The sequence below is a fragment of the Ictidomys tridecemlineatus genome, chromosome 4 (assembly GCF_052094955.1).
Source record: "Ictidomys tridecemlineatus isolate mIctTri1 chromosome 4, mIctTri1.hap1, whole genome shotgun sequence".
In the NCBI taxonomy this organism is placed as follows: Eukaryota; Metazoa; Chordata; class Mammalia; order Rodentia; family Sciuridae; genus Ictidomys; species Ictidomys tridecemlineatus.
In genome coordinates, this window is record NC_135480.1 from 13,542,889 (window position 1) to 13,687,067 (window position 144,179).

General features: G+C 38.0%; 10 protein-coding genes and 1 pseudogene across 12 annotated transcripts in view; 10 read left to right on the forward strand and 1 right to left on the reverse strand.

Annotated features, from left to right (window-relative positions):
• The first annotated feature begins 3,221 nt into the window (after window positions 1-3,221).
• On the forward strand, window positions 3,222-4,166 carry LOC101962412 (olfactory receptor 5B12). Its single transcript, XM_005331566.3, has one exon. It carries the CDS (start codon window positions 3,222-3,224, stop codon window positions 4,164-4,166), a length of 945 nt encoding a protein of 314 aa, XP_005331623.2.
• Window positions 4,167-11,866: 7,700 nt separating this feature from the next.
• LOC101968648 (olfactory receptor 5B2) lies at window positions 11,867-40,849 on the forward strand. Of its 2 annotated transcripts, none has more exons than XM_078045980.1 (4): window positions 11,867-12,049; window positions 29,782-29,857; window positions 31,855-31,936; window positions 36,498-40,849. In XM_078045980.1, exons 3-4 carry the CDS (start codon window positions 31,913-31,915, stop codon window positions 37,455-37,457), a joined length of 984 nt encoding a protein of 327 aa, XP_077902106.1. In that variant the 5' UTR covers window positions 11,867-12,049; window positions 29,782-29,857; window positions 31,855-31,912; the 3' UTR covers window positions 37,458-40,849. The 2 variants fall into 2 exon arrangements, with proteins under 2 accessions (XP_077902106.1, XP_077902107.1); XM_078045981.1 differs by lacking the exon at window positions 11,867-12,049 and adding an exon at window positions 22,555-22,664.
• On the reverse strand, window positions 22,368-23,312 carry LOC101968349 (olfactory receptor 5B12). The gene has a single exon (XM_005331660.3). The coding sequence runs from the start codon at window positions 23,310-23,312 to the stop codon at window positions 22,368-22,370; it is 945 nt and encodes a 314-aa protein (XP_005331717.2).
• An 8,124-nt stretch (window positions 40,850-48,973) lies between the features above and the next one.
• On the forward strand, window positions 48,974-55,331 carry LOC106144632 (olfactory receptor 5B2). Its single transcript, XM_078045982.1, has 3 exons — window positions 48,974-49,111; window positions 49,262-50,810; window positions 51,361-55,331. Exon 3 carries the CDS (start codon window positions 51,382-51,384, stop codon window positions 52,312-52,314), a length of 933 nt encoding a protein of 310 aa, XP_077902108.1. The 5' UTR covers window positions 48,974-49,111; window positions 49,262-50,810; window positions 51,361-51,381; the 3' UTR covers window positions 52,315-55,331.
• A 5,269-nt stretch (window positions 55,332-60,600) lies between these two features.
• LOC101968933 (olfactory receptor 5B2-like) lies at window positions 60,601-61,539 on the forward strand. The gene has a single exon (XM_078044871.1). It carries the CDS (start codon window positions 60,601-60,603, stop codon window positions 61,537-61,539), a length of 939 nt encoding a protein of 312 aa, XP_077900997.1.
• Window positions 61,540-82,657: 21,118 nt separating this feature from the next.
• On the forward strand, window positions 82,658-83,591 carry LOC101962691 (olfactory receptor 5B3). The gene has a single exon (XM_005331567.2). The coding sequence runs from the start codon at window positions 82,668-82,670 to the stop codon at window positions 83,589-83,591; it is 924 nt and encodes a 307-aa protein (XP_005331624.2). The 5' UTR covers window positions 82,658-82,667.
• Window positions 83,592-90,608: 7,017 nt separating this feature from the next.
• On the forward strand, window positions 90,609-91,705 carry LOC106145080 (olfactory receptor 5B3). The gene has a single exon (XM_021730641.3). The coding sequence runs from the start codon at window positions 90,612-90,614 to the stop codon at window positions 91,539-91,541; it is 930 nt and encodes a 309-aa protein (XP_021586316.2). The 5' UTR covers window positions 90,609-90,611; the 3' UTR covers window positions 91,542-91,705.
• A 24,792-nt stretch (window positions 91,706-116,497) lies between these two features.
• On the forward strand, window positions 116,498-117,424 carry LOC106145084 (olfactory receptor 5B3). Its single transcript, XM_013361276.2, has one exon. It carries the CDS (start codon window positions 116,501-116,503, stop codon window positions 117,422-117,424), a length of 924 nt encoding a protein of 307 aa, XP_013216730.2. The 5' UTR covers window positions 116,498-116,500.
• A 12,015-nt stretch (window positions 117,425-129,439) lies between these two features.
• LOC101962970 (olfactory receptor 5B3) lies at window positions 129,440-130,369 on the forward strand. Its single transcript, XM_013361267.3, is given in 1 exon segment — window positions 129,440-130,369. A coding segment is annotated over 1 exon segment (930 nt).
• Window positions 130,370-139,880: 9,511 nt separating this feature from the next.
• The window catches only part of LOC101970078 (olfactory receptor 5B3), a 7,362-nt gene continuing 3,063 nt past the window's right edge, over window positions 139,881-144,179 (forward strand). The window contains exon 1 of one of the 2 annotated variants that reach the window (XM_005331663.5): window positions 139,881-139,974. The gene's annotated coding sequence lies outside the window, so the exon portion shown is untranslated. Of the gene's footprint in view, window positions 139,975-143,237; window positions 143,283-144,179 lie in introns of those variants that run through there. The other variant, XM_078045983.1, reaches the window with a different exon arrangement.
• On the forward strand, window positions 140,616-143,250 carry LOC101969787 (EF-hand calcium-binding domain-containing protein 14 pseudogene; annotated as a pseudogene).

Sequence of the window (144,179 nt, forward strand, 5' to 3'; positions counted from 1 at the left end):
TCCAAGAAGAAAAAGCAGCAGATTCTGGACTTCAACGTATGCTGGCTGATTCCAAGGCCAAAATCAACCTTTTCTTTCTTTTTTTTCAATTTCTCCCTACTTCTAGAAAATTGAAAACTTTTTAGTTCAAACCCTAAAGACTTTCCAAATAAAGATGTTTTCCTTCTTTTAAGGACTGAATTTCTGCCTTGAGACCTGATCGTATACAACCGTGCTGGACTTGCGTGGTTGTGTTGCTCAGGGAGGAAGGTAAGCCTCTAAGTCGAATCAGCTGTCTGCACAGAACTGTAGGGGCTGAAATAACCAGGGAAATGCATAAAAGCAGACGTCTCTCCTTTGGCTCATTCAGAGCTTTGGCTTGAATATTGTGAATTTTTACAATGTTTCATACATCTAATAGTTGTATATATAAACACTAATAATTTTTTTTTCTTTTGGCTACCAGGGATTGAACTTAGGGGTGCTCGGCCATTGAGCCACATCCCCAAGTTCTATTTTGTATTTTATTTAGAGACAGGGTCTCACTGAGTTGCTTAGTGCCTCGCTGTTGCTGAGGCTGGCTTTGAACTCACAATCCTCCTGCTTCAGCCTCCTAAGCCTCTGGTATTACAGATATGAGCTACTGTACCCAGGAACACTAATGAGTTTTTATTAGAGCATGTACATTTATTTCAGTTTTCTTTTTCAGAGAATATGGTAACAGTTATCTTGGTGGATTTCAGGGTTGTTGAGCGGATCAAATAAGGTATCAATAAGAAATATTATTGAAATCCATAAGGCTATACTCTTATTTTAAAGATAGACAGAAGGAGCAAAGATTAATAAGTGAGAGATAAGTCAGGTTTAGAAATCAGTTATAAAATACACTGAAATAGAGAGTTATACATTCTCACAAGACAAAACTAATTATAAGAAAGAGAGGACCTGACTTCAAGTTCTAATTATGACACTTAAGACTTATCTAGGTATTGGTGACACAATTTATTAACTATTTCATGGACTGATTAATGGATAAAGTGTAAATGAGGTCAGGTATTATCATGTAGTTCTGAGCAAGTGAGTAAAGGAAGATTCACTTTTTAAGTTTGTACTGAGAAATAACTATATGAGTTTAAAATGATATTCCTGATAAATATTATTTCAAAGTTTCAAATAATATTTCTGATAAATATTTATTTGACATGATATTCTCCTGATAAAGAGCTCGGACTTGGACTCAAAGTCTGACAGGACTTCCCACTTCATCTCACCTCTTCTACTTTCTACAGTCTTCAGAATGTATCTAAGCATCCAGAAGCTTTGGTTTTCATATCTGTGAATTGGGAATAATATTTCACTTGACTTGTGAAGAGTTACTGGGGTAAAGTGTCACAGTGTTCGGTTTGGTTGTGGAAATGGAGTAAATGATCAATAAATTATATCTGTAATAGCTGACGTCATAATTGATTATGGCTTCTATACATGGAAAATAACAAATTAAGGTAAAATTAAATTTTAGAGCAAAAAATAATACATTCTATTAATGGTACTGGCATAGTGGTGTACAAAGGGGAAGGTTTGAAGAAGACCTCAGGAAAGCTCTGAAACTTGTTCTTCTTTGAAAAATACATGAGATTTGGATACAGAGAAGAGAGTGTTTTGTCAGGAAGATTTGAATTTTGAGTTTGTCCTGAGAACTAACTATATGACATTTCAATCCATAAGAAAGTTTCCGGTGTGTGGAACAAAAGATAATACAAAGATCAACAGGTGCCTCAGAGAATCTTTGTAGCTCTTGTTTACTTTTCAGTAAACTAAAACAAGCTTGATGTTTTTGTCCTCCACAAAGATGTTGAATTAAAATATAAGATTTTATATGTAGAGAAGAAATTTGGTAAAAAATTTTGAAAATATTCCTAGTACTCTCCTGCTCCCAAATTTGAGAAATCTTTATTGGGAGTATTGATTCAAATGAGTACTTTTCTAAGGAATTAAGAGGGTACCTTGCCGGGCATAGTGGCACACACCTGTAATCCCAACAGGACCTAAGAAACTCAGAGAGACCCTGCCCTTAAATAAAATATAAAAAGGCCTGGGATGTGGCTCAGTGGTTAAATGTCCCTGGGTTCAATCCCTGGTACCAAAAAAAAAAAAAAAAAAAAAAAGGCACCTTAATTACTCTACTCTGAATAAGTCACTTCTAAATCAGGGAGAACTGATGCAGAACCTAAAAGTTGTACTAATGTAATGAAAGTAAAAAATGTTTATTTTCTAAGTGTCTTTAATTCTTGTACAAGAATTTCTACTGTCTTCTCTGTGTTGGAAAATGCATAGCAACTTGTACCATGAGATCATTTTAGACTAAGGACATACATTTAAGAGTCTTCCACTATCATATTACATTTTTCTTGACATAATGAAAATAACAAAAAGTCAGTAGAAGTAAAATTAATTCAGTTTCATATTAATTTTGCTAAATGCTACGGTCTGGTTGTTTCTGTTTCTCCACCAACCCCATTCATGTGTTGACAAGCGCTCTACAACAGAGCCACAATCCCTGCCCCCAAGTGTAGAAATTTTAAGCTCCAAATGGATGGAGGATAAGAGAGGTGGTTAAGCCATGAGAGAAGAGTCCTCATGGATAGGCCTAGTGCATTTATAGAGGAGACCCCAGAGAGATTGTGGGCTGCTTCCACTAAGTGAGACACAGTAAGAAAGTACCATCTCTACATAGGAAACAGGTCCCCAGCAGACATGAGTCTGCCAGACTCTTAGCCTTAAATTTCCCAGAATTAAGGACAGGGAAAAATAAATTTTTATACCTTATACTCGATCCAGTATATGATATATTTTTTTTTTTGGTAACACCCAGAAAGGGCCAAGACACTAGGCTATTCAAGTTTCAAGGATAGTTTTTATTTGTTTTACAAAGTTGGATGGCATTTGGACGTGCTCCAGTTAGTAATCTGATGATTTTATCAAAGTATTTTCTTTTTGGTATCTTAGTTCAGTGATTCATGAAGCTTGAAAATGATAATGGATTACCCGCAAAGTCCTTTCATGGACTACACTGTGAGCAGCTGTTAATGGACAGCTGCCTTCTGTTGTCAGGGCATGCTTCACACATGGGAACCAGGTGTTGCAAAACTGGGGACCTGCTGAGGGAGCTCAGCCCAGTCCTGCTTTCCTTGGTCATTCTGACTCTCCTCTCTCACTGCTACAGGGCAGCCTCATGAGGCCCAATGGAGAACACTACAGAGGTGACTGAGTTCATCCTGGTGGGGCTAACAGATGACCCAGAACTGCAGATCCCACTCTTCATCCTCTTCCTCCTCATCTACCTCAGCACCCTGGTTGGGAACCTGGGAATGACCGCACTGATCCTGCTGGACTCCCATCTCCACACTCCCATGTACTTTTTCCTCAGTAACCTGTCCCTGGTGGACTTTGGGTATTCTTCAGCTGTCACTCCCAAGGTCATGGTGGGTCTCCTCACAAGAGACAAAACCTTGTCCTACAATGCTTGTCTCACCCAGTTCTTCTTCTTTGTTGGCTTTATCATTACAGAAAGCTTCCTGTTGGCCGCCATGGCTTATGACCGCTATGTAGCCGTGTGTAGACCCCTGCGCTACACCACCACCATGACCACAGCTGCCTGTACTCGTCTGACTGTGGGCTCCTACGTCTGTGGTTTTCTGAATGCCTGCATCCACACTGGGAACATTTTCAGACTCTCTTTCTGCAGGGCCAATGTGATTGATCACTTTTTCTGTGACGGCCCCCCTCTCCTGGCTCTCTCATGCTCGGACACCTATGTCTGTCAGATGGTGATTTTCTTTGTGGTGGGTTTCAATGACCTCTTTTCCATCCTGGTCATCTCAGTCTCCTACCTGTTTATATCTGTCACCATCCTGAGGATGCGCTCATCTGAAGGACGCCAGAAGGCCTTTTCCACGTGTGGTTCCCACCTCACGGCAGTCACCATCTTCTACGGGTCAGGCATCTTCATGTACTTACAGCCCAGCTCCAGTCACTCCATGGGCACCGACAAAATGGCGTCTGTGTTCTACTCCATGGTCATCCCCATGCTCAACCCACTGGTCTACAGCCTGAGGAACAAGGAGGTCAAGAGTGCCTTCAAGAAGGCTGTGGGCAAGGCAAAATCTTCTGTAGGATTTATTTTTTAATTATATGGGATGCATAATAACATAGCTCTATGTATCTCAGATTATTCTATGTCTAAGTCCAATACTGGACTTCCTCTGTGATAGTTTATATGAACTATTTTTTAAACCTGTGTTTTTCATTCTCTCTTTTTTTTTATGTGATTCACTTTTTAAAACAAAACAGCATTTTAGATAGTAAAGTGTAGCGTATTCTGAAAATCATGTCTTCCTTCCCTGGAAGGAAAGGATTATTCTGGATTACTTATGTTAAAAGTCACCAATGACTTTAGCAGTTTTTCTAGATCACTTATGTTAATTCTGTCTTCCTTTGGTATGCTCACTGAAGTCTACTCAGCTGGCTTAGCGGATGGTATGGATTGGACCTGGAATATCCTTCAAAGTTTTATGCATTGAAGGCTTTGTCTCTAGTGTGGCAATGTTCAGAGGGGGCTATTTGGAAATGAGTAGATCATGAGGGTTCTGACCTCATCAATAGATTAATCAATTTAAGGGTCATAATCTGAAAGAACTATTGGGAGGTGTTCCAAGTGCACGAAGTGGATCTAGTAAAAGGGGGTGTCCCTGGGGATGTACTCTGGGGAATGTCTTGCCTTTAGTGCCTCTCTCTCCCTCTCTCTCTCCCTGGTTTCTGGTTATTAGGAGCTGAGCAGCCCTTCTCTGCCACTCTCTTCTGTCATAATGTTCTATCTCATCCCAGGTCCAAAGCAATGGAGCTGGCTGACCATGGATTGAAGATTCTGAAACTGTGAGCCAAAATAAATCTTTTGTCCTTTAATTTTTACGTCAGGTATTTTGGTCACAGTGTTGAAAAGCTGACTAATACAGAGATTCGCTGACAACTGTGTATGCTTTCTTAAATGCTTTACGCCATGAATTCTCTCATTCTTCTCTATACATATTGGAACATGTTCTCAATGATCCAGACGTTCAAGTTCATGATCTTCATTTCCTCTTGAGCCTAGCTTCAAAGTGGGTCCAAGAAGCCAACATTAAACCCCAGGCCTTTTTCTTGGAATGCCTTGGAATCTTTGAACATGCATGTGATTTTTATGACATATGAGATTTTCAAAGCCTTCTATGGAATTTAAAATTTCTCCAGAAATTTTATTTTAGATTTTTTCATCAGATTGTTATTTGCTCCAAGTGATATTTACATCTTTGGGAAATTGCAGTAGTATATAATTGCTACTCAAAACTTTGATATATGCCCAAGAATAAGGCTCTTTTTAATGAGTGAAAAGAGTCAAGTGAAATAAAGACAAACCAGAATTGGACTTTTCCTTTATTTTCCATATTTTGGTACATTTTAATGATACATCATAGTGGAATTTGTTGATACATATTCAGACATACACATGATATAAAAAATACAATTTGGTTAATATCATTCTGCTGGGTTTCTGTTCTCGTGACTAAAAGGCTCAGGGGTCACTCCAGTTGAACTGGGCTAACTGGGTGCATGAAATAACCACACAAGAGACACAAATACCTTTTTCTTTGGGGTCGCTGTGACGGCTCCTCTGACCTTAAGGGTCCTCAGAAAGAGAGAGATCGAGAGCACGTGCTGACCCCTTTTATTGAGGGAAGCTATTCAGATGAGGCAAGGGGTCAGGTTTCAGGGGGCTGAGTCTATCTTCATGATGTCCACTGTCATCAGGTTGACTGACACCTGGGTAGGCCACACCCAAGGGCACAGTAAGAGAAGGGGACACACACAAGGCACTTCCATGGAATATTCTATCCTAAACAGGGCAAGGGGTTAGATTACAAAGGAACAGGTGAGCATAGCTTCACCCACGGGGCTGTAGCAAGACACACCCATGCACGAGACACCAACCACATTTCTGTGACTGAGCGCCTCAGCACCCTGCCGGGGAGTGTGACTCAGTCATGTGTAAGGTTGGTCTCCCACATATTCCCCCTTTCTTAATATATATAAAAAGAATGTAACTGGGAAATTCTTTCAGTCACCTGACTCTTGGCCCAAGGTCATCACAATCTGCTATTGAAATACAAAAAGAATTAGTAGAAAACATATCATCTTCACAACACAATTAGTAGAAAACATCGTCTTCATTAACACAATCAACACGATAATCCGGATTGTTATTACTTTGCCAAACACTCACCAGAAGATTCTTAATCTTTTCCCAATTTTATTGGGACGCATTGTGTTTGGCCATAGTGAGAGACATTTTCATTGCCATGGCATTTAGGCCTCTCCATAAACCACAGAGCAAAGGGCTCACTCACATTATTTATTTGTCTCTCCATAGACCATAGAGCCAAGGGCTCACTCACATTATTCATTACATTATCTTCTAGAGCATCATTATTTAGTCTCATCTTTCTATCAGCACTTATCTGACCATGAAGGATCTTGGAAGTAATTTAAGTCAAACATTAAGAAAATCCATACATTGTAAGTTTTAAGACATAGCCACAAAGGCCACAATTGAAAAAGCAAGGAATAATGTTTAAAGTAGTCACTTCAGGGATTATGAGACCAGCAGTTTGCCTAGGTCTGGTTACTTGACATACACCTGTTTTAAAGCCTGAATATTAACTTCAGCATATTATAGCTCTGAAATATTAGCTGGCAGTAACTAATGATGCAATAAGTTATATTCTTACAGGCTACAGGGTATTTATCATTTTTTCTCTTAACCCTCACATTTAAGGAGTTAATTAGGTCTGTCAGTAATATAAATACTCTTGGAAAAATCTATTTTAATAATCTTCCCAACAATTGTCCATATAGGTAAATGTAGTCTTAGTCACTAAAGTCCATCCTAATTGGCTGGCTTGGGTATTTCATCTGCTGTCTAGCATACGTTTCTGTCACTGGTGTGGTCAATTTGTTGCTCGGCTACTTTGGCTACCTCAGTCACGGGAGCTGATGATAACTGGCTAATAACAAATTTAATGTAGACATCCAATAGCTCAATTTCTTTTTGGAATGCACACAAGTGTTATAAGGTTCAAGTGGGGCGTGCTCGTCAATCATAAGCAAGATAATATCCATAAGCCAATCATCTCCTGCCTAATGTAACCACACTGTGAGGAAACTTATAAGGCTACTCCAACATTTTCTCCTCTTTATTAAATTGATTGTCAAAGGAGAACCTTGCTGAGAAAAGAAAGGAAAAGGAAAGAGCATAGAAAAAAATGGGAACCAAGAAAGAGAAGCATCCAGACATGGCCCATTCCTGTAGCTGCAGTTGTCTCCTGCTGTGGTGAGCAGGCAGTCCCTGTTGACTAGGTCTCTGTCACTAGGGTTCTGATCTGAGCTGGACGTGGGGAGCAAAGCAGTCATGAGGCAGGAGACTTCTCTCAGAAGGGGTAAAGAATTAGGCCTTTGCATAGGTGTGTGTGGGGGTGAGATTCTGGGCCTCACCTCTGTTGGCCCCAAGTTTTTTCCTGATGGCCCCTCTGTGACTGTGCCTGTCTTAGGTTGTCCCTCCCTTGAAGAATCTTACTCGTCATTGACTAACCAGCCATTCTCCGGGGCCAAACAGGGTGATGTGGAGTGTGCAAGGCATTGTCTGAGAGGGCTCTCTGTCTCCTGATAGATAATGCCCCTGTGGCCTCCACGCCAGCATTTACCCTAGGATCAGCAAACTCAGGTTTCTTCTCCGTGGAGGGCCCAGCTCACAGCACTGGGCTGGCGAGGCTGCATTCAGGAAGGAAGGAGAAAGGTCATAGACAGACAAACAGTAATATTGTGACAAAGCCGAGAGACACAGATAGATGAAGAGGAGAGCAGTGAAAGACTCAGGGCATGATGCCTCATAGAGAACTGGCCCTTAGTTGGTGTTACTCACATCTGGTCCATAGCCGCCATCCATATGGATGCGGAACAATCCATTATTTCAACACTGTCTTTTTTCAAAAGATACTTCCAGACAGCCTGTTGACCATAGAATCAATATACAGGTATAACTGATCATTACAGTCAGGACAATTAATCTATTTTCATGGGTGGACTTTGCAGTCCACACTGCAAAACACATTAAAGGTGGACCTGGGAAATGGGTCCATACAAGTCTTTTCATAATTTTTATTTACCTGACAAGCTCCTGAAGCTGCATGGTTGTAAACTCTGTAGCTGGATACCTTTCTGAGCCATGTTTCTCAGTCATTATCATGATGACTGGTTTAAACTCTCCTTTGATATCTGATTTAACTCACTGAATCATGTTCAGTAACATTAAGACTCTCAATATTACAATTTAAGAAAAAAACTTTAAAATATTTGTAAAATCTAGTGTGCGTCTCTGGAGTCCTGTATTCCCCCCCCCCTTTTTTATTTAATAAAATTGAGTAAAGGCTTGGCATAAGTCATAGTATCATTAGTTTATATACTACCATTAGGTGATAGTATAACTATTTAAATGATAAGAATAGATTTATCTTTTATTATTATATTTTTTTAATATAGACTAGTCCATATATCCTAACAATTTAGAAAGAACCCTCAATCTCCTTTTGAGAGAATATCTCAAAATATCTCTATATTTTAGAATATTATCTTTTAAATAGGTATCTCTTAATTGCCTTTAAAAAATCTGATTAAGGTTATTTTTTAGTGTAGGAAGCACTATATAAATCTTAACATATTTTTATAGATAATAGGTCCAGTCAGAGAACTTACATAATATTAATGAATTTTTAAAGTTTGTAACCTTTATTGTTTAAAATTAACATATGACTTTAATTTGGAGAACTTTAGCCTTAATAAAATGTTTTTTTTATTTTTATAATTATCTAACAAACAGAATATGCAAAAATCAATAGTTTTTTGTGTCTTAGAATCAATCAAATATAGTCTTAAAGAACAATTGTCAAAATCAGGATCTAAGTTAGCAGTTTAATATATTTAGTGTTTAATTGAGGATATGAATTTATTTACCAAAATTAATCTTTGTTTTAAACAGCAAGAATCATTAGGCAATAAAGACCTTTCTTTAAGGAAATAAACTTAACATTTTAATAGGTATTATCATGTCAAAATATGGACAAAATCTTAGATCACATTAGTATAGTCAAATTAGGAAAATAGCCTAAAATATCCTTGAATTAATCAGTTAAAATTTTTATAGTCAGTCCAGTATATATAAATCTCTTTTTTAATTGTTTTAACTTTTTGCATCATCTGTTTAGATAATAATATTTTTTTTATTTAGGAAAATACTTTTATCATTGAAATCTAGAATATAAAGACCTTGTTTTATCCAAAGATGATTTTTTTTTTTTTTTTTTTAGGATCCAATGTGTGTTTTTTCTTTGTTGAAGCATCTTTTTCTTTTAGAATTTTTTTCTGGTTATACTTTGGAACAATTTCTGAAAACCTTAGAATCTATAAACAAATTATTGTACTTTGATAAGAAATATCAATGAAAATATAATTAAAATCCTTAGATAGTTTGTAGACAGAATTATATTTGTTTATCATCTTATGAGTTTGAACAATAACTTTGAGAATTAGAAACTACTTAAAGATTGTATTTTTACTTAAAAGTTAATTTATAGTAAATACATTTATCTCAAATATCTGTAATTAAAAGACTGTATCTGATAAATGTATGTATAAAACATATAAATTACGGGTTTTCTGTTGAAGAAAAACAATTAGAAAAATATATATTAACTAAACAATTAGACATGTGCTAATTATTTTATAGATTAACAAATATAGGTTATCTAAATATCTAAAAAATATATTAAGAATAAGAATATAAATTATAATTGTATTAACTTTATGTAACCACGTGGTCTTAAATACTTGGATCCATTTTAATTTATTTTTACTTAGGAGTGCACTCTTTTATGTGACGTCACTTGATGTAACTGAAATAAGATCCTTGTATATATATATATATATTTATTTCTTATAGTCAGGAATGAAAATAAGGATTTTTTGGTCATCACAGGAACATTGCCAGCTTTGTTCCTGTGTCGAGCAAATGCATCCCCATAACATCAAAAATTAAAGTTAAATACAAACAAGCATGTTTGATATCTCTCATCAATAGAACATTATTTAGTAACACAACTATAAAGAAAAGTCAGATTATTTAACTCAGAACTAACTTAAATTTAGGGCTGCAACGTAGAAACTTGTAGAATTTGTAAGGGTCCGGCTAAACATCGGAGTAAGAGACCACAAGAGACTGTCTTATGCAACAGCAGAAGGGTGGGTTTATTTGGAGACCAGCATGCTGGGGCTCCCTCTATAGCAAAGAGAGATAGAGCCCTGAGAACAGCTTGAGCAGAGCTTATATACTTTTCTTGGAGAGGGCAGGGAGGGAAGTTCATTGATGGGTCAGGGCGAGTGAGGGAGTGCATCCTGCAGTTTGGCAGTTGGGGACAGCACATTCTGGGAACAAGATTAGCAAACAGTTCACAGTTGGGGACAACACATCCTGGGAACAAGATTTCAACAGTGTTTTGTTAAGCATATAGAAAAACAGAGTGACAAGTACCTATTTTATTAACCTTTCATTCCCCACTTCGTCTTCTGGCTACTTTTAATCATAAAAGTGATCATTGGGGGGTGTCACATTCTGTGTCTGCTAGTGGGGTATATTGTTGTCTGATTACCATAAGTTTGACTTGTCCAATTTTGGGCTTGGAGAAAGGAAACTACACGGTTGAGCAAATAGGGTCCTAGAGTTAGCAACAATATAAAAATTATTAAAGGACCGGCCAGGGCTGATAAAAGCGTAGTTAACCAGGGGGACTGTGTGAACCAAGACTCATACCACCCTTTTTGGGCCTCTCTCTCTTATTGACGCTCTTTAAGGTGTCTTTTTAATTTATTTATAGATTTTTTTTTTATAACTTTAGTATGGTCGGCATAAAAACAACATTTTTTTTCTTAATGCAGCACAAAGGCCCTCTTCTCTCATGAAGAGGAGGTTCAACCCTCGCCTGTTCTGTAAAACAACTTCAGAGAGAGAGGTTAAAGATTCCTGCAAAGCTGTGATGGAGGTTTCTAATATTTTAAAGTTTTGGTCCATTGCTGTTTTTAATTGGGTCATTTGTTGTGTCCTATGGACCAGGGCAGTGGTCCCTGTGCCCACCCCTGCAGCAATTCCCATTCCTAATAAGATGGCTAAAGTGAGGGATACAGGTTCCCAGAGGAACCGGGTTGTATGTCCCCCTATTTGGTCTTTAAATGAACCTGCGTCATGATAGAGCACTCTGGGAAACATCTGCACCATTACATAATTAATCACATCTGTTGACCATTTTATGAAAACATAAATAATGTTTAAGTATATAGAATTATACTGTTGTAGGGACGGACAAGGCAAGGCACCTAAGATAGCACTGAAGACAGGGAAACAGTTCTATTTGGTTGCAACCGGATTTAGAGGGCATTGTTTTTGTTGTAATCAATTAATCCCTTGAACCCCAAGTTTAGGTAGTTTTAGAATTTTGTACTCAGCATGTAAGGGAAGGGGCTTAGAAGTTTACAGTCTGCAGAAGTTTACAAAAAGCAGTTTTTGTTTCTGTTTTTTTTTTTTTTTTTTTTCCTGTTCTGGGCAAGTTAACTTTTCAAGGACACCTGGGAAGGGGAGAACTTCTTTTTTTTTTTTTCCTTGACAGCTGTTACCATGGAGCCCAGTTGATAACTTTTTTATCTTAGGAATGTAGCCATCTCTGTGAAGCCCCAGATCAAGGCCAGAGGCCTTGTTCACAGATTTTGTGAAAAACTAGTAAGGGGGTGTCTAGCTTAGGAGTGATGATTTTTTCAGCCAGTGGCCAAGTAGAACAGGGCAACATGAAAAGAGGAAGTTTATCTATACTGAACTCTTTTATAGGGACTCTTTTGCTGAAAGTCCTAAAGTCAGCTATAGTGAAGACTTCTGGAGAAGGTCAGTTAAGACTTTTTTGTGGGCCTGGTATAGAGGGGGAGGACAGGGAAGGCGGTGCTGAGAGCAGCTCCGTGGATCTGAGAATGAGGAAGGAGAGATGTAAAAGAATAATGGAAAAGGGGTTTGGGATTTTTTTAGCAATAAAAACTTGAGTAGTAGAACAGGTAGAGCAGAGGGGAAGACTGGAGTGAGTATCCCAAAAAGCCTGTGAGGGACTTTAAATTTTTAGTAACCTGTTTTTAGTAATGATAAAGTAACTTTAAAGGCCATTTTTATTACATTTTGGATAGTCCTGGTGGGACCCTGTGTGGGCACTGACAGGAGAAGAGAGGAGTGAATGGGTGGAGAGATACCCCAGTACCTGTTACTTCAGCAAGGGGCAATGGTCTGAGAACTGGCGGAGGTTTGGGTTCCATCAGGTAGCCCCTGTATGTTTACATCCTTATGACTTACAGAAGAAGTCTGTTTTTCCCCCATATAGCTTTGATTGTTTGTGGCTTTGATAGTTTGCCGAGCAAACATAGTAATATAGGTTAGCCAACCTGCATCTGGCTCTCGTGTCCCTACATCCATAATGTTTGTTTTTATTATCTATGATATGGAAGGGATTTAATGGAATTTTAGTGGGATCCTCTTCATCAGGGATACCCAATAGAAAAGATCTATAGCCAATTGACAAATGTCTGGGTGGAGAGATGGCCATCAGGTCCTTAAGGGGGCTGTATGCAAGATAGACCATACTTCCTGTTCAGTAGGATTTATGATCAGCCATTGTTGTAGAATGGGCTGATGAGGGTTAGGACTACTGGTGGTCAAGGGGAGAATCTATAGCCTTATCCACACGGTGAATACGCAATTTAAGAGGGTTACCAGTCTTTTCCAATTCCCAGCCAGAGTCTGGATAGGGCGCAGGCTTGATATGAGAGGCATGGATCCAGGAAGTGATTCTGTTTACCTTTACCACTGTAGGTGTTATAAGTAGCACCTGGTATGGTCCTTTCCAGCGGGGTTCTAGGGATGACACCTGATGTCGTCTTATATAGATGAAGTTTCCTACTTGATATCGGTGTGGAGTTCCTTTGTCCCCAGGTTGGTAGGCAGTGGCCAGCTGTTTCCACAGGTATCACTGGGTTTTTTCAAGAGCTTTAAGTCTGTTAAGCAAGGGGGTGTGGAAGGGATTGTTAGGTCCTAGAGTTGGGGTTAGGTTCCTTACTGGAGGAGGGGCACAATAGAGAATTTTATAGGGGGTGAGGTTACACAAAGAAACAGAGGGAGTATATTTTTGCACAAAACAGTGCATAAAGCAGGAGCATAGTCCAATCTTTTATGCTGGTCTCCAAGCTTAATTTTGTCAAGGTCTCTTTAATGGTTTTATTTATTTTTTTTTACCTGTCCTGAGCTTTGGGGTCTATAAGCATAATGTAATTTCCAATTAATCCCCAGGGTCCTGGTTAACCCCTGACTTACCTGGGCCACGAATGCCGGTCCATTATCAGACCCTATTACCTTAGGCAGGCCGTATCTTGGAAAAATATCTTTCAGGATCTTCTTGACTACCATTTGTGCCATTTCTTTTTTTGTGGGGAAGGCTTCAATTCATCCTGAAAATGTATCTACAAAGATTAGGAGATATTTAAGTCCATACCTTGCTGGCTTAATTTCAGTAAAGTCCATTTTCCAAAATTGTCCTGGTCTGGTCCCTTGAAGGCACCTTCCTACAGGGAGCTTGGAAGGGTAAGCATTAACCAATCGATAGACCTGACAGGCTTTTGTTACCTGTTCAGCTATTTCCTTTTGTTGTGAGCTGGTTAGTGGAAAATTCTGTTCTTGATCTTTTAGGAATGTTTGCAATTTTTTTTGAACTAAGGTGAGTGAGTTGATGTACATTTTTAATGTAGTGTCGGGCTTTCTGAAATTGCAGGCTGGACTCAGTAAAGTCGAGGAGTTCAGTGTCAGTGTCCTTATGTTCTCCCGGTGTGGAAAGTGTTAACATGGTTACTCTGTTTAGGGCTGCCAATTTAGCCTCTTTATTTGCCCTCTTGTTAGATGGGGGTGGTATCTGCACAACGTTTTGTTTTCTGGGCTCAGTGAGCCATTGTTTATCGCCCCTAAGGGAATAGTTCAGGAAGATTACTTCTTGTTGGAAAATTTGGGCCTTTTTGGCAGAAGCTCGGATAATAGTGCTTGGGTCCTAGATTCACAGTTTTCCTTGGTATCAGCTGTCAGTAGCAGGTCATCCATATATTGAAGCAGGGTGACTTCGGGGTGCATAGTTCTGAAGTTGTTGAGATCTCTTTGGAGGGCTTCATCAAAGAGAGTGGGGGAGTTTTTGAACCCCTATGGGAGTCTGGTCCAAGTTAGTTGACCAGACGTTCTGGTTTCTGGGTCTACCCACTCGAAAGCAAACAGCAACTATCTTTATGCAGAGGCAAGCAAAAGAAAGCATCTTTTAAGTCTAGGACAGTATACCATTTTTGATCAGGGTTTAGGGTGCTAAGCAGATTGTACGGGTTAGGTACTGTGGAGTGAATGTCCTACACTCTGTTGTTGGTCTCTCTTAGGTCTTGAATGGGGCAATAGTCCCCAGTTTCTGCCTTTTTTACTGGTAGCAGGGGAGTGTTCCAGGCTGATTGACAGGGCCTTAGGACCCCCAAGGCCAGATATTTCTGAATATGGGGCCTTATCCCATCTTTAGCTTCTTTGCTCAGAGGATATTGTTTAATATTAATTGGGGAGGCTGAGGTTTTTAACTCCACCATTATTGGAGGTTGTTTTATGGCTAGGCCTAATTTAGCAGTTTCTGCCCAGGCATCTGGGTAATCTGTTATCCATTTCTGGGATAGCTTGCCTGTTTGATCAGTTTTGGGGGTGTGTGAAGAGTTGATGTTCATCTTTTACTGATATAGTTAAAGCCATGACTATAAAAGTTTTTACTGAAGGATTTAGAAATTTCATTTGGGGGCCTTCAGGGTTAAAAGTTATTCTGGCCTGGAGTTTGGTGAGCAGATTTTTGCCCATCAATGGGGTTGGGCATTCTGGGATCACTAGGAAGGAGTGATGGACTTTTCCTTTTCCCAGGTCCATGGTCCTCTTAGTTGTCCAAGCCCGATATTTACTGCCGTTAGCCCCTGAATTAGAGACTTTTTAGTTGATAGAGGGCCCAGTGGGGCCTTAAGGGCTGAGTATACTGCCCCTGTATCCATTTCAAAGTTTACTGGGGTCCCCTCCATTTTAAAAGTTACCCTGAGCTCGGGGAGGGGATCCAAGCCCCGACTTTCGTAGTCATCCTCCAGAGTTAGAATGGCTGGTTGGCGTGGCTATTTCTTTTAGGGCACTCTTTGGCCCAGTGTCCTTTTTTTCTACAGTAGGCACATTGATCTGAAGCCAGAGGTGGCTTTTGGCATGGGCCCAGGTATTTCTTTCTGTCTCCCTGTCTCTTAATTTCTGACCTATTTTTTGTTGTGACCAGGACCTTAGTCAATGCCTCAGTCTGTCTTTTGCTTCTTTCATCCTCCCCTTGCTCCCTTTCTTTCTCCCTCCTTTGTTCCTTCTCTTCCTTAGTTTCTCTCTTATAGTATACCTTCTCAGCTTCTCTGACTAAATCTCTCAAAGTCATATCTTGTAATCCATCTAAGCGTTGTAACTTTTTTTTTTTTAATATCCAGGGCAGCTTTCCCAATAAAGGCATCAGAAGTCCTGTCTGAGTGACTGTGGAAGAACCAATCGGAAGCCCGTGAAAGTGTGGGAGGTGGGACCAGGAAGCCCCCTCTTCCTGCCAGGCATCCGTGGTTACCATGGTGACGCAAACAACATGGAGTCCGCTGCCCATTGTCTGGCAAAAGTTCCCCAAGTTTTCCTAGCCAATTGCATTTTGTTTAATTTTGTTTGAATTTCCCCCACCTGGCCAAGATCCTACTGCGGTGGCAGCTTGCTTTGTCTCTGTGACCTGGGGTTGCAGCCTGTGTACTCCTGCATCCTGCACTTTTTTCTGTGGCACGTGGGTACTCCAAAAGTTTTTTAGCGGCAGACACCAGCATTACCATCAGATCTTAAGCTAGTCTGTGTTCACATTTAGGTCAAGTCATTCAAGGGTTAAAAGCACTGCTGGCTGCAGGGGCTAGGACCCCATAGAGAGCAGCAAGCAGCAGCGGCTAAAGTCTCATGTCCCCAGCGGCTGAGTCACAGCCATTCTAATTCATAGGACAATCATGTAGCAAAAAAGGTCAGTATATACTTTCTGAGTATTGACAAAAACAATAGAAAATTGAAATTTATTTCTCTCCAGGTATACATCACAACATTTTCTCTCCCTTTTTCTCACTCTCCTAGCACAAACTTCTACAATATAAAGGCCAAAAAAATATTTTTTTTAAAGCATTTACAAAAACAATTTTTAAAAAATTTCACAAAAGCGCTCTTTCCATGGAGAGGACTCAACAACCTAGCCCATCAATCATCTTAATAACTATATTTATTTAGAGTCTCTACAATTATACCCCAATATTAAAAATTTTAACGTCACAGATTTTCCTTTTGTCTAATTCACTTACTTTCTACAATTCTGCCCCAAATACTCTGCAATCCTAAACATGCTTAACTTCTGGAGAGGATTACCAAACTCACTAACTTTCTTTAATATTTAAATTGGAGTTCCCTTAGGAGCCAGCATTTGTCGCGCTTTTGTCCCAGAGGCTTAAAGACTCAGACCTTTCAGCCCACGTTGGACGCCAATTGCCGGGTTTCTGTTCTCCTAACTAAAAGGCTCAGGGGTCACTCCAGTTAAACTGGGCTGCTCGAAATAACCACACAAGAGACACAAATACCTTTTTCTTTGGGGTCGCTGTGACGGCTCCTCTGACCTTAGTGTTTCCCCTTTCCCACCCTCCCCCTGGTCCTTTCATTTACTCTACTGGTGTCTCCCGTTTTCTTATCCTTCCCACATCTCTCTCCCCTTATTCCTCTCTGGCTTCCATATATGAGAGAAAAGATACAATTATTGACTTTCTGAGTAAGGGGGACTTTTTGGAGAGCTGCTAGGTAGATAAAATAGAGATGTTTTTCTGGGGGTGGGGCATTTTAGGAGGCTCCTAACCCATTTTTCTCACTTCAGTGTCTTGTAGGCTGATTTTTGTTTTCAGTTATCATGGTTCCAATTCTGTTAGCTTTCAAGGATCCTGCAGAGCTGGAGAATAGGGCAAACTAAGCCACATAGGGTAAGATGGTGGTCAACTAAGGTCCTACAACATTCGTCTCACCACGGAAACATAAATTTTAACAGCGATTCACCATGGCATTACCTTCTCAAGTGCTAAGGAAATCAAATGAGAGACCACAAAACCTGGTTTTAGAAAAATAACACCAAGAAAAGACACATTGAAGGACGTCAGGAAGAAAAGAGTCCCTTGTATTCACCCTTTTTCAACTCCAAGCAAAGCAGACTAGAAGAGCTATTACCTGCTTGGAGGAGGGGGAGGGAGTTAAATCCAGGCCTTAAGTTTGAAACTAATATCAGGACCTAGACAGTGAAACACAGTAGCAGGCAGAGCCCCATGGCCCCTGCCTTCAGGCCAGTGCCAGTGGATCAAGCCTCTGGACCTACATGAGCTAGACCATTAAAGGATTGCCTTCATGCATCCTGTAATCTCATCATAGTATAGAGCAAGACTCCTTCTGCTTGGGGTGGGACAGAGGCACAGGCAAAAGACCCTACGGTGCCAGATCAGTGTGAGAACATGATGCTAGGTGAATCCTGGTGGTCCCTGTGTCCAGGTCAATGATTGGAGCCTCTGGACCCACCCTGGTGCAGATGGAGACCATGTTCCTGGTTAAATTGACTGATAGCTGGTTTTGGCAGTTGTGGGTCGTGACTAGATGACAGCAACATGCAGGCCATAGAAAGATGGGCTTAATCCAGCCCTTGTGCTGCATTGGTCTCCGTGTACCTTGAGCTTCATGTGTGACCTAGAATTGCAGTTGTTGTAGTTTGGATCTGGGATGTTCCCCAAAGGCTCTCATGTTGAAAACTTGATCCCAAATGCAACGAAATTCAAAGGTGGGGCTTTTGGACCATGAGGGTTCTGAACTCATCAATGGATTAATCCATTTAATGAATTAATTTCTTAACAAATGGTGAAATGGTGGTGAAAACTGTAGGTAGATGCACATGATTGTAGAAAGCAGGTCACTTGCAGCCTGACTTTTGGCATATTCTATCCCTTCCCTTCCCCATCCTGACCAACCACACAGCTTTCCTCAGCCATTTCCTTCTGCCATAATAGTCTGCCTCACCTGAGGTTCAAAGTAATGGAAATAGCCAACCATGGTCCAAAACTTATAAAGCAATGAACTGAAATTGGTCTTTCTTCTATGAAGTTGTTTTTTTTCAAGTGTTTATCACAGTGACAATAGACCAACTAACACAAAACTGGTACTGAGAAATGGGGTCATTGCTGTTATTAACCTGAGAAGTGTTTGGAACTACTTTACAGGAGAAGTTTGGAAAGTTTTGAAGATGAAGGATGAAGAATTCTTAGAATGTTGCAAGTGAAGTTTCAGATAGGAGTGGGTGCGCTCCTGGGAAATGGACTTGAGACCACACATATCATATTTTGGCAAAGAATTTGTTGACATTTTGTCAATATTCTGACAGTTTGTTTTTGGTCAAATTAAAGGTGATGAACTAATTAATCTGGCAGAGGAAATTTCAAGGAAGCGCAGCATCTAGGAGTCGTGTGGTAGTCTTTATACAGGTTTACTGATAATCATGATCAAAAAGCAGAATAGAAAGATTGAAAAACTTTCAGTTTGGCCAGAAAATCAGATGTAAAATTGGGGCCAAGAAAGTTATTGCGGAAGAAACCAGAGCCATTACAGAAACTAAGTACTTTGCACAGAAACAATATAGGAAAGATAATGCCTTCAGGGCATCTCAGGAGTCATCCAGACCCCACTTGGATCATAGGTATAAATGTGAAAAACTTGTTTGAAAGCCTTTGCTTAGAGAAGAGACCCCAGGGTACTCTCCTCCCCTAGGGGTACCTAGGAAGTTGTTTACTCAGGATTCAGTGCACCATGCTCAGTCATCCAGGCACTCAGATGTCCCTGAAGCTGTGCTCCAAGAGAATCAACAACTGCTCCTGCTGGTGGTAGATCTTGGCTTCATTCATGTGGTTCTTATTTTTGTAGGCTTGAAGAATGTAAGAGTCACTGGGTCATGAAGGCTTCCAGTGAGATTTCAAAGGAAGACCTGGAAGACCAGGCAACGTGCCCCAGGGTCAGAATTCTTGAGGGTAACCTCTGAAAGGGTGATGTATGAGGCAATGAGTGAAGCTGAAGGTGCAATGGAGACACTAGGAATTTAGAGATGTCAGGAATGTGGAATGTCTGCCAAAGAAGGATTTAGGCAGTGAGCAGAGCCAGCCCAATAGAGAAGCTATGTGGGCTGTTACTGGAAAGGTTATAGAGGTGAGGTACTCCAGCCCTTTTGAGTCCACATCCTGCCACCATGTATCCCTGATGCCTGACATGGAACTATAGGACTTAATGTTTTGTTTGCTAAATTTTTGTCTTACTTTGGACCCACCCCTTTTTTCTATGCCCCTGTTCCTCCATTTTGGAATGGGAATGTTTACTCTGTGCTATTGTATGTTGGAAGTATGTAACTCACTTTTTGATTTTTACAGGGTTCATAGCTAAGACTTTGCCTTGAGTTTTAGTGGAGACTTTGGGCTTGGACTTTTGAGACATGCTAGAGCTGCTAAGATTATGGGACTCTTGAAGAGAGACTGAATGCATTTTGCATTGTGCGATGGGCATGAGTTTTTGGTGGTCAGGGGCAGAATGATGTTATTTTGATAGGAAATATTCTCCAACATTTCATGTTTTGAAAGCTTGGTCTTCAATGCAGCAACATTCAGAGGTGGAACTTTTAGCCAATGATAGGATCTAATTTCATGAGTGGATTGATCCATTTGATGAATTAATTATTTGAATGATCTGTAGGGAAGTGGTGGAAACCCTCAACATAGGAGCATGTTTAGAGAATTAGGTCACCTGGGGCAAGCAAGCCCTTGAAGACTATATCTTTGTCTTCCTATTTCTCACTCTGCTTCCTGTTGTCATGAGCTGAGCTTTCTTCTGTCATGCCCTTCCGGGGATGTCTTGCCTCACCTCAGGCCCAAAGCAATGGGTATTGCCAAACATTGATCATAACTTCTGAGACCATGAGCCAAAATAAATCTTTCATCCTGAGAGTTGTTTTTTTTCTTCTTCTTATATAGTTGTCACAGCAATGAAAAGTTAACTGCCTCAACACTGTTGGTGGCCATGGGACTGATTGTCCACCCCATTCTTTCCATCCTCAGGCAGTGCAATATGAAGAGAGTAATTACTTTGATGAAGAAGAATTATTTACATGTTAAATCATTATATAGGAGACTGGGACTTCTTCCTGCATGGCAATGCCCAGGGTCAGGCAGAATCTCACCTCAGCAGAACTCAGGATGGTGACTATGGCCAGAGTGTATGGACTTACTTTGGCCCAAGGTGAAGGACAGAGATAAATTCCCTTTTTAGGTATTCTTAGAATTCATTCTGAGCAACATATGAACTGTGGATTTGCTATACCTTTGAACTTGGATTTGGTATACCTTCTGTTGCTGAAACAGTAACAATACACCAACTATAGACTCATGGTAAAATTTTACTTAGGGCACCATCTAGTGCTGAAGTAGTAGAAGTGACTATAGGCTCAGAAAATAAACTGTTCAGGATTTCTGGAAGCATAGTAACAAAGCCAGATTACAAAGTCTGGAACAGGTTGCACGGTCTGATATAGATGTTGCACATCAATAAAAATTAAGAACTTTCAGGGAATCATGAATTTCATCTAATAAATATAAGTTGATATTAAGTTGATAGAAATTTATCCTGTAATAACCAACATGTGAAAATGCAAAATAGTTATTTTAAGAAAACTTAGCAAGCTATAAGAAGACTGAGAAATGACTGTATACTCTGTAATTTCACTGAGAGATTGAAGTAATTAGAAAAAAATCAAACAAATCCTTGAGCTGAAAAGCATACGAAAAAGGGAGAAGAAAAGTAAAAAGAGGAATCACAATAAATATATAAAACAAGTAACAAGTAACAAGATGTTAAATATGAACATATTAATTTTTGATAATCACCTTAAATGTAAATGAATCAAATTCTCCAAATAAAATATATACAGTGGCTTAATGGGTAAAAATAAAAACCTAACTATATGTTGTTTTTGAAAAACTCATTCCATCTCTCAGGATAAGCATAGACTGAAAGTGAACTGACAGAAAAAGACACTTCATACAAATGGAATCCAAAAGAAAGCAGGAGTAGTCATACTTATTTCAGATAAAATAGACTTAAAATCCAAAGCAGTAAAAAGAGAGAAGGAAGATCATTATGTGATGATAAATGTGTTAATTTAACAAGGGGGAAAAAGTAGTTATAAATATATACTCATCAAATATCAAAGCTCCTGAATATATAAAACAAAATTTTGTAGACCTAAAGGAAGATCTAGAACACAATAAAATAATATTAAGAGACTTTAACACTCTACTTTCAGCAATGGACAGATTATCCAGACATAAAATCAAAGAGCAGAATTAAACTGCACTCTAGACCAACTGGACTGAGGAGACATCCACTGAACACTCCATCCCAAACTGCACAATATGCATTCTTCTCAACAGTGCATGGAGACTCCTCTAGAATATAGCATACAGTAGCTCACAAAGCAAGTCTCAACAAGTTTTTAAAAAGCAAAATCATCCACAATGCAATAAACCCAGATATTAACAAGAAACTTTGGGAACTATACAAATACTCCTGAACAGCCAATGGATCAAGAAGAAACTTAAAAATTTCTTGATAGAAAGGAAAATGGAAACACCACCTCCCTCAACCTATGCAGTACAATAAGAGGGAAGTGTATAGCCCCGAATGATGTCAAATTAACTATCATTGATGTCAAATTAACTATCTGTGTATGTTTTGAACAAATTTCTCCATCTGTAGGTGTGCGCTACATGAAAATATGCGTTCCCAGTGCTTATATGTACTCACGAGTGTCCACGCACATGTGGAAGTTTGGATAAGCAAGTTTAGTGTAAAGATTTTAAATAATAATTTTGTGTTGCTGTGTGATTCTTTCTAACCTATTATTTGGGGCCTCATATTTTTAAAAAATAAATTAGAAATAGGTGGGATGGATAAGCAGGTATTTTTTCCATACATTTGAGGTCGATGATTCAGTGTTATTACAGATGCTACACAACTAAATTATGAGTCCCATAGAAGATTTTGCCTTGCCCACAGCCTTCTTGAAGGCACTCTTGACCTCTTTGTTCCTCAGGCTGTAGACCAGTGGGTTGAGCATGGGGATGACCATGGAGTAGAACACAGACGCCATTTTGTCGGTGCCCATGGAGTGACTGGAGCTGGGCTGTAAGTACATGAAGATGCCTGACCCGTAGAAGATGGTGACTGCCGTGAGGTGGGAACCACACGTGGAAAAGGCCTTCTGGCGTCCTTCAGATGAGCGCATCCTCAGGATGGTGACAGATATAAACAGGTAGGAGACTGAGATGACCAGGATGGAAAAGAGGTCATTGAAACCCACCACAAAGAAAATCACCATCTGACAGACATAGGTGTCCGAGCATGAGAGAGCCAGGAGAGGAGGGGCGTCACAGAAAAAGTGATCAACCACATTGGCCCTGCAGAAAGAGAGTCTGAAAATGTTCCCAGTGTGGATGCAGGCATTCAGAAAACCACAGACGTAGGAGCCCACGGTCAGACGAGTACAGGCAGCTGTGGTCATGGTGGTGGTGTAGCGCAGGGGTCTACACACGGCTGCATAGCGGTCATAAGCCATGGCGGCCAACAGGAAGCTTTCTGTAGTGATAAAGCCAACAAAGAAGAAGAACTGGGTGAGACAAGCATTGTAGGACATGGTTTTGTCTCTTGTGAGGAGACCCACCATGACCTTGGGAGTGACAGCTGAAGAATACCCAAAGTCCACCAAGGACAGGTTACTGAGGAAAAAGTACATGGGAGTGTGGAGATGGGAGTCCAGCAGGATCAGCGCGGTCATTCCCAGGTTCCCAACCAGGGTGCTGAGGTAGATGAGGAGGAAGAGGATGAAGAGTGGGATCTGCAGTTCTGGGTCATCTGTTAGCCCCACCAGGATGAACTCAGTCACCTCTGTAGTGTTCTCCATTGGGTCTCATGAGGCTGCCCTGTAGCAGTGAGAGAGGAGAGTCAGAATGACCAAGGAAAGCAGGACTATGCTGAGCTCCCTCAGCAGGTCCCCTCTGTGCCTGACTTCAGAATTTCAACAACTGGTTCCCAGGAGTCCTGGTCTGAAGCTTGCCATGACAACAGAAGGCAGCTGTCCATTAACAGCTGATCACACAGTGTCCTTCATGAAAGAATTTTGCAGATGATATATTGCCGTTTCTTGGCTTCATGGATGACTGCACTAAGTAAGGTACCAGAAAGAAAAGACTTTTCTAAGATCATCAGATGACTGGAAATGGTCCAACTCTTTATGCAAAGTTTCCAAAATAAATTCAAATTATTTGTTTCACTAAAGTATAATAACTAGTTTCTCAGTCTATTCAGGTTGATTTAACAAAATACCATGAAATATTCTATTTGTTTTCCTGCTTCTTTATTTTGTTTTTCTTTGTTTGTGGTTCTGGACATCACACCAGGGACTGGTACATGCTAGGCAAATTCTCCACCACTATGGTGACTTTTCTCTTTGTCCTCATATGGAGGAGGAGGATAGCTAGCTCTCGGAGGTCTCTTAACGAGGGATCGCCAATCTCAATCACAAAAGCTCTCCGATCCAATCATAAGAGTTCTTCTCTCAGTACTTAATCTAAGGATCCCACATTGAGATATCATTAGCTTGGGGGTTAGCTGTTCAACATATGAATTTTGGCATTTAGTAATAGTACTTTGGCACTTTGTAAAATTAATGTGATTTCACTCTGACTTACTTTTTTTTTTTTTTCAGTAGAGCATTTTATGAGCCTGAAAGATAGTTAAGTGAACATCCTTCACCTAGAATAATCTCATGGTATAGTATGGGACATAGGATATGTAATTTATGTCCAGGAATAATGACATTTATAAAATAAAGAGTTATTCACTTTGTCCCTTTAAGCAGTTTTTAACATTCACATGCAGATATTCTTGATCTTGAGCCTTACACATAGCTCCAGATCCGGGACATAGAAGTTGGGATTAACTGTGAATTAAGCGCTTGTAGAGAAGACATACTGAGCATTTGCTATGTTCTTATCACCAAATAGAGGCTGTAACACTATACCTCACATAACCTTCATCATCATGTGCAATATTATGTCCATTCCATGGATACTGAAGCTGAAATTGACTGACATTTAGTTACATGCTAAGAGCTGAAGGAAACAGCAGGGGTGAGATTTGAAGCCAAGTTACTCTGATCTAAATCCTTAACTCTTTATAATGAAGGAATATTCTTAATTTTTTTAACTTTTAATATAAATTTGGCATAAGATATATCTTTTTCAGTTGATTGATTAACTGATTAAGTGATTAAATCTATCATGGATGTTAATGGGAATAATTGAAAAGATGAACTTAGTGATATAAAATACATTCACCGGTTTGGGTAATTTTGTTTAAAGAGCTCGTCTTTCAGGATCTCAGTTGAATGAAAACAACTGTATCTACAAATGCTTATACTCCACCCTCCATAGCTCCCCAAATCTTTGAATAGTTAAACGATGATATGGCTTTTTTAGAAGCAGCCAATAAGCAGCATCAAGAGCTGGCTGCAATCTGCCCTTCATTCTTTTTACTCTCACTGAGTCTCCATGGTGAACTAGATGTTTTGCTTTTTTTTTCTGGGTCTCAGGTGATGCACATGATGCTTTTTCTGACCTTGAAGTGCTCCACAGACTGCAGCATGTGCAGAGTCAATACCACGTGTGGCTCTCGTTCTCCATCCTGAGAAAAGAGCACTGCTTCTCATTTGCACACAACTCTGTGGTGAGGGTTGATCTATTTACTCCGTAGCACATCATGTGATAATTAATCAGCATCAGATAAACTTCCACCATCAGATAGGTCTTTAGTGGCGGAACTAAAATATGTGTTTAGATTGTATCATAATTAGCATGTCTTATGTAATTTTACAGCTCTCCATGTCATTTCCATTTTGTAACTGGTGCCCAAACTTGTTTTATTTCCTCATTTATTAATATCCATTCCTTCTCTTAACAAATATTAGTATGGTCTTCCAGATTACAATAGCATTTTACATTGATACCCCATTTGATTCTCTCAGCAAGCCTGGAATATTAAGATAACTAGTATTATCACATTCCCTGAAAAAGAAAACTGGGTTTGAAACAGTTTAAATAACTGGTTTAAAATTGTACAAGTTCATACACTCAAAGCAGGAATTCAAGACCCATTTGTACTTTTCTTTGTCACTTGATACATATTTTCCAATAGGATCTCAACAGTGTTTGGCCGCCCAACCTCTGATTGTATGATATGGAATGTCAGAACTATTTGAAGCATTCCGACCTAAACTCTGAATAAGCCCAGGGAGAAACGGGTGCCTTCCTACCCTTGCCTGGTTACTTCTGCCCCTGCAGCTCTGTGCAGACAGCACATCTGACCTTGAAGCTTACCTTGCTTCCCTGAGCAACACAACCTTTAAATCCAGCACTCCTATTCAGGTCAGGTCTCACGTCACGAATTCAGTGCTTCAAAGAAGGAAATACCCCATCTGGAGGAAGATTCTTCTTTAGTGTTTAGCAGAAAGGTTCAACATTCTCCAGGGGTGGGAGAAATGAAAGGAAAAACAAGGCGGTTGGCCTTGGAATTAGCTAGTATAAGTTCTAGTTCTGGATCAGCGGCTCTCTCTTCTTAGATAAGTCACCTAGTCCCTTTGGACATCAATAGCTTCATCTATAAAAAAGAAGTCATGGAAAGGAGCTCGCCCCGACCACATGTCCCCTGAAGGGCTGCTGCAGTGCTGAGGAAAGAGTCTCTGCAATGTCTCCTACCTGGTGAGGGGTGATTACCATGATCACCGTTAACACTACCCTTCCTCCCCTGGACACTGCTAAAGGCTCTGAGTAATACTTGTCTGGGGGTGGGTGGTGGTCATTGTTGGTTCTAGACAACGACTAACCAACTAGGTGAATAATGAATGGTCGAAGAGGTTCATGTTCTTGGACGACTCCCTCCCAAATGAGGCATGCGAGGTTTGAAATGTTAAAAAGTGGTAGCCAGGAGGGAGTTAACCAGTCATGGCGCTCTCCTGGGACAAACACCCCAAAAGGACCAAAACAAGCTCTCATCTCACAGGACCAGGGGATAGGCAATTAAGGGCTTTATGGGATTCAACTTTGCTTGTTGAGGGAGATCCTGGGATTATTTTTCCTAAGTAATTAGTTTTGATGATTTACAAATCAATCTAAGGCATTATCTGTAAGATTATAATTGGATTTAAACATTGGAAGATAGAAACACAGGTGTGCTCCATAAATTGGTGCTTCTCTTAATTCACAACCATTTCTCCCTGGGCTTATTCACAGTTTAGATTGGAATGCTTTGAATATTTCTTATATTCCGTATCATACAATCAGAGGTTGGGTGGCGAAACACTATCAAGATCCTGTTGGAATATATGTTATCAAGTGACAAAGAAAAGTACAACTCCTTGAACTGTTTAGAAAAAAATATCAATTCATTCAACTGTTTATTGAGCTTAAATGGGTTTCACCTAAAGTGCTGAGCCTTGGGAATATAAACCCACCCAAAATATCAACGTAAAGGTAACTACACCGCCGTGTATGTTGCAGAATCTGGGCAGGGTCATTGCCAGATTTTTTTTTTTTTTAATTCAAACTCTACTGACCCATTTCTTTTTGTTCTGACGTTGAGGAAGATATAAACTTAAAAGTTATGGGATTCAAAGACTGTACAAATGAGCAGAGGGCAGCTATAAATTTTCTCAAAACAAGGATTTCTGCAAAGAGATCAGAAAAAAATAATACTGGGAAGATGTTACATATTTATAGTTTCATCACTGACTAAAAATACTTTCTTACATCCAAAAAAAAAAAAAAAAGCATTGTTCTTGTACTCCTGTTGCTTAAGTCTGATGAAGAAAATAGACACTAAACGAGAAAGCATGCTGAGAAGCACATAATTACAGGGAGAGAAAAATATAGGCATTATATATAAAATAAGCAAATAATTATGTATGGAAAAATGAGAGAGAAAGGAATGCCACTTTGTAGTAGTTAAGTAGAATGTTTTCTCAGGAAAGCTAACATGTCACCCAGGCCCCAAAGTGATGAAGAACCAGCCTGAGAATGCTTGTTTCAAGGAAAATGAAAAGTATATAATAAAGGCCCCAAGTTTTAAGGAAGTGGCAGTGATACGATGAATTTTTGTTCCATTTTTTTTTTTCGTTTTGTCTCGGTTTTGTTTTGCATTATCTTAGTGAGCCGTATCTTCGTCACGGAAATGTGGGATTAAAAATTAGTAAGAACCAAACCAAAAGGGCATTAAGTAAATTGCTAAAGGAAGGAGGCATCTCAGGAACATCAAGAACAGTTAGGGCATACGTTAAGACGATACAAAAATGTAGCCCATGGTTCATTAAGGAGGGGTTGTTAAATATAGCACAATGGAACTTCACTCACAATAAAGTAGTTCCCGCTTCAACCTTCAAGTTGCTTGTCACCTCTGGGTTATTTTGCCCAGCTGGACTGCGGCATGGCAGAATCTAAAATCAGCCATGCAGCATAGGTAATAAGATCTTCTTTTGCAGTTTTTATTTCAGTATCACCCTAGAGCAAAACCTGTAGGCAAAGAAAATCAGACCAATCATCACCAATACCAAAGCTTCATCAGGGTCCTGGTCGGGATCACAGGACCAGAAGCAGTGGATCCTGGGATTCACTCTTGACTTCATTTTGAAGACCATTTGTTCCTACTAATATGGGAACCTGTGTATGCATCAAATCCAAAATGAATTTCTTACAGTTTATGAGTTTAAAAGGCTATAATGGTATGAGTATTTCTTACAATTAGCCAGTGCTCTAGAAAAATTGGCTTCTACTCTGTTGAGGTGTAATTGAGTGACATTCACCCTCACCAGGGTATTCCATCTATTTAATTCTCATTCCTTATCCCACATGATGAATATGGGGTCTCTTGTCTTAATAGGAATACCTCCCGTACTTATTACTGCTCGTGGCTTGAAACTTTTCTCTAGGTCATTGTGTGGTAGATAGTGCAGAGTCCAGAATCTAGAATGTGGTGGTTGTGTGGTGGATAGTGCAGAGAGGTACATCTGAGTTTAAGTGCTAATTTTCTCAAGTCTGTACCTGTAAAACCTTTGGAAAACATTTGTGATACAGCTGGCATAATAGTATTGTCTACATCATACTGTAATAATATAATATGGTATAGTTGGGAAGATTAGATTAAATGAGACTTTATGTATGTATATACATATATATATTTGTATACTAGTATTATGAGACAATTATTTGGGTTTACCTTAGAACATTTATATTTGTTGAATAAAAAGAAGGTAGGGATAGCCTGGAGCAGTCATCTTAGCTGTTGATAAGTAGCAAGAACACTATTGGGACTTGTAACTGTTAGAAAGAAATAGCTCATACTGGGCTATAATTCATCACATTTCTGATTCATCTTCCTAGCAGTTATGTGGCATCCCATGTGTTCTGTTCCAGTTAAGGTAATGATTGGGTTCTGTTATTCCACATTCACTTTCCTCTTTTTGGATTTTGGGATGTAATCTTAGCTCTCTGATGGGTCCATTTTATAAACAAAAGAACTGTCTTCTAGATACAGATTCAGGGAGTCATGTTGCTGAGGGACAACGCTATCTATATAACTTTATCAAGAGCACGTAACTTGGGGCTGAGGTTGTGGCTCAGTGGTAGAGCACTTGCCTAGCACGTGTGGGGCCCTGGGTTCAATCCTTAGCACCACATAAAGAATAAATAATAAGTAAAGAGATTGTGTCCACCTACAACTAAAAAATACTTTAAAAAGAACACATAACTCCAAGTAATATAAATGTACTAGGAGCTATGTCAACTCATGGAACCATGATTACTCACACAGTTTAATTGCTGCTTCTCTTGGTGACTGGAGTGGGAAAATGATCACTCCCAGGGGAACCTGCTCCCCAATTGACTTTAAGATGGATAAATCCCACTGAATACCAGGAGTTGGTCTCTAATATCCTAACATGACTCTATTTAACATAATTGAAGAGGGACCCGTCCGTGTGTCAAAGGCCTTTTGGAGTTCATTTATTGATCTTAATATAAAAGTCTTAATATTAAAGTCACTAGGTGACTTTCCTTCACACAGATGTATCCCTATGAGCCTGCACAGTGTCCAGCTCAAAAAAAATATCCCCAGTTAAAAATGTTTGTGTTCAGCATGATAATCTCTTCTTAGAGTTGCTCATCACTTTACAGAGTGAATATGGAGACTGCCATTTGTCCTTACAGCAGTCCTGTGTGACCAGTTGAAGAATATTTTATATCTGCACCTACTTCTTATATCTCTCTGCCTCTAGAGCACTCCAGTCTTTGCAACTAGATGTTAATAAATAACTTTCTCAACAGGAGCTTTGTTTCTTTGGTGGTACCTGCAATTTGAAGACCCCCAGGTGAAGTTGGGACATCTTCCTTGAAGAGAAAGGTAAGTTTCTAGCTCAGTCTTTTGTGGTGATCTGTTCAGATTATGGTAACAGAAAATGGGCTGTGTAAAGGTTCAGAGCAGCCATTTTCCAATGGAGTATTTAGAGTTTAGTATCCTAAGTATTAATATTTCATACTTTCATGTTGTTTAGTTAGAGTGCATCACAACAATCTCCATCAGTAAAAAAATGATGATTTATTCCAACAGTAGAAGATGATATTATTCTCATTATTTAAAAATTCTTTTACATAGGGAAGTACTTAGCAAGTGGTGGGAACTCAGTAAATGTTTATTGATACAATGAACAAACAAATGGATGAATGAATGAATGCAAAGAATCAATGAATGAACAGTGCCCTATTTATTGAGTATATTGTGAAATATATAACCCTGTGCTACTAAATGTAGTCTCATGCTTAACTTTATACAGGATATTTATAGGCTCTTCATCAAAAGTTTTAGACTTTTTTGATTAAGGCTTTCACAAAAAGAGATATGATTTACATTGCAACCCACCACTCATATGTGTACACATGTACACACACACACACACACACACACACACACACACACACACACACACCAAAAACAAAACTTTTATGGAGCCCAGCTTACCCTTTGACTTGAAACTCATCTTTACTGTTTTCTTTTTTATCTTAAATTAGTTAACACAAGCTATGTGTGAATACTATCTGCTACATATGTCAGGAATCATTACTAATCACAGCAGTGGTATGCAACTCAATTTTATTTTTTTGAAAAACATGATGGATTTTCCCACTGTATGATTTCACCATTCACTGATGGATCCTGACCTGCTGTTTGTGAAACACTGTGTTTGAACAATCTGTAAGTTTTAATTCTCAAAAACTTACCCCAAACAAGTTAGTGTAAGGTATACTTACCAATATTTTTGATAAATATAACAACTTATATTAATAATCTACTTTGTAATAAAAAGGTGTTTGAGGAATATTCTTCGAGGCTATTTTCCAATAAATTTAAACATATCTCTCTTCTGGTTTCAATATTTTCATTGCTTGTAGTCTCAGAAGAATTTTAAGAAAGCTATTGACATTAATTTATTGAACACATGTGGAATATATTGAAAAAATTATGTTAATGAAGAATATATTCTTATAAAAATATCAATGAAATGCATATTAATTCTGTTCCCCTTGTATTTTTCATCTAGAGTCTTAGAGAAATTATCATTGAAGGTGCTAGTTTCATAAGGAGGATTGCTTTTTACAGAGTTGCTTTTGTAGAGCAATAAGAACCATTTATTCTCTGGTTCATTCATCCAACAACCGTTTACTGATAGTTGGATATGTGCTGTACATTGTGGTAGGCAATGTATACAAAGGTAAATCTGCTAAGGCTTCTCTAAGTTTCAATTTGGTAGGCAATATATATGCAAATATATAACAAATTTTTTCCCCAACTGGTAAAGTAGCTACATCTTCATTTTGCAGAGGGAGGAAAATGATCTTCAGAGAACTGAGAACTCATGTTCTAATTATTAAGTGAAAAGGCTAAACTCTGAACCTAAGTGTATAGCCCTTGGGTTTTGTCAAGTTTTTTTTTGCTACCTCAAATTGACTTACAGTTATGGAATTATTTAGTCATCAGTCTCCTTAATTATTGTGTATTATATTGTGTGCTCAACTGTATAAAAGGAACATTAGGTCATGCAGAAATAAAATTTAAAACAGCATAAATAATTCAGGCATTAAGACTCGAATCTAGATTGATAGGGATTTGAATCGACATGACTTAGGACAGTGTCTGGCAGGCAGGGCCATGTTGTTGATATTATTGTTAGAGTGAAAAAGACATGGTCTCTGGCTGTATTTACTACCTATTTGGAAGGACACCCCTTCAATATTCTTCAGTACTGACTCCTTCCCCTCTACCTTCTCTCAGCTTCTATACCTGCTTCTCAACTCAGGTTTCACTTTCAGCTTTCCTAGTGACTCAATTGGGTCTCTCTACAGGTGTGACCTAAATGGCAGTATGGCCTGGACTGATTACCCTGGAGGTGGTAACCAGTGAATGGATTTAGGGCATATATTGAAGGTGAGTTTTTAATAGACTGTGCTCATGAATTACATGTGGTGTGTGAGGGAAAGAGAGTTAAAGATCAGAATTATCAAGTGATTGTTGAAGATTTTATTAAGTCTGACCAATATTTAACATAGATTTTAAAAATTGAGGGCATGATTTCATAATTGAGGTTGTATAATTGAATGAAATAATTGGCACAACCTCCAACAGATCCCCTGCAGAAACCATGCAAAGATGGCTTCTCAAAACTTGTAGCTGTTATTATTCCTGAAGCTCATTCCCAAATTTTCTGTTGCTATTATTTGCAAAAGTGGCATGTTTGCTTAAACAAATTTGAAATTAATTTCTGAAGCTATCCAGATGAGCCCCTTTAGAGATGTGGTTCCAATCATTCTGTTGGGTTCCTTTTTTGTTATTGTCATTTGTTTTTCCCTTCAGTGATTAGATGTCTTGCTAATATCACTGATGATAGTAACATTTATTTAACAATAACAATACCTCTAACTTATTGTGTGACTAGTGTTGTAAGGGATTTAAACATGTTGACTCTTCACATTCTCTAAATAGACTTTTGAGGTACTATTATCATAGGTGTTTTTTTAAAAATTTATGTTTTTATTACTGTATTTTAGTTTTATATAATTGTGGGGTTCATTGAGACATATTCATAAAGGTATTTAACATAATTTTCTCCATTTTAATCACTGCTACTACCCCCTCCGGTCCCCTCCTTCTTTCCCTGATCTCCTTCCTTGACTCTATTGGTCTCCCTTCTGTTAGTTTATTTTATGATTGATGTGTTATAACTATACATAAAGGTAGAATTCATTGTGATGTATAGCATAATTTGGCCAATTTCATTCAGCAGTTCCTCCCCTTTCCCATCCCTCCTCTGTCTCCCTTGATCCTTTTCCTCTATTCCACTGTTCTCCCCCTTTTCTCCATGAGAGTCCCCTTTTAAAAGTTTCAATTAGTGCATTATAGTTATACGTAACAGCAGGGTTCATTTTCACATACTCCTTACATGCACAGAATATAATTTGCTCCACTTAAGTCCCTAGAATTTCTTCTTTCCCTCCCTTTCTTTCCCCCCTGTTCCCCTTCCTCTTCTGGTCTTCTATTTATTGCCTTTTAAAGAAAATTTGTATTTTATAGATGTACATAAAGGTGAAATTCTCTGTGGGATATTTACATGTATGCACAGCGAACTTTGGTCAATTTCATTTGATGGTTCCTCCCTTTTCCCTATCCCTCCTCTTTGCCCTTCAATCCCCTTCCATTTTCATGTGATTTCCTCCCCGTTTTTCCTGTTTATTTTTCTGTAGCTTCTGCCTAAGAGGAATACCTTTAACCTTTGATTTTCTGAGTCTGGCTTATTTCAGTTGGCATGATGGTCTCCACTTCCATGCATTTACCAGCACTGTAATTTCATTCTATAAGGCTGAGTAAAACTCCTTTGTTTCTTTATCCACTCATCTGCTGAAATGCACCTGGTATTGATTCCATAACTTGGCTACAGTGAATTTTGCTGCAATAAATATTGATGTTTCTGTATTACTATAGTATGCTGATTTTTACTTCTTTTGCATAAATACCAAGAAGTGGAATAGCTGGATTAAATGGTGATTCCATTCCAAGTTTTTTTTGAGGAATTTTTTTTTATATATATAAAAATAGTGGGGCTGGGGATGTGGCTCAAGCAGTAGCGCACTCGCCTGGCATGCGTGCGGCCCGGGTTCGATCCTCAGCACCACATACCAACAAAGATGTTGTGTCTGCCGAGAACTAAAAAATAAATATTAAAAAATTCTCTCTCTCTCCTCTCTCACTCTCTCTTAAAAAAAATAGTGTACTTGTTCCCCACATCCTCACCAGTGTTTATCATTATTTGTATTCTTGATGATTGCCATTGTAACTGGAGTGAGATGAAATATCATTCTAATTTTGATTTGCATTTCCCTGATTGTCAAGGATGTTGAATGCTTTTTAATTTACTTTTTGGCCATTTGTTTTTCTTCTTTTGGGAAATGTCTGTTCCATTCTTTTACCCATTTATTGATAGGATTATTTGTTTTTCAGTGTTAAGTTCTTTGAGCTCTTTGTATATTCTAGATATTAACCCCCTTTCAGAGGAGTTTCTGGCAAAGATTTCTTCCTATCCTGTGGGCTCTCTTTCCATGCTCTTGTTTCCTTTGCTGCTAAGAAGGTTTTTAATTTGGAGCCACCCCACTTACTGATTCTTGATTTTGTTTTTTGAGTGTTAGGAGTCTTATTCAGGAAGTTGGTGTCTGCACCGATATGTTGGACTGTTGAGTTTTTTTTTTATATTGTAGGAGTTGCAAAGTTTCTAGGTCCTTGGTCCACTATGAATTGATTTTTGTGCAGGACAAGAGATGAGGATCTAGTTTCATGCTTTCATATAAGGATATCCAGTTTTCCCTGCACCATTTGTTGAAAAGGCATACACTTTTCCCAATGTATGTTTTTGGTACTTTTGTCAAGAATCAGGTAACTATATTTATGTGAATTTATCTCTATGTTTTCTATTCTATTCCATGGGTCTTCATGTCTGTTTTGATGCCAATACCATGCTGCTTTTGTTACTATAGCTTTGTAGTATAATTTTCCCTAAAAATTTTTAATACTGTATTTCTAGTTCTTTAAAGAATGTCACTGGTATTTTTATGGGGATCACATAGAATCTGTGCATCAATTTTGGTAACGTTACCAATTTGACAATATTAATTCTACCTATCCAAGAACATGAGAGAGATTTCTATTTTCTGAGGTCTTCTTCAGTTTCCTTCTCCAGAGTTCTATAATTTTCATTGTAGGGCTTTCACATCCTTGCTTAGATTTATTTCCTAAAATATATTAATGATAAAGTGGACCTCCCAGTCATCTACAGAGTATTTCATTCATCAACAATCAAATTCATTTTCTATCAACTTCCCATAGAACATTTTCCATATAGACCATATTTTAGGACATAAAGTAAGTCTTAACAAATACAAAAAACTGAAATAATTCCTTGTATCTTACCATAATACAATGGTATGAAATTGGAAAACTAATAAAAAGATAAAAAACAAAAAACATTTAACAAATGAACATTGAATAATATGCTTTTGAATAATGAATGGGTGATGGAAGAAAACAGGGGAGAAATGAAAAATTTTTAGAAACAATTAAAACAAAGATACGTATCAAAATCGCTGAGACTTTATGAAGGCAGTTCTAAGAGCAAAATTTATAGCATTGAGTGCTTACATTAAAAAAAAAAAAAGAACCAAAAAAATCCCCAATCGATAATCTAATGTTCTAACTCAAGACCTAGAAAAGCAAGAGCAAACTAATTCCAGAACAGGAAATAATAATTAAGATGAGAGCCAAAAATTAAAGAAGAGAAGGAAATTAAAGTTATAAATAGAAAAAGACGAATTAAACTTATCTGTTTTTTGATGACATGATCTAATACTTGGATGGCTCAAAAATCTCCACCAGAAAGCTTCTAGAGCTGATCAACAAATTCAGCAAATTAGCAGTATGTAAGATTGATATATAAAATCAATAGGTTTCCTTTCTCTAATAAGGAACCTTCTCAGAAAGAAATTAAAAGAACAATTCCATTCACAATAACCTCAAAAAACCACTTGGGAATAAATTCTCCCTGTTTTAAACTGTGGCACAGAAACATCGTGACCTGTCCAAGGTTACCCAACCAGTACGTGGAAATGTCAGGATTTCAATGTAGACAGGTCATGACCAGAGATGATTTATTTTCTTTACCACTACAATATCCGACTCCTCTAAATACGTGTATTGTTTCAAAACACCTTTTAAAACTGCTATAACAATCTTGAGACACAGTAAAAATAGGGAACACAATGATTATTTTATTTTATTTTTTTCAGATGAATACACTTTAAAATAAATAAAATAATTTGGGAGATGAATAAACCCAGACATGGTTATGTTCTTGTCCAGGGTTATAAATAAGGATGAGCATCTTCCTGGATTCTGTGCTTCTTCCCCCAAGCAGGATTCAAGGAGAACAGTGCTCTGAGGAGTGAAAGGGAACTAACTTTTCTTAGACTCCACATCAATCATAGCTGGGTGAATGATAGCCTCATTCTTCACTGTACTTCACAACCAAGAAGGCAACAGTGTATCACTGTTATCAGACAATCATCTGACAGGAGGTTCAGAAGGACTAAATGAGATAATACTTACTCTTTTCAGACTACCTGGCACGTAGTGTTCAGTTAATATAAATGTTATCTGAATCTGGATTGACAGTGGTAAAGAGTGATTTACAGAGGACGGACAAGCTTTCAACCCAAATGAAAATAATAAGTATTTGAAGACAGACATTTTGTCTGAGTTGGGTCTGGAACTCGCAGACATAGTCCAAGCTTCTACAGACTGTCAGACAGAGGTCAGAAGATGCCAGTTTCAGGTTATTGGGATCCTGGCATGCTCATGTCATTGGGGTGGCATTAGAGTACATGAATCATTTCCTGTGCATAAGTAATTTATCCATTTTGCCTTTTTTTTTTTTAAACCGGTGAAGCACAATTTCAAGATGTCATACCTGGAGAACAGTACTCAGGTGAATGAGTTCACACTCTTGGGATTGACCCACACCCCAGAGCTGCAAGTTCCCCTCTTCCTAATGTTCACCCTCATCTATTTCATCACTCTCACTGGGAACCTGGGGATGATCACGTTGATCCTGCTGGACTCCCGTCTCCACACCCCCATGTACTTTTTCCTCAGTCACCTCTCCCTGGTGGACTGCGTTTACTCCTCGGCCGTGACTCCCAAGGTGATAGCTGGGCTTCTCACAGGGGATAAAGTGATCTCCTACAGCGGATGTGCTGCTCAAATGTTCTTCTTTGTGGCTTTTGCCAGCGTGGACTGCCTCCTGCTGGCTGTCATGGCCTATGACCGTCATGCAGCGGTCTGCACACCCTTGCATTACACCACCACCATGACCACCAGTGTGTGTGTCCACATGGCTGTGGCCTGCTACCTCTGGGGCTTGGTCGAATCTGCCTCCTACACCGGGTTCACCTTCTCCCTCTCCTTCTGCCGTTCCAATGTGGTCCATCACTTTTTCTGTGATATCCTCCCAATCCTTGCCCTCTCCTGCTCTGATACCTACATGAATGAGACTGTGCTGTACATCTTGACAGCCTTCAATGTCTTTTTTGCCCTGGTGGTTATCCTGACCTCCTATCTGTTCATATTCATTGCCGTCCTGAGGATGCGCTCAGCAGAAGGGCAGAAGAAAGCCTTTTCCACCTGTGCATCTCACCTCACCGCCGTGAGCATCTTCTACGGAACCATCATCTTCATGTACTTACAGCCCAGCTCTAGCCATGCCATGGACAATGACCAAATGGCCTCTGTCTTCTATACCATGATAGTTCCCATGTTGAACCCAATCGTCTATAGTTTAAGGAACAAAGAGGTTCATAGGGCTTTCAAGAAAGCCATGGAGAAGATGATGACTCTTTTCCGCACATGATTTTAACTAGGGAGGTCATGCAATCTGTATAGCTCATCAGTTATCTACTGTTGTGTAACAAAATGCTCCCAAATTTAGTGGCTTAAAACAATGGCTTATTATTATTTTTTTTTAATTTTTTTATTGGTTGTTCACAACATTACAAAGCTCTTGACATATCATATTTCATACATTAGATTGAAGTGGGTTATGAACTCCCAATTTTACCCCAAATGCAGATTGCAGAATCACGTCGCTTACACATCCACAATTTTACATAATGCCCTATTAGTAATTGTTGTATTCTGCTACTTTTCCTATCCCCTACTATCCCCCCTCCCCTTCCCTCCCATCTTCTCTCTCTACCCCACCTACTGTAATTCATTTCTCTCCTTGTTTATTTTCCCCTTCCCCTCACAACCTCTTATATGTAATTTTGTATAGCAATGAGGGTCTCCCTTCATTTCCATGCAATTTCCCTTTTCTCTCCCTTTCCCTCCCATCTCATGTCTCTGTTTAATGTTAATCTTTTCTTCCTGCTTTGATATAATGAGAGCAACTATGAACAGAGCAGGGAGGAAGAGCAGGAAGAAAAAATGGCTTATTATTTTTCATGATTTTATGAACAGGGCAGTTTCTTTTCACAGGCTTGCTCATGAGGTTGTGTACGTTCTAGAAGGCCAGCTGAGTTGGAAGGTGCAGGAGGGTCTTTTACACATTTCTGGGCACTGATGCTGGCTACTTGCTAGGTCACCTTAGTTCATGTCTACACCATCTTTTATCTTTCGGAGGCTGGATATACTTTTTTATATGACATCTTCGGGCCAATATTTAAATAGTATGAAGGTAAAACTCAAAGACTTGTTGAAGCCCAAATTAAAAAACTCATACATTTCTTTAGCACACTATAGTGGTCGATGTGAGTCAAAAGTCTGACCCAGATGTGAGTAGGAAGAAAGAGACATCACCTCTTCAGGAAAGGAGATTCAAAGACTTTGTGGCTACAGAGTTAATCCAGCACAGTCAGAAATTAGGTAAACCGTGGTAACAAAAATACAGTGACATAAATCACAAATTATTTCTCAAGTGGCAGTAGCTGATGTAGCAGGGTAAAATGAACTCTCTAGATGGCTATGACCTCTTCGCCATGTTTGGTTGGAGAACTGAATAGAGTATTGAAATCTTTCTTCATCATAAACACTCTACCTGGAGGAAAGCAGAAGGAGAAAAGATGAGAGAAAAGCAATGTTTTCTCTTTCAAGTGATGCAGTAGCTTTCATGACTTCTGAGCACATTCTATCGTCAAGAATTCATTTATTTGGATGCAACCAGTTGCAAGGCTGACTGCCTTGCTGAAATGCCAATACTCTGGAAGAAGAAGAGGATGAGTTTTTGGACACAACTAGTCATCTTCCGAATGATTTGTTCCTGAATCTGAACTAGCGTGTGTTTTCCCCCTCCTGGAACTTTTTTCTTTAGACTTTGCATTGCTTCTCCAAATAACTTTTTCTTGACCCTTCCATCTAAGATGCTCTGCTAAGTAATCCCTCACCCTCCTCTTTGTCACAAAATTTAAACAGATCTCTGAAATTATATTTCATATTGGCTCAAACACTTAATTTCTATGTCTTGTGAGTCATGTGTAATCATGCATAAATAACCTGGTTGTCTGTGTGTTTGAAAAGCAGAGATTATATAATTTGCTGATGTATTAGCTACAAGTGTGGAAAAATAGTAGCTCAGTTGCCTCAACAATTAGAAAGCCACATGACCACTATGTGAGATGTGAGATCGTGATAGTAGAAGGTTTGCTGTGGGAGGCGGACGTGAGTCTCCTTTGGGTGCTTTCTTATCTTGAAGTGTCTCGTGGATACTACAGGGGAAGTTTAAAACTGCAATGAAGAAATAAATTTGGGAGTTATTAGCACGTAGGTGGTAATTTAGTGCCACAAGAATGAGTGCTATCCATGAGGGGACACAGGCAGAGAGGTGGCTCAAGGGCTGAGACCTGAAGAGCTTTCTCAGAAAGATGAGGTGGTCTTAAACTTCTATTAAAGAAGAACACTTCAAGCATCACTATTTTGATAGCGTCATTCTGAAAGGAGAACTACAAAAATTTAGGGTGTTGCCTTCAAACTCAGGTGTTACCAACCACCAGACTCAGAATTTTTGAAGGAGCTAGGAACTTCAAGTACAGCAAATTTAAATCTGGAAGGAACATTCAGGATCATCCAATTTGACATTTCACTCCTATAAATGAGAAAAATGTGTGCCCACTGGCCACTGGCTGATTACCTGGGGCTCTTTGAGCTCTAATAGACATACCAAGTACACCTCCCAATTTCCCATGGGTGTCCATCCATTATTTTTTTTCTATAAAAATGTCTACTCTGGCATCTCATGTGTCCCAATAGACTTCTAAATGATATTGTCTTCACTTACCCAGCGATGTTGAGGAATTTGCTTATGGTCATACAACTCTCCAGTGGAAATTTATGAGTAGAACCCAAGTAGCTGGACTGGCTCTTACAATTCCATCTTTGTTGATATATTATTGAATTGAATGGAGGCAATAAGCCTTTCCATTCTCCATTCATTCATCGTGGACCCTAAAATGCATCCAATGACACTCGTCCTCATTTACCCATGTCCCCACTTTCTATAGTAAGTAGCCTGCAGTCAATCCTAGTTTGAAAATATTGAATGGAAAATTATAGAAGTCAAAACAATCCATGTTTTTTATTGCATGCCATTCTGAATAGCATGATGAAATTGCATGTTGTCCTGTTCTGTCTCCCTAAGGACATGGATCATCTGTTTGTCCAGGATCTGTTTGTCCTGTTCACTAGTCACTCAGTGGTCTTTGTGGTTTTCAGATCAACTGTTATAGTATCACAGTGCTTGTTCATGTAACCCTTTGTTAATCTAATAAAAAACCTAAAATACAAGAATAGTGATGGTGGGAAATTAATTACAGTGTATTGTTATAATCATTCTTTTTTATTACTTACTATTGTTAATCTCTCATTGTGCCCAATTTCTAAATTGAACTTTATCAAAATTATGCATGTGAAGGAAAAAACATAGTATGTATAGAGTTCAGTGGTATCTGTAGTTATCCTTTTATAGTCTTTTAAAATAGAATATTAAATTTTCTCTTCTTTACATTTACCACCATACCCACCTTGAGCATATATAGCATGCGAGTGTGTGTTCATACACGCACGCACACACACACACACGCACACACACACACACACATAATCTATGACTTAAAAATAGGGTTATATTCTGATAAACCTGAGTCAAAAATAGCCTAAGTTGAAAATTTACTTAATACCCTAGTAAACCCATCAGATATCACAAAAATAAAAAATTGAATCATTGTTAAACCAGGGACCATCTGTGTGTTTGCATGTGTGTCTATTTGTCTCTATAATATAAACTCAAAGATGGTACAGATCTTTAACTCTTTTCTATTCACAAATTCTAGATGAGGGGCTGGCCTATAGTAGTCACTCAATGAATACATACATCTAATGAATTAAATAGATTGGCCAGATTTCTCTGCTGAGGACAAGATTCTATTTAAGTATTTATTTAGAGATAGTCTTGCTATGTTGCCTAGGCTGACCTTAAACTCCTGGGCCCAAGTAATCCTCCTGACTAAGTCTCCTGAGTAGTTGGCACTACACAGGCATGCCACCATACCCAACACGGACCAGACTCTTAGTGATGTCTCCTTTGATATCACCACTTTGTTATTTCAAAGGCATCTCAAGTACACCAGTTCAAAAGAACTCTCATTGTTTGTCCTCTTAGCCTATTTCTCCAGAGTCATTACTGTAAAAATGACTCAGTGGATGGCAGCAACACCAACCCAATGATACTGAATTATTCTTGAGTGCTTCCTTTTCCATACTTACTGCATTCTGTCCATCAGCATTGCTAGATATGGAAAATGACAAACCCCAAAATATATGGCCCAGGGAGAAAGAAAGAGGGAGAAAGCAATACATGGATCCTTTCCCAATACATTCTTTCCCAGTGACAAGACAGGCTCTGGGAAGGAGATATCCATCAAGTCTGAAATGGCAGTTTCTGTGAAGAGGTCAAAGCATTGATCCCACCCTAAACAAATTCTTTCCCCTCTGCTGACCACTGCCCCCTCTCACATCATCCATCTGGCCTAGTAAAGATTAATCCCAGATACTGACCACTGACCCCACACCCACTGACCTTACACCCTCCATCTGGCTCAAACGGACATGCTCATTCATGGAGACACCTCTCAGTGTGACCTATACAAACCTGAACTCCCCCTTTCTCCAGTGGCTCATTTTCCACCAGGAAAGTAGGTCTATCAGAGGCGCCACTCGGTTCCTGAACAAAAGCTGTGCTGATCCGTGAAGTCTGCATCCGGCCTGGTCCTTTTGTGCTAACAAGCATATTCTTTATATTGTGCCTGCATGGATTCACCTGTCATTAGTGTGTCCTCGTTCTTCATTTTCAGTGCTGAGCCCCATCACTGTCCCGTCACCTGCATCTCTACCATCACCTCCAACAAACTCTTCTTTTTGCCTCTTTTGTGTTTTTCTTTTTCAGTATTAAGGATTGGACCTGGGTCTCAAGAATGGTGGACAAGCACTCTACCACTGAGCCCCACCCCTTGCTTTTGGGCTCCTGTACCCATGGCCTTCATCAGTTCAGTGAGCCCCTCAATTTCTTCTACCCAGAAGACTTCTTCTCTTGCTATTCTCCTGCCTGGAAAGTGCTTTTTGTGACCCTTGATGTTACCAGCTCAGCTTCATTTTTCAGGTGTCACCTTAAATCCATTGCTGTTGGATTTTACTTTTGTAAACAGTTTTTGCTTTATTCTTTTATCCAAGATTGCTTTGGCTCTTCATGGTATTTTGAGGTTTCAATCAAATTGTAGATTTGTTTTTTTCTGTGTTTGTAAAAATGTCATTAGAATTGTGATGGGAATTGCATTCAATCAGTGGATTCCTTTGGGTAGCATGGGGTGTTTCAACAATACGAACTTCTCTAATTCATGTTTAAGTATTCAGTATTCAAAAACTCCAATTGACTTGTGTCCTCCTCAATTTTCTCATCAATATTTTATGGTTTTATAGTTTTCAGTGTATAGATCTTTCACCTCCCGAGCTCAATTTATTCCTAAATATTTTTGTAGCTATGGTAGAAGGGATTATTTTCTGGATTTATTCTTTATGTGGTTTGTTTCTAATGTAGAGAGCTATTATTGCTTTTTGTACATTGATTTTGTATCCTTAATTTAATTTATTTATTATTCCTAACATTTTTAATTGGTTCTTTAAAATGATTATGTTATGTGCATAAATGCCATTTTCTTATTTCTCACTTGGATGCCTTTCATATCTTTCTGCTGCCGAATTGCTCTGAGTACCATATTGTTTCCAGTACCATATTGAAAAGAAATGAAAAGCATAGACATCCTCATCTCATTTTTGAACTAAGAGTAAAAACTTTTAACTTTCATCATTGAGTAGGATGTTTGCTGTGAGTTGTCACAAATGGCTTTTGTTGTGTTTTTAAGCCTAATTTGTTGAGAGTTTTGTTCATAAAATTATTGAATTAAGTTAAATGCTTTTTCCCCCTGAATCTATGGAAATGACAATATATTTTTCATTCCATTATGAATGTTGAGCTATCCTTGCATCCCAAGGAAAAAATCCCACTAAGTTATGGTGCATGATCCTTACCATGTGCTTTTGAACTCAGTTTGTTAGCATCCTGTGGAAGATTTGTGTGCCTTTCTTCATCAGGTATACTAGCTTGTGATGTTTTTTTCCTGTAGTATTCTTTTCTGGTTTTGATAACAAGGTAATGTCGGCTTCATAAAAAAAGTTTGGAAGCATGATCTCTTCTTCAATGTTTTTGAAGAAGTTTAAGAAGTATTGAGATTATTTCTCCTTTAAAAGTTCAGAAGAATTAAACAGTGAAAGAATTGATCCTTAGATTTTGGGTAGATTTTCTAAAAATCTATTGATTCCATCTCTTTTATCCTTATGGGTTAGTTCAGATTTTATATTTCTTCATGATTCAGAATTCAAGGACTGCATGTTCCTAGGATATACCCATTTATTATGAATCATGTAGTTTGCTCTTTTTTTTAAAAAAAAATTGTTCTTTTTGTTATACATGACAGCCAGAATACACTTTGACACATTGTACACAAATGGAGCCCAACTTCTCGTTGAACTGGCTGTACACGCAATCATACATCTCATTCTACCATCTTTCCTACCTCCAACCTTCCCTTCATTCCCCTTTGTTTAATTTTAAGTTACTTCATTCTTCTCTAGCACACTCCCTCTCCCCCATTATGGATCAGCATCCATATATCAGAGAAAATGTTTGGCCTTTGTTTTTTTGGGATTGGCTTATTTTGCTTAGCATGATATTCTCCAGCTCCATCCATTTACTGGCAGAAGTCATAATTTCATTCTTCTTTAAGGCTGAGTAATATTCCATTGTGTATAGACCACATTTTCCTTATCCATTCATCTTTTGAAGGGCATCTAGTTTGGTTTCATAATTTAGCTATTGTGAATTGAGCTGCTATAAATATTGATGTGGCTGTATGCTGATTGTAAGTCTTTTGGATATAAACCAAGGAGTGGATATCTGGGTCAAATGGTGGTTCCAATCCAGGTTTTCTGAGAAATCTTCATACTGCTTTCCATAGTGGTTGCACCAATTTTCAGTCCTATCAGCAATGTATGAGTGCACTTTTTTCCCCACATCCTCACCAACATTTATTATTGCTTGAGTTCTTTTTAACTGCCATTCTGACTATAGTGAGATGAGATCTTAGAGTAGTTTTGATTTGTTTTTCTCTAATTGCTAGAGATGTGGAATGTGTTTTCATATATTTGTTGATTGATTGTATACATCTTTTGTGAAGTGTTCTTAGTGCCTACTGGATGCCAGCAGTCCAGCCTTTTTTATGTGTAACAAAAAAATTTCTGCAGATGCAGATATTGCTAAATGGTGCTGAGAAGGACAAATTCACTTCTGTTTGAGAACCTCTGATCTAAATAATTGGAATATTAAAAACAGTGCAGTTAAAATGACTGCTTCATTGAGCACTTTCTTAATCCATTTGTGAATTATAACAGTATGTCTGAGATGAAGTAATTCATGAAGAACAAAATTTTATTTTCTCACAAATGCAGAGGCTTTGAAGTCCAAGTTCAAGACACCAGTGGGTTTCGCTGTGTGTTATGTCTTCTGGAGAGGAGGAATACTGTATTCACATTATGGAAGGTGAAGGGCAAAGTTGAAGAGTCTTAATTTCATCCATGATAGAGGAACAGTCCTGATATAATTGCATCTTCAAGGTTCTACTCTTGATACTACCACATTGGCGACATCTGAGTTTTGGAGGGGACCTATTAACATCACGGTACTCATTCATAACCACCCCCACATTCATGTCCTTTTCACATACAAAATATGTTCATTCCATTTCAATATCCCTAAGGAGTCTTACTCATTTTAGCAGCAACTTGAAAGTCTAAAGTCCAGAGTCTCATCCATATCAGATATGGGTAAGACTCAAGGCACAATTTCTTATGGGGCAAATTCCCCCTTTGCTTTGTGGTCCTGTGAAGTTAAACAAGTTATATTCTTTGAAATTACAGTGATGGGACAGCTGTAGGATAGACATTCACACTCCAAAAGAGTCATGACAACAGGAAGAGCAGATTCCAAGTCAGAACAGAATTCAACAACACAAACATTACATCTCAAGAATCCAATGATCCTGTGTCCTATGTCCCACCATCTGGACACACTAGGATGGGGGGTGGGTTCCCAAGACCCTAAAGAGCCCATTCCTCCCATTCCCTGGGGTCCCATGGGAGCCCCAAGGCCTCATTATTTTGCTGGGTCTAGCCCACACAGCAGCTCTCCAGGAGTGGTGTTCAACACCAGTGACTCTCCCAGGCTATATTTGCACTCTTGGCCGTATGGGTCTGGAACGTTGGGGGTAGACCTGCCACCGTGGTTCTGCTGAGTCATGGTAGCCCTGACAGGGCCTCTGCAGCTGCCCTGCCTCTGTGGCAAGTGATGGTCTTTGAAATCAAAGTGGAGGTAGTGGTGCCTTCACAGCTCATGCACATGCACTCTGTGTTCTTGCAGAATTTGCACCACATGGATGCTGATGACCGTCACTGCTTTTTACTCCTAGGAACAGGGTCCTGAATTGCATCTGGTCCTGCCTGAGCCACAGCTGGGGCAGCCAAAGAGTGCATCTACAGAATATGGAGACAGACACTTTTCAGATCTTCCTGGGCAGCAGGGTTATGTGAGCATGGTTGACCTGCCTCAAAACAGTTGTGCCCCAAAGGTCTTGGCACTGTAGGTCTGTGATGGGTGTGGTAGCCTCCATGAGTTTAAAAATGTTTTCAGGATCAAGGTCCCATTACCTTGCTGAATGGCATCTGACTTCCTCCTGGCAATACTAATCTCCCTCTCAAATCGTCTCTGGGCTACACTCTTGATTTCTTCCTAAGCATGCTTTTAAAATTCTTTACATGAATAGTCAGAGACTTTCCAAAATCTCTACATTCTAATTCCCTTTTCATTATAAATTCCATCTTTAAATATTTATCTCTTTATATATTTTTCCATGAGCAGTTGAGAGAAGACATGAAGTATCCCAAACACTTCATTACTTAACTTTTTCTACTGCCAAGTACCCTAGTCCATTATCCTATCCTTCCTACTCCTGTCTCAATCTCTGGTGATCACTATTACATATTCTGGTTGACTGTTTTCTTTGGGAGTGGGTACCAGGGATTGAACTCAGGGGCATTTATTTTGTATTTTATTAGAGAGAGGGTCTCACTGAGTTGCTTAGTGCCTCGCCCTTGCTGAGACTGATTTTGAACTTGTGATTCTCCTGTCTCAGTCTCCTGAGCTGTTAGGATTATAGGCATGAGCTGTTGTGCCCTGCTCTGGTTGACTTTTTAAAACATCCATATAGAATCCATATAAAACATGAAGTATTTGTCTTCCCATTTCAGACTTATTTCATTTAACATGATGAGCTCCAGTTTCATCTATTTTGCACAAAACAATAGGGTGTCATTATTTTTATGGCTGAATAGTATTCCACGTGCATATATAGAAGCTCTTTAAAATTCATTCATCCATTGATGAGCATCAAGGTTAATCCCATAACTTACCTATTGTGAATAAACATGGGATACAGATATCCCTGTGATACGATGATGCAATTTCTTGAATATTTCAGAGCTTTGCAATACCAACTCGCCTATATCACTCCACAGATATAAAATTTTGTCCTCTTCCACTTTGCCCAGAGTACCATGCCTTAAGCATCTGTGATTTAACCTTTCCTAATGTTCCACTAATATCAATGGAAGTTCCTTAAGCAGCACAAATTCCTTGAAGCCTGAAGATATTTCACCCAGAATCTTAATTCTGTCAGGAATATACTTTCTCTACCCTGGAAGATAGTGCTAAAGGTTAGCAAAGATATAAAGGAATTAAAATTATCATGCATTATCAGTGGAATGTAAAATGGTACCTCTTTAAAAATAGTATTTGCAATGTTTTATAATATTAAACATAAACTTACCATGTCAGCCCACAACCCCACTTCAGTGTAATTTCTCTAGTAAAATGTAAACCAATGTTCAAATACAAACCTGATGTTCATAGCAGATTTAATTGTTTTTTTGTCTTTTTTTTTCATTTGTTCTAATTATTTATACATGACAGCAGAATGCATTTTGGCACATTGTATACACAAATGCACCACAACTTCTTATTCCTCTGGCTGTACACTCTGTAGAGTCACACCAGTCCTGCAATCAGACATGTACCTAGGGTAATAATGTTTGTCTCATTCCACCATGCTTCCCAACCCCAACCCCTTCCTCTCACTCACTCCCCTCTGCTCAATCCAAAGTTCCTCCATTCTTCCCTAGCCCCCCTTCCCATTATGGATCAGAATCCAGACATCAGAGAAAACATTTGGCCTTTGGTTTTGAGAGATTGATTTATTTCACTAAGAATGCTATTTTCCAGCTCTATCCATTTATCTGCAAATGCTATCATTTTTCACCCTTCTTTAAGGCTGACTTAATATTCAATTGTGTGTGTATACCACATTTTCTTTATCCATTTATCAGTTGAAAGACATCTAGGTTGGTTCCATAATTTACCTCTTGTGAATTGAGCCACTATACATTTGATGCCACCTACATTGATGTGGCTCCATCATTGTAGTATGCTGATTGTAAGTCCTTTGGGTATAAACAAGAAGTGGGAATAGCTGGGTCAAATGGTAGTTCTATTCCAAGTTTTCTGAGGAATCTCCGTATGGCTTCCCATAGTGGTTGCACCAATTTGCAGTCCCACCAGCAATGTATGAGTGTGCCTTTTCCCCCACATCCTCAACAACACTTATTGTTGTTTGTATTCTTGATAGCTGACTTTCTGATGGTGTGATTTGCATTTCTCTAATTGCCAGAGATGTTGAATATTTCTTCATATATTTGTTGATTGATTGCATTAATTTTTCTGTGTAGTGTTAATTATAATTAATAAAAGCTAGCATTAAAAATCTGCCTAGATCTATATAATTCTACTCAACGAGGAAAAGGAACAAACCACCTATATATGAAACAAATACTCACTTATACATTTTACTAGGGGAAAGAAGCTAGACTCAAGAGGTTGTATTCCATTGTATATTCTATTTATCTGATTTTTTTCTCTCTCTCTCTCTTGCAAAGGAAAGATCTATATGGACAAAACCAGTAGATTCTAGGAGCTAATGGTGACAGGATGGTTGGATTATGAAAGAATAAAGAATTTTTTTAGACTGATGGGATTGTTCTTTATTCTGAATGTAGCAGTGGGAACATGATCATATACACACATTTGTCCAAACTCAGAACTGTACCCTCAAATGCAGAATTTTTACTGTACACAATTAAATTATGCCCCAATTAAACCAAAACAAACCCACAGATACATTTGTGTGCTTACTCAATAGGTCAAGCTGAGTGCCACAGGCAGTTTAATTGGGCTTCTTTACATAAGTGGAGTAATGTCTGGGGCTGCTTTCACAAGGGACCTGTTCCCCGGAGATCTTCATATGTCTCCTGGGTCCCATACATTGGCCTCTAAACTCCCAACCCCATCCTTCCTTTTGACATCTTTTTAGTAGAACTGGGAGCAGAGCCACTGTGGTCACTTATTCCCTCTTCTGAATGGGAATTATCCTTAGTACACAGGGTGGCCTTCTCCGAGCAGGATTTTCTGTGAGTCTACAATCATTACCGGGAAAACATCCCAAGGTAAAAATTATATTGAATGTGGTTAAAATTGTAACCCACCACCGAGTTGTTTTATCCGTTTTCTTTTATTTGCTATTTACAGACACATTTCTGCCACCTGCCCAGCTACGCTGATGACATCACAAATAAAGAAACTGATGTTGGAATAAAGTAAGTGACAATTGCAAGAGTGCTTTTTTGACCAGTCCCCTAAAAGAAAGAGCTTTTTCTAAAGGAATTGTATACACTCTTCCCTGGCAGAGGTTCAGATCCCAGAAAGTGTAGGAGTTCCAGCACTTTTATTTCAGGAGCAAAGTAAGCTTTTATTTTCCATACTTTCATTTTTTTGGTGAGAATTGTAATATATGTAAAAGCAATAAAGAACTTGATTTTATGAATTACATGAGCTTAGAAAAGGATGTCATGAGCATTTTTTCTGTTTTTTTTTTTTTTTTTTGGAAACAGGCTAGAGTCCCAATAGCAAAATATTTCTCCAAGTAGGAAGTTCAGGGATACTTATGAAACAGGAGGCGACATCCCTGAAGATGGGAGCGATCGTAAGGCAGATGATGCTGTGACTTCGTAGGCGGTGATTTCATCCTGTGTACTCTCTTCCTTTGTCATTGTGGAGGAAGCAAAGAAGAACAGCTTGAACTGAAACTTCTTTCCACTCCAGAAAGGACCTGGTGAAATTATTTAGAGTCGTACTCCATTTCAAGGGTCTTACTGCATAATCTTACCTGTTTTTTTTTTTTTATCATTACATCTAGAAAAGTTGGTCGAGAAGCTGTTCAGAGTACATCTTGTAGAATCATTCATCCCTGCAGGGGAACTCTGAATCTATTTCATATTCAACAAATGGTTTTAGTAAATAAGTTGACTTTTAAGACTCTGAGCTTTCTTATCTGTAAATATCGATAGGAGCGTTACCTTTGTGGTTGTGACGATTAAGTGAAATCTATATTTGAATCTACAATTCTCTTGTTAGTGTTCATAGACCATAGCATATGCGATGAAGCGTTTTAGGTTATATTATCATGTATGTTAGAAATCTGTAAACACAAATGCCTGTGGCGGAGAGCGAAGCCAAATAAATTTTGCAAAATAGCCAGAAGGCTGAAGAGGGAAGTTGTTACCAGAGAACAGAGGTCATGCTAAAGGCTCCAAAATCAAATTTAAGATATATAAACATGGAACCCCATGATTCTGTGAATTTTCCATGCTCATCTCCATAATTCAGCTGATGGATGAGAATAATATGGGTGAGAATGGGTTTTAGATAAAGAAACTCCTTTATCTGTGAATTGGAAGTAAATTTAAGCAGAAGATAGGCTGAATGTCCTGGTATCCTCCCACAAAGGGTTGTTAGAGAGGAAGAAACACTGGAGGGCACAGAAAGGACAGTGCACTCAGCAAATGAGGAAAAGCAAATTCAAGAGTGAGCCTTCCAGACTGAACCACAAGTTGGAAGCTCCAGAGTAAGCACTCAGCTTTCCCAGGCTAAGATGGAGACCATCCTCCCAGCCCAAGCCTCACTTCACAGGAAATACTCATCAGGACTGTGCTGGACACTTATGTTGTGCTCTTTTGTGAAAATGTATTATCTAATTTAACTGTTACAGCAATCCCTTTGATAGGTCTCATTTTTTTATTGTTTTTGTCTTATAAATAGAGAAAATAGTGGGGTTGGGTTGTGGCTCAGAGGTAGAGCACTTGCCTAGTGTGTGTGAGGCACTGGGTTTGAGCCTCAGCACCACCTTAAAAAAATAAAGGTATTGTGTCCACCTACAATTAAAAAATAAATATTTTAAAACATAGAGAAAACCAGTACTAAAGAAGTCAGGAACCATGTCTCCCAGGTAGGGAGTAGGGTGAAGCTACTATTTAATTTCATGTGCATCTCTTTGCAGAGGCTAAACCCTACCAGGACACCAGATCTCTTCAAAATTGCTTGATGATGGCACTTGTCTCTCACAAAGCTGCTGTAACACTCTATTTTATATGCATCTCTCAGGTACTTTACTCTTTGGTCTAATGGATGCATGAATAAATATGAATAGAGCTGAATTGAATCCCATTAAACTTCTTTTAAGCATAGAGTTTTTGGGAATCAGTCTGAGCAAATGGAAGGCTTGGCTTTGCCAGTAGATATGCCTGTAAATGAACACAAGCCTTTTGTAGGTTTGTTGAGAAGGTTAACCACATTTAAGCCAGGTGAAATGTAAGTGTGTATTATAAGGATGCAAACTCTTAATAGACTCAGGTGATATGATTTGGGAGATGTATTTTTTACAACTATGTGACTTTAGGCAAATATATCATCTTCCTGGACCTGAGTTTGTTCATTCACACTGGTGTGATTCGGATCATGTGATCTGCAAGGATACTTTAGCTTCAACAATGTGTCACTATATAGATTATCTGTCCCTTAGTTTTTTTTGGTCCCAGTCTTTGCTTTAGATCAGCAAACCACGAAGAAGAAAGAAAAGGATGAAATAACAGAATTTATGTGTTTTAGTGCTATTCCTCTTCCCTTGACCACTCACTGTTCCTTTCTTCCTTAGTACAGAGAATTTTGACTCACCATGCTTAACCACACAGAAGTGAAGGTGTTCATCCTGGAGGGTCTAACCAATGCTCCAGAACTACAGGTCCCCCTCTTTGTCTTGTTCAGCCTCGTCTACCTCGTCACTGTTTTGGGAAACCTGGGGATGGTCCTGTTGATTCTCTTGGACACTCGCCTCCACACTCCCATGTACTTTTTCCTCAGCAACTTTTCTTTGGTGGACTTTGGGTATTCTTCATCTGTCACGCCCAAAGTGATGGCTGGATTCCTTGAGGAAGTCAAGGCCATCTCTTACAACGCATGTGCCGTGCAGATGTTCTTCTTCACAGCCTTTGCTTCTCTGGAAAATATCATCTTGGCCTTGATGGCTTACGACCGCTATATAGCAGTGTGCAAACCCTTACGCTACACCACCATCATGACCAAAAGTGTGTGTGTGCGTCTGGTCCTGGGCTCCTACCTCTGTGGTTTCCTGAACGCCTCCGTCCACACTCTGAACACATTTGGGCTCTCCTACTGTCAGTCCCATGTGGTCCACCATTTCTTCTGTGACCTCCCAGCAGTCATGATTCTCTCCTGTTCCGATAAACACATTAATGAGATGGTTCTGATTGTGGCTTCAAGTGTCAATGTCATCTGTGCTCTCCTGGTTATACTGATTTCCTACCTGCTTATATTTATGACCGTCTGGAAGATGCACTCGGCGAAAGGTCTGTCTACCTGTGCTTCTCACCTCACTGCAGTCTCCATATTTTACGGGACGGTCATCTTCATGTATTTCCAACCCACCTCCAGTCATTCCATGGACACAGACAAAATGGCGTCCGTTTTCTATGTGATCATCATCCCTATGCTGAACCCTGTGGTCTACAGCCTGAGGAACAAGGAGGTGAAAAGTGCGTTCCAGAAGATTTTCCAGAGGGCCACATCATCTTTAGGAATGGGATTTTAATGTTGTAGGATGCATATAACTAATCTCACGTCTCTTGGATCATCTTCATTCGTATTTTAAGTACCAACTTGGGTTTAATTCCTAAAGCCATATACTTATCACTTGAAAAATTTATCATTTAGTAAAAAAAGAAAACACATCCAGACATTTTATACCTGAATAAAAATGGGTCAAAATATATACCTGAATAAAAATGGGTCAAAATATATACCTGAATAAAAATGGGTCAAAATATATACCTGAATAAAAATGGGTCAAAAATGGGTCAGATACTTTGGGTTTTGCTTTTCATAAAACTTATTGATGGCATTTAAAATTTTTTATGACCATGCATTAATTGTATACATCAATGGGATTCTTTGTGACATTTCAAATACATGCATGTAGCACGCAGTGACCAAAAAGCCTCCCTTCATTCATTCCCTCCCCACCTCCTTTCCTCCAGTAATCACTATTTTCACTATCTAGCATCAGGTAAACTTCTGATTTTTTTTAAAAAAAATTTAAATGTAAGAAAAAACGTGGTACTTGTCTTTCTATATCTGGCTTATTTCACTTGAGATAAATTCTTCCAATTCCATTTATTTTGCAGTAAATTACAGGATTATATTCTTTACAGCTGAATAATATCCCATTGTTTATGTGAAACACATTTTTAGTCCATTCACCCATTGTTGGAGATCTAGATTGATTTCATATCTTAGTTATTGTGAATAGTCCAGCAATAAACGTGAACATGTGGATTTCACTTCAATGGACTGATTTGATTTCCTTTGGATATGTACCCCATATTGCTATTGCTGCATAATATGGTAGTTATGTTTTTAACTTTTTGAGGATCCTTATACTGTTTTCTGTAATGGCTGTACAAAGTTACCTCCCATCAGTGGTGTTCAGGAGTTCCCTTTTCTCTGTGTCCTCTCCAACACTTGTTGTCTTTTTGTCTTCTTGAAGGACGGCATTCTAAAAGGTGCGAGGTCCTAACTGTTGTAGGAGTTCCTTACATATTTTGGTTATCATTATGGTTTGGATATTTAAAGTCCCCCGAAGGATCATGTGTTGAAGACTTTATTCTCAGCCGATGACACTGTTGGGAGATGATTGAACCTTTAGGACCCAAGGCCTTGTAGAAGGAAGTTACATCATTGGACGGATGCTCTTCAGAATGATATTGGTACCCTCCACCCCCTACCCCTTCTCTCTCTGTTGTAGTTTTAACTTGCATTTTCCTGATGACTCTTTGTATTGTTTTTTTCTCATCCCAGCATCCGGTACTGCAGATCTCATAGAATGATTCAGGACGTGTTTCTTAAGTGCCTTCTATTCTTTTTGGAGAAGAATTTAAGAAAAATTGGTGTTAATTCTCATTTAAATGTTTTTAGAATTCACCCATTGAGCCTTCTTATCCTGTGCTTTCACTTATTGAGAGATTATTTATTATTGATTCAATTTATTCTCTTATTAAATGGCCATTCAGACTTAGTACTGTTCTTGATTTATTATTTGTAGTTTGTGTATTTCTAAGAATTTCTGTTTTTTAATCTGGGTTTACCCAATTTGCTGCTATACAGTTAGTTTATATTTTATTAAAATCTTTTAAAATTTTTCTATAAGGTTGGTAGTGATATCCTCATTTTTATTTCTTCTTCTTAGTTTTTTGACTTTGTGTATTCCTCTTTTTCTACCATGATTGATCTGTGGAATCATTTTTGTTGATCTTTTCAAAGAATCAGCTTTTGGTTACTGATTTCTTTAATTTTTTTTTTTTAGCTGTTATTGGACTTTTAATTAATTAATTATTTTTTTTGTTGTATGCAGTGCTGAGGTTTGAACCCACTGCCTCACACATGCTGGGCAAGCTCTCTACCACTGAGCGACAGCCCCAGCCCCTGATTTCTTTATTGTTAGTCTATTGTCCATTTCATTTATCTTCACTCTAAACTTTTATGATTTCCTTTCTTTTAACTGTGGATTTACTTTGCATTTCTTTTTTTTTCTAGTTTCTGAAGTATAAAGCTATTTTATTGATTTCTTTATTTATTTTTATATAAAAAAATTATAGCCCCAAATTTTTCTAGGAACACTGCTTTTTCTGAGTGCCATAGATTTTGGTATGTTATGTTTGCATTTCCTTTGTCTTGAATTATTTTCTATTTCATTAAAAATAATTCTTCTTTAAACTATTGGTTGTGTAGAAGTTGTTTTTTAATTTCTCTCTCTCTCTCTCTCTATATATGTATATATACATAAATTTTCAAAAATGGGAAAGATTTGACTCCATTTTTAAAATATTCTTTTTCTTTCTTCTCTCATGTTGAAACTCCCATTGTGCACGTTTTAGTATGCTTACAGGTGTTTAACAACATCTGTATTTCAAGACAGGGTAAAAAAGAAATAAGGTTAATGAGGGCATAATAGGGCTCTAATCCAGTGGTGTTGGTGTCTTACAAGAAGAGGACCAGACACCAGAGCTCCACCATGGGAGGGTACAAGAAAGTGTCATCAACAGGCCAGGAAGAAACTTCATCAGGAACAGATTTGGCTTGTTCCTTGATCTCGGAATTACAAATCTTCAGAACTATGCAAAAATAAGTTTCTGTTGTTTAAGTTACCTGGTGTGTTGTATTTTAATTCACACATATGAATCTATGTCTATCACACAGATTGTCTTGGGAAGAGGAGGACTATTTACTCATGGTCTCTGAAAGATGGTAGCAAATAAAATCTTCACCATATGCCCATCAGTATCTGCTGGAACATTAAGCCTCCTTCTCTATGGCAGAGGCAATAGGAATATTGTGCCTATGCTTCAATCCTCCCAGAAATAGCACATGCCAGTTCTTCCACAATCCATTGCCTATAAGTAGCACATGTCTCTTTTGAACGGTAGTGGAATAGGTGCACAAAGAGAAGCAAATGGGATGTTTGAGCAATATTTTGTGACTCATACTATGGTAAATTTATATCTAAGTAATAAAATAATAAAACTTAATCTTAATGAAATACTTTCTATGTGCCAAAAACTGCTCTATTTTCTCTATATATCTTCTTATAGTCTTCTTGATTGTGTGAAGGTTACACTATATTATTATCTTCTTTTTGCAAATGAGAATATTATGTTTGAAGGGGTTACGTCACATAGCTGAATATGAGGACAAGCCATCTGTGTACATAAAACCAAATTTGCAACCAATAAACTTGCCCAGGTGAGCAAGGTGTGATGGGTCTCTTTGTAAGTATGATTTAGAGGTGATTATATGGAGAACAGAAAGGATCTGTTCCTGGTATTGGAAAAAGAAAATCCCAGGCCCCAAATTTAGTAATAAGACAAACAAGGATTATGAAAATAATTTTTGCTGAGGATATTTCTTGATACATTTCTGCAAAAGAAGAAGTAAAAATAAAAACTAAATTAAATTTAAAATAATCTTAAAATACCAAATGCTGATGGAGATGTGAAGAAATTGGCAATGCTCTGCAAGTGAAAACAAAGTGATACAGCATCTTTAGAAAAATGATTTGGGCAGTTTCTTTTCAATTAAATTTGCATTTGCTCTACAACTAAATGCAATTGTTCTCACATTGATTTACCCCAGTAAAATAATACCTATGCTCATTGGAAGGGAGGTTCTAAGGCTCCCCAAAACACAGAGAAATGAAAAGTATTTTTTAAAAAATGGAAAAGCTAACTACCTTGATTTGCTCATTACATATTGTATACATTTATCAAATTATCACATTGAACCCACACATATATACAATTATGTGTCAATTTAAAAACTTTAGACATGAATAAACCTGCAGAAACTTTATTTATAATCTCCAAACAGTGGAACTGACATAATGTACCTCAAATGAAGAATGGATAAACACTCTGTAACATCCTTAAAATGAAATGCTATCCTGCAGTAAGAGATTCCACCATTGACAAAGGTAATAATATTGAAGATCTTAAATACATTCTAAGTGAAAAAAGCTAGGTTTCTTCCAAAGGTCAAATTATATGGACCAAAAAAAAAAAAAAAAAAAAAGAAAAAGAAAAAGTTGAGTGGTTTCCAGGAGAAGAATGTGGAAGAAAAGACTCTTGGGGTTTTGCTTAGGTGAGGGAAGTGTCCTATAATATCTTGGTTGTGGTAGTGGTGACCTCACTATACACATTTGATCAAACTCTTAGAATTTTTATTTTGATTATTATTTCTAATATCACATTAACATATAATCACATATTTATGATATTCTAGTAGTTAATTATTATTACACTGGGGGTCTTATTGTTTGTAAATTATGCAATAATCTTAAAATGTGAAAGTAACAACAAGCAATACAAAAATTATGCATGCATACTCGACCTACCCAGCTTTGTCTAATTGCTTCTCGGGAAAATGGGGAGGGGAGCAGTAGGTGCCTTCCTGTAGGATGTCTCCTGAGAGCTTCATGTTTCTATAATTCCCTCCTGACTCCCTTGCATCAACCTGTGAGATCCCAACAGGACCCCATATGACATCATGTGAAGGGAGAAGAGTTATGTGCTGGGCCTCTTTATTTATCTGAATGCTTGGAGTTGTCAGAACCTGTAGGCCTTCTCTAGACTAAGGGTTTGCCGGGTCTGCAAGCATGGCTTCAAGATAAAAATTATATTGAGTTAATTTAAAATGATAACGCCTTAGCAAGTTGTTTTACAAACCTTCCCTCATTTTCTTTTTCTAGACTTTATTCTATGTCCGAGTGGTAATTTTATGTTTATTTTCCAAAGAAGGAGCAATACACCTCTCTGGGCACAGTGAGAATGAATGATAGATCAAGACTCAAATGCAGGGCCCTGGACCTCTGTTGGTGTTTCCCCCTGCATCTTTCTTTATCTTAAAGACCTCCATCTGTGGGAGGAACTTCTCTAACAACATGTGTGCATTATTCCATGGAGGAATTTCTGATCTCAAACTCTCTACTTAGGATTGGCTATTCTTTATTTTCCAGCAGTGAGGTAAGCTTCTGTATTCCATATATACTTTTGGTCAAACGTCTTTAAAAACCACTTCATTAAGGTATAATTGGCACATAAATGGCTGAGTCGGTATTTTTAGTGGAAAGCTTAACTCATACAAAAGCAGAGGGACAGCTATACATGTCCAAATCTCCATTAGTAGAGAGGGGAGTGAAATTTATGAAACATCACACTGTTTTCTTCAAGAAGTTGAACCAAACCATTAGATAAATGATGCTCTGATTAAGTTTAGTTTTATTTTATTTGGTATCCATTAGCCTTTCATCAAAGGTAAATGGACAAAAATAAAAAGTGTACACTGAGTATTCTTTAAAGCCTCAGAGGGAAGTAAATGGATTAGCACTATCTGAACTGCAATTTAACTCCCCCCCAATAATTCATCCTTTTTATTACTAACACATCTAAACATGCTTTGATCCTAGATTTTGATCGGGTTGAAACTGTCTCTCAGTCTTCAATCTGGAACATTTTTTTTCTACTAGCTGTGTAATTGTGTACCATAACACCAACCTTTTAAATCTCAAATTCCTATAGTTAATAATAATACTTATCACATACATTCACACACACATTCACACATGTGAAAAGATCTTAACATTAGTTCTAGAACACATGGTTATATGTGTTAAGATTGGCAAATAATGCTTTCAGGAACTAAGATTATAAACTTTGGTGTAGAAAGACACTCAAGAATAGTAGTCAGCAGAGGATAGATACCTTTTCTAACTTGACACACTGTTCCCACACAAGAACTTAATCAAATAATTTTACAAATGGTGCTTTCCAGCAAATCAGATCTGTAAGCTAAGGGTGAAACACAAACTATGCATTTTAAATTATAAGTACATGTATTCAACTAATGGATGGTAATTGTAAGAGGAAAATGGTTTAAAAGATTATTTCAAATTAAGCTAAAATATGGATTTCTGGGAAAAAATTGGACATGTGGACTCAACAGAGCATCCAATCACATGCATGGAGAAATGGCAGAGCAAGAATAGTAACAGCAAATTGAAGTGGCCCTGCTGAGGGGGAAGAGGCCAATTGAAGGGGAGGCTACAAGACTTCCAAATTACCTGCATGCTGCTGTCCATGACTATCAAACCAGCATACAGACCCTGATTCTACCCTAATAATATAGTTAGCTCTCATCAGGCTGTACCAAACACACAGAATTGTATTCATAGTTTAGAAAAGGACTATTTTGGCCAGTGCAATGGTGCACACCTGTACAACTGCAGTGGCTGTGGAGGCTGAGGCAGAAGGATCACAAGTTCAAAGCCAGACTCGGCAATGACGAGGGGCTAAGCAACTCAGTGAGACCCTGTCTGTAAATAAAATACAAAATAGGCTGGGGATGTGGCTCAGTGGTTGAGTACCTCTGAGTTCAATCCCTGATACCCTCCCCCAATAAAATAATTATTTAATCTCAAATCAATACTTTGAGGGTAGTTTTCATTGATATTTTCATTTTGCAGGTGGAACAAATGAGGTTCAGGGAAGTTGGGCTGGCTGTATCGTAATGGTGGGTGGTCAGTAAACAGTTGCTGCCTCTTGCCTTCAGAACTGCCGCTGCCCATTGTGCATGCTCCCACTGCCCCAGTTATCCTAAGACATCTGCGGTGGCCGTATCTCAGTTACCACACTTGAAAACAAGCACTGGGTTTGAGACTATGAAATGACGAGTAATAGCAAATTGCTTCAAATTTATTTTGATTTGGATTCAGTGAGGACCATTGAACTTAAGAACCACTCTCCTGGGCCCAAAGCTTACTTTTCTAATTAATACTATGTAAATATGAATGTGTTACTTAATTTTTGTCTCATAATTTAAATAAACATGATGACTAATCAATTTCATATTATTGTTGAGAGGAATCAATAAATATACAAGTAAATTATCTGCAGAACAGTATCCAGTACATGAGCAACACAGAACATAAGCTTTTACTAGAGTACAGAAAACTGAATTTGAAGATATATTCAATCCAATGATTCATTTTGGATAATTTATTGAATATTCTGCATATCAGTTGATAAAAGTAAAATTAAAATTTGGGAGATGATTCATAAAGATCCTTTGGATTTAATAGATTATATAGATAATTAGTGCAGTAATGTTTAATCCTATGCTTTGAGATCTATGGAAATTTGAAGTGTAAATTTATGCTGTAATTAAATAATGCACGTGGTATTTATACATCTCTATTTCCCTAAATCTCTTTTTCAGCTTTTTATTTGCTTATTTTTAAAATTCGAACTCTACTACATCACAAATGTGACCCCTCTAGAGTAAACATTTGTTAAAATAATCACCCATTAAATATGCAAGGCAGACTATGAATTTTTAAGTTACTTACTGAAGTTTAAGGTGGTCCTTTTTTAATTCAAATTTTTTGATTAACGTGTAGTAATTGTACATATTTGTGGGGAATAGTGTGATACTTCAACACATGTATAAAGCATATACTGATCAAATCAGGGTAATGAGTATTTTCATCTCCTTAGCACTTCTTTGAAGACTTCAAGCCCCTTCCTTTCAGTTCTTCATAGTCATATAGCAGGTTATTATGAAATATAGTCCCTAAAGCTTATTACTTTCATTTGACTATACTTTTTGAATTAAATATCCTCTGTGTCTCTGTCCCCTATTCCTCCTCTCTTCCCAGGCTGCAGTAATCATGGTTCTAGATTCAGATAGATGCTTTTTAGCTCCCACATATGAGTGGTCATGAAGTACCTGACCTTCTGTGTCTGGCTTGTTTCACTTACCATAATGTCCCCCAGTTCCACCCATTTTGTTGCAAATGACATGAATTTATTATATATATGTATATATATATGTATATATATATATATATATAGTTTTATATATAACTTTTTATACTGTTTATCTGCTCTGCTGGTAGTCATGTAGGTTGATTTGATATCTGAATGTGTGAATAGTGATGTAGTATACATGGAAGTTCAGGTGTTTCTATGATAGGCTGATCCCATTTGGATATATGCTCAGAAATGAGATTGCTGGATCACATGGAAGATCTATTTTTAACTTTTTGAGGAACCTCCATAGGGTACTCCGAAATGGCTATATGAATGGACATTCTTACCAACAATATTTAAGAGTTCTCTTTGCTCCACATCCTTGCCAGCATGTGTTAATTTTTTTGATAACAGCCATTCTGATTGGGGTGACACGATATCTCATTGTTGTTTTAATTTGCAATTTGTCTCTTTTTGTGCATTCCTCTATTCCTTTATTTCTCAGGATTCCCAAATATTGGATGGACAACTGTACAGAAGTGACACAGTTCATCCTCCTAGGACTAACCGATGCCCCAGAACTGCAGGTTCCCCTCTTTATCATGTTCACTCTCATTTACCTCATCAATGTCATCGGGAACCTGGGGATGATCCTGCTGATCCTGCTGGACTCTCGTCTCCACATCCCCATGTATTTTTTCCTCAGTCACCTGTCTCTGGTGGACTTTGGCTATTCCTCAGCGGTCACTCCCACAGTCATGGCCGAGTTCCTTACAGAATACAAGACTGTCTCCTTCAATGCGTGTGCAACTCAGATGTTCTTTTTTATAGCTTTCGCCACTGTGGAAAATTACCTCTTGGCCTCCATGGCCTATGACCGCTACGTAGCCGTGTGTAAGCCCCTACATTACACCACGACCTTGACACCAAGTGTATGTGCTCGTCTGGCCATAGGATCCTATGTCTGTGGCTTCCTGAATGCCATATTTCACATTTGGGACATATTCAGTCTCTCTTTTGGTAAATCCAACGTGGTCCATCACTTTTTCTGTGACGTTCCAGCAGTCATGGCTCTGTCTTGCTCTGCTGCACACCTTAGTGAAGTTCTTCTGGTTTTTATGTCCAGCTTTAATGTCTTTTTTGCTCTTCTGATTATCTTGATCTCCTATACGTTCATATTTATCACTATCTTGAAGATGCACTCAGCTCAGGGCCACCAAAAGGCCTTGTCCACCTGTGCCTCCCACTTCACTGCAGTCACCATATTTTATGGGACAGTCATCTTCATGTACTTGCAACCCAGCTCCAGTCACTCCATGGACACAGACAAAATGGCGTCTGTGTTTTATACTATGGTCATTCCTATGCTGAACCCTATGGTGTACAGTCTGAGGAACAAGGAGGTCAAGAGCGCATTCAGAAAGGTGGTTGAGAAAGTGAAAACTTCTATGCAAGATTGAGATTTTAACATTGTGTGTGCACAGTAATTTCATTTCTTTGCTCTCAGACCTTCCTCTCTCAATGAGTTACATTTAAGCTCCATAATGTGTAGAAATTCCTGCGGTAATATGCTTGCCTCTTTAGAAGTCTGTTGTCCAGTACAAAAAAGAAAACATTGTAAAGTATGAATGGGGAAGGTCAAGGAGAATGGTCAAACCTTTGTAATGATATTGGAACTTGCTTATCAAATAATTTATCCAATTTTATCAAATAATTAGTAATGACATTTGATTTGCTGACTTGTTCCATTGATTTTTCCTACTACATTCCTGTACAAGTATACATGTTGAACAGGGAAACTAACGTATATATATATATATAAAATATATATATATATATTTGTGTGTGTGTGTGTGTGTGTGTGTGGGCATATACATATTGGAGTGAAAAATTTGTCAGAGGTAAGTGGAGTAGGGCTAGTTTTTAATAAAAATTAATAATTGATTGGATGTTACAGTATAAATTTATTTTTTTCTGAATAAATTTTATTATTAGAAGAATTTTAGATTCACACCAAAGAGAGGGGAAAGTACAGATATTTCCCATGTAGCCTCCTCTGTTATTACTCTTCCCCCACGAAAGTTGTATACACCTTTGTTACAAGTGATGAGGCACATTGTCACCTGAAGCCCATAGCTGACATTGGGATTCCATGTTGGTATTGATATTCTGTGGGTTTGAACATATGTATAATGACATGTCCATTATTGTGATATCATTCAGAGTATTTTCACTGCCCAAAATATCTTCTGTGCTATTTATTTCATCCTCTCCCCTAACCTCTGGCAACAACAGATGATTTGGGGTCTAGTTTTACCTTTTCCCCAAATGTCATATAGTTGGACACATACATAGCTTCCCCTCTCCTCCTTTTTTTTTTCTTTTAATGAGAGTAGAAACACCCTTTACAGCTTACAACAGTAAATGGAATAAAGAAAACCAGAGCTCTTGCGTTTGGGATGGCATTCACAGATTTGTTGCCAACCTCCAAATGTGAGGCGTAGACTTTCACATTGACTTCTTTTACTTAGTAATAATATACATTTGTTTCCTCCATATCTTTTCACGGCTTAATAGATCTTTTAATAATAGCATTGTATAATATTGTATCATCTGGATGGACCAAACATTACATATTCACCTACTGAAAGATATTTTGGTTGCTTCCAAATTTTGACAATTCTGAATAGAGCTTCTATAAACACATACTGCTTCACTGCATGCTCTTCAACCTCATTGGAAGTTCTATTGATTTTCGTGGTCAACTCATCCTATACTTATACAGTGTAGATCCTCTTCAATGCTCCACCCTGGGATGCTTTTGGGTTTTTATTGAACTTTTAGTTGACATCTTAAAAGTAATGTGTGAAAATCTAAACTCTTGGTTTCATTCTCCTAATCCAGATTCTGATTGCACTGAGAATGAATCTACTGATAGAGCCTTTGAGAGGTGTATAAACTCTGCTGCCACCACTCTCATCATTTCCTACCAAACATTTTTTTTTTCATACTGGGGATTGAGCAGAGGAGTGTTTGGCCTCTGAGCCACACCCCCAGCCTTTTAAATATTTTATTTAGAGACAGGGTCTCACTGAGTTGCTTAGGGCCTCCCTAAGTTGCTGAGGCTGACCTTGAACTTACAAACCTCTGGCCTCAGCTTTCTGAGCTGCTAGGATCACGGGCATGTGTATTGTATCTGGCTCCTACCAAACATTTTGCTCCATATGGTATAGCAGCATATTATTTTAGTTTATTTGTTTATTCCATTCATTCACACTGCAGGAAGCTGTTCATCCTGACCTCTTTTCTTATTGTGTTCTTCTTATGTCTCATATTGGTTATTAATATACTCAGAAAGCCCAATTAACTACTCATGTAAAATGATCATCCCTCATATTCATCAGATATACTTTTTCTTTTTAGAAAAATTTTATGGATGCATTATAATTATACACATTGGTGTGCTTTTACTTTTGGTTTTGATAAGAACACAATATGAGATCTACTATCTTAAAATTTTTATTTTTATAGTAGAATATTTTTAACTAAGGGTACTCTGCTATGTAGCAATCTCTAGAATTTATTTATGTTGAATAATAGTAACTTTACAGTCACTTTGGAGTAGAACAAAGTGAACCACAAAATTGTGTACATTTTGCATCTTTTCACATTTAACATAGATGTTCTCCATTTCCATTAATTTACACACCCATCACTCCCACTTCCATAACCCCCATTCCATTGCATACCTCAACAGCTACCATCCTATTCTCTTTTTTTATGAATACCTTATATATATAATACCTTATAGAATTTGTCCTACTGTGACATTTACGTTGTCACATATAGCAGGATTTCCTTCTTAAGGCTGAATTTCATATATATGTATCATGTATCCTCATGGATTTTTAAAGTCATTAATCCCATGATGAAATTTACATGTTTCTATCCCTGACTCTTACGAATGATGCTACCATGAACAAGACCCTAATTTCAAGTCTTTTGGATATATACCAAAGAGGGGGCTTGTTGGATCTTATGGTAATCCAGTTTATAATTTTTTAAATTTAATTTTATTATTTCATTGTTTTTTTTAAAATTTGTTTCTGTTGGAATATTATAACTGTACACAATTTTGTGGTTCACTTTGTTCTACTCATAAATGCCTATAAAATAATTTGTTCCATTTCAATGCCCAGTACTATCCCCTTTTCTCTCCTCTTTCCCCCAGATTCCTTTCCTCTACTCTTTCTTCCTTATATTAATTTATTATTTAACTGGTGCATTATGGTTATACGTAATAGTGGAATTCCTTGTTGTATATGCATACATGCACAGGGCATAATTTGGTCAATTTCATTCTGTAGTTCCTCCCTTTCCCACCCTCCCTCTCTTTCTTGATCCCTGTCCTCTATTTCACTGTGTTCCTTTGTCATGAGATCTCCATTTTTAATTCCTTTGAAATCTTTGTCTTTTTCAAGATTCCACATATAAAAGAAAACCTTCAATCCTTGACATTTTGCATCTTTTCACATTTAACATAGATGTTCTCCATTTCCATTAATTTACCAAAAAATAAAAAAATAATAATTCTTATTTATGACTGAGTAAACTTCATTTTGTCTATATATATCACATTTTCTTTTTCCATTTGTCTATTGAGAAATGCCTAGACTGGTTCCATAACTTAGTTATTGTGAATTGTGCTGCTGTAAACATTGATATCCATGTATCACTGAAGTATGCTGATTTTAATTCTTTTAGATAAATGACAAGGAGTGGGATAGCTGAGTCAAATGTTGGCTTCATTCCTAGTCTTTCCAGGAATCTCTATACTGCTTCCCAAAGTGGGATTGTATAAATTAGCAGTCCCACCAGTGATGCAGGATGATAGCCCGCCCCTCAACATGTTTGCCAATATTTATTATTATTTGTATTATTAATAGTTACCATTCTGACTAGGGTGAGATGGAATCTCCATGTACTTTTGATTTATATTTCCTTAATTGCTAAGGATGCTGAACATTTTTCAGTATTTATTGGCCATTTGCATTTCTTCTTTTGAGAAATGTCTGTTTAGTTTATTTGTTGCTTTATTGATTGATTTATTGTGGTTTGGCTTGAAGTTTCCTGATGATTACTGATGCTGAGCTTCTCTTCCTAAACCCATCATTCATCTGTCAGTCTTCTTTGGAGATATGATCATTCAAATATTTTGTCCATTTTTAAATTTGGTTATTTGTTTTTCTGCTAAGGAGAAGTAGGAGTTCCTTACATATTTTGGTTATCATTATGGTTTGGATATTTAAAGTCCCCAAAAGGATCATATGTTGAAGTCTTTGTCCCCAGCCAACAGTACTGTTGGGAGATGATTGAACCTTTAGGACACAAGGCCTTATAGCAGGAAGTTACATCATTGGAGGATGCTCTTCAAAGGGATATTGGTACCCTGCACCACCCACCCCTTCTCTCTCTTTTTCTCTCTTCCCTGATCTTTCTCTCTCTCTGCTTCCTGGTCACCATGAGATGAACAGACTTTATCTGACATACATTCCCCACCATGAAGTTTTTCCTTATGACAGGCCCACTGACAACAGGGCCAAGTGACTATGGACTGAAACCTCTGAAACCATGAGCTAACAGAATCTTTCTTCCTTAGAAGTTGATCTTCACAGGTATTTTGTCACAACTACAGAAATCTGGCTAGCACAGTTATTAATTCCATTTCAGATTCACAGTTTAAAAATGTTTTCTTCCATTCTGAAACAGAATATAAATTTATGTCTGATTTTCATTATTTCTTAAGTTGATGACTGTTCAAAATCTTAATTTTGAATAGAAGCAAAAAGAGTTGACCTTTTAAATGAATGTATTTTAGCACTTCACTGAGAGTTATAGAAACATCCATTGATGTAGAAACCTTTTAAACATTTTTTTTTCCCAAGGAGGAAGAGTTTATTTGGGGCTTACAGTTTCAGAGATCTCAGTTCATACATGGTTGACCCTATTTCTCTGGGCTCAAGATGAGGCAGAATGTTATGGAGAAAGGGCCCAATGGAGTAAAGCTGCTCAACTTCTGGTGGGGTCAGGAAGCAGAGAAAGAGAGCTCCACTTAACAGGGACAAAATATAAACAGCAAAGTCACATCTTCAGGGCCGACTTCCTTCAGCTACACCCTACCTGCCTACAGTTACCACCAAGTTAATCCACATCAGTGGTTAGAGCCCTCATAATCTGGGGATTTCACCTCTGAATATTCTTGCATTGTTTCTTACATGAACTTTTGGGGAGCACTTCATATCTTAACCATTACATTCTATCCCTCGGTTCCCAAACCTCATACCCATTTCACAATGCAAAATACAGTTCGTCCATTTTCAAGAGTCACCATTGTCTTGATAGTTCCGGTATTGCTCCAAAATCCAAGTCCAAAATCTTGTCTGAGGCTCACGACAAATTTCTCTATACTTTCCCTTGTGAGGATCAAATATATCTAATATATAATGGCACAGAGTAAACATTTCCATTCCAAAAGGGGGAAGTAGTGGCATAGAAGGAATGGATATGGATTGGACCAAAGCAAGACCAAAATCTAGCTGGGCAAGTCAACACCCAGCATCTGGGGCACATGGCATTTTGATGTTCTTTCCAAAGTGCTGGTGTACCCCTGCCTCATGGCCTTTCAGTCTTGCAGTTCACATGGTCTCTCTCTCTCTCGGCCAGTCTCTGCTCCATTCCTCTAACTTTCCTCAGCAGATATCCCATGTTACTGACGTCTCCTAATCTCAGGAGTCTCCACTGCATCTTCAGCCTTCAGCTTCCTTCTCACATCCTCATGCATTGCCCGCTCAGGTGCCTCCTGTAGGAATTCTGACCCTGGTACACTCTTCCTGGCCCCCAAGGCCTCCCTTTGAAATCTCAGTGGAAGCCTCCAAGAATATCCCACATGGAGGATGCCATGGTCTGCTGTCATCTTGAGCAGTAGCTGGGCCTCCTGGGACCAAGGCTATAGTGGCCTCTGAATACTTGGTGGCTGAGTACCATGAAGAAACTTCATAGGGGCCTTGTGAAAGCTGCCCCATTCCCACCCCCAAATTTTTTTTCTCAAAGGAATTTTCACTTTCATATTCTTGAGCCTGCAATGGGTGGGGTCTTGTCATGTCTTCAAGCTGTTTTTCCTATCATCTCTGTGTAAAGTACTTAGCTTCTGTTCAGTGACTGTAATGACTCCAACAACCCAAACTTCCTTGGTCCCAGTGTATAAGGACTTTTGAAAGCAAAGTGAAAGAGAAAGAAAAAGAAATGGAGACAGACCTCACCTGATCAGCAATGCTTTATTAAGCACTAAAATGGTACATTTTCAAGAGAGAAAATGGCAACTGGTTACAATAGGCACCTGAACTTTATAAGGTTTAGTGAGAATCACAGCAGAATGTGTCAGCTGAGCACTCAGGGGAGACAGCTGTAGATACAGGAAATTGTGAAAGTCCAGAGACCATTGATTCCTTCTCTCCCCAGCACTCACTGTTCCTTCTCCCTGGGCATTGTTGTTGTCCATATCCTTCAACTTTTTTTGGCCAAATTGAAAGTTTTTCAAATCTTTCTTATTCGCCTTTTGCTACTGCTTACTATAGTAGTGTCATGAGCTGGGCTATTAAGAATCACTCAGAGGCAAGTGTATATTTGAAGGGCAACCACAAGCCCCCAAATACCTGCGATGCCACGTGACTTCTCTTAGCCAAAGAGCATTTGTTGTTCTTGTCTGGAGGTTCTCTCCAGCCAACGGCTGGACATCAGGGAATGGTGGAGTCAGTCCAGGGAAGGACAGCAAGGTGGCCAGTCTCACCAATGTCCTTGGAGCAAAACTCTTCAATGTGGCAGGACCAGCAATTTAAATACAGTTCCAAGTCAGTGGTTTACCTTGGTGATTGGTTACATCCAGTAACAGTCAATGTCCATTGGTTATGTCCAGTAGGGTAATGTGTTTACAACTGGGCATGTTCTTTGCACATGTCCATGGAGTTGTGCTCCCTATCAATTTATATATCCAGGAGATGAGTGCTCTGATATGCATGTAGTAAAGATGTTTTCCCACTGTGGGCACTCTCTTCACATTATTGATTCTTTCAAATGATCTTTTTAATTTGAGTCCCTCCCATTTATTAATTCCTGATTTTATTTCTTGTGCTTTAAGAAGTCTAGTGCAGGAAGTCAGGACCTAATCTGATGTGAAGAAGATTTGGGCCTACTTTTTCTTCTATTAGGCACAGGTGTCTGGCTTAATTCCCAGGTCTTTGATCCACTTTGAATTGAGTTCTGTGCATGGTGAGAGATACAGGTTTAATTCCATTCTGTTGCATATGGATTTCCAGTTTTCCTAGCACCATTTGTTGAAGAGGTTATCCTTTCTCCAGTGTATGTTTTTGGTATCTTTGTCTTTTATGAGATAACTGTATTTATGTGGGTTTGTCTCTGTGTCTTCTATTCTGTACCATTGGTCTACATGTGTATATTGGTGCCAAAACCATGCCAAGTTTGTTACTATTGCTCTGTAGTATAGTTTAAGATCTGGTATTGTGATGCTTCTTGCTTTACTCTTCTTACTACAGATTTCTTTGGCTATTCTGGGTCTCTTATTTTTTCCAAATAAATCCATAATTGCTTTTTTGATTTCTATGAGAAATGTTGTTGGGATTTTAATTGGAATTGCATTGAATCTGTATAATGCTTTTGGTAATATGGCCATTTTGACAATTGTAGTGATTCTGACCATGGAAATATAGAGGGAAACATTTCTCTGGTGAGCAAACTCCTAGGGGTAACAGGCACCCTGTTTCCAATGCTTAGAATGCTCTGCAGTTTCTCGTAGGAACTAGTAAGATAACTAATACACGTGCAATGTCTAGCTGCTGTGGCAATGCCCTACCTGAGGGGACTTTTATCAGCCTGGACCTTAATCTCAGGCACATAACTCCTGGGAATAAAGAAGCTTGTTTGCCAGATAACTACAATGTTTCACCAAGCCCTGGTGCTCCTGGACCTGCCCACCTAATGGTAACTTCAAACAATTGATTTCTTGAGAGCTACACAAAGTTCCTAACATTGCATAATGTAACTGCAGAATAAACAACCTTACTGATACAATAAACAATAATGTAGTTATGGTACTAATGACCTAATGTAACCTATTAGTATAAATAAACATGACCACTTAGATGAGCAGCCATCTTTCCATCCTCTGCATCTTGTCTCTGTGTCTCTTTTTATGTTCCTTACAGACAATATTAGTTCTTCCTATCCAAAACATGGGAGATCTTTCTGTCTTCTAAGGTCTTCTTTAATTTCTTCCTTTAGTGTTCTGTATTTTTCATTTAAGAGGTGCTTCACTTCTTTTCATGCTTTCTGTATGTCTTTCCATATGTCTTTCCATGCTTTCCATAGATTGATTCCCAAGATTCTTATTTTTTTTGAGGCTATTGTGAATGGGGTAATTTTTCTAATTTCTCTTTCGGAGGGTTAATCACTGATGTATAGAAATGCATTTCATTTATGGGTATTGATTTTATATCCTGCTACTTTGCTGAATTAATTTATTAATTCTAGAAGTTTTCTGGTGAAGTTTTTTTTTTTTTGGATCCTCTAAGTATAGAATCATGTCATCGACAAACAGTGATAGTTTGAGTTCTTCTTTTCCTATCTCTTTAATTTCTTTCCTCTTTCTAGTTGATAGAGTTTCAAGGACTATGTTGAATAGGAGTGGTGAGAGAGGGCATCCTTGTCTTGTTCCAGTGAGGAAATGCCTCCATCCCCGCCCCCCATTTTGAATAATGTTGGTCTTGGGCTTAGCATAGAGAGCTTTTATAATGTTGAGGTATGTTCCTATGATTCCTAGTTTTTCTAGTGTTCTAAACATGAAAGGGTGCTGTATTTTATAAAATGCTTTTTTCTACATCTATTGAGAGGATCATATGATTTTTAATCTTTAAGTCTATTGATGTGATGAATTACATTTATTGAACTCTGTATGTTGAACCAATCTTGCATCCCTGGGATGAACCACAATTGGTGCACTATCCTTTAAATATGCTTTGTATGTGATTTGCCAGAATTTTATTGAGAATTCTTGCATCTATGTTCATCCAGGATACCGGTCTGAGGTCTTCTTTCCTTGATGTGTCCTTGTCTGGTTTTGTTATCAGAGTGATAGTAGCCTCATGGAAGAAGTTTGGAAGGATTCTCTCCTTTTCTGTTTCCCTTAAGCCATATAAAATGTCCTTCTTTATCCCTTCTGACAGTCCACTGTGTTTAATATGAGGATGAAAACCCCTGCTTGTTTATGCAGTCCAGGTGGGTGGATGTTTTTTCCCCATCCTTTCACTTTCTGTGGATGTCTTTTCAATAAGATGAGTCTCTTGAAGGCAGCATAGTGTTGCATGTTTTTTTTTAATCCAATTTTCTAGTCTATGTCTTTTAATTGATGAGTTTAGGCCATTCACATTCAGGGTTATTATTGAAATATGGTTAGTATTCCAAGTCATTTTGTTTTTTTTTTACTTGACTTTGTTTCTCCTTTGATTGTTTTTTCCTTTAGTGTAGTTCCTCCCTTTCATGATTTTTATTATTTTTTTCATTTTCTCCTCATGAAATATTTTGCCAAGAATGTTCTGTAGTATAGGCTTTCTCACTATAAATTCTTTTAACTTTTTGTTTTTTAATTATGAAAGGTTTTTATTTTGTCATCAAATCTGAAGTTTGATTTTGCTAGATATAAGATTCTTGGTTGTCATCAATTTTCTTTCAATGCTTGGTATATGTTGTTCCAGGATCTTCTAGCATTGATGGTCTGGGTTGAGAACTCTTCTGAGACCCAAATTGATTTCTCCTTATATGTAAACTGAAACTTTTCTCTTACACCTTTTAAAATTCTATCCTTATTCTGTATGGTAGGCATTTTCACTATAATGTGCTTTTATGTAGATCTGTTGTAATTTTATACATTTGGTATCCTGTAACCCTCTTGTATTTGATTTTCCAATCCATTCTTCATTTTTGGGATATTTTATGATATTATTTCATTGAATAGTTTGTGTATTCCTTTGGTTTGTATCTCTGTGATTTCCTCTATTCTAATAAATCTTAGATTTGGTCTTTTGACGTTATCTCAGAATTCTTGGATGTTCTATTCATGGTTTCTTACCATCTTCACTGTGTGTTCAACTTTATTTTCAAGAGTGCATATTTTGTCTTCATTGTCTAAGGTTCTGTCTTGTAATTTCTAGTCTGTTGGTGATGCTTTCTATTGAGTTTTTTATTTCATTTATTGTTTCCTTCATTTCAAGGATTTCTGTCTGTTTGTTTTTTTTCAGAATCTCTATCTTGTTCTTGAAGTAATCTTTTGCTACCTGTATTTGCTCTCTTATCTCTTTGTTGGAGTGATCAATTGTTGCCTGTATTTGCTCTCTTATGTCATTGTTTGATTTGCAGACCATTTTAATTATATACATTTGAATTCCTTCTCTGACATTTTATCTACTGTTCTGCCAATGAATTCTATTATTGCATCATCTTGGTTTGTTTGGGGCACTTTCTTCCCTTGCCTTTTCATGCTTTCCAATTGTCTTCCCTCCTAGCAGTACATATTCAGTACATATCTGAGGTATTAAAGTTTCTATTCTATAATCTTACAATGTCCCTGCATGTTACTGATGTCTCACCTTTAAGGGGGAGATCAATAGGAACAGCACTCATTGCAAATGATATACAGCCTTAAATCAAATGATTCCTATTTAGCCTATTACAGTTTTATTATAATAAACAAGAATGATGTGTTCAATTATTATCTGCAATATAAACAGTAGGTTTGCAAAAGGGCCTACAGATTCTAATGGTGGAAAAAACAAGAAATGGTGTGAGGAGAGGTTTTAGGATGTGGTGTTCATGAGTTAGGAGGTGAGAATATAGAGGTATCAGATCATAGGAAGAGTGAAATATCAGTCAAAAGAGAGAAAGAGGTTACTCAGTGCGAGGCTCTCCTGCCCCTGCAACAAGATGGTGGCTATTATTAGCACACTTAGCAGGGATACCTCTGGTACACACAAGCCATGGTGATGGTCTTTGGGGTCCTAGATGTTATCCCAGTTGGAAGCAGCCATGTCCATAGTTGGTGGCAGTGTATCGTCAAACCTGTAAATACCTTGGTGTTGGGCTTCCAGCTGCTGGCCAGTATCACAATATAGAAGTTGCTACAACTAAAGATGGTGGTGGCAGCCGTTGAGGTAAACTGAGATGGTGTTGGAAGTGTCCCAAGATGGCAGCAACCACTTTTAGGGATGGTGCTGAATGGGCAAGCCAAATGATGACTTTGGGCAACCCGTTTGGAGATGCACCGCTGTGGTGTATGGGTGTGGTCTTCAGTGAGGTGGACAGTCCTATGCCTGGGACTGGGCCTGGGCCTGGGCCTGATCTTTTCCCAGGTCAGTGGGGCTGTCCCAGACCTGCCTGGTCTCTGTGGGGGTCAGCAAGACTGTCTCAGACCTGCTGGGCTCTGCAGGGATGGATGGGGCTGCTCTGGGTCTGTCTGGTCTCCACTGGGGTCCCTTTTAAAAAATTTCTTATTACATATATATATATATATATATATATATATATATATATATATATGTTTTGATGTGAGGTTATTTTATTGTGTTTCTTTTACAATTAAGGAACAGATGGTGATTTCTTTAAGGACACACAAAGAAATGGTTGATTCAGGACTGGACTCGTGTTAGTCTTCTTAGTTACATTTTTTTCTGCCTTAGACGCCTTAGAGTCTTTTGATTACTGCACTGTATACAGTGAGAATTATAACTTATGCAAAAGCTTTGGGAATAGTTAAACTCACTAGGAATTATTTGAAAACAGAAATAAATATTTTGAATCTTTTAAAAACATACTGAATTGGGTCAGGGGTATAAATGTCAAAACTTTCATCAGGAGAGAATTTCAGTTCTGCTGCATTTCAAAGAGAAAGAAAGCCAAAGACCACAAAGGCAGATGACATGAGGATGAGCAGACAATCATTTCTCCTTTTCTGTGTACTCTCCTGTCACCAGAGGTTAGAAAACAAAGGAATGAAATAATCAATCTTGAAACTACAGTAGGCTCTTAAATGAATGAACAATGTCCATCTGCCCTTTTAACCTCTCCTGCATGTTTTCAAGCTTATTATTACTAGTGCATCTTCAGAAGTGGATAGTAATGAAACTGAAATCCCAGACTTTTGATTAGACAGAAACTGACTTTAGTCCTTGAATTTTGACTGCTCCTCATATTCAGCAATTTGTATAACTTCTCAAATCCTCATGAATCAATGGTAAAATATAAATTATAATACAACCTACCTTATTCTTACACACAAGTACACATACACCCATAATATTTATACATGAAGCTTCTATCATTGGTTGGATAGTGCAGGAAAAAGACGTTATGTGTATTAATACTGACAAATATATTTTCATGGAGTTGGATTGGAAAGAGAAGTTGCCTATGTTTGGGAGGAGGATTGGTAGTGAATAGTAGTTAGCAGAAGACAGAGCCCTTCAAAAAGTCTTCAAACTCAGGGCTGGGGCTGGGGCTCAGTGGTAGTGCACATGCCTGGTATGTGTGAGGCACTGGGTTCAACTCTCAGCACCATATATAAAAAAAATAAAGATCTATCATCAACTAAAAAATATTTAAAAAGTCTTCAAACTCAAATGAAAAGATTTAAAATACTGTTCCTATACAAAAATCTTCAAATAAAATACAGCACAGACAGAGCTTGCCAATAAGTGTGTAGGCTAAAAGACAGCCCACAAAATCCCACAAAATTGCAACTTTCAATTTCTGATTGGTTTATGAGAATGAGAAAAAAATTGGGTGTAAAACATGGGACTCTTTCATCCAAGCTAAGATGTGGATTTCAAGAAACATATTACAAAAAGGGATGGCTCACGTGGGATGGCTGGATGGGCCCGTTGCAGCGGCTGAGCAAAGGTAGACAAAGGCTGGAAACCACAGACAGCCTAAGTCGACCCTCCTTGTCACTGTCCATTTTCCTCAAACCATAAAAAAGGTCATTATCCATACTAATAAGAAGTTAATATTTAGCATTCATCAGGCCAAACACTGCTTTTGAAATTTTCCCCATCATAAGCATGACGAAACCCGTGTTTAACTCACTGTTTTTATGCATTAACTTATTTCACTCTCACAATAATATTTTAAGGTAAGGTTCATTACTGATGGATAAGGGAAATGACAACTCCCAGGATAAGGAAATGACCACCCTCTAAAACTGTCTGACCTGGAGGAAGAGGAAGGCAATCATTAATCCTCTTCCAGTAAATCCTCCCCCCAACAACAATGGGTCCCGAGGGAAAAAGGAAATTTTCATCTCCTCCAGGGTTCACCTCCAGCATTTCCACCAAAAGCAAATATTCATCCCTTCCCAACCACAATGTGTCATGTAGGGAGGAGGCAGACACTGAAATGCTAGGCCCTGGACTTTTACCCTTTCCCATTGCAGAAGAGTCCTGGAAGGAGAAGAGCAAATAGTGAGGCTCTGGGTAACAGTGAGTCCCAGAGGAGGAAGATAAGCAGTGAACACCGAGTTCTGAGCTTTCCTCCCTTCCCAGTAACAATAAGTTTCAGACTTTTTACAACTTTTTTCCTGATTGCCCAAATTGACACAGCTGCTAAGTCTTCAATGAATAATTCACTCTCATTGTAAAACCCAGAGCCCCTGTGTAACTGGCAGCCATCTTTCACCCCCAAAATGAGCCCCTCCAGTGCCTGATTGATAGACTGCACTGCAGAGTAAAGGAAAGCTTGCTTCCATCCCTGTTATTTGTGTTCTCATAATGGTACTGAAACCGTGACAGTTATTTTTGCTTGCAATTACTCTCTTCATTTTGCAGATAAAACAACCAGGTTCGGGGTGTTTAATATAGAATAAATTCCTTCATGGTAAGTGGTGGGATTGATATGCACCTCTTCCAAAAAGCCAGGTTTATTATTTTATTTATTTTTATGCAGTGCTGAGGATTGAACCCAGGGCCTCACACATGCTAGGCAAGTGCTCTACCACTGAACTACAACCCCAGCACCCCCCCCCCAAAAAATAATGCCAGGTTTGATAGTACAGTTGCTTACCCTTCTCTTCAGATGGCTTCTGCTGGAGGAACATGCCCCTGAGGTTCCATCCTACCGCATTCACTATTCATATATCTTTTCTGATAGTTCACTGGGGAATCTTAAACACTAAGTTTGGATCAGTGGAGAAAATTATTAATCACATATTGAGTTAAATTTAATTTTATTTAAATTGAATTAAGACCATTCATCATACTTAAAACTCACTCTGCCTGGGTTTAAGTTATGGCTTGGGCCTAAAGCTTGGCTTGCAATTACTACTTGTGTACACATGAATAAATTATTCAACAGCTTGTGTCTCGAATGAATGAAAGAAGTAATTAACTTCGTGATATTATTGTGAAGAGTTAATGAATATGTATGTAAACTTTCCTGACAATTTCCTGGCAGGTGAACAAAATTGAAGGTTAAGACTTTACTAGACTCAGAGAAAGGGGATTAGAAGGTATAGCAGACATATCATTTTGGACCATTTAATTTTCTAAATTTCAGCTTTAAAATTTATAAAGTTGAAAAATTAGAATATTTTTGCAGATTTCTCAGATTCAATAATTCCTAATTCTAAATATGCATCACATACTAAAATTTGCTTTCCACCCATCCTTATCTAGTGAACCTTGTAGAACAAATTATTGCTGTAGTGAAATAATGCATACTATATTTTACATCTATTTTTAGTTCAATCTTTTGTTGTTGTTGTTTAATAATCATCATGATTACAGGGCTTGTCATAATTCTCAAATAATATTGATATAGACCAGGACAGAAGTAACACAACTCATTCTGCTGAGACTAATGAATGACCGCATGTCCCTTCTTTAAAACATTCACCCTGATCTACTTCACTGTCTGGGAATTTGAAAAGTAATGCATTCGTCTTTTGGACTCTCATCTTCTCCTTCCCTGTAGTTTTTGCTCAGTAGCATGTCTCTGGTGGCCTTTTTAAAATCAGCTGTCACTCCCACAGTGATGGAGGGCTCCTTCCAGAAGAAAAGGTCATTTTTTTTTTTTTACAATGCTTATGATGCTCAGATCTTCTTTTTGTATAGCCTTTGCCACTGTGAAAATTTACCTCTTGGCTTCAATGACCTGCATGGGCAAACCCCTACATTACACCACAATCATGACAAAAGGTCTGTGTGCTTGTCTGCCATAGGTGGTGGCTTCTCTGTGGCTTCCATCCACAATGGGGACACATTCAGCCTCTCATTCAGAATGTCCATGTGCTGTATCACTTCTGTGATATTCCAGCGGTCATGGTTCTCTTTCATTCTGGTAGACATGTTAGTGAGCTGGTTTTTGTTTGTGTCATGACCTTCAATCTGTTTTTTATTCACCTGTTTATCTTGGTACACCGTATATTCATTTTTATCATCATCCCTACAAGGCACTCAACTTCAGAATAGAAGAAGTCTTTGTACACTTGTACATCTCACCTCACTTCAGTCTTCAAACTACCTTCAGCCCAGCTCCAGTCATTCTGTAATCTCAGACAAAATAGCATCTGGGTACTATGCTATGGTCATCTCTATTCTGAACATTGTGGTTTATAGCTTGTGGAACAAGAAGTGAAGGGTGCATTCAAAAAGTTTCTTTGGGAAGCAAAATTGTCTTTAGGATGGTGATTTTAACAGTAGAATGCACAATACCTGGGTTTACCCCCCTCAGATCTTTTCCGTGCACTGAATCACATTTTAAGGTCCACACTGAAGTTAACTTCCTGCAGTGATACCCTTATATCTGCTGTCTGTTGTCTAGAAAAAAGAGAACACTGTGTTCAGAGATCTATTAACTATACAAGAATGGTAAAGATGTCTCTGGCCCTGCTAAAAACTTTATTAACAGTTTTGATATATACTCATTCTAGGTGTATTATTGTATACCACATACCCATGCAAAGATGCATGTAAAACAGTGGCACAAATGGGCGCATGGATAGGAGTGCATGCATGTGCCTCTTGAGACACACACACACAGGTATAGTGAATTTGTCAGAATTAAATGGAATGCAGCAACGATATAATCATCATCATCATCATCATCATCATCAAAATGTTTAATTCAGCTTTTATAATATAAACGTATGTCTAATATTTATTTCTTTAGTTGAATAATAATTTCTTTAGTTGAATATTCTATGAGTCCTAATTTGAGAGAACATTGCATACCTCAGAGTGGAAGCATTTTCTTTTTGTTGCAATATTTTATCTAGAGAAACATATAACATCTTAAATGAATTAATAGTTCTGGTTTGACCATGTCATCGTATAGAACAAACATGTTCATATTATAATGAACTCTTTAGCATACAAGAAAAATTACAAGAAAAATTGAGAAAAAATAATACTGTGTTTTTAAATTCTCTTGTGTATCACGACTAAATTTCACACTAAGAAACCAATAAAGCCACAGTGTTTTTCTCTGTAAGTACTTGAAATGGCCAGTGCCGATCTTGTTTTCTTACCTTTCCAGAGTCACATTTTCTCTTGTCACTCCTGTTTTTGGCCTCACTTTGTTTGCACTGAGCTCTTTGCTCTTTGTCTTCAGCTCCATGCGGGCTCCTGGGCTCCTGCTCGGAGCCTCTGAACTTGCTCTTCTCTCCCCATTCTCATCCTTGCTGAAACGTTGCCCTGTCACGGAGCTGACCCCTGATCACCTGTGCTACCGTCATCACCCTCCACTCAGCAAATAAGCTGTTCTCTCTCCCTCTGCTTTATCCTTCATGGTTCTTACCAGTTTTATTTTTTTTTATTTTCATTTTACATTTATTTTCACTTTTTTATTGCCAACCTTCCAACTAGAATTTAAATTCCATGGGAGCAGTGAGCTTCAGAACATGATTCTCAGCAGCCTGTGTGTTGATTGTATTGTAGATTATCAAGAAGCATTTGTTAAATTTGAGTGAATAAAACAAGCAAGCTTTGATTCCATTTGTATTAATATGTTGAATTTTGGAACCAGTGATAATCATAGTGCACCATCCATAATATAAACCTCTCAGTATATAATTTGAGAGCATTTCAATAGTACCAGGTGACTTTCTACTCTCTGGTGACATGTTTTTTGACTGTATCCAAATTCAGTTCTTGTACTCCTTGAGAAATTCTGTTCATAGTGATGTTCTGGATCCCATTATCAAGTAGATCATCTGAAACTATCTCATAATTTTTACCTAAAACTGATATCTCATTAAATGACAAGGAACTTATCAATGAAATATTATTTAACAAACCACAAAATGCACTAAATAGATTATTTAAAAGTTTTCATATCTGATTATATTTTTAAAAATGTCTTCTTATATTTGAATTATATAATTAACTAAAATGATTCTAACCATCCATGTAGAATATAAATATAAGAATATATGTCAGTAATAGAGATAACATGTATTCAATATTCTTCTACACTGTACTATCTTTTTTTTTTCTTTAAGTTTTGACCCACAGAGTCAAAATTTAATATTATGGAAGACTAATTTAAAAATTAATTAAAAAATAATTTTAAAAAATAATTAAAACATTTAATATTATGGAAAACTAAGCAGAGCAATGTGATTCCATGTCTACTTTATTGCAACTATAAAATAGAAGGCCTCAACATCTTAAGATTTGTAATATTGTTCTTGAATATGCTAAGATAGTCTTGTGTTATATTACAATTTTGGAACAGTGTAGTACAACACAAACATTCTCATCTACATAGAGATATTTCTCCCGTTGGAACCATTTCTAAATGTTATTTTAGATTGTTATTTAATTTTAGATACAACGAAAAACTTCTAAGACAGTGTAGACTGTTGCCACATAACCCTGTGACAAGCTCAATAATGGCTCATTAAAAGATACAAGTCTGAATTTGGAAACCTTTAAGTATTACTCTATGTGGCTCAGAAGACTATGCAGATGCGATTAAATAAGGATTTTAAAATTTAAAAAAAGAATGAGAAATTATCAGGATGATCAATGTGTACCCTAAAGGTTATCCATGTATTCTTATAGAGTCGGAAGATTTAAACACAGAAAAAGAGGAGCTGACCCTGTGACCTCAGAAACAAGCAGCAATGGCATGCCAGCAGCCACCACAAGAAGGAAGAGATAAGAAACTGAAAGTGCCCTGGAGCCCAGGAGGGGGCTGTGGTTTCAGCTCTCCACAAGTGGTTATGGAATTTCAATTTCTAGATCTGAGATTGAATAAAACCTTGTTGTGGTAAGCCTCAGTATTTGCAGTAATTTGTTACAGCAGCCATAGGAAACTAATACTGACCTTTGTCTGGTTTCTTCTCTGTCAATCTTACATGGCTCTTGTAGGTTTGGGAGAATTCACAAGTGAAGCTATCTGTTCCTTCACTTTCCTCTTTGGGGGAAGTTATTTAGTATTAGTTCAATCTCTTCACATGTTACAGATATATTCAGATTTTCTATGAATCTGGAGTTGGTTTTGACAATGTGTGTATTTATAAGAATTTGTATTGTATCTATGTTCTCCAACATGTCGTGATGGTTAATCATAGTACTCTTTTATAATCTTTTTATGACATTCTAATGATGGAAAACTATTTGAATAAAATGATTCATTTGTAGTCAGAGGCAGAAGGCTGGATAAGTTATTAAAACATAAATTGTTGTAGGTGACTGTGGTTGTTAGATGACCATGCACTTGACAAAATTATTATAATTGTACACTAAAAAATGAGGGTATTACCGTATGTGAGTTATGCATTGATAATAAATGAAAATAATACCCCAAATCTGTACAACTTAAGGATAACTAGCTTGATCCCTATAGATAGTTTAATTGCTTCTTCCATAGGAAAGTTGGATCAGGAGCTGTAGATAGTCTCATGGGGACAGTCTCCAGAGGTCTCAACTCTATATAACTCTCTCCAGATCTTCATGTGTTAGCCTCTGAAATCCCAGTATGACTCCAAATGACCTATTTTGGAAGACATACACTCCATTCAGTGCTTAATCGGACCTTATTTATCTATATAAATGACAACCATTATTAGTACATAGAGGCCTTTTTTTGACCTGAACATTTGCATGAACCTTCAAGCATGGACAGGCAAACCCTCAAAGATAATAATCACATTGACAGACTTTTTATTGATATCCACTACATGAGATTCTGAGGACCTCTTTTATTCTTTATTTACAGGCACAATTCTGTGAAAGATGTAATATTATCATGCTTATTATGTAAATAAGGAAGAGGTAATCGACTCTTCTAAAGAAACAAAGAATTCGTGGTAGATTGGAATTGATCTGTGTTAATGTTCTTTTCTCCATTTTTTTCCCCCTGGGTTAGAGAAATTGGAACTTTGTTATCTCTACCTGAGAGACTCCAATAGTCTTATGCAATATTTCCTGGCTGACTTCATGATTTCAAACACACTATTCTGGATTGTCTGTTCTTTCTTCTCCAGCAAAATGGTAAGATTCTATATTCCATAAACATTTTAGTGAGAAGTGTGATCATAAAAAAAAGCAAGGTGACTATACCTACTATGAGTTATTTAAAAAGAGAAATAGATGGTTTTAACATATTTCAAAGAAATGGAGGTGAGTTGGGAGTTATAAATGAGAAAACTTCCAAGAGAGAGCATTTAGATATTCTCATAAAAAATCATAGCTCTATCTCCAAAAATATGAAAAAAATTTAAGACGTGATTAGGTAACAATTTCATCTTGTTAACTACATTTTAGTTTCTCATTGGAGGTACGTGAACAAGAAATAAAAATCCTGGAACAGTGAAATTATCATGCTTAAAATAAAACACAAAAGGGTCTTCAATGAACTACTAAACTCTGAGCTGCATTTAAATCTTTCCTCCATAATCGCATGCTTAGTGTTGCTGTCGCATATACGCATGCTGACAGTGACGTGGATAAAAAATTTAATTAGGTTGGAGGTTTCCTTAAATCTCGAATGTGGAGTCTTTCTGTTACTAGCTGTGCAATTTTAGAGTAACACAGAATTTCTCAAATCTTCCATTCCCTGAGGATGAGGATGTCTACTTTTAAGCACACAGGTATACAAAATCCTTTTCACTGGTTGTAAAACAGAACATGTGATAAATGGTGTCATGTGTGTTAAAGGTGGCAACGTCGTGGTCAGTGGCTGACTCGTAAAGTGACGTTGAGGGAGACTTAAGAGAAAGATGGTAGGAAGTAGTGTGAGTGTTGGATGGCTGTCCTTCCAGAACCACAGTTCCAATAAAAGCATTTTAAATATTGTTACTACACAAACATAAATTTGAGTAAAATACTTTACAACACGGGAGTGCCCTTGAGAACGTATCTGAGTTGAAGACAGACTATGACTTGGGAACGCTGAGCACTTGTCTCTGGGATTTGGTTATGGCATCACAGTAATGAGAGAAATAATGAGTTTAAGAAAAATAAATTCTTTTATCCAAACTAAAATACGGGTTTCAAGGAAGCAATGTTGGAAAGAAATGGCTTGGGTGGAATTTCAAAGCAGTAATCTTAGGCTTGGAGTAAGGATAGGCTGAGAAACAGCACAGAGAATCAGTAGACCCAGCGAAGGAGAAAAGCCAAACTGGACGGAGAAGCTGATGTGCTGTTTATGTACAGCACGAGATTGTGGGGGAAAGGTTAAAATGTAAGTCACAGCTTGTTAATTCCTTTAGGGTCCTTTTGAAGTTGAATGGGTCATTTCAATCTATGGTTGCTTTTTTTGCTTGCTTATTTTTCCTCTAGAGAGAGGCAGATATTTAGTGAACAAGATGAAATAATCACCTAATCAGTCAGTCACTCAGTTTACTGTGAAACACCAATCACCGAGATTGAACCAGAGGAGACATGGAGTAATTAATTATAAAGTTGAGTTAAATTCAACTTGATTTAAATTAATTTTAAACCATTAGACTTAGACTCACTATGGTTAAAGGTTGCCACAGGTCCAGAACAGACATTCTTGGGTGCATATTAACAAATTACTCAACTTCTTGTGCTGATAATTTACATGAGTGTAACAACCAACTAAACTTTTGAAAGAATCCCATAAATGCCCATCTGAAGTGTCCAGTGCAGTTCTTGAAGGTGAGAAACATGGAGGTGGCAGTTATGGAGAGGAGAATGGGCCAATAGACTCATCCAGATATCATTTTGATCAAGTTGTTAAAATGTCTAAATCTCAGTCAACAAACATATAAAAACTTAATATAGGTATATGATAAATTAAAATTTCTCAGATTCAAGAACTTACCCTGTTTATAATGAACAGTAAATTTGTTTTTAAGACCTTCCCCCCATTAAATCTCAAAGTACAAATTACTGGAACAAAGAAGTGTTTATTATACTTTATAGTTTCAATTTCTTTATCATTTTGTTCCAATTTTTTTTTTCATGGCTGTAGAAGATCTAGTAATGCTCAGACAACATTGATGGAGAACAGGACAGAAGTGACCCACTTCATCCTGCTGGGACTGACCAAAGACCCAGGTTTGCAGCTTCCCCTCTTTGTGACCTTCCTCCTCATCTACACCATCACTCTGGTTGGGAACCTGGGGATGATCCTGCTGATTCTCCTGGACTCCCGTCTCCACACTCCCATGTACTTTTTCCTGGGTAACCTGTCTCTGGCGGACATCTGCTACTCTTCAGCTGTCACTCCCACGGTCATGGCTGAACTCCTTCTAGGAATTGAGGTCATCTCCTACAATGCTTGTGCTGCTCAGCTGTTCTTTTTCACAGGCTTTGCTACTGTGGAAAATTACCTCTTATCCTCCATGGCCTATGATCGCTATGCAGCCGTGTGTAAGCCCCTGCACTACACCACCACCATGACAACACGTGTGTGTGCATGTGTAGTCACAGGCTGCTATGTCTGTGGATTCTTGAGTGCCTTCTTCTACACTGGAGACACTTTTAGTCTCACCTTCTGCAAGTCCAATGTGGTCCACCATTTTTTCTGTGATATTCCAGCAGTCATGGCTCTCTCTTGTTCTGACAGACATGTGAAAGAGCTGGTTCTCATTTATGTTGCCAGCTTTGTTATCCTTGTTGCGCTCTCAGTTATCTTAATATCCTACGTATTGATTTTTATCACCATCCTAAAGATGCGCTCAGGTGCAGGACATCGGAAGGCTATGTCCACCTGTGCCTCCCACTTCACTGCAGTCTCCATTTTCTATGGGACCACCATCTTCATGTACTTACAGCCCAGCTCCAGTCACTCCATGGACAGTGACAAGATTGTTTCTGTGTTCTACACCATGGTCATCCCCATGCTGAACCCTATGGTCTATAGTCTGAGGAACAAGGAGGTCAAGAGTGCATTCTCAAAGATTTTTTTAAAGGCAAAATAATCTTTTGAAATTAATTTATTTTCTTTTGTTCTTTTTAGCTACACGTAGTATTAAAATTCATTTTGACATAATTATAAAAATATGAAATATAATTTGCTTTAATTCAATTCTCAGTATTTCCCCTTTCTTTTCTCTCTTCTTCTCTTCCCTCTGTCCTTTCTTTTACTTTACTGATTTTTCTGCTATTTACTTATGTGCCTGTGGATATACTTAAAAGTGAGATTCTCTGTGATATATTCATATATGAACATAGGAAAGTTTGGTTAGATTCATTCTCTGTTCTTCTCTCATCCTATCCTGCTTCTCTTCTCCTTGAACCCCTTCCTTAATCCCACTGATCTTTCTTCTATATTAATGGAATCTCTACTTCCTTTTGGCTCCTCCCCCTTGCTTTGGACTAGCTTTCACATATCAGAGACAGAGTTCTATCTGACTTTTGGAGTCTGGGTTTTTTCACTTAGCATGATGGTTTTCATTTCCATTCATTTATTGGAAAATGCCATAATTTCATTCCTTTTTTTATTGCTGAGTAGTTCTCCATTGTATGTATATACCACATTTTCTTTACCCATTCATCTGTGCAAGAGCACCTAGATGTGTTCCAATGCTATTGTAAATTGTGCTTCTGTAAACATTGATGTGCCACATCTCTATAATATTCTGATTTTAAATCTTTTGAATATATGCCAAGGATTGGGATAGCTGGGTCACATGATGTTTCCATTCTTAAGTTTCTTGAGGAATTTCCATACTTATAGAGTGGTTACATTAATTTTCAGTCCTGTGAACAATGTCTGAGTGTAACTTGTCCCCCACTTTTTGGAGGCAAAATAATCTTTATGATTTTGATTAAAATGTGTGGGATACACAAGGCTTGAAACCATTCATCTCAGATCTTCTCTACATGCTGTGTCCTATTTTAAGACCCGCACTAAATCTAAGTCACTCAAGTAATTTACCTCTTAAAAAGTGTGTTGCCTGGAAAAAAAAGGAACATTATATCCAGAATCATCATATCTGAATGAGAATGTTTATGATTTCCTGCACTCTACTTGTCAAACCCTTATTAAAGATATTGATCATTATTAAATGTGACTGTATGGGTGGTGAATTTTATGCATTCTTTTGAATAGATGAAAGGATACACAGAGAGCCAGTAAGGCCTTTTCTCTCTGTGTGTGGGGAGTTATTTCTGAAAGAGAATACAAGTTGAGGCAGTAGACTAAGTAAAGAAGATCGACCACCATCAGTGTGGAAGGTCATTATCGGATCCCTTGAGTGCTCACCTGAATAGAAATGATATTAGAGAATCTGTTGCTTCTTGGTCCTTCTAGAGCAGTCCCCTTCATGTCGTCAACGCAAAGGGTCAGTGTTGTATATTATGGAAGGGAAAGGTACTCAAGATTCTAGAGGACTAGATGATCACAAAGTTCTGAGGAGATGATGTCGTCTTCAGGCAGGACACGGAAGGTGGATTTCTGGCCTTGACAACCGAAAGCCTTGGTCTATAAACATGCTCAAGTCTGGGAACTGCCTGACAGCTTGAGGCTGTGGTTCTGTGATTCAGTTAGATTTTGTTCACCTGACTTCGAATTTTTCTCTATGCGTATCCTAGAAGAATTTATTAAGCTTACTTTCTGCTTAACACCTAGGAACACCAGAATGGTCTTGTCAATATGATACAATCACGTCCGTCAGTATTCTAACTGCCGTTTGAATCTGCTATTCCCCAAAATAACAACACCCACATTCCATCTGGCAATTGAATGCTGGTGGTTGACCCCTGCCTCGTTGGGATCCAGTGACTCTCATTATTTTAAATTTTCCCAAATCAGTGGCCTGAGCTCTCATTTTAAGATGTAGTCTTTAGAGAAGTGTGATCACACAGCTTTTCAAAGATGCTTGGACTCCTCTCAAAAAATCCTTTATTCTCATAGCCATGGTAAAAGCTATGTTTTTTTTCCTCACCATCCTACAGTGAGTATGCAGTAAAATAGTAAATCCAAGTTATTCAAGGTTTATAATTTCTTCTACATTAAATAAAAGTCTTTGGGTAATTCTACTTCAAATATTAATGATCACCTTTGTTCTATGTTTTAGACAACTAAGTTAATTGTTAGACCCATTTCTAACTTCCCAAACACAATATTTAATATGAAATCTCTGGATTGTGGGCCTCTTGTACTTATTTTTTATTAAATATTTTAATTGTGTTTTTCTTTTTTTCCATATTTTTATTGGTGCATTATAATTCTACATAAAGGTGGGATTCTTTGTTACACATTTGTAAGTGCACATGATATAACAATATACAACTTATTTTGATTGAATCAGCTTTCTCTTCCTTCCATAATTCCACATCCTCAGTATCTATTCCCACATATATGCTTAAGATTTCTTTCTGTATAAATTAGAAACGTAAGTAATTCCTTTGGAGATTAGCACATCTCTTCAGAGATCACAAACTGTTTAGAGGCCTTCTGGGACTTGAGTTTAGTTAGTAATCAGAAGGAAAGAGCAATGGGGTAGGTCCTGAAAAGAATCATCCTTGTCTTGCACAGCTACTGCATAAGGGTAGGCCATTAAGCTTTCCTTGGGTGATATAGAGTTCCACTGAACTTTCATTGAGCCGTGTAAACTTAATCAATCAGCTAAGACAGCATGCTGAGCCTGGCTTTACTCTGAGTAGTAAGTCTAATTCTACTTGCAAAAGGACATCATAATTTAATAAATTGACAAAGAAAATGTGATTATATATGTATATATATTATATATATTATATATATACATACACACTCATACACACACATTTATACAACAGAGTACTACTCAGCCATTTGAAAGAAAGCAAATATGGCATTTTCTGGTAAATTGATAGAACTGGAGTCTATCATGGTAAGTGAAATAAATGAGACACCAGAAGTCAAAGGTTGAATGTTTTCTGACAACCAAAAGTTAGTCTAAAACAGGAAAGAGAGATGAGGGTGGGGAGAGGTGGAGAGAGAAAGAGAGAGAGAGAGATGGCATTCCATCAAAATAGAAGAAAGATCAGTAGACTAGATGGGGAGGATTGAGAGGGAGGAACAAGGGACAGGATAAGGAAGAACAGTGGAATGGGTTGGACCTAACTTTCTTGTGTGTGTGTGTGTGTGTGTGTGTGTGTGTGTGTGTATTTTTTAGGTCATTTCTGTAGGGTTAAACATGTGTGTGTACACACACACACACACACACACACACACACTGAATCTCAACATCCTGTATATCCACAAGACACAAATTAAAAAAAAAAAAACAACAATTAGTAAATAGCAGAAAGTTTAGTAGAGTGGAGGTAAGGGAACAGGGGAGAGAGGAAGGGAAGAATGGGGAAGTGCTGGGAACTGAATTAGAGCAAGTTATATTTCATACTTTTATATTATGTCAAAATAAATCATAATGTTATATATAAATAGACAAATAATTAATGAAATATATATTAAAAAAGACATCAGAGTTTAAGGGATCAATGTCTCCAGGTTCATCGGGGCTGTCCTCATGTCTACATTCCAACTTCTAGGATCGTATACCTTCACAAGCAATGACCTAATGTACCCTGCACACACTACTATGCTAGGAGTTCAATTTGTATCTTAATCATCCACTTACAAGACTGGGCTGTCTTAGTAGTTTCAATATGTAGCTACAGAAGAAAAGGATCTCTTTCAGGACAAAAAAACAGAAGATTTTAGGTCATTTCTTTAGGGTTAAACATCAGAATTCAACCCTCTGAGTTCATGTTCCCCCACCCAATTTTCTCCGGCAATATTAGGAGTAATCTGTACTTTTATTTTATTCCTTAGTTTGACAAAAATATTCAAAAGTATCACAAGCGTGGTGTCTTTGACAAGTATTTTTTTAAGGAATAGAAACTTATTACTCAACAGTCCTTAAGGACAGAAGTACTAGATCAAGCTGCCAGGGATTTGGTGTCTGGGATGTCCTATTCCTCGTAAGGCACCTTCTTGCTATAATTTCACCTGATGGGGTGGCAGGAGGGTAATGCTGTTGCATTCCTTCATTAGAACTGGAGAATCTGCCTCATTATGTAACGGAAGCGAGGAAGGGGAAAAGGCCTAACACTGACTGAACTGGAGATCATTTTGTGAAGTGAAATAAGCCAGTCTAGAATTACAGTTACTGAATGACCTTGATCATATGTGGAATCTTGAAAAGCTGATCTCTTAGAAGGTAAGAACTGAATAGTGGTTACCAGAGGCTAGAGCGGGTAGGGGTGCTGGAATGGGTAAAGTTGATCATTTGGTATTAATGGACTGTTAAATAGGGGCAAGAGTTTTGTGTGCCATTGCACAGTAGGGTGACAATAGCTAACAGTTATTCACTGTATAATCTAAAAATCCAGAAGAAAGGATTTTTAGGGGTTTCACCATGAGTAAATATGGGAATTTGAGGAAGCATACTTGTTTAACCTGATTTGAGCATTAGACATGTATACATGTATGGAGAAATGACATGGAAACGAATCATTTCGTATGATTTTTAGCTTTCCATTTATTAGTTAAAATAAGGGGGATAGTAGAGGATAGGAAAGGCAGCAGAATACAACATACGCTAGTATGGCAATATGTAAAAAAGTGGATGTGTAACCGATGTGAATCTGCAATTTGTATACGGGGTAAAAATGGGAGTTCATAATTCGCGTGAATCAAATGTATGAAATATGATATGTCAAGAGCTTTGTAATGTTTTGAACAACTAATAATAAAATAAAATAAAATAAATTTAAATTAAAAATATAATACCAGCTTAATCTCCATGGGCAGTCTAATTACCTCTTTCTTAGGAAAATAAGATGTAGATCTGGAGATAGTCTCATGAGGAAAACCTCTAGAGATCTCCAAGTCTGTATAATCCTCTCCAGATCTTCATGAAATAGCTTCTGAAATCCCAAAATGACTCAAAATAACATTGTTTTAGGAGGTGTACACTGTACACCTTGCTCCACTGAATGTTGTTCTTTCACCTGGGAGATAATCATTGTTAATACATACAGACCTTCTTCTGACCTGAGGACTTTCTGTGAGCTTTGAACCGTGGGCATTTATATATGCCCAAATATAAATGGCATACTGATCGATTTTTAAATGATAACATCTTCATGAAATATCCTGAATCTCTCATTTATTTACAAACAAGACCTATACATTATGTGTGAGTGAAATATTATCATGTTTACTTTTCATAGAACAAGGAGGTAAGTGATTCTATCCACAGTACAGAAAGAATTCGTGGTATATTTGGAACTGGATCCATGTTAATTATCTTTCCTCCTGTTTTTCTCTGCTTTAGATAACTTGGAACTTGAATGGGACCTCTTATGATAGCACTAATACTCCATGGCTGATTTTGCCATTTCAAAATCACCACTTTGGATGAACTCTTCTTTAACTGCTAGCAAAATGGTAAGCTCTAAAGGTCATAAATGTCAGTGAGAAATTAAGTCATGCAGAAGCAGTGGAATACCCATACATGTGAGTTATCTGACAACAGAAAGAAAAGAAATATCTTCAAAATATTTCTAAAAGATGAGATGAGTCTATGGTACTAATATCAAAATGTCTATCACAGAGTCTTTATTGATTCATGTGATTTGATCATGGTTTGATAAGTAATGACAGAAAAAAGTTTTAATCACAATGGATTCTGTTACCCAAATCAAGGAAGAAAATGTTAATAAGATCAGCCAACATGGAGATGGAAGAGCAGTAATTTTATGCTTAGTTAAGGAGAGACTGAGAAACATTGGAGAACACACACACAAAAAAATCTCCGTGGTCCAAGTGGGAGAGAAAAGGGAAATTGGTAAGAGAGGCTTTGAGACTTCCAAGTCACCCACAAGTAAAGGTGTGCGTGTCAGCATCTACCTTGATAAAAAAAAAATCCAAAAAAATTTTCCACAAAAAACCCCCCAAACCAAATGTGAACCATTATCCCCTCCTAATAATAAAATGATAGCTAGTGCTCATCGAGATGTGCTTTTTAGGGCTGGGATTGTGGCTCAGTGGTAGAGTGCTCACCTAGCACATGCAAGGCCCCGGGCTCGATCCTCAGCACCACATAAAAATAAATAAATAAAGGTATCGTGTCCAACTAAAACTAAAAAATAAATATTTTTTTTAAAAAGATGTGCTTTTTATTTTTCTTTATGTATTATGTTGTTAGCTATCACAATAGTGCTCAAAGTGGGTCTCATTACTGTCTTCATTTTGCAAATGGAAATTTGAAGTTCAGAGGAATTAGTCTAGGACCAATGACTCTTAGCTAGTAAATGGAAGGTTTATCTCTATTTCTAAATCCTGTGTCAGATTATCTGATGATATATACAGAACAAAATTCCATTACCACCTAATCAATTACTCCCACAGTTCAATATGAAACCCCAAACACTAATTGAAATTCACTTTCAACCTTTAGCTTTAGGAACCTCTGAACATGGGTTTAATGCTAGCATGGGTCTAGAACAGAGACTGATAAATAATATTGTGTGGATGTGAATAATTTACCTAATAAATTTGCATGAGTATAACAACCAAACAGACTCATAATGTTGGCAGGAGACAGGAAATGCACACCTAAACGGTCAGGTTGGAAATACAGAAGAATCAGCTTTTATTGAGCTTAGGAGAAATGGATTGGCCCATAAATTCATCCAGGAAAATTAATTTTTTATAAAGTTATTAAATTGTTTACATATCAGTTAACAAATGGATAAAATTTCCAAATAGGGAGTTTAATTACCTATGAGTCCCCAGATTCAAAATATTATTTTCTCTATATGATGAAAAACACCGAGTTTGGTTTTTAAGCCCATGCTATTTCTGGAGAATGTTAGGGTACAAGTTGCTGCTACAATAGAACAATACATTTTGCACTCAATACTTTCTTATTCAATTCAGTTTCTTTATCGCTCTGTTCCTTTCTTCTCATGATTACAGAACATTTAGAAATTCTTAGGTAACATTGATGGAGAACAGGACAGAAGTGACCCAGTTCATCCTGCTGGGACTGACCAATGACCCAAGCCTGCAGCTTCCCCTCTTTGTGACCTTCCTCCTCATCTACACCATCACTCTGGCTGGGAACCTGGGGATGATCCTGTTGATTCTCCTGGACTCCCGTCTCCACACTCCCATGTACTTTTTCCTGGGTAACCTGTCTCTGGTGGACTTTTGCTACTCTTCAGCTGTCACTCCCAAGGTCATGGCTGGGCTCTTTCCTGGAGACAAGGTCTTCTCCTACAATGCTTGTGCTGCTCAGATGTTCTTTGTAACAGGCTTTGCTACTGTGGAAAACTGCCTCCTGGCCTCAATGGCCTATGATCGCTATGCAGCAGTGTGTAAGCCCCTCCACTACACCACCACCATGACAACACGTGTGTGTGCAAGTCTGATCATAGGCTGCTATGTCTGTGGATTTTTGAGTGCCTCAGTCTACACTGGGAACACGTTCATTCTCTCTTTCTGTAAGTCCAATGTGGTCCACCATTTTTTCTGTGATATGCCAGCACTCATGATTCTTTCTTGTTCTAACAGATATGTGAATGATCTGGTTCTTATTTACGTTGCCAGCTTCAATATCTTTTTTGCTCTCCTAGTTATCTTAATATCCTACATGTTCATATTCATCACCATCCTAAAGATGCACTCAGGTGCAGGACATAGGAAGGCTATGTCCACCTGTGCCTCCCACTTCACTGCTGTCTCCATTTTCTATGGGACTGTTATCTTCATGTACTTACAGCCCAGCTCCAGTCACTCCATGGACACGGACAAGATCGCCTCTGTGTTCTACACCATGGTCATCCCCATGTTGAACCCTGTGGTCTACAGCCTGAGGAACAAGGAGGTCAAGAGTGCATTCTCAAAGATTTTTCAGAGAAAAAGTAGGCTTTAGGTTTCAGAATTAACCATTTTGAAATATGTATAACAGTATTCAGTCCTCTCAGAACTTCTCTCTGTTAGTGTCACATTTTAAGACCCACAGTGAAGTTATGGAAGTGATACCTTATCTTGCATAAGCCCGTTGTCTAGGGGGAAAAAAAAGAAACCTTGCATTCAGAATTGTAATACCTTAATGAGAATGTCTATGATATTTTGTGTTCTGCTTGTCAAAATCCTGATTATATTTATTATTTAATTTTCTTCTGTGCAATTTTTTCTAGCATGTATCAATGCATACATATAAAACAAGTGCATAAATAAGCCTCTGAATAAAAGTGCATGCAGGTGGCCTATGAGGACTCATATACATGAGCAGACTAAACCTGTTGGAATTAAATGTAATGTGGGTATTTGTGGTGGTCAATTTGACTGGACTAACATTCACTCAGATAGTTTAAAGTTTTTTTTTTTCTGTGTGACCTTGATGATATTTCCAAAGAGACTACTATTTGAAGCAGTAGACTTAAAAGAACATCTTCTTCATCAATGTGGGTATCTATCAACCAATCAATTGAAGGCTTGGTTGAGTAGAAGAAATATGTGGATAAAGGTGAATTTCTCTCTTTCTCTAATTCTGTCTTCTTTTTTTTTTTAAATTGGAACATTTGCCTTCTCTCATGCTTGAACATCAGAGCTACTGACTTTCAGATCTTTAGCCTCCAAGACTTACAGTGGCCAAGCCTCACCCCTCCTGTCTCATGCCTTTGAACTCAGACTGAATTTCTCTACCACCCTTCCTTGTTTGGTTTGCAGATAGCAGAGCATCGAACTTCTCAGCTTCTATAATCACCTGAATCCCAGAGAACCCTGACTAGTAGACTAGTGTTTGACAACCATAACTTCATATCGATATTTAATTTGTACATTATCATATAAATGTATGGGCTGGAGATGTAGCTCAGCAGTACAGCATTTGCCTAGAATATATACAAAAGTAGCACTAAATTTTTAAAATTTCTTTTCCAACTATTATTCTAAGAGTCCTAAGTTGAAAAAACATGATGTATTATTATATAAAAGTATGTGTCCTCACAGCCATATCAATGTTTATAGTAGCACAATTCACAATAGTAAACTGTGGAATCAACCCAGACGCCCTTCAGTAGATGAATGGATAGGGAAACGTTGGTGTATATATATACACACAATGAACATTACGCAGAATTAAAAGAGAATAAAATCATGGCATTTGCAGGTAGATGGATGGAGATGGAGAATATAATGCTAAGTGAAGTAAGCCAATCCAAAAAACCAAAGGCCAGATGTTTTCTTTGATATGAGGAAGCTGACTCATAATAGTGATGGGGGAGGTGGAGCATGGGGGGAATGGAGGAACTTTAGATAGGGCAAAGGGAAAGGAGGGGAAGGAAGGGGGCAAGTGGATAGGAATGATGGTGGAATGCGATGGACATCATTACCCTAAGTACATGTATGAAGACACGAATAGTGTGAAAATACTTTGTGTACAATCAGTGACTTGAAAAATTGTGCTCTATGTGTGTAATATGAATGAATTGCATTCTGCCATCGTGTATAAAAAATCAGAATAAATAAATATTTAATTTTAAAAGTATGTGCCCTTTCTTTGAACATTTTAACAAGCAATACATGAATCTGCCATCTCACTTGAATTAATATTTTTGTTTGTGTCACTGTATACATCAAATATGTTTATGCTGTAACTCTTGAGGCAATAAATGCCAGAGGACCTGACAAATGCAGAAACAATACAATCATTTAAATGTATTCATATATTGGTACCATTTTTCAGATTATTTAAAAATTATTGGAACTAATACTGTACATTTTACAAATTCTTTGGAATTATTAATGCTGTTCATTCTTTTTTGACCTTAGTTGAATTATAGCCTCTCTTGTCACTCCCATGGTAAATCAACCCTCTTCATTTCAAATGAATTCCTTGCTATTTCAGTTTCCAGCATGTTCAAGCCTCAGGGTCTTTGCACTTTCTGTTCCTTGGATGGAATGCTCTCATTCCATTCAGGTCTTTGAAGTAATGTTCCCTTGTCATAGAGCGCTTCCCTGACCACCTTCATAAAGGAGTCACCATCTGCTCACCAAATAAACTGTCCCCTCAACCTAAGTCATTCTTTAGTCCTTATCAACCTCACCTGGTATATATTTACTTTCTTGGGTTTTATAATCTCCAGCCAGAATGTGAACTCTGTGTTAGCATTGCCTTTATCTGTATTGCACACAACACGATCACCTGTACCCGAATAAGTGTGTTCTACAGTAAATTGGAATACACATTTGTTAAATAAATAAAAAATAATTGAGCTTTGAGTGTAATTGCACCACAGTTGACCTTTGAAATATAGATGATAATAGTGAGTATTGCAAAAGATAAGCTTAGATAAATGTTCACTGCATTTCCAGAGGCACAAATAATTTTCTGCTTTCTTGAAACACTTAAAACAAACATTCTCAGTCAATGTTTTCATTCCTCACTTTAAGACAACAGGATTTTTTGAAAATTCCACCATGGAGCGAATTATTTCAAATCATCTCATAATTTTTGCTTAGAACTGATGTGCTGTTAAATGACAAGAAACACATCAAAGTAGTCCTACTCAGGAAATATGAATCACATGTTAATGATAAAATTATTTAAAGGTTACATACCTGGTCATATTTTTAAAATTATTTCATGTGCACCAATGTACAATTAACTGAAACATGTCTAAATGTCCATGTGGAAAATAATATGACAATATTTGGCGTAGCAAACAGAAGATGTAGCCAAAATTTCAGTAAGCACTTGCTTTATTTCACTTCTAATTCTGAGCCTCAGAGAGCTCAATATTCTTTAAACTAAGCACTGGAACATGTCTGCCTGTGTAATTTGTCATTGCGATACAATAGATGGCTTGTTTGACAGAATGTGCTAACATGGCCATGTGGTACTTTGGAGCACATTGGCATAACACAAATATTCACTTTGGAATTTGTAGTGTTATTTCTTCTCCGAGAGCCATTTCTTGTTTTTTTCCCTTCTTTTTTTTTTAAAATTTGTTCTAATTAGTTATATGTGACAGTAGAATCATTTTGACACATTGTATTACAAATGGAGCACAGAGAATCACTCCTAATTATTGTTTAATGATTATTTAATTTTAGAACTATTCGAAATTTATGGAAAACATTCAAACATAGTGCAAACTGCGATCGACATATCACATTCTGTCAAGCCCAAAATTGGTCAAAAAAGATTCACATGCTAATTCTTGAAACCTTTCAGTGTTAACAATGTGGCCCAGTGGGTATGCTATTTTATCTAATCACACATGGGTACAATGAGACAAAGGACTCAAGAGAGAGAGATCATCAGGATTATCCTTGGGTGCCTCAAAGCCAATTCCATGGTAACTTTGTAAAGGAAATCAGAAAAATTTAACTGCAGAGACGAAAGGAGCAGGCAATGTGACCTGAGAAGCAACACTGACTTAAAGTTTCCAAATGAAATAGAATGCTTGCCGTCATCAGAGAATGGAAGAAGCAAGAAATGAAGTGTCCCCTAGAACATTCCACTGACAGACTGTCTCAATGGGAAATGATTTCAGATTCCTCATTTCCAGATATGTGATAGATGTTGTTGTAAGCCTCCAAGTTTGCAGTGATTTGTTACGGCAGCCACAGGAAACTATTCAAACCCTCACCAGGTTTCTTCTCTGTCATAATCATGCATTACTATCATATGGGAGTTTGGGTCAGATCAAAAGTGAACCCATCTGTTACTGGACTTCTCGTTGTTGGGAGATTATTATTATTAATTCAATTTCTTTCTTTTTTTTTTTGGAATGGGGGTACTGAGGATTGAACTCAGGGACACTCAATCATTGAGTCAAATCCCCATCCCTACTTCGTATTTTATTTAGAGAAGGTCTCACTGAGTTGCTTTAGTGTCTCCCTTTTGCTGATGCTGGCTTTGAACTCATGATCCTTATGTTTCAGCCTCCCAGGCTGCTGGGATGGCAGGCATGACCCACTGCGCCTGACTATTAATTCAATTTGTATACTTGGCATAGGCATATTAAGATTTTCTCTTCCCTGGAAGTCAAATTTGGTTGCACCTGTCTCTCTAGGAATTTGTATTTTATCAATGATATCCAATATGTTGGTGTGCAGGAATTGATATTATGCTGTTTCCATCATTCTTATTTCCGTAAGCTGAGCAGCTATATCATCACATACATTTATGATTCCAGTAATTGGAGTCCCCTCTACACCCCTCTCTCATCTCCTGCTGAGAAACCGAAGATTGAACTCGGGACCTTGCTTATGCTAGGCAAGTGCTGTGCTACAAGAGCTATATTTCAAGTTCTTTATTTCCTTTTCCATTTTATTTTGTAACAAGGTCATGCTAAATTTCCCAGGCTTGCATCAAACTTGTGATCCTCCTGTTTATGTTTTCTGAGTATCTGGGATTATAGGTGTGCCCCACTGTGCTGGGCTTTTTTTTGGTTTTAATATATAGTTAGTCTAAAAACATTTTTTCTTTGAGGGTTAAATTCCCACAGACTCAATTTTGGTTTTGTTGATTTTCTTCATTCTAATTATATATTCTTTTTTTAATGCAGTCTCATCTTTAATTTTTCCTTGTGCTACATTCAGTGTTAAGTTTTCACTTTCTAATATATTATTCCTTAAGTCTTAAAATTAGAATTCCCTGGAGATCACTCTGATTATTTTTAATATGCACAAGTACAGTTTGAAATTCCCTAAACACAGTGCTTTTCTTGCTACAAAAATATGGTATGTTGTTTTCATTTGGTTCAAACTATATCATAACTTCTTTTCACCTGTATCTACCCGTTGATTGCAGTGTGTTCTTATATGTATGTGAATGTTCAAATGTCCTTGCTATCAATTTCTACTTCAATTGCATTTTGGTTGGTGAATATATTACACATGATTTCAATCTTTTTAAATTTATTAAGCTTTTTTTTGTGTAATATATGATTTGTTCTGGTATATATTTTGTATGCAATTGAAAACTTGTATGTCTGTTAGAACAAATTTAAAAAAAAAGAAAAATTTTTTAAAAAGACTTGCTGGATTATGGTATTCACATCATCTCCCTCTTATTGATCTTCTCTCCAGCCATTTTACTCAGTATTGGAAATGAGGTATTGAAGTCTTCGTCTATTATAATAGAACTATTTCTCCCTTCAGTTTTGGCAACAATTGCTTCATATATTTTGAGTTTCTATTGTTTGATTAACATATTTTTTTTAAAAAACAGTCTTCTCATTAATTGGTTCTTAAATGAAAAGATTTTTTTTTCTCTTCTAAAAGTTTTTGACTTACAGTCAATTTTGTTTAAAAATATGCTCTTTTGAGGAAACCCAAGATGGCAGGCCAGAGGAAGGCAGCCTTCTGTGTCCATCTGTGACCAGGGTCTCACACAGTGGGAACACTGCATCTCTGAGAGTGATAGAGGACCACTGTACAGCTGTTCTTGCGCAGAAATCACCACCGCTGTGCCTGCGTGGGGTTCCAGGCCCCAGCATTGGAGCAGGACTCCCAGCTCCCGTCACCCAACTCTGGAGGTTGTAGCCAACGCAGGGCTTGCTAGCGCCTTAGCAGGATCATCTATCAGCATCACTGCAGAACTCCAATGTTGCTTTGCTCTGACACAGGTCACTCAGCTACTATCTACCCTAAGCACAATGCCATCGCCTGGTTCCCCCCACACCACTCAACACCCCGGCGCTGGAAGCAGACTGCCTCCATTTTGGCTCACCTTCCTTGCCATATTTGGTGGGGGCAGCTCCCAGATTAAATCTTCAGCTGGCCAGGTACGTGATTTCCAACATCCCCCCCTCTCCAGCGGCTATAACCCAGCACAGTAACTACCCAACAGAAAACAGCTCTAGGTGGGATGGGTGCACAGTGTGACCAGGGCACTGCCCACAGGAGCCCCCGAGAGAGGTCCCTCCATTGGGAACTGCAGTGGAGAGGGAAATGGGGCAAAAGTTTGGAGACTAACAGAGAGACCAGGAACTAGGAAATCTTCAGGCAAGATAGAGAGATAGGACTGGGTGCTCAGTCATACCAGTGGACCAAAAAGAAACCCATGAGGTGCAGTCTCCCTGCAGGGACTGGGGGTGCCACTCCCCGCTTCCAGGTGCCCTGCACCAAGACTACCCTTCCCACCCTGGTTACCTTCATCATCCTCAGGGCAGAGATACCAGCTAATAACAGACAACCCCACCTATTGGATGAGAAGGGAAGCAGGAAAGATACAGTTCTCTAAAACTAACAACAATCCTGGCTTCTTTCTTTGATAATTTATTTTCCTTTTTTTTCTTCTCCCCCTCTATCCTCCCACCCTCATTTCCCCAACGTATGTGAAACCAAGAACATTGCATGAATTAGGATTTTGAGAACTGGGACATTTGAATAATATAATATAGAGGTGTTGTATATGCCTTTTTTCTTATTTTTCTTTTTCCCTCCAATTGTTACTATTTTAACATTCTTTATTTTTCTAAATACAAATGTGTGGGTTTCTTTTGTGTACTCTACTGTCTTCCCATGTACAAGTCTACCCCAAACTACTTCTTGTCTATTCTCTTGCTACTAACACTCTTCATAAGATTTCTTTTTCAGACTTCCTAAGATATAATAACTCTATATCCTCACATCCTACCTCCTCCGCATATCATCCTATGCCTCACCCACAATTCATTGCCCACCATCAGAAACTGTAAACCCTTTTACAAACCTACTGATGATATTATAGATAATAATCATTTCTGTACTTTGTGACCAAACTGTCTTAATAGCAATAAATTATTCATAGGTGGTATATTGTTGATATTGGGATCTGTTAACATTGTCCTTCCCCACAAAGGAGAGGTTTTGGAGTCCTTCAGGAGTACTACATAACTATAGGGTAAAAACAATGATACCCCAGACCCACAGAGCTAGAAAGGAAGACACACAAGCAACATGAAAAGACAAGGGAAGAAAGTACCCCAAACAAATCAAGATACCACATTATTAGAATCCATGGCAACCATAGCAGAAGAAATTACAGATAAGGAGTTCAGGATGGATATGATTAAAATGTTCTGTGAACTGATGGAAGATATAAGAAAGCAAATACAGGAACAAAAGATCATTTTGACAAGGAGCTACATAAACAAATATGGGAAGCAAAGATCACCTCAACAGGGAGTAAGAGGTTCTAAAAAAAAAAACCACAAAAAAACCAGAAATCCTTGAAATAAAAGAAACAATAAACCAAATTAAAAGTTCAATTGAAAGTATCACCAAGAGAGTAGACCACTTGTAAGATAGGACATCAGACAATGAAGACAAAATTTAAAATCTTGAAAAGAATGTAGATCACACAGTGAAAAGGATAAGAAACCATGAGCAGAACATCAAGAAATATGGGATAGCATAAAAAGACCAATTTTAAGAGTTATTGGGATAGAGGAAGGCATAGAGTTCCAAACCAAAGGAATGAACAATCTATTCACTGAAATAATATCAGAAAACTTTCCAAACATGAAGAATGAATTGGAAAACAAATTCAAGAAGCCTACAGGATGCTGAATGTACAAATTCACAACAGATCCACACCAAGTCACATTATAATGAAAATGCCCAACATGCAGAATAAGGAGAGAATACTAAAAGCCACAGAGAAAGGAATGAGATTACATATAGGGGAAATCAATTAGGGTAATGAAAGATTTTTGTATGTATATACACCATACACCAGCAATACATACCAATTATAAATATATATGCCCCAAACAATGGAGCACCTATGTTCATCAAAGAAATTCTTCTCAAGTTCAAGAGTCAAATTGAGCAGAACACAATAATCTTGGGTGACTTTAACACACTGGATAGATCTTCCAAACAAAAGTTGAATAAAGAAAGTATAGATCTCAATAATACAATCAATAATTTTGACTTAACTGATGTATATAGAATATTTCATCCTTCATCAAGAGAATACATTTTCTTCTCAGCAGCACATGGGTCCATTACTAAAATAGACCATATATTATGCCACAAAGCAACTCTTAGCAAATACAAAAAAAGATACTATCCTGCATTTTATCAGATCATGATGGAATGAAATTAGAAATCAATGTCAAAATCAAAAATAAAAATTAATCCAATACCTGAAAACTAAACAATATGCTACTGGATGAATAATGGGTTGAAAAAGACATCAAGGAGGAGATAAAAAATTCTTAGAGGTAAATGAGAACATAGACACAACATATTGGAATCTCTGGGACACTATGAAAGCAGTAGTAAGAGGAAAGTTCACTGCATAGAGTTGATTCCTTAAAAGAATAAAGAGTCAACAAATAAATGACCTAACATTACATCTCAAAGCCCTAGTAAAAGAAGAACAAATAAACACGAAAAACAGTAGAAGGCAGGAAATAATTAAAATTAGAGCTGAAATAAATGAATTAAAAAAAGAAACAAGTGAAAAAATTGACAAAACAAAAAGTTGGTTCTTTGAAAAAATAAATAAAATTGATAAAACCTTAGCTATGCTAGCTAAGAGAAGGAGAGAGAAAACTCAAATTACTAACATATGTGATGAAAAAGGTAATATCACAACAGACACTACAGAAACAGGATAATTAGAAATTATTCTGAAAACTTGTACTTTAATAAAATAGAAGATATTGAAGGGATCAGTAAATTTCTATGAAATAGAAGATGCCATCAGAAGCCTGTTCAAAACACTAGAAAAACTAGAGATAACAGAAACATATCTCAACATCATAAGGGCTATCTATGCTAAGTCTCAGACCAACATCATTCTAAATGGACAAAAATTAAAGGCATTTCCTCTAAAAACTGGAACAAGACAGGGATGCCCTCTTTCACTACTTCTATTCAACATAGTTTTTGAAACACTGGCCAGAGCAATTAGATGAAAGAAATCAAGGGGATATGTATAGGAAAAGAACTTAAATTACTACTCTTTGCTGATGATATAATTCTATACCTAGAAGACCCAAAAAGCTCCACCAGAAACTTCTAGAACTAGTAAATGAATTCAGCAAAGTAGCAGGATATAAAATCAACACCCATAAATTTGTCACTGTATGTCAGTGACAAATCCTCTGAGAAGGAAATGAGGAAAATTACCCCATTTACAATAACCTCAAAAAAAAAAAAAACAACAACAACTTGAGAATCAACTTAACAAAAGAGGTGAAAGATCTATACAATGAAAATGACAGAACTCTAAAGAAAGAAATCAAAGAAGACTTTAGAAGATGGAAGAATCTACCTTGCTCTTGGATAGGCAGAATTAATGTTTTCAAAATGACTATACTACCAAAAGCATTATACAATCAAAATACCAATGGCATTCCACATAGAAATAGACAAAGCAATCATGAAATTCATCTGGAAAAATAAGAGACCCAGAATAGTAAAAGCAATCCTTAGCAGGAAGAGTGAAGTAGGTGGCATCCTATACCAGACCTAAAACTATACTTCAGAGCAATAGTTACAAAAACAGCATGGTATTGGCACACAAACAGTCTGGTAGACCAATGGTACAGAATAGAGGACACAGACACTAGCCCTCAAAACTAGAATACAGGACACAGACACTAACACTCAAAACCACAATTATCTTATATTAGACAAAGGTGCCAAAAACATGCATTGGAGAAAAGACAGCCTCTTCAATAAATGATTCTGGGAAAATTGGAAATCCATGTGCAATAAAATGAAATTGAATCCCTATCTCTCACCATGCACAAAACTCAATTCAAAATGGATCAAGGATCTAGGAATTAAACCAGAGATTCTGCGTCTAATAGAAGAAAAAGTAGGCCCTAATCTTTATCATGAGGGATTAGGCCCCAACTTCCTTAATAAGACTCCTTTGACACAAGAATTAAAACCAAGAATCAATAAATGGGATGGATTCAAAATAAAAAGTTTCTTCTCAGCAAATTAACAATCTGTGAGGTGAATAGAGAGCCTACATCCTGGGAGCAAATCTTTAACCCTCACACATCAGATAGAGCACTAATCTCTAGGGTATATAAAGAACTCAAAAAGCTAAGCACACACACACACACACACACACACACACACACACACGCACACACACACACTCACACACAACAACAAAAAACCTCCCACAAAAACTAAAAACCCAAAACCAAAAAACCAAATAACCCCATCAATAAATGGGCCAACAACCTGAACAGACACTTCTCTGAGGAAGATATACAATCAATCAACAAATATCTGAAAAAATGTTCATCATCTCTAGCGATTAGAGAAATGCAAATTAAAACTACTCTAACATATCATCTCACTCCACTCAGAATGGCAGCTATTAAGAATATAAACAATAAGTATTGGAGAGGATGTGGGGAAGAAGGTACACTCATACATTGCTGGTGGGACTGCAAATTGGTGAAGCCAATATGGAAAGCAGTATGGAGATTTCTTAGAAAACTGGGAATGGAAATGCCATTTGACTCAGCTATCCCTCTCCTTGGTCTCTACCCAGAGGACTTAAAAACAGCATGCTACAGGGACATCGCCAAATCAATGTTTATAGCAGCACAACTGACAATAGCTAAACTGTAGAACCAACCTAGATGTCCTTTAGTAGATGAATGGATTAAAAAATGTGGAATAAATACACAATGGAATTTTGCTCAGCAATAAAAGAGAATAAAATCATGGCATTTGTAGATAAATGGATGGGTTTGGAGAAGATAATGCTAAGTGAAGTTAGCCAATCCCCAAAAACCAAATGCCAAATGTTTTCTCTGATATAAGGAGCTGATTCATAGTGAGGTAAAGAGGGGGGAGCATAGGAGGAATAGATGAACCCTAGATAGGGAACAGGGGTGGGAGGGGACAGGATGGGGAAGGGGGTTACAAATGATGGTGGAACGTGATGAACATAATGATCCAAAGTACATGTATGAAGGCACAAACTGGTGTGAATATACTTTATATACAACCTGAGATATGAAAAATTGTGCTCTATAGTGTAATATGAGTTGTAATGCATTCTGCAGTCATATATAAAATAAACAATTAGGAGCTGTGGTTGTAGTTCAGTGGTTGAGCACTTGCCTCCCACCGTGGAGGCACTGGGTTGGATCCTCAGCAGCACATAAGAAAATAAATAAATAAAATAAAGATATTATGTCCATCTACAACTAAAAAAGAACAATTAAAAATATATTTCCTTAAAAAAAGAAAAAAAATCTTAAAAATGCTCTTTTAGTTACCAATACCACAGAATGTAGGTTTTTCTATATTTTTACTTTCATTTTATTTGTACATTTTAATGTAATTAGGCCTTTTGTAAACATTAACAGTTTAATCCTGTTTTCTAATTTGTTATTGTATGTGGAAAGTTTAATCTACATACAATTAAGTAATTAATGATAGAAAAAGACTTTGGCATTTTTTTTACACATTGTTTTTTTTTGAGAGAGAGAGAGAGAGAGAGAGAGAGAGAGAGAGAGAGAGAGAGAGAGGGAATTTTTTAACATTTATTTTTTAGTTTTCAGCGGACACAACATCTTTATTTGTATGTGGTGTTGAGGATAGAACCCAGCGCCACGTGCATGCCAAGTGAGTGCGCTACCGCTTGAGCCACATCCCCAGCCCCAAGACTTTGGCATTTTTGTCATTTATTTTTGATACATCTTTTGGATACTGCTTACCAAATCTCCCATTAAAGCTTTCTTTTGTATTGATTAGTTTTTGTTGTGCATCTTTTTGGGGGGCTGTGTGTCTCAAAGTCTGATGTTTATTTATTCTTTCCACACGTTTTATTGGTGCATTATGGTTGGGCATAATGGATTGTTGTTATTACAGATATGCACATGAACATCATACAATGACATAATGTGGTCCATATTGCTCTCCAGCTCATCACCTCCCTCTCCTCTCACTACCTGGTCTCTGTATTGATTTCCCTTTATCTTCACGAGATCCCTGCTCCCTATCTTTCTTTTCTTTTTCCTCTCTATATGAGAGAAAACTTATGACCCTTGACTTTATGAGTTTGGTTTATTTCATTTAACATAATGATCTCTAGTTCCATCCATTTTCTGCATATTACATAATTTCATTTTTTATGGTTGAATAAAACTCCAACATGTGTTGTGTAGTACATCTTTTGATTCTCACCACAATTTTGTACTCAATATCCTATTGGTGGTTATTAGTCAGGTTTCTTCATAGACAGAAATTGACATATTCAATTATGGAGATGGGCAAGATGAACCTGCGGTGTGGCCATCAGACAGCCCCATGAGAACCGGTTTAAGGCCACAGGAAGAGACCTGGAAGAGTGAGTCGAGAGTGAGATCAGTCCTAAGGTAGTGTTGGAGAATTCCCACTTACTCATGGAGCCCAGTATTCATTTTATATTTAGGCTTTCAATTGATTGGATAATGTTCATCCATATTATGGTGGGCCACTGCCTCACCCAAAATTCATTGGCTTTAATGTGAATCATCTAAAGCATCCACTAAGTTGACACATTAAAAATATAGCTACAAATACACTCTTTGTTATCTTGCACTTATTCACATTTCTTTAGAACCCTCTCCAAATAAAGATAACAACAGACACATTCATCCGCCTCACATGAAGCTACTGTCCTGATTACAACCCAAACACATTGATATCTCCACATTAGAGGACACAGAGAGATGTAATGTAGTTCACCCTTAACCATTTTTTGTCTTACATTTATTTATTTATTTTCATTAAAAAATTTATTGGTGCATTTTAATTATACATAGCAGTGAGATTTATTGGCACATGAACATCATTTGGTCAATTTATTTCCCTTGTACTTCTCCTGTCCATACCAACTTCCCTCCTGCTGGTGCTCTTCCTCTACTCCACTAGCTTTATGCTTTTTTAAAAAAATTATATTTAATTTTATTTTGCTGATTCCCTTTAGTTACGCATGACAATTTAATCCATTTTGATGTAATTATTCAAGCATGGGATATATCTTATTCTAGTAAGGATCCCATTCTTATAGATGTACAGGATGGTGGAATTCACTGTGGTGTAGTCATGTGTGTACATAGGAAAACTATGTCAGATTCATTTCACTATCTTTCCTTTCCTTATCTCCCTCCCTTCCCTTCATTACTCTTTGTCTAATCTACTGAACTTCTATTTTCATCCTCCCCACCCCTTATTGTGTGTTGGCATCCACATATCAGCAAAAGCATTTAACCTTTGGTTTTTTGGGATTGGCTTATTTCACTTAGCTTGATAGTCTCTAGATCCATCCATTAGCTGGCAAATATCATAAAGTTTTTCTTCTTAATGGCTGAGTAATACTTTATTGTGTATATATACCACATTTAAAAAATCCATTCATCTGTTGAAGGGCATCTAGGTTGGCTCTACAGCTCAGCTATTCTGAATTGAGCTGCTGTACACATTGATGGGGCTGTGTCACTGTAGTATGATGATTTTGAATCCTTTGGGTCTATACTGATGAATTGGAGAGCTGGGTCAAATGGAGGTTGCATTCCTAGTTTTTTGAGCAATCTCCATACTGCTTTCCAGAGTGGTTGCACCAATTGTAGTTCTACCAGCAATGTGTAATTGTACGCTTTTGTCAACATTTATTGTTAATTATATTCTCGATTGTTGCCATTCTGACTGGAGTAAGATGGAATCTCAGTGTACTTTTAACTTGCAGTTCTCTAATTGATGGAAACATTACATATTTTTTTCATATATTTGTTGACCATTAGTATTTCTTCTGTGAAGTGCCTGTTCAGTTATTGTCCCCTTTACTGGTTGGGTTATTTTATTTTTGGTGTTAAGTTTTTTATTTGAGTTCTTTATAACCTGGAAATAATGTCCTATCTTAGGTAAAGGTGATATTTTCTCCTGTTCTGTAGGCTTTCTCTTCATATCCTTGATTGCTTCCTTAGCTGTGATGATTTTTAATTTGACATCCTCCCATTTATTGATTTTTGATTTTAAGTCTTGTGTCTTAGGAGTCTTGTTAAGGAAGTTAGTTCCTAAGCTGGTTAGAGTGTTGGGCCTACATCTTTTTTCTGGTATTGGCAGGGTTTCTAATCTAACTCTTAAGTCTTTGTTCCACTTTGATTTGAATTTTGTCAATGGTGAGAGATAGCAGTTTAATTTCATTCTACTACGTATGGATTTCCAGTTTTCCTAGCACCATTTATTCAAGAGGCCATCTTTTCTCCAATTTATGTTTTTTGGTGTCTTCGTCTAGCATGAGGTAACTGTATTTATGTGGGTTTCATACTTACTCTTGATATCCCATTTTTAGTTAGCTTTTTCATAGACGTGACCAAAAGACCTGATAAGAAAAATTGAAAAGAAAATTTTGGCTCATGGTTGCAGAGGTTTTAGTCCAGAGATGGCCAACTCCATACCTCTTGGCCCAAAGTGAGGCAGAATATAGTGGCAGAAGGGTATGGTGGAGGAAGCAGCTTAGAACATGGCAATCAGAAAGCAGAAAGAGCTCTCCTTACCAGAGACAAGTTATAAATCCCAAAGGCATGCCCTCAGCGACCGACCGCCTCTAGTCACACCTGTGTAATCAATACCAGTGAATCAGTCATCCACTGATTAGGTCAAGCCTCTCATAATCCAACCATTTCACCTCTGGAAATTTATGCATTGTCTAACACGTGAGCTTTTGGGGGACCCCAACAGCACATAATTTAAAAAAATTAAGTAGGTTAGCAATATAGTATCTGAATACTATGATCTGAAGATCACATACCTAATGATTCATGACAATGGAATAAGAGAGGGAAGAATACCTATGTATACATATGTACACTCACATGGAGAGGCTTTAGATATATACATGTTCATAACAAAATGAGCAGGATAATTAAAATGTTCATGTCTTTTATGGGCTATGTATTCATGATTAGATATTATATAAGTATATCATTAAACTAGCCATTCTGTTATAACCTTGCTTTCAGAAACTACTTCCGCTGGTCATGATTCTTTACTTGGTGGTTGATCTAAGCCTTTATTCCGGAGCATCTGAAATATTAATTGTTCTTCACAGTAGAGTTATTGTCGTCTTCCATTGAACTAAAATCACCAGGAATGATAATGCTAAACCGGTACCTACGGGATCTCTTGTATTCCAGACATGCTCTTTCCTACCTCCCTTATGAAGCAGTAGTCTATTGCCTGCTTTGTAATCAGTATAAATCACGTCAGAACTGTAAATCTTTTCTTTAGTGGATGATTCAGAGACGTGATGAGCCCAAAGGAGTCAAACAGAAAACTCCAAATATAAGGGGGTCCTTGTTGTATCTCCTTCTAAAACATCCTTCCGGCCATTGATACTGCATGATTTTCACCCCTTGATACTTGGAAACATGAATCATAGAGATTTAAGGAAAGATAGCCATATGTTGGATGATGACTTAGAACATACAAAGCCTCCTTGAAAACCCTGCCTAGACCAAGGTAGTGCACCAGTTAGAATTAAAACTGAGACTCCAAAAGGCCATTGGACCATTGTTTCCAGACAACTGCCTCAGGATTTGGGGAAACGATGATGGTAGAGTGGTCGATTCCATGAGCCTGGGCCCATTGCCACACTGCTTTTCTGCTAAGTGAGTTTTTGTTCAAGCCACACAGTGTGGAATAGGCTTCAGTCCTATTCCATGGAAGGTAATTATGATAGAAGCATTATGTTCAGGTTAAGTCAAACCTCTATCCATAGTAATGCCTTTTTCAGTAAGAAAAAATGCCACCCTTCCATGAAGGCAATGATTGAATATAATTAATGCCACCAGATAGCTGACTGGTTACTGCTGGGTACAATGTCATATCAAGAACACAGGCCTAATCTCTGTGCTGACAAATCTGGTACTCAGTGCTCACCGTAGAGAGGTTATCCTCTGTTAGAGGAAGCCTATGAGACTTTTCAAAAGCTCTATCCCTGCTACAAACGGCCATTTGTTCACAAGCCTACTGGACAAGAGCTGAGGTGAATGAGGAAGGGTTAATTTACAGCTACAGAATGAATTACACTTTCCACTTGAATATTCATATCCCTTACCTTCTAGGTTACCCATTTTTAGACATTGCCATTGTACTCAATATTTCAGCATTCAAAAGTTATATCCACACTCTTCTTCCCAGGATTTCTTTCTTACTAATTTTTCAATCATATTTCTCTCATCTCATGCTTTCCAGGCAAACCACATACTAGAACATGGAAACTGATATATTATCATATATCTGTCCATTTCCCCCCACCCTGGAAAAAAATGAAAGAGATGTGCTGCCCAAACTTCTTCCACCAAGTAGAAGTTTCTTTACTGCTCACCAGGGATGTCCCCAATTGTTTTTTTTTTTTAATATTATAGCTATCCAGTTATGAGTGGTGCCTGCATATCATGCAGATCCAACTACAAGGCAGACCCAAATCTTCTATTTTTTTTGTCAATTTATTGCAGTTAATTCCTTATGAGGAAAAGGAGTAGCTGGAGAGAGATGGCATTACAGCAGGAGTAGTGTCCACGACCATTTTGGCCACTTTTCCACGTAAAAGTGGAATAGTTTTGTATTCAGGTCCTGCTTGTTTCTTAGTCATGCATATACTTTTTGTGGTGTGGAAGTATGATATCCCCCCAAAACTCATTTGTGAGGCAATGCAAGATGAGGTGATTAGTTCATGAGAGTTGTAACCTAATCAGTGGCTTACATCACTGATACAGATAAACAGGGTGACAACTGTAGGCAGGTAGGGTGTGGCTGGAGGAGGTAGGTTACTCAAGGCGTGCCTTTGGTGTTTATATTTTGTCCATGATAAGCAGAGAGCTCGCTCTCTCTCTCTCTCTCTCTCTCTCTCTCTCTCTCTCTCTCTCTCTCTCTCTCTCCCTCTCTTCTCTGGAATGCCATGTCCTGAGCTGCATTCCTCTTACCAACCCCTTCTGCCATGATGTTCTACCTCACTTTGAGCCCAGAGCTATTGAGTCAGTTGATCATGGACTAAATCTCTGAAATCACGAGCCAAAACCAAACTTTTCCTTCTCGGTTTTATTCTTGTCATGTCTTTTAGTCACAGCAAAGCAAAGCTGACTAAAGCAGTATCACATCCATTTGATAATGGAGTCCTGTGGTGCATGCCTCATTTTATCACTTGACAGGCCAGACAACACCTGGTTTATGTTAAGCAGCTCAGGTCACCTGGTAACTCTGATGGCCTGTGGTTAACTATTTAGTCTCTACAGAACCCTAGTAGCAGATCAAATTCTGTTTGTCAAGAGGACAGTACATCTCCACAAAGAATCACAGGAAGTTCCTCCAAAATCCTAGGACTCTGAACTAAAGTTCACATACAGAGAGTTAAAGTTCCAAACAGCATTCCTACCTGTCATTAGCAATTCAAGGTTCATTGGATCTTTTGGGAGACATGGCTCATGTATCAGCACACTTTGCACAATAACCCGGAACTATTGGAGAGACTTCTCTTGTTTCAATCTCTACTCAAAACTAGGAGATTTACAGATCACTTGGTATATGGGCAGGGATAATACACACAAAGAAAGAACAGAACAGAATGCCTCCAAGTTCCAAGCAGTGTTACTGGGTGATATGCCTCTTCTTTGCTGAAAGTTGTGCAGGATATAGCACTTTATTCTTTATTAGAAGGAATATCTAAACATGTTCTACATTATTGAACTTCTACCTATTCATTGAGGTACAAGGTCAACACTATTTTTTTGCATTTATTTCCCATATCTTGGTATTGAAGTACCTTACTAATAATACTAGAGTATTTGTTACTTCTTGCCCACAAGGCCCAATCACCATAATGTCGTCAATGTGACAGACAAGTGTGATATCCTCTGCAAGGAAAGGTGATCAAGTTCCCTTGAGGATTGAATTACCACATGGGCCTGAGGAGATGAGGAGGAGGACAAGAAAGTCAATTTCTTGTCTTGCCAGCTGAAAGCAAATGATGTCTGGTGGTCCTCATTAACAAGGAGGATAAATTTTTTTTTCACAGATCAAAATAGGTGCATCCCAAATATCAAGGACATGTAAATTACTCAAACAATGAAAGGGCTTCTGTTAATGTAGCTGCCATTTGAGTCTACATCTGATTTAACTTTGCATAATTCACTTTTATTCTCAAAGGTTCCTCTATTTTCTCCAAAGATTGAATTGCTGTTAATGGCTAGGTAGACAACATATCAAAAACACATCTTTAGAGTCCTAAATGGTTGTACCAATCACAGAAATTCCTCCAGAAATATGCTTTGAGTTTAGTCATTGATTTTAGTTTACTCTTTCTTAGGAAGAGGCATTTATGTATTTGTCTCCCCTTGGCATCTCCTACCATAATCACCATCACTTTTCTTTTTTTAAAAATTTATATATGACAGCAGAATGCATTACAATTCTTATTACACATATAGAGCACAATTTTTCATATCTATGGTTGTATAAACAGTATATTCACACCAATTTGTGTCTTCATACATGTACTTTGGATAATAATATCCATCACTTTCCACCATCATTTCTAACCCCAAGCCCTGGCTTATTCTAGTTGCTAAGTATGAATACTCGAATTGTGCATTTGGGATTATAGAAATAGCCACAGAATGGGATTGGAGATCTAAGTAGTCCACTGTGAAATTGACTTGACCTTAAATTCCAATGGTAGCCCCACCTCCATAAGGTCCTCCTCTTATTGGTGTGATGTGGGGATGTTTGGGGGCTTCTAGAATTAGTGGTAGTTTAGAATCATTGTTTTTTTTTAAGTTGTTGATGGGCCTTTATTTTATTCATTTATTTATATGGGTGCTGAGAATTAAACCCCGTGCTTCACACATGCAATGCAAGTGCTCTCCACTGAGCCACAACCCTACTCTTAGAATCATTGTTGAGTACTCTCTAAAAAGTGTAGTTATTTTTGTTACCAGACTAAGAGTTACCCCAATTTTAAAAAATCATTGAAAATTTGTGCAAGGCTAGGACAACATTTTAACAGTCTAATTTTAACCCATTTCCTGGGATGCATGGTCTACAAACTTCCTCAAATGGAACTTGATTCATAAGTTGTTACTCTCTAGTGCTAAGATTCAGGTCAATTTTTTTTTCAATTGATCTAGACATTCTAGATCAATGCACAACCAATCAGAATTTGGTAGGTTTAATTTCTATTTTACTCCAGGAATAACATGATCATCTTGAAAATACCATGAGAATGCATAGCACATATTATTCTTACTTCCAATTTGAATCTGCTGTTACAGTAATCACACCCACATTGGCTTTGCCAGTTGTGTGCTGACAGCCTCTGCCATGTTGGGACTCAATTACTTTGATTATTTTAAAGTTTCTCAATTCAGTGGCCTTGTATCTTATTTTAAGATCTGGTTTACAGGTAAGTGTGATCACAGAGCTATTCAATAATGTTTGGGTTCCCTCTCACAAATATTTCTTCTTCTAGCTGTGGTAAAAGGTATACTTCTCACCCATTCCATAGAGGTTAATCATATTCAAAATAACAAATTCACTCTGCCATTCCAATTTTCCTAAGGCTTTGAACACCATCTTCTACAGTAAGCCAAAGTATGACATGGATTTCATATTGTTGCCATCTTTTGTTATCTTTTCAGCAAGCCAACCAACCAACCAACCAACCAACCAACCAAATTATTGAAGCCTTTCCTCACTCTCTGAAATAAAACCTTTAATGAAGAATCTCTGCTTTTTGGGCAGAGCAATGTTTAGGGGTGAAAAGTGATTGATTGTGAAGGGTTGGATTGATTCATTGGTGAATTCATAGCTGAATGGGCTACAAGAAGCTGGAGCCCATCTGGAGGATATACATCACTTTGGGCATGAAGGGAATATCTTCTCCTGGGTCTCAGTCATTCTCTATTTTTCTCCCTCTCTTTCTCTGCCTTCTGGATGCCATAAGGTGAGCAACTTTCCTCCACCATGGCCTTAAAATGCATTACCTACTTAAATGTAATCTCTGAAATTATGGAGTTACTATAAGAAAACATAGGGGAGATGCTTCAAGACATTGGAAAGGGAAAAGATTTTGATGTGGAGCAAAGCACAGAAAAGAAAAGCAAAGTAGAGAAATAAAATTATATAACATTTAAAAAGCATCTGCAGGGAGAAAGAAACAAAAATAAACATTAAGAAAAAACCTACAGAATGGGGAAATATAAAAACTATAAATCTGAATAGGGGTTTATATCCAGAATATAAAACTAACTTCAAAATGAATAGCAAAACCTTTGAAAAGTGGTCAATAGATCTAAGTAGGCATTTCTCAAACAAAACAATACAAAACAAAACAAAATCAAGACATACAAATGGCTAACTGGTATATGAAAAATTCTTAATTTAACTATTCATTTAGGAAATGAAAATAAAAATCTCAATGAGACATTGCCTTACCACAGAAAGAATGGCTTTATCCAAAGAATAATGTGGTAGCATGGATGTGCAGAAAAGCTGGATGCATGTTAGCATAGTCATTGTGGAAGACTATATGGAAGTTTCTCATAAAATTAAGAATAGAACTACCATATGATTTAGTAATTCCCCTACTGAGGGCAAAGTCAAATAAATGGAATTTATGTCAAAGAAACATTTGTACTTCCATGTTCATGCAGTATTATTCCCAGTAGCTAAAGAATGGAAACATACTAAGTGTATATCAACTGATGACAAACAAATGTGGTACTTAAATACCACAGAATACTACTCGGTTATAGAAAAGAATGAAGCCCAAACATTGTGTCAGGATTGACTGAATCTGGGATCATTGTATTAAGTGAAAAAAAAAATCCAGATTAAAATATAATTAATGAATAGTATCATCCATGTGTGGAGTCTTGAAAGTGGATCTTAATGAAATTGAGAATTGAATAGTCTTTACCAGAGGATGGATGGAGTAGGGGGTGAGAGGGAGTGGGAGGGAGAGGTTGACATTGGGTACTAATCTACAGTTATGTCATGCAGGAAGTTCTGGTGTGCCATTGCACAGTAGATAACTGCACATAACACGTATGGACTACTCACTTCAAAAAGAGAAGAGATGATTTCTAAAGTTTTCACCATAAAAAAAGATCTTTGAGGACCTCAACATGTTTAACCTAATTGAAACATTGTATAATATGTGTATGTATAGAAAAATCTCCTGGTGCCTAATCAATATGTATGATTTTTAGGTTTTCATTTATAGGTTAGAACTAAATTTAAAGTCAAAATAACCAGCTTGATCCCTACAGGCAGGTTAATTGCTTTTCAGGCAAGCAGGATGAGGAGCCTTTGACTGTCTCATGGGGAAAATCTCCAGAGGTCTCCAAGTCTGTATAAGGTCTCCATGTAGGAGCCTCTGAAATCCCAGTGACTCCATGTTACATTGTTTCAGAGGGAAGACCTGCATGCCATGCCCAACTGGTCATTGTTTATTCATCTGAAGGGTAATATTGTTATTCTTGTGGCCTGAGGATTTGCTATGACCCCTCAGCCCTGATCAGGGGAAACTCTCAGATAACAGGCTCTATGATTAATCTTTGAATAAGAGTAACTGTGTGATATACTAATAAACCTGGCTTAATTCTTATTTATAGACACTAACTATAAACCATGAAGGAGAAGTAGTTTTATATCTATTTTATATAGGAAGAGGTAAGAGATTATTCATAAGAAACAAAGAATTTATGATCGTTGCTAATTATCTTTCAAATTTTTGCTAGTGCATTGGAGTTATACATATTATTGGGGTTCATTTTGGCATGATTATACAAGCATGGAATATAGTTTTCTCCAATTCAGTCCCCAGTTCTTCCCTTTCCCTTCCCTGTTCCTTACCTCTCCTCTGCTGGTCTTCCTTCTATTTATTTATAATTTTTAAAATAAGAGCTGATAGATGTCCATAAAGGTGGAATGCGCTGTGGCATATTCACGTGTACACAGCATAATTTGGTCTGCTTTGTTGCACTGTTCCTCCCTTACTTATCTCTCCTCATGTTTTCCTGCCTTAGGAAATTCAGAACCTTTGCTCACTGCTGGGAAGAGACCCCCTGTGTCAGCACTTGTGGAATTTTCCATTGCTGATTTTCTAATTTCATACCCACTACTCTGGGCTGGCTGTTCTTTCACTTCCAGCAAAGAGGTAAGCTCTGTATTCCCTAAACATTCCAGTGAGAAGTGAAAGCCAGGCAGAAGCAGCGGGCTATCTGCTATGGGTTATTTGAAAGGAGAAAGAAATGTTCTCAGAATGTTTCTAAAAACGAAGGTGAATCTATGAATAAACGTTTATCACAGGGACATTAATGATTCATAGGACAAATCTTGCTTCTTTCCTCTAAAATGTGAACAAAAATAAGATATGATGCTTTGATTGATTACTGTTTATCTTGTTCATTTTATATTTGGATCTCATAGAAGGCCAAAAAAAAAAATTCCACAGACACAAAATCGTGAATTGATCCTTCTTTAAACTATAAAAGGATGCTAAAGGTATCAACATGCTCTGAACTGCATTTAACCCTTTCACCATTATCTCATGCTTATTATAAGGAGGTGACTTTAACTCCTGAGCCTGCATTTTTCTCATGCTCTGTATGATTGTACAGCATTCCTTATCACATCCTCAGTTTCCTTAATGATAAAATAATAATAGAACCTACTTTACACATACATACACATTCCACACTTGTATATAAATCCCTTATCATTTGTTGTAGTACTTAGTGTATGCTAAAAGTGATTAAAAATTGTTAGAACTGGCAACCATAGCCAGGTACAGTGACGCACACATGTAATCCCAGTGACTTGGGAGGCTGAGGCAGGAGGATCGCGAATTCAAAGCCAGCTTCAGCAAAAGTGAAGTGCTAAGCAACTCAGTGAGACCCTGTCTCCAAATAAAATACAAAATAGGGCTGGGGATATGGCTCAGTCATCGAGTGACTCTGAGTTCAATCCCTGGTACTGCTTCCCCCGACAAAAAACAAATAAACAAAAAACTAGCAACCATGATGTGTTCATGGGGCAGGAGTTCAAATGAAGTTGCCACGTGTTTAGGAGACAATTAGCAGGAATAAGAGTTTTAGATGGATATCTTTTCAAAGGTTCAATTTTAAAAATAAAATTGAGTACTATTTATATCCAAGGACAGATTCAAATACAACATTTTACAATATGGCTCTTGCCACTAAAACACATCTGTGAGCTAATAAACTGAGATCCTGGGTCTCAGTGATTTTGTTATGGAATGACAATTAATAGAGAAAATAATGAGTTTTAAGAAAAATGGATTCTTTCAACCAAACTAAAATATGGATTTTAAGGAAGCAAATTTTAATAAATTTTCCCTTATAGAATTGCAGGAACAGCAATCCTGTGGTTGGAGTAATAACAGACTGAGAAACACTGGCATGTGCAGAAAATCTCTGAGTCCATAGTAGGAAAAAAGGTAAATTGGAATAAAAACTTAAAAGACTTCAAACTCATCCAGGACCAATGGCCTTTGTGTTAGTATCCATCTTGATTTAAAAAAAATCCTTCCAATAATAAAAACATAGTTACCAGAACTCATCAGGCTGTGCTTAATACCCTGTGTCTTATTGCTCTTTATGTGTCATCTTATTTAATTCTCACAATTGGACATTAGAGTTGCTATCATTGCTGTCTTCACATTGTCGATGGAAAGCTGATGTTCAGAGGAGGTAGGTTAGGACCAGTCTCTGTTGGGTTGTAAACAGTGGGTCTGATTTGTGCCTGCCAGGAATCTAGGTTCCATGTGAGTCGTCTGATGACATGTCTGCATTCAGAATCACCTCTGCAGGCCGGGCATGCTCCATCCACCCCAGATATCCCAGCACAGCTTACACATATAGAGATGTCATATTTGTCGAGAATTAAACTCTTCAACCAAATTAGAATTTATGATTTTAGCCACATCATAGCCAACATGAATAGATATGCAGGTGACATTAAGCATGCAAGTGTGTGTGGTGGGGTTAATGTGCAATTCAGATTGTTGGTTCATTCAGAACCATTTTGTGATTGAAACAATTTTCATTCACTGAAGAATTTTTATTCAATGTTATGGATTTTTATTTACTTGTTTGTGTACCATCCAGTGAGAGTCAAATATGGAGAAGAAGATGAATCTGTCACCTAATCTATCACTTAATTCTCCAAGGAAACCTCAAACACTGAGGTTAAACCAAGCAGACCAGGGATTTTGCAAATTGAGTCAATTCCAATGGATTTAAATTCAGTGTAGATCATTATACATAGAAACCACTCATTATGGGTTACAGGCTGGTCTGGTCCAGAGCAGAGTGAGCAAACATTCTTGTGTGAATATATTCTTATTCACACAATATTCTTGTGTGAATAAGAAATTTCTCAACCTTGTATGCTTCATAGTTTACATGAGTGTAACAAGTAACCAAACTCAAAATCCTGGTGATAGAAGATCATGAAGACACGTACAATGTACCTAAAGCAGTTCTTGGCAGGTGATTAACAAAAATCAGGAGAAGAGCACAGGCAGACAGACACCTCCAGACAAGTCCTTTTGGTCAAGTATTAAATTGTGGATGGATCAGTATAAAAATAGTAAAATAGGGTAAACTATTCATTATGATTCCTGAGATTCCAAAGTGGATAACCCTGTCTATCACTGACACACCAAATTTGGTTACAAGTCCACACGTTTTCTGGAGAATCTTGAAGTACATGTTATTGCTACAAAGGAAGAATATATATTATAGTTTCTGATATAATTTCATTTCTTTAACATTTGATTCCCTTTTTTTTTCTTAAGGCTGTAAAACAACTAGAGATTCTCCTATAACATTGATGGAGAATGGGACAGAAGTGACACACTTCATCCTGCTGGGACTGACCAAGGATCCAGGTCTGCAGCTTCCCCTCTTTGTGACTTTCCTCTTTATCTACTCTATCACTCTGGCTGGGAACCTGGGGATGATCCTGCTGATCCTCCTGGACTCCCGTCTCCACACTCCCATGTACTTTTTCCTGGGCAACCTGTCGCTGGTGGACTTGTGCTACTCTTCAGCTGTCACTCCCACAGTCATGGGAGGGCTCCTTCCTGGAGACGAGGTCATCTCCTATGGTGCTTGTGCTGCTCAGATGTTCTTTTTTGTAGCCTTTGCTACTGTGGAAAATTTCCTGCTGTCCTCAATGGCCTATGATCGCTATGCAGCAGTGTGCAAGCCCCTGCACTACACCACCACCATGACAACTAGTGTGTGTACTGGGCTGATCGTAGGCTGCTATGTCTGTGGCTTTTTGACTGCCATAGTCTGCACGGGGAACACGTTCATTCTCTCTTTCTGCAAGTCCAATGTGGTCCATCATTTTTTCTGCGATATTCCAGCAGTTATGGCTGTATCTTGCTCTGATAGACAGGTCAATGAGTTGATTCTTATTTATGTAGCCAGCTTCAATATTTTTGTTGCTCTCCTTGTTATCTTAATATCCTATGTGTTGATTTTTATCACCATCCTGAAGATGCGCTCAGGTGCAGGACACCGGAAGGCTATGTCCACCTGTGCCTCCCACTTCACTGCCATTTCTATTTTCTATGGTACGATGATCTTCATGTATTTGCAGCCCAGATCCAGCCATTCACTGGATACTGCCAAAATCACATCTGTTTTCTACACTCTGGTCATTCCAATGTTGAACCCTATGGTCTACAGCCTACGGAACAAAGAGGTAAAGAAGGCTTTCACAAAGATTGTCTTGGAGGGCAAATAGCCTTTAGGAGTGTGATATTGCTTTTTAAATGATCACATTCCCGTCAAGCCTTCTCCATTTTGGTAGACATAATGAAGTTTCTGAAATGATACCCTCAGCTTCAGGAGACTGTAATTTATAAAAAAAATAGAAAGAGACATTATATTCAGAATCTGATACCTGAATGAAAATATCTCTGATAGCTTGTGATCAGCTTGTCTGAAGTCTTATTATATATTGATAATTGTGTCATGACCCTCGCAATTTTTTACCCCATGTCCATACTAATATATCTGGAAGTGCATCTAGATATCCATGATTAGAAGATGTGTACACACGCACATGAATGTGGTAAATTTGTCAAAATCAAGTGTAATATGTTTATTGGTGGTGACTAATTTATTTGTTAATTTTTTTCAATTAAAGGCTATCTGGGTAGCCAGTAAAACATTTCCCTGTGTGTTTTTGTGAATATGTTTCAAAAGAGAGTCCTATTTTGGGCAGTATACTTAGCAGAGAGGAGCATAGATCTCTCATCAATGTGAGTACACATCATCCAATCCATTGAAGGCTCACCTGAACAGAACAAATAGCAAACTTTCTCTCTCTTTCTCTTTCTGTTTTCTTCACTTGGGACCCACATCCTCTTGCTCTTGATATCAGAGCCCCTTGCTCTCAGACCTCTGGTCTCCATAGTTACAATAGTTGTGCCCCATCCCTCTCTCTCTGGTTCTCACCATGCAGATCGCAGGGCACGGCCTGTCGTGGTTTCCACAAGCACACGGTCCCACAGCCAGAGTATACTTCCACTCGTACGTACACTCACATCCTTTGATTCCCTCCCTGGAGAACTCTGACTACCAGACCAGTGTTTAATGATCCTAAATCAATGCTTAATCTTGTAGTAGAATAAAAATTCATATCTAATATTTCCAAATATCTTTCATTACTAGTCCAAGCATGCTAATTTATGAAAAAAGGATGATATATTATTGAATGAAAGTGTGTCCTATTCATTACACATTTTAACAAGAGATACATAATCCTGGCATCTCCTATGAATTGATATTTCTGATTGAGTCATTCAATACAACTAAGATGTTTATGTTTAAATTTTCTAAGAGGTAAGGTGTCCAGAGGACCAGAAAAATCAGGAAAATTAAAAGTATTTTCATGTAGTCATTTATTAATTCCATTTTACAGAGTACTTAAAAATTATACTAAGAAGCTAGTAATGTCTATTTTTGTAGAATCTTTGAACTGTTGATATTGTGTGTATTTTTCTTTAGTTGAGTTATACTCTCTCTTCTCACTCCCCAGCCTTTTCTTCACTTCTTTCCCATTGCTTTCTTTGCTATCTCTCCACAGCTCCAAATATGCTCCGGCCTCAGGGCCTTTACACTTGCTGTTCCTTTTTTGGAATACTCTTTCTTCTCTCAAGTATTTGCAGAAATGTTACCTTGTCATAGAGTCCTTCTATGAATATTTTCTGCTGACCACTTTAGGGTGTCCCCTCAACCTAAATCATTTTTCACAGTTCTTATCAAGCCCTATCTAGAATATTATTGCTTACTTGGTTTTTTTACCATCCCCAGTTGGAGTGTAAACTTCATGAAACATTGATTTTTGTGGTTTACTTACAATATGATCATCAGCACCTGAGTAGATGTCCTGTTTCATAGTATATTCTAGTTAATATTGTTCAATAAATGAGCTCAATAATTCCTTTTTTAATGTAATTGCACCAATTATATTGACTTTTGAAACACTGGTGTTAGTATGTCTTGGCATGCGAGAAACCTGGATATACCTGCGGTGTATTTATAGAGACATAAATAATTTTCTCTTTTGCTGGAACATTTTTTCAACATTCTTACTAAGTTCTCACAATTCTTTTATTTTTTAACCTATTTTTATTGGTGCATTATACTTATACATAATGATAGAATTTGTCGTTACATATTCCTACTGGACACAATTTAACAATATAATTTGACTATTATCTCTCCCCAGAACTTCTCCCTCCACTGCTGTCTCCCTCCCCTTCATCCCTTTTCTCTACTGATCTCCTTTTGATTTTATTGAGTTCCACCCTCACCTTTCTTTTCTTTTTTCCCTCCATAGTTTCTGCATATGAGAGAAAACATACTACCCTTGACTCTCTGAATTGAACTTATTTCACTTAATATGATGGTCTCTGGTTCCATCCATTTTTCTGCAAATGACATAATTTTCTTTTTCTTTGTGACTAAATAAAACTCCCTGGTGTATAAATATATACATCACATTTTCTTTATCCATTCATCCATTGATGGACATCTACCCTGGTTCCATGGTTTGGTCACACTCTTTGCTTTAAGAAAATAGGATTGTTTGAAAATCCTATTGTGGGACAGATAATTTCCAACCATCTCATAATTTGTCCTTAGAACTTATGTTTCATTGGATGGTAAATAACACATCAAATAAGTTATATTTAGGAAATCATGCAAATAACTTTAAATATGGGACTATTTAAATGCTTTATATCTGGTTATATTTTTAAATTATTTCATACATACCAATGTACAATTAACTAAAAGGATCCTAACATTGGTGTGAATAGGTACAAGCAATATTATTTTTTAGCTGTAAACATAATATCCCTTAAAAATTCTAGTACAAAGCACTATATCAATGCACTTAACTCTGCCCCTCAGGGAGCTCAATATCATTCAAGCGTAAGCACATCAGTGTGCCTGCATGTGTCATTTCTTATCACTGTATAGTAGGGGGCTTTAACGTCATTGGGACTGAATGTGCAAAGAAGACCATGCTGGTACCTGTGACAAACATTTACTTCTGAATGTGTGGTGATATTTCTCCTTTTGGATTTATTTCTAATTATTATTTTAATGATCATTGAATTTTAGAATGATTTGGGGTTTATGGAAAAGTTTCAAAGATGGCACAATATGTGATTTACAAATCATATTCTGGCAGGTTTGATAGTGACCCTCCTCCAAACATTCATATGCTAATTACTGAAACCTTCCAATGTTAATCTCTGTGGCAAAGAAGGACTGTGCAGATACCATCAGGTAAAGAATTTCAAGAGTGAGACAAGAGATCATCAGAAATACCCTAGTGAGCTTCATAATCAATGTATCCTCATAAACGGAAATCAGAAAGACTTCATCATAGAGAAAGAGGAGTGAGTCTTGGGACTGCACCATCTGCCTTGATGTGATGGGATCCTAAGCCATGGGTCCTGGAGGTCAGCAGAGAATGCAGGAGGCATAAAAATGAAGTGTCCTCTAGAGATTATAAGAGACAATGGCTCTGACACCCTGTTCAGTGACACTGATTTCAGACTTCTGACTTTCAGTCCAGCAAAACAACCAATGTGAGCTGTTGTCAGCCTCCAGGTTTGCAGTAACATGTTACAGCAGTCGAAGGAAACGAACATAAACACACGCCTGCGTTTCTTCTCATCATAATCATCTATTATATTCGTGTGTGTTTGTAAAAAATCAAAATGAACCCATCTGTTCCTGGGCTTTTCTTTGTTGAAAAGAACAAGAACACTTTTCGTAGGGTATTCAGATTTTCTCTTTTTTGAGACAGTTTTTGTAGTGTGTGTCTTTCAAGGAATTTGTATTTTATCTATGTTATCCAATATCTTAGTGTAAATTTATTAATATTATTCTGCTATAATCATTTTTATTTCCATAAGGTCAATAGCTATATTCTCACGTTAATTGATAATTTTGTAATTGGAGTTTACTCTTTTTTATTTTTACTTTTACTTTTTCATTTTTATTTGTTCTAATTAGTCATACATGACAGCCGAATGCATTTTGATTCATTGTGCACAAATGGAGCACAACTTTTCATTTCTCTGTGTTTTGTACACAGCTCTACTCTTTTCTTAGAGTTGGAAAATTTGTCTTCTAGGGTCATCTTTCCACAGAGTCAACTTTTGCTTTTATTGATTTTCTCTATTCTTATCCTAAGTTATATTTTGTTTTCATTGCTACAATCTTTATTTTCTTCCTTCTGCGACTTTCAATTTAAGTTTTCACTTTTTTCTCTCCTGCTACCAGCGCAGGCGATGGAAGCTGGGTTCCCCTGGGTGGAGTGGGCTGGATGAGAAATACAGTGAAAAAAAATCATACAACACAGAAACTAATTGTGAAGAGCTGGGCAGGATGGCTCTTCCACCTTAATGGTCTACCTTCTATGCTGGAAAGAGAGTGAGAGCCAGCATTTGCTTTATTTATGTGGGGGAACTTCAAAGGCTTTCTAAAACAGAATGTCCTTAGCCAATTAAGGTAGGAGGTGAGCTGTCCAGTTTCCAATGGGTCAAGCCCAACTCTGGAGTTAGGAGATCAGTTTTCCTAGCCAAGTGGAGACAGAGGTCATGTGTATTGTATAATCCATTAAGTGGGAAGAGCCACAACATAGTTTGCAAGGCCAAACCAAAATCTCCTTGACTCCAAGGCCAAAGACGCTCTGATGGTTCAGGGTTGCCCCCCCGACACTTTTTAGTATTGTGTCCTTAAAGTTTAAAGGTAGGTTAGTCTCCCTATTTACCTCTCTTATTGTTTCTCTTGCTGAGAAAAAACTTCTTAATTTGAGTAAGTCCCATTTGTTGATTCTTGTTATTAACTCTTGTGCTATGGGTGTCCTATTAAGGAATTTGGAGCCCGACCCCACAATATGTAGATCGGAGCCAACTTTTTCTTCTATCAGACGCAGAGTCTCTGATTTGATATCAATCTCCTTGATCCATTTTGAGTTAACGTTTGTGCATGGCGAGAGAAAGGGATTCAGTTTCATTTTGTTGCATATGGATTTCCAGTTTTCCCAACACCATTTGTTGAAGATGCTATCCTTCCTCCATTGAGTGCTTTTAGCCCCTTTATCAAATATAAGATAGTTGTAACTTTGTGGATTAGTCTCTGTGTCCTCTATTCTGTACCATTGGTCCACCCGCCTGTTTTGGTACCAGTACCATGCTGTTTTTGTCACTATTGCTCTGTAATATAGTTTGAAATCTGGTATCGCTATACCGCCTGATTCACACTTCCTGCTTAGAATTGCTTTTGCTATTCTGGGTCTTTTATTTTTCCATATGAATTTCATGATTGCTTTATCTATTTCTACAAGAAATGCCATTGGCATTTTGATTGGCATTGCATTAAACCTATAGAGAACTTTTGGTTATATTGCCATTTTGATAATGTTAGTTCTGCCTATCCATGGACAGGGTACATTTTTCCATCTTCTAAGATCTTCTACTTCTCTCTTTAGAGTTCTGTAGTTTTCATCGTATAAATCTTTCACCTCTTTTGTTAGGTTGATTCCCAAGTATTTTATTTTTTTGAGGATATTGTGAATGGAGTGTTTTTCCTCATTTCCTTTTCAGAAGTTTTGTCGCTGATATACAGAAATGCCTTTGATTTATGCGTGTTGATTTTATATCCTGCCACTTTGCTGAATTCATTTATTAGTTCTAGTAGTTTCTTTGTAGACCCTTTTGGGTCTTCTAGGTATAGAATCATGTCATCTGCAAATAGTGATAATTTAAGTTCTTCTTTTCCTATTTTTATGCCTTTAATTTCTTTCGTCTGTCTAATTGCTCTGGCCAGTGTTTCGAGAACTATATTGAATAGAAGTGGTGATAGAGGGCATCCCTGTCTTGTTCCAGATTTTAGAGGGAATTGCATGAGTTTTCTTCACATTGTATTATTCAGGATTATCTATTGAAACAGAACTAATAAGGTGTGTGTATCTGTATCTATGTGTTCATGTATTTGTATAGAGAGAGTGAGAGTGAGACAGACAGAGAGAGACAGGGAGATTTACTACTAGAAATCGACTCATGCAATCATGGATGTTGGCAAGTTCAAACTGCGTGTGTGTGGCCAGCGTCTCCAGGAGAACTGATGGAGCAACAGTTCCCAGTCTGGAGGCCACAACATGGAACCCAGAGAGAGCAGCTGATGCAATTAGGCTAAAGGGGTTCTGTTGGAGAGTTTCTTCTCACTCAGGGAACCAGTGTCCATATTATATTCAGGTCTTTAATTGATTGATGAGGCTCATTCATAGTACTGAGGTCCACCTGCCCCAGGTAGTATTCACTGATTTAAATGTTAATAACATCCAGCAATACCTATTGTGTTTTCTGCTTTTCATTTATGTGACAAAATACCTGAGAAAATCAACTTAAGAAAAGGTTTATTCTGGCTCATGGTTTCAGAGGTTTCTGTCCGTTGGGTTGCCTTTAATTTGTCTGGTCTTGTGGTGAGGCAGTACCTTGTAGTAGAACAAAGCTGCTGTCCTCATGATGGCCAGGAAGGAGTGGGGGGTACTGAGGAAAACTATATGCTTCAAAGACATGCCCCGACTGACAAACCTCTTCCAGCTAGGTACGCTCCACCTCCTGAGGTTCCTCCCTATGCCCCACCCACAAGCCAGGAACCAAGCCTTCAGCACAGAATCCTTTGGAAGACTTTCCACATCCAAACAATAACAATTACCGAGTTGACTTTCATTGTAAAAGGAAAAAATCTTTCACTTCTTTGCTTAAATTTATTACTTGGGTATTTTAATTTGTAACTAATGTAAATGGGATTGTTTTCTTGATCACTTAAAGAAAAAAAAAACAATGAAAGTGACAAAATGTTTGATGAGAACAGGACCAAAAAAATCAAGATACATTTTATGTTCAAGGATTGAAAGAATCCATATTGTTAAATAGTCCATCTTACCCAAATCAGTCTACAGAATCAGGGCAAATTCTTTTGAAACACCAATGACGCCGGGTGTGGTGACACATGCCTGTAATCCCAGCAGCTCAGGAGGCTGAGGCAGGAGGACTGCAAGTCCAGCCTCAGCAACAGTGAAGTGCTAAGCCACTCAGTGAGGCCCTGTCTCTAAGTAAAATACAAAGTTGGGCTGGAGATGAGGCTCAGTGGTTGAGTTCCCCTGAGTTCAATCCCTGGTACCCAGACAAAATACCAATGACGTTCTTCAAAGAACTAAAACAACAGCAAATTCTAAAAATTTAATAGAATGAGAAAAAAAATACGCAAACCATCTTGAGCAAAAACATCAAAGCAAGAGGCATTAAACTACCTCACTGCAAAATACTGTACAAAGTAGTACTCGAACAACATGGTAATAGCATAAATGCAGATATGTAGACTGGGGAAATGAAACAGAAGAGCCTAGAAGTAAACCACACATTTTCAGCGAACTGATTTTTGACAAGGTGCTGAAACCAATGACTGGGGAAAGCAGTCGTTTCAATAAATGGAACCGGAAAAATTGTCTACCCCATACACAATGATGAAGCTAGACCAGGACTAAACTAATGGTTTCAAAAGATCAACTCAATATGCATGAAATATTTACATGTAAGGCCTGAAACAATGGCATTATTTGAATAAAAACAAACAGCAGATATGCTTCAATACCTTGAAAGGGGCAAATATCTTTTGGGAGAAGAAATGCATAGGAAACATAAGCAAAACAGACAAAGGGAATTGTATAAAGAAAAAACTTCTACAAAGTAAAAGTCAACATATTGAAGAGACAAACTACATGATGAATGAAAATATTTCAAAACAATACATCTGACAAGGGTTGATATCTATAATACAAAACCAACTCCAAATCTCAAAAGGGGGGAAAAAGAAAACAAAGGCAAGAAAGAAGGAAAACAATCCTATTAACAACAGCAATGGACTTCAATTGACATTTCTAAAGAAGAGACATACATATAAATGGCCGAGTGGTTCATGAAAAAACACTCCACATCACTAATCATCAAGGAAATTCATGTTTATATCACAGTACACCTGGCATGGTGCACAAACCTGTAATCCCAGCAGCTCTGGAGGCTGAGGCAGGAGGATTGCAAGTTCAAAGCCAGCCTCAGCAGTTCAGCAAGGGCCTAAGCACCTTAGCAAGACCCTATGTCAAAATAAAAAAAAGGGTTGGAGATGTGGTTCAGTGGTTGAGTGCCTCTGGGTTCAGTCCCTGGCACCAAAGAAACAAAAATAAAATCACCTCACAGTAGTAGAATGGCTTTATCGTAAAGAACCGAGATAACTGGTGCTAACAAGTTCTGGAGAAGGGGAATCTTGCACATTGTTGTTGGGAAGGTACATTAGCACAGCCAGGATAGAAAGCTGTATGGAGGTTCCTCATAAAACTAAGAATAGAGCTATCACATGATCCTCTAATCTCCCTACTGAGAATAATTCCAAGGAAATGGAATCAGTGTGTCAAAGAGACATCTGCACTCCTGGGTGACTTGCAGAAGCTGAGGAAAGGAAAATAGCCGAGTATACCTCAAATGATGAATAGATAGAACACGGTGCAATTCCACCAAGGATGCTAGTCAGTCATAAAAGAGAATGGAATCCTATCATTTGTGACAATATCATTGTGTTAAGTGAAATAAACCAGGCTAAAAAGACAATTATTGAAAAATCTCCCCCGTGTGTGGAATGTAGAAATTTTGATCTCATTGAAGTTGGGAATTGAATAATGGTTACAAGAGTCTAGAAAGAGTAGGAAGGAAGGAGGAATGGGGAATGATTGACTGTTGAGCCCTAATTCACAGTTATACAGGAGCAAGAAGTTCTCGTGTGCCATTGTGTAATAGAATGACTATGTAATACTTACGTACTGTTTCCTTCAAAAGGGCAAAAGAAAGGAATATTAGTGTTTTTACTATAAGGAAATGACGAGTGTTTGAAGAGACAGCCATTTTTAACCTGATTAAACATTGCACAGTGTATTAACGCATAAAAACATCTCATGGTTTCTCATCCATATAACTTTCATGTTGTCATTTATCAGTTGAAATACATTTCTATATTAAAAATGTACTAACCAGCTGGATCCCTAAAAGGCAGTTTAATTGCTTCTTCCCTGCCAAAGTAGGATCGGGAGCTGTAGTTAGTCTCACAGGAGAAATCTCCAGAGATCTCCAAGTTTCCATAATTCTCTCCAGATCTCCATGTGTTTGCCTCTGAAATCCCAATGCCTCAACTTCACTGTTTGAAAAGGAACACACTACATGCTGTATACCACGGCCATCGGGCACTGTTTTGTCATCTGAATGATCATCATGCTCAGGCCTTCTTTGACCTGAAGATTTGCTATGACCCTCAGCCATGGTCAGGGAAAACACTCATGGTTAGTAATCATATTGGTTGGCTTTTAAATGATACCGTCTTCATTAGAGGCATTGAAGGCCTGTCTTATTTGTTATGAATAGACACTAGCTATGAATTGTGTGAGACAATCTTTCATTTTTATTTTCCTAATAAGTGGCCCTTCCAAGATACAGAAAACGTTGAGTAGATTCTTAACCATTCATGTTAATAGTGTTCTCTTCTTTTCATGCATCTCCTAGAGAAGTTGAAAACTCTGGACTACTACCTGAGAAAGAGATACCCATCTTCTAATAGCATTTATGCAATATTCCATTGTTGGTATTATGATTTAAGATGAGCTATTTTGGATTGACTGATCTTACTACTTCAGTAAACTGGTAAGCTTATATATTCCATAAATGTTTAAGTGAGAAGTATAATTCATGCAAAAGCAGTGGGGTAGCTATACCAAATATGAGTTATTTGGAAAAAAAAGAAGCTTTAAAAATATATGTAAAATGGTGAACAACTCCACAAATTTCTATTATAAGAAATTTGTGATTCATAAAAAAGCATACTTCTTTCCCCCAAACTGAAAATAATAAAAGATGTTGCTTTGGTGGATTATAGGAAGACATTAACTTATTGACTATAGATTTATATCTCATTAGAGGTTAAAATACAAACAACCAACCAAGGATAATGAAATGATTCTTCTTTAAACTGCAAAAGGATTCTAACTGAAATACTGAGGTTTGAACTACATTTGAACTCTTTTACCATTGTCTCACGCTTATTCTCTGATGTGGCTTTAATTGTGAGTCTTGAGTCTTTCTCATAACACACATAATTTAGAGTATCACACAATGTCTCAAATCCTCAGTGTACTTACTGAAGTAAGAGTTGTGTACTATCTACCTTTGACGTGATCACACTAGCATAATTTATTTGTAAATCTCTTACCATTTGCTGTAGAATATAGCACATGCTGAAAGTGATCATGTTTAACATTTTCAACAAAGTATCTTCATGGAGCAGACTTATGGACTGAAGCTGCAAAAGTCTGAGGAAAAAAAAACTGGTAAGGGGTACTAGTTAGTTTTACATAAACATTTTTTTAAATTTTTAATTCAAATAAATAATTGGAAAATATATTTTTACTACTTAAGGACCTATTCAAATAAAATATTGTATAATATTGAACTTGCACCAATATGAAGCTAAAAATAACCCATCAACTGGGAACTTTCAACCCTGGGTCTCTATAATGTTGCTATGGAATGACAGTATGAGAGAAAGAATGTGTTTTAAGAAAAATGGACTCTTTTATTTCAACTAATATATGGATTTCAAGGAAGAAATTTCCAGAAAAATTGACCCACATAGTATTGCAGCAGCAGTACTCATATGCTGGGGCAGAGAAAGACTGAAAAACATTGGGGGGGGGCAGAGAATCTCACTGGTCCTAGCACAGGAACAAAGGCCCTTTGGGAAGAAAGGTTTCAATCCAAACTCCAGACTCAAGCCCTGAATGACAACAAGCATGCTGATCAAACCCACAAAAAGACATGTTCCCGACCCAATAACAACACCATGGCTAGTACCCCTGAGGCTGTGCTCCACTACCTGCACTTTATCCTCCTTTAGATATTACCATCTTTAATTCTCACAGGTAGATCGCATGACTTTTCTTTAATATTAGTTTCACTAAGAAGGTCTCATTAACTTTTTTATCTTGCAGATGGAAACAGGATGCTCAGTGGAGCTGGTCTGGGACCAGTGACTTCTGTGTGATCAATGGTAAGTCCAAAGTGAATTTCTTCTAGGAATCTACGCTCTTTCTCTGCTCCATGAGGTTATATGACTTCTCTCACAATTTCCTCTGCAGGCCAAACATGTTCTCACCATGCTGGTTGTCCTACCACATCTACTATGAATAGAGACATGCCGTGCTGGTTCAAGAGATAAACCCTTCTTCAACATAGGTTAAATTGTATGCTTTCTGCCATCACAGTCAATGTGTGTAGATGCACGCATGATAATAAGCATGAGACTATGGGGAAAAGCTTGGAGTGGAATTCAGATGTTTTTAATTCATTTCAGACCATTCTGTCATTGAAAGAAGGATCATTGAACTTCAGGGTTTTTCTATGCTTCTTTCTTGTACCTCCAGCAAGAGACAAACTTGTAGGGACTCAGTTCATTATGAAATCCCAAACACTGAATTTGAATCAAAGGAGACAAGGCATAATGATAAACTGAGTCAAATTTCAATTTGATTTAAATTCAATATAGCCTGTTACATATAGGAACCAATCAGCATGAGTTAAAGGTTGGTCTGGGACCAGAGCAGAAATTATCAATTAATAATTGTGCAACTATTAATATTTCTCAACATCTGCTGGCAAATATTTACATGAATGTAACAAAAAAATCAAACTCACCACGGAGAGGAGAGTGTGAATGCACATTTACATTTTCCATAGCAGTTCTTAGTGGGTGAGTGATATGGAAACTCACCTTTCACTGAGCCCAGAAGAAGTGAACCAACAGATAGCTTTAGCCACATACATCCTTTTTATTGTTATTAAATATTTTACATCTCAGATAATAAATATGTAAAAATTTAAAATTGGGCTCTGAGTCATTATGATTCCTGATTCCACAGTATGTAACTCTAGACTTTCCTACAGCACTAAATTTGATTTTCAAAAGCCTATGCTTTTTCTGGAAAATCTCAAAGTACAGGTTGTTACTACAATGAAAGAATACAATAAAAGAATAGACCTTGAAGTTACACTTTTCCTCTTCAATTGAAATTCTTTATCATTTTGTGCTTTTTTCCCCTCATAGCTGTAGAAGATCTAGAGATTTTCAGACAATGTAAATGGAGAACAAGACAGAAATGACCCAATTCATCCTGTTGGGACTGACCAAGGACCCAAGTCTGCAGCTTCCCCTCTTTGTGACCTTCTTCCTCATCTACACCATCACTCTGGCTGGAAACCTGGGGATGATCGTGTTGATTCTCCTGGACTCCCGTCTCCACACTCCCATGTACTTTTTCTTGGGTAACCTGTCTCTGGTGGACATCTGCTACTCTTCAGCTGTCACTCCCAAGGTCATGGCTGGGCTCTTTCCTGGAGATGAGGTCATCTCCTACCTTGCATGTGCTGCTCAGATGTTCTTTGTTGGAGCCTTTGCTACTGTGGAAAATTACCTCTTGGCCTCAATGGCCTATGACCGCTATGCAGCAGTGTGCAAACCCCTGCACTACACCACCACCATGACCACAAGTGTGTGTGCATACCTGGTCATAGGCTGCTATTTCTGTGGTTTCCTGAATACCTCCATCTACACTGGGAACACGTTCAGTCTCACCTACTGTATGTCTCACATGGTCCATCACTTTTTCTGTGATGTTCCAGCAGTCATGGTTCTCTCTTGCTCTGATAGACATGTTGGCGAACTGGTTCTTATTTATGTCGCCAGCTTTAATATCTTTTTTGCTCTCTTTGTTATCTTTATATCCTACATATTCATTTTTATCACCATCCTAAAGATGCGCTCTGGTGCAGGACATAGGAAGGCTCTGTCCACCTGTGCCTCCCACCTCACTGCAGTCTCCATTTTCTATGGGACTCTAATCTTCATGTACTTACAGCCCAGCTCCAGTCACTCCATGGACACGGACAAGATGGCCTCTGTGTTCTACACCATGGTCATCCCCATGCTTAACCCTGTGGTCTACAGCCTCAGGAACACGGAGGTCAAGAGTGCATTCTCAAAAATTCTTCTGGAAGGAAAATAATCCATAAGATTCTGAACTTCACTCTTTGAGATGAGCAGGGCCTGCATTCCCTCTTCTCTGATATCCTGCATGTACTGTGTCATTTTGAAAACCTGCACTGAGTGCACTTTCCTGAAGTGACACATTTTCCACTGCAAAATCTACTGCCTGGTGAAAGGGAAATGTATGGAAACACAACGGCTGAGTGGCAATGTGAGTGGTATCTTGGCATTTGCTTATTGAAGAAATTGATAATTTAATGTTTCCTCTGCTTTTTCAAACTGTGTCACTATGAATGTATGTAAAATAAGTGAATAGGAAGACCATGAACAGAACGTGGCCCATTGCCAGAATAAACATAATGTGGCTACTGTGGTAGTTACTTTTGTGTAAATTTGACCATACTAGGAATATCTAGAGATCTGGGGAAGCATTTCTCTGTGTGTTTCTCTGAGGTTGTTTGCCAAAGAGAGAACTTTGAGTCAGTCGACTTGTCAATAGGGTGGCTATCATCCAATTCATCAAGAACTCACCTGAATAGAAAAAAAAAAGGCAAGAGAAGGATAAATTCTTTCTCCCTTTTTCCCTCTCCCTCTCTATCTTTGGACAGAGGCATCTGTCTCTCTCACTCTGAACCTCAGAGCTAATGGGTTTTAGGTTCTTGTTCTCCACTAGACACACTAGACAAACCTTGCCCTCCTCATCATTCCAGGTTCTCTGTCTTGTAGACAGAAAATCATGAGTCTGCTCAGTTTCCATAATCACAAGAGCTCATACCCATAAAAAATCTTCTCTTACACATTTCTATATACTATTGATTTTGTTTCAATAGAGGGCCCTGAATTATAAGAGCAGGGTTTAGCGATCCTAATTTAGTATTTAATTTGGTTATGAAAATATAAATTGAAATCTAATTAATTTTTCTTTTTTTACATTTTGAAAAGCCCTCATTTGAGGAAAAATATGATATACTATGAAATGAAAGTTGTTTTTTCTTGATCATTTTAAAAATAGATATATAATTCTGGCATCTTTGGGTGAATCAATATTTCTGTTTGAGATATTTTGTACAATCAACATATTCATGTTTTGATAGTCATAGGCATAAAATAACTAAATTACCAAAACTATTGAGGAAAATCATAGCAATTTAAATGTATTATGTATTATTATTCAGGCTACTTAAACTTTACCATGAAAAACCACTGATGGTTTATTTTTATTTATTTTTTTGGGTACCTGGGATTGATCTCAGGGACACTCAACCCCAAGCCACATCCCCAGCCCAGTTTTGTATTTTATTAGAGACAGGATCTCACTGAGTTGCTTAGCACCTCACTTTTGCTAAGGCTGGCTTTGAACTTGCAATCTTCCTGCCTCAGACTCCTGAGCCACTGGGATTATAGGTGTGTGCCACTGAGCTTTGCCTTTCTCTTTTTATTTCCAGAAATGCTTTAAAATTGTCAATACTGACCATTCATTCTTTACTTATTGAGCTATACTCTCTATTGTCACTTCCCCAGTCTTTTATGTCACTCTATGCTCAGTAATTTTTTTCTCTGTATTTTTTTTTACAACTCCAATGATATAAGGACCTTTGTATGTTCTTTTTCCTGTGAGAAATAGTCTTATTCCATTCAGATATTCTGTGAAGTATTAACCTATCATGTGTCCTGTCCATCTATATAAAACACTCATTTTCCATTTACTATAGGAAATGTCCCCTTATCCTATATCATTCTTCACAAACCTAATGAACCCTTGTCACCTTATATTCACTTACCCAATCCTCATTTATCTTCCCAGTCTAGAAGGAAAACACCCATGATCAGTGACTTTGTGTTTCTGTTCAAACATGATAATCAGTAACTGAACAGAGGTCAATTTCCTAGTAGAATCAACAGAATTTTTTTAAATGGATGAACACATGAATAAAGCTTGGAGTTCAACTGCACCAATAGGTTGGCCTTTGAATCATGGATGGTGAGAGCAAGTCTTGCAGAAGATAAGCCTTCTAGATAAATATCCAGTACCTTGTTAGAGAAACAGCTAATTTTCTGCTTTTCTGAGATAACTTTTTTTCCTGTATTTTCTCCCAGTTCTCACACTCCTCACTTTTAGGCAAAATGATTTTCTGGGATTCCTAAGAGAGCTGATTAGACACTCTCATAATTTTAGTAAGAAGTAATGTCTCATTAAGTGGCAAGTAAAATGTCAAATAAGTACTATTTAGGAAATCATAAACACAAGATGCATTAAAGGCCTCACTTCTGGTTATTTTTTTAAAATTAATTCATGCACACAAATTGTACTACTGACTAGAAAGACTCTAAATGTCTAGGGACATAGGAAAGGAATGTGCCTCTATGTGTCATTTGTTATCACTATCACAGTGGGAGGCTTCAACATCACTGGGATTGAGCGGGTTAAGATGGTGGTCCTGGGACTCGTGAAATGTTGTAGGGTAGGTCTACTATGCACTTCTATTGATATGCTGTTTTCCCAGTGGAAGCATGTCTAATTACTGTTTCAATGGTCATTTAATGTTACAATTATTTTGCATTAATGGAAAACTTCCAATGATAGTGCATAGTGTGATTGACATATGACACTTTGGTGTTCTCGAAAGTGGGCCAAAAGGTTCAAAGTCTAATTTTTGAAACCTTAGATTATTACTTCTCAAGGCCCAGAAGGACTATAATGATCTGATTAAGGACTTCAAGAATGAGAAAATATTGGGATTATCAGGGGATGCCCTAAAATCAATGCCATGTATCCTTAGGAAAGTGAATTAGAAGATTTGTTTGTTTGTTTTTTTGTTTGGGGTACTAGGGATTGAACCCAGCAGTGCTTAACCACTGAGATACATCCTCAGCACCCCCCCCCCCGCTTTTTTTTACATATTTTATTTCGAGACAGGGTCTCACTGAGTTGCTTAGTGTCTAACTGAGTTGCTGAGTCTGGCAACTCGCAAACCTCCTGCCTCAGCTTCCCAAGGCATGTACCACTGTGCCCTGAGAATTATAAGCTTTAACCACAGACAAGAAAGGAGTTGGCAATCTGACCATGGAAGCAACATTAAAATGATAGGGTCACGAGCCATGGAATTTCAGTCACCCCCGGAGCATGGGAGAGGCAAGAAATTGAATGACTCCTAAAACCTATGGAATGAATGTGCCTCTGTCAAACAGTACCTCTCTGTCACACCACACCTCTCTGTCACACCACTGATTTCTACTCATTGGGATTAATTTTAGACCTTTGGTTTTCAGAGCCATGAAAGAATCAATATGTGCGTTGTAAGCCTCCAAGTCTGCAGCAATTTGCTACAGCAGCCATTGGACACTAATACAAATTGCCATCTGTCTTATTTATTCTTTGTCATAATCATACATTACTACTGTATGTTAGTTTGGTGGAAATCATAAGTGAAACCATGCTTCCATGTTTTGGAGGGCAACCTGCCCTACCCAGTGTTCACTGGCTTAAAAGTTTGCATCATCTAAAAATATCTACCAAGTGGATACACAAAAAGTAATTGTTACAAGTTTGTCCTTTGTTATCTTGGAACTTACAAAGGGCTTTTTAAAAGACTTCATCTCCAAATAAAGACAATAACAAAGACATTCTTCTGCCTCATGTGATGTCACTGTCCTGGCTACAAATGACGCTGATCTCTCCTCACTGGAGGATGCAATGAAATCTGATAAAGTTCACACTTACTCTTGATATCCTTCACAAAAAACTTGTTTGCAAAGTTAACAATAAAGTACTTAAATACCCTGTTCAAAAGTGCACTCATCAAATCACTCATGATAATGGGATAATGGAGTGGAAGAACATACACAGGAATATTTTCAGATACACGCACACATTCAAAACCAAATGAATAGGAAACTCATGATAATTATAATCTTAATTTCTCTAAGTGGTCATTAACTATAAATTCATATTGGTAAGTACCTATCACCACTACACATTCTGCTGTTGCATTTTTCCTTAACCAAGCAACTTGGATGGCCGTGGTTATTTACCTGGTAGGGAGATCTGATTTCTTATTTCTTATTCCTCAACATCTTGGGAAAATTAATACATATTCATTATTGCAGTTGTTTTAGTCTTCCATTGACCCTAATTTCCAAGAATGAAAATGGTAAGAGAAGCCCTAAAGAATCTCCTGTACTTCAGACATACTCATAATTATCTCTATTATAAATATTTGTCTAGTGTCTGGTAGTCAGGATCAATCACTAGTGAGAACTTCGAACTTTTAGGGGCCTATTCAAAGGTATGATAAACCCAAGGAGGACAAACAGCAAACTTATCTTCTAATTCAATACAATCATTTGATGTGTCTCTTGGTAGACCATTTCTTCAGCATTGATACCACTCCCATCTTTACCCCTTGATTCCTGGAACCGTGAATCCTGTCAATTAGATAAATGGGACCGTATGTTGGGAGCTGATTCAGAACATGTATAGCCTCTTGCATAATTTTTCTTAGCCCAAATTGTGGCTCCAGCTGGAAGTCTAATGGAGACTTCAAAAGGACATTCAGCCATTGTTTTGTGACAGTGTTCCCAGATGGTGCAGAACATGATGGAACAGTAAATGCCATGAGCCTAGAGCTGTTGCTCCACTTCATTTCTGTGAAGTGAGTTACTTAATGATAATCATTACCATGTGGAAGGCCACAGTGCTTTATATAGGTTTCTGTAATCCATGTACAATAGGCATGATAGAAGCATTATGTGCAGGGAAGGCAACCTTTTTTCATAGTGTCTTTTCTAGTAAGAACAAAATGTCACAGTTCCACGATGGATTTGTTTCAATGTAATTAACTTGCCACTCATTCACAGGGTGGTCAACCTGAGAGATGGTACCACATCAGGGACTCCGTTTCTACAACTGGCAGATCCAGCACTGAGCAGGGGCTATAGTCAGTCAATCCACGAGGAAGCATATATGCTGTGGCCTTTTTATAAGCTCCGTCCCTGCCAGCATGATCACTTTGTCCATGAGCCTATTGGCCAATAGCAGAAGCCACTGAGAAAAGATTGACTTGGACTCACAGAATGGATTTGCATTTGAAGTTCCTTCACCACTGTCCCTCAGTGACATCTCATAAAAGGCTTTAGTGCCGCAGCTTTCCACCTGTGGGTTGTGCCTACATGTCATAGAGAACCATCTGTAAACCAGTCCAAATCTTCCATTCCCTTGTCCATTTATAGAGTATTTACTGTGAGGCAAAAGGTGCACCTATGAGGAGACAGGGCATTGAAGAAGGGGTAGTGCTCATGGCTCTTGGTGTATTCTATATCTTAAAAAGTCTATTATCAGATCAAATTCTGTTTACCAAAAGGAAGTACTCAGCCTTAAAGAAGAATGAAATTATGCATTTGAAAATAAATGAATAGAGCTGGAGAATATCATGGTAAGTGAAAGAAGCCAAATCCCTAAATCCAAAGGCTGAATATTTTCTCTGATATTCGAATGCTGATCCATAATGGGGGAGGACTAAGGAAGAATAAAGGAACTTTGGATTGGGCAAAGGGAAGTGAGGGGAGGGGATGGGATGTGGGGTGGGAAGGATGGTGGGATGAGATGGACATCATTACTCAATATACATGTATGATTACACTACTGGAGTGACTCGGCACCATGAATTGCCAGAGGAATGAGAAGTTGTGCTCTATTTGTGTAAAATGTGTCAAAATGCATTCTACTGTCATGTATAACTAACTAGAACAAATTTTAAAAATTGAAAAAATTGAAAAAAAAGGAAAGTACCTTGGCATGGTGGTGTACAATCCCAGTGGCTCAGGAGGCTGAGGCAGGAGTATTGTGAGTTCAAAGCCAGCCTCAGCAACTTAGCAAGACTCTGTCTCAAAAAAAAAAAAGACGGGGACTGAGGATGTGGCATAGTGGTTAAGCTCACCTGAGTTTAAAAAGGAAAGTATATCCTAAAGGATCCCCAGGGCTTTACTTGAAAATCCTAGGAACCTGTACTACAATTCAGGAAGAAGGGTGACATCATCTCCACAGCATCTGTATTTTCTGCTAAAAATTCCATGACTACTGACCTTCTGGATTTTGTAGCTCAAGTGGCAAAACAGCTCTCTGGGAATACAGGATCCATAGGAGAGCCTGCTTTTGATCTGGGCCCCACTCCCAACTGGCAGCTTTTCATATCACTTGGTATACAGGATAGAATCCCACACCCAAAGAATAATTACATTTCTTCTAAAGCCCAAAGAGGGCTGTCAGGTGATGTGTCCCTTTTTGGTATGGAGAAAAGACAGAGGCCATACTTATCCTTGAGTTACAGGAGATATCTCAGTATATCCCCCAGCACTGGAGACCTAGAATGTTTTTGGAATAGAAGGCCTCTGAACTTCTTGCATTGAATTCCACACTCTGGCATTGACATGTTTTCCTAGTAATCCTAGTTTATTTGCTATTTCTTGCTTACTAGGTCCAATTGAAATAATGTCATTGATGAAATGGACCAATGTGGTATTATGGAATGGAAATTTCATCAAGATCCCTGAGGTCTAAGTTACCACGTGTGCCTGAAGACTTGATGTGGCTCTGATGTAGAACACAGCAGGTGTATAGCTGTCCAGAGCAAGTAAATCCTGGTTGTTCCTGGATGTCTCCATTGACAAGGAGGAAAGCAATTCACTCTGAAAGCACACCTGGAATGTCGCTGCAATTGGAATCCACACCTGATGAACACAAACAGCTATGATTCTCCAAGAGCCACATGTCTTCCACACATCCCCAAGAGCTAAGTTGGTGGGTCTCCATGGGATTCACACCCGGGCTTCTAACAGGATCTTGATGGTGACAGGCATCTCTGCAACTCCTCAAGTAAGGTGGTGCTGCTTTTGGTTTACTTTTACTTTTGAAGCACATCAAATAAGTACTATTTAGAAAATCATAAAAATACATTAAATATGAGATTGGAGGTTTAATATTTGATTATATTTTTAAAGTTACTTCACGCATATGAATTATACAATGAAATGAAACTACTCTATCCAGGTAGAATAACAATATGATATCTGTCAGTGATAACATACATTCCATATGCTTTCATAATGTACAATCATTTCTATTTTGACCCACAGAGAGATCAATTTTACGAAAATCCTAAGAACAGAAATGTGCCGCCATGTCTTGTTACCACCTTACTTTAAAAGGCTTCATCATCTCAAAATCTGGAATATCAGGCTTCAAAATGCTCAGGTGATCATGCTGTTATTTTTGAAACAGTGTAATGAAACAGCAGTATTCACATCTATTTAGAGATATTTCTCCTGTAGGAACTGCCGCAGTCTGGCTGGGCACAAATCGCGAGCCACTGAAGCAGGAACAAACTTTATTTCTGAACTCCACAGTACACTCCACACAGGCTCCCTGGGAAAAATGCAGAATGCCATGCCATGCGGCTCCTCCCAGGACACACTACTCCAACAGGAAATCCCTCGTCCGGAATTCCCTCCTCCTGCACTTCCCCAACCAATGGGAACTCTCCAGGAGTCAGGCCCAGGGAGACAGCAGGGGTCTAATCTCCAATTGAATGCACATCTTAATATAATCATTATCATCTCAATGGCTTGCTGGCATCACCTTTCAACCAAAAATGCCATGCATCATTCCTACTTGGCTATGGCTCTCAGCAAGGAACCATTATCTTAAACACTATTTAATTTTAGAATAATTTTGCAGGTGCAGATTCTTTTCAAAGTTAGTGCAGAATGCTGCCATATGACACTATTGCAAGCCTAGCCACAGCTCACAAAAAGATCCAAGTCCTAATTATGATACCTTTCAATATTACTGTATGTGGCTCCAAAGAACTTTACAGATGAGATTAAATTAAGGATAAAAAAAAACAAAAAACAAAGATAGGCACAGTGGTGCATGCCTGTAATCCCAGTGGCTTGGGAGGCTGAGACAGGAAGATCTTGAGTTTGTTCAAAGCCAGTCTCAGCAACAGCAAGGCTCTAAGCAACTCAGTGAGACCCTTCTCTAAATAAAATACAAAATAGGGCTGAGGATGTGGCTCAGTGGTCGAGTGACCCTGAGTTCAATCCCCAGTAACCAAAAAACAAACAAAAAATTTAAAAAATGAGAAATCATTAGGTTTCACGCATAGCCTAAATGCTATCCTCTGTATTCTTACAAAAATACAATCAGAAAGATAGGAAGCGCGGGAAAAAGGAGTTGGCTATGTGAACTCAGAAATAATAAGCTATAGTGTGCCAGTAACCACACCAGGAGGTATAGGCAAGAAATGAAGTGTCTCCTGGGGCCTGTGAAGGGACATGGCTCCAAAGACCCTTGGTTCCAGTCTACTGACTTCTAGTTTCCAGACCTGAGAAAGGATAAACACTTTCATTGTAAGCCTCAAAGATTGTAGCAGCCAAAGGACACTAACAGAAATCCTGGTTTCTTCTCTGCCCTATATTTCATTTCTCCCAGGTGTGTGTTTGAGAGAATTCACCAGAGAAGTCATATATTCCTGGGCTTTTTTTTTGTTGGAAAATTATCTACTACTAATTTAATTTCTTCATGTGTTATAGGTATATTCAGATGTTTTTTTTTTCCATTCCCTGGAATTGGTTTTGCTACTGTGTGCATTTACAGGAGTTTGTTTGTTTTTCAATTTATGTTGTCTAGGATGTTGTTGTACAATTATTTTTTTACACTATTGTATTATAATCTTTCTCATAAGGACATTCAAACAACAGCAGAACCATTTGAATAAAAACAGTTTATTATTGTCAGAGGCAGAGTGTTGGAGCAATTATCAAAGGGATAGTCAGATGAAAAGCCATAGGTGATTGCAGAAGGACCATATATTTAATGGGACCATGAATTTGACAAAATTCTTAGAACTCTACAGCAAAACCCAAGGGTATTACTGTATGTAAATTATTCATTAATTCAAAAATAGTAGAAATAGTACAAAAGCACACACATATATTAAAACTAATCAGCTTGCTCCCCACAGACAGATTAATTGCTTCTTCCCTAGGAAAGTCACATCAGGAGCTCCAGGTGGACTCTTGGGGACAATCTGCAGAGGTCTCAGGTCTAAATAATTCTCTCCAAATCTCCATGTATTCACCTCTGAAATCCCAACATGACTCAATAGTACCTGTTTAGGCCAGAAGAAAATGCTTCATTGGGCATCATTTGCTCATCTGAATGACAATCATTGTTAGTGCAAACAGACCTCCTTCTCACTTGAGGACTTGCTGTGAAACTTTAATTGTGGACAGAGAAATATTCAAAGATAAAAATCATTTTGTTTTTGTTTTACACATACAATTCTGTGAATTATTGGGGAGATGTTACCTTATCATGTTTATTAATGCAAATAGGAAGACACAGATGAATCTTTCGTGTAGAGGGAAAGAATTATTTGTAGATTCAGAACTTGGTCTTCGGGTTTATGTTCTTTCCTCCCTTTTTCCTGCATTAGAGAACTTGGAACCTTTGACCACCGCCTGAGACAGAGCTTCACTAACAGTAAGTATGACATATTCCGGGGCTGGCTGTAATTCCAGTCTCCCTGTTCTGGATTGATTGCTTTTCTCCTTTCCAGCCAAATGGTAAGTTTCTACATCCCATGAACATTTTAATGAGAAAGATAATCCATGCAAAAATCTATGGGGCCGCTATATGATTTAATTTAAAAGATTAAAAAATCTGAACTGAACTGCCAAAGGGGAAGTGAGCTGAGGCTGGAGCGATGGCTCCGGGTTTGGTGCCCGTGGCCGCCGCCGCCTTCGCCACCAGCGCGTTGGGAGCAGCAGTGGCCGGAGCGGGGGCCGAAGTCACGGCTGCAGTGGGAGCGGCACGTGTGAGTAGCTGAAGTCGTCCCTGTCGCAACACCTCAAACTCAGCAGGAGCGCTTCACGACCCGGACTCCCTTCAGACTCAGGACGGAGGCCAGAAAACGGTGATCATCCCCACCCCCCTCCGCTTCGCAGCGGAGCTCTTTCCCGTCGCCCGGGCAGAGTTGCGGCGGGGGGCAAACCCCCTCCTGCCGCCTCCTCTCCAACCGGCGAGTTCCCACTGTCTCGCTCTGCATCGCCTCTTCTCCACCCTTTTCGAGAACAAGTCCTGTCCCAGACGTTCAAAGTATCTACTCTGGGTGTCCTGCCCCAGCTCTTGGAGCACTCTTAGAAATATTGCCTATTTCCCAGGGCTGAGAATCTCTCATTGTTGACGTAGCTTTTCTCCCCTTTGGGAGATAGAGGTCGCCCCCTTTCCACTCTCTTACCCGACAGACACTTCATGACCCGGGCTTTAGCCATTTGGATCATCAGCGCCTCGGCCATCTCTAGGTGACTTCCCCCACCCGTTTGAGTTCCAGTGTCCTCTGGGCTCCATTCTCCAGCCCCCAGTGGATCTGGTCAGTCCCGCCCCTGGGTGGGAGTGACCAGGGGGCTCTGGCCCAGGATTTCCCACCCTGGAAGGTAGTAGCTCCAAAGCAGCAAGAGAATTGGGAGTCCGGTACGAACCTGGCAGCTCAGGAGTGGGTGCACCACCCACCCCACACAAGAAGATGAAAAAGCGCAGAGAGCTTAATGCATTGATAGGTTTGTCTGGGGACAGCCGGAGAAAGAATCCCAAGAAAGGCTCAAGCAGCCACTGTCTGCTGCTTCGCACTGAGTCTTCTGACTCAGACTCTGATTCCAGCTCAGAGGAGGGAGAGGAATTGCATGTTGTTGGAAATCGCTGTGTCAAGGGAGACTACTTAGGATGCTGCAAGATCTGTTATCCTCTCTGTGCTTTTGTCATCCTGGCGGCCTGTGCTGTGGCCTGTGTTGGCTTGGTGTGGATGCAAGTTGCTCTGAAGGAGGATCTGGATATCCTCAAGGAAAGATTTAGAACAATGGAATCTAATCAGAAAAGCTCATTCCAGGAAATACCCAAACTTAATGAAGAACTACTCAGTGAACAGAAACAACTTGAGAAGATGGAGTCTGGAGAGCTGGGCTTGAATGATGTCTGGCTCAACATCACAGAAATGAATAAGCGGATTTCTCTGTTGACTTCTGCAGAAAACCACCTTAAAGCCAATGTTAAGTCAGCTGCAGACTTAATTAGCCTGCCTACCACTGTAGAAGGACTTCAGGAAAGTGTAGCTTCCATTGGCAATACTTTAAACAGTGTCCATCTAGCTATGGAGGCAATTCAGAAAACTGCGGATGAACACAAGAAAACCGTGGAATTGCTGCCAAGTGATCTGAATCGGCACTTCTCAAATTGGACCAATGGAAGCAACAAAATCATTCCAGCACCCTCAGCTACATCAGAACTTGATAATAAAACCCAGAGTGAGAATTGGAAACAGGATGTCCTGTACCTTCATAACCCTTTAGAGGCGGTAAACAGTACCCTAGTAGCCTACCAGAGACAGAATGGTCTTAAACTCGAGGGGATGAATGAGACACTCAGTAATCTCATTCAGAGAACCAACCTGAAAGAAAGCAATGTGGTTTTTGCTCTGAGTGAAGTAGAAAACACAACGTACCTGACCTCCAGCATGATGAGTGATAGAGCTGCCATTCTGAAAGGAGAGTCTTTGGATCAAGGGGACAACAGAACTGATATCATAAAAAACCCGAAACATAAAGAAGGAAGATAGTCCAAATTCTCAGGCATCCAAGCTGCGAGAGAAATTGCAGCTGATCAGTGCTCTCACAAACAAACCTGAGAGCAACAGGCCTCCAGAGATGGCAGGCGAAGAACAAGTACAGAGTTTCACATCAAAGCCATCAACATGGCCAAAATTCTCACAATTTCTTGGAGACCAAATTGAGAAAGCTGCCCAACGAAGGCCTGTCTCCCTACCAGGAATTTCTAGCATTGAAGATCTTCAGGATTTATTCCACAAGACTGGCCAGGATGTGCATGGGAAGCTGACCTATCAGGAAATCTGGAACTCTCTAGGTTCTACCTTGCCAGATCCAGAGAGCTTGAGAGCATTTGGTTCCAATGGAGATGGAAGATACTCATTCCTGGAGCTAAGAGTAGCTTTAGCCTCAACAGGCATTATTTTAGGAATGGATGTATACCCTGGACTACCTAAAATCTACTTACATTACAAAAACAACCCTTTTATGCATCAGCCCTCTAGTCCTCCAAACTATTGTAGCAAACATATTGCCACCTTCTAACTTGTTTGAAAAGCTATACAAAAGTTATTTTTTTAAAAAAAGAAAACCATTTTACTTATAATCTGATGTTCAGAAATCTATAATTTCCTGAAACCAGTAATATCTTACATTTTAAAATTGCCAGGAAAAGAAATAATAAAGCCCTCTTTTTTTCTCCTTCCTTTTTTTTAAGGGGAGGAGACCGTATCTTTTAAAACTGGAAAATGTATATACAGAGAGAATAAGCCACCTTTTATATTTCATATAAATTTGCCTTAAATAGCTGCACTTTATAGAGACTCAGAAAATGTCTTGTCTTCAAAAGATAGGCCTTTTCTGTTTGTAAATATTTAAAATGAAAGAAAAATTGTGCATATTGTGTGGAAAGTAGAAAGAATGATTTTAAGCAGGATGTGAACAAATTACTTACTTTAAAAAATCACTTATTTGGGTAAAAACTGAAACTATATTCACATATGCATAACTCATCCCTCCTCCAAGGCCAAGGTGCTGCCATGGGGTTTAGCCTGCAGATAGGGGCATTGATTCAGGGATGGATGCTCTGGGACCAGTGCTGGCTCCATACTTAAAAAAGTTGGCTTCTGAGAGTTTATTCCTATTCCCTCAATGAATCCCAACATGTGAACCAGAGAAGTCTTCTTGAGGATTTTTCTCATTTTCTCATTTTTAATCCTCTTTTAGGGTTTAGGAACACAAAAAGTTATCCAGTGGGGAGCTACATTTTCCCTCAGGTGAGTTAGATTATCTTTCCCTATCCACCTCCACAAGTCTATCTTAAGGCTATAGCTGGCTCCTACCTTCAGTAAACGTCTCCATTCTGAATGGCAAAACCCAAGTCCCTAGTCACTGTCTCAGACTAGCCACTCAGAGTATTAGAGGAAAAGGGTACATCTACTTTTAAAACAAGAAACTACCCCTTTGAGATTTTACCTGGGAGCCAACCAAGAACCTGATGGATTTCTTGGTGAGATGACTAAGGCCAAAAATAGTTGTGAAATGAAATGTGTGAAATCATATTGTTTTCTTACAGATATCAGCTCAGAAGTAGATATAGGCTTTCTGTCCAGAGGATGCCAAACTATAGCTGGCACTACAGCAGAAGCCTTCATATGATGGTAGCAAGTGCAATACTTCTCCTTTATGGACCTGGCACAGCAGGTCCCGGAACTGGAAGGAATGGTCTAAGTCACTTGTATGTTGAGTTACACTTGCTGTGTTGTTCCCAAAGGCAATCTTTGGGTAGCACAAAAGGAAAACTTACAAAACTTAACTTTTGTAAGTTTTAGTCAAGTGAGGGAGAAACTAGAGAAGCTCTTATGGCACCAACTTCTCTGGTAGAGTTCATTTTTCATTTAACTTGTCCAAGACCTGTAAGCCAGTACAGTCTAGTACCCTGAAACATGTAAAGACTGTTATTTTCTTTACATTACATTCAGCTTGGTGTTAGCTAACCTTAAATTTTTTTGTAGAAATATTAAAATTCAGTTAAAGCAGGAAAAAAAAGTCTGAACTGAGTCTATGGCACAAATGCAAAAATTTCTCTAAGAGGGAATTTAGAGAATTCACAGATTGATATGTACAGATATTTGGATTAAGTTCTTAAATATTCTGCATCACAAATGAACTAA

Coding starts and splice junctions, on each gene's coding strand:
- LOC101962412 (XM_005331566.3), top strand. CDS start 3,222: ATGGAGAACACTACAGAGGTGACTGAGTTCATCCTGGTGGGGCTAACA.
- LOC101968349 (XM_005331660.3), bottom strand. CDS start 23,312: ATGGAGAACACTACAGAGGTGACTGAGTTCATCCTGGTGGGGCTAACA.
- LOC101968648 (XM_078045980.1), top strand. CDS start 31,913: ATGGATTTAGGGCATATATTGAAG. Junction 31,937..36,497: donor ATTTAGGGCATATATTGAAG/GTGAGTTTTTAA, acceptor AAACCGGTGAAG/CACAATTTCAAGATGTCATA.
- LOC106144632 (XM_078045982.1), top strand. CDS start 51,382: ATGCTTAACCACACAGAAGTGAAGGTGTTCATCCTGGAGGGTCTAACC.
- LOC101968933 (XM_078044871.1), top strand. CDS start 60,601: ATGGACAACTGTACAGAAGTGACACAGTTCATCCTCCTAGGACTAACC.
- LOC101962691 (XM_005331567.2), top strand. CDS start 82,668: ATGGAGAACAGGACAGAAGTGACCCACTTCATCCTGCTGGGACTGACC.
- LOC106145080 (XM_021730641.3), top strand. CDS start 90,612: ATGGAGAACAGGACAGAAGTGACCCAGTTCATCCTGCTGGGACTGACC.
- LOC106145084 (XM_013361276.2), top strand. CDS start 116,501: ATGGAGAATGGGACAGAAGTGACACACTTCATCCTGCTGGGACTGACC.